We start from the raw sequence: 132,265 nt of genomic DNA, 5'->3' as shown, positions 1-132,265 counted from the left end.
TTAAAATGTAATTCGTGTCCTCCTGTGTCAAGGAGATAATAGTTTCTCTCAACATACCTTGTCTTTATAAAACCATTTTTGTTTGATCGACCAATTATGCATTCTGGTGTGAAATAAAAGACTTTGCATTTATTTTCTGACACGAACGTTTTGTACAAGTCTGGTAATACATGTTATCATATACTGTGTTCTGAACAAACGCTTTGCACAGGTCTGGTAATTCATGTTGGGAAGTCTTGTGAAAACAAGCACCGGTTGTTTAATGTCGTCAGCAATTTAACAATTTATGGTTCAGTGTCATGACCAACATTCATTAAAAATCTTTTTTATTGATATTTTCAGTGGTCGGCGTGTGCTTGTAGATCATCTGGCACATTGAGAAAGAAAGAAAGAAAGAAAGAGAGAAAGAAAAAATAAAGAAAGAAAGAAAGAAAAAAGAAAAAGAAAGAAAGAAAGAAAGAAAAAAGAAAAAAGAAATAAAGACATACATACATACATACAGGAAGGAAGGATGGAACGATTGATGGGTGGATGGATGGATAGAACTGTTTGAAAAAAGATGAATTGCTTCAGCTTGCCAAAAATATGATCTTTATGAGGGAAAAGGTTCTTTCACGAAGCTAGAAATAGAAAAAATTTGGTCCAATATTTGGTGGAAAAATGTTTTGTATAAACGTACTTTGGTTTCGATCAGTAAGTCTGTATCAGACTGACATAAAAGTAAAGGAATTCAAATGAAAATACAAGATGGAATTATAGTTAAGAAAGCTTTAACTTCAGAACGATAAAGAAGAACAACAAATGCAGTTGCAATTGGAGAAAGAGAAAGAACAAATGTTATTACAGAAACAGAAGAAACAAATGCAGATGTAAATACAAGCGCAGAAAGAGGAGAAAGAGAGACAAATTCAGTTACAGAAAGAACAAATGCAGTCACGTAAAGAGGAGAAACAAGCAAATGCAGTTACAATCGGAGAAAAAGGAGAGAGAGAGAGAGACAGGTGCAAATGCAAAGAGAGAAGGAAGAGAGAGAGAGAGAGAGAATATCAATTTAGAATAAAAGAAAGAGCTGGCAAGTGATATACACGTTCCCACTTCACATAGAAATTCAAGTTTTGATGTTACTAAGAATGTTAGGTTAGTTCCCCCTTTTAGAGAAAAAAGTAGACAAATATTTTCCTCAGTTTGAAAAAAAATTGCTGAAAATTTGAAATGGCCACGGAGGCACTCGACTCTCTTTTTACAATGCTTTTTTACTGGTAAAGCTAGTGATATTTACAATTCACTGTCACTACAGCAAAGTGCTGACTATGGTCTGGTTAAGGAATGCATCTTAAAGGGTTATGAGTTGGTCCCTGAGGCTTATCGGCAAAAATTGAGGAACTATATAAAAGAAGCTGGACAAACTCATGTTGAATTTGCAAGAGAAACGGTTCAGTTACTTGACAAATGGTGCGTAGCTAAGAAAATTGATTAGGATTACGAAAATCTCAGAAAACTTGAATTACTTGAATAGTTCAAGGACTGTTTCCATAGTGACATTATCTTGACGAGAATAAGGTCGAACCCTTGGAAAAGCTGCTCGTACTGCTGATGAGTATTTCTTAGCTCATAAAATTTCTTTTGTAGGCAAGTATTCGATTCAGTAGTATTCTGATAGAAAAGTATTCCAGCCGAATACAAACCATTCTAAATTTCAGTCTGGCACAACTTCTAATAAGCTTGATAAAAAATCATTGTCTTTTCCTACGTGTGCCTATTGTAAGAAGAAAGGACACGCTATTTCTGAATGCTATAAATTGAAAAATAAGCATCAGAATCAAGACAGAACTATTCCAAATGCTCTTATTTCTAAGAGATCAAGGTCACGGTCATGTATTGAAAGCAATACATTTGTTAGTTCTAATAATCCCCAGTCTGATTTTATTATGGATAATAATGACGCATTCATGTCAAAGGGTTCTATATCACACTTGGGTGATTTGGCCATTCATATCCCTCTTAAAATTGTAAGGGACACAGAAGCTTCTCAGTCTTTTATTGTCAGTTACTTTGCCTTTTTCTGAGAAGTCTTCTTGTAATGATAGTGTTCTTATTCAGGGAGTAGAGTGCGGCGTTGTTAATGGTCCACTCCATTGTGTAAATTTTTCATCAGCCTAAGTTTCAGGACCCGCGACAGTCGTAACGGCGACTGCTTTACCCGTTGAGGGCATTCATGTATTACTAGGCAACGAAATAGCTGGAAACAAGGTTGTGGTTAATCCACTTGTAACTTGGATCAGAAAGTCGATCATATTGAAAAAGTATTTTCTGATGTATACCCAGCTCGTACAGCTTACTAGAGCTATGGTAAAGAAATCTCTTGAGAATGATGTTGATAAGGAAAGTATTCCTTTCGCTGACACATGTATTGGTCAGGCTCTTGATGAGGTCAAGTTCACTCTTTATTTTTATCAATCAAAGGGTATTGATCAGTGATCCTCGTTTAGCAACGCATTATCCTAATTATAAACGGGGGGAGATCTCCTAATTCTTTCAAAGGGTCATTAGTGAAACTTAAGCCACTGATGTACATATCTGCTAAGTTATCAAAAATGGAATTCTTATGAGAAAATCGAGACCTCCCGAGGTACCTGCTGGCGATTAGTGGTCAGTGAAATATCAAGTGGTAGTTCCAAAATCATACAGACAGGAAATACTTAGTCTGGCCAATGAAACTCACTTGACTGGTCATTTGTGGATTAATAAGACTTATCACAATATCTTGAATCACTTCTATTGGCCAAAATTCAAAAGTGATGTTTGTAAATACTGTAGATCTTGTCATACTTTTGAAATGGTAAAAAACCTAAATCAGAACATACATAAGGCTCATCTGCAACCTCTTCCTGCATTCGACGAACCATTTAGCAGAATAATGGTAGATTGTGTTGGTCCCTTACCTAAGACCAAGTCAGGTAACCACTACTTGTTGACAATAATGTGTGCGTCAACATGGTTCCCAGGGGCACATCTTTGAAGAATATTAAATCTAAAACAATAGTAAAAGCTTTGATAAATGTTCTACTCAATTTGGCCTTCCCAAATCTGCAAAATGTGATCAAGGTTCAAAATGTAGGTATGGATTTTTTCAGCGAATTATGCTTGAATTTGGCATACATCAATTTAAGTCAAAAGTGAATTTATGGTTTGATGGAACTTAATGGAGAGAACTTTTGAGTCTGGTAATATGGTTCTGTCTCTCGTTCATCTTCAAAATTTTCTTCAGATTAGGTATTATGGCCCTTATAAAGTTAAGAAGAAAATGAATGAATTAAATTATAATAATATTACCCCTGGGATCTAACTAGTTTAAAGGAATATCAGTATGTTGTGAGAGATAGCGAGGTTCATCAATCATGCAATTAATTTTAGTTGTACCTGTCCCACTCAGGATTTAAGCGAAGAAATGCAATCGGTCTCTATTGAGTTTGGAGTGACAAATCTTCGGAATTCCGAAGATATTAATAATCTGGACCAGAAACTTTCACAGTTGCAACAAGAAAGGAATGAACTTAAACAGTTATTACTTGAATATGATCACTTATTTCCAGATGTTTCTAAATTAACAACAACATAAAACTACCATGATGTTGAAATTGTAAATTCCATACCTGTGAAACAACATCCGTACAGGATGAACCCTCTCGAAAAGGAATACTTGAAAAAAGAAACTCAGTATTTGCTGGAGAGCGAATTCATAGAACCATATAAAAGTGACTAGATTTCACAATGTATGCCTGTTCCGATACTAGGTAAAACGTTCCTTATGTGCACTGATAATAGAAAGGTGAAGAGTGTGACTAAAACAGATTCATTTCCATTAGCAAGAATCGATTGGTATTATCGAAAGTGCCACGTATGTCACCAAAGTTGACCTTCTGAAAGGATTTTGTCAAATTCCATTGACGGAAATAGCAAAAGAAATTTCTTTATTCGTGACTTCAAACTTTTTCAATATTAAGTGATGCCGTTTGGGATGAAGGGTTCGCCAAGTACTTTTCAATGTTTAATGAACATGATTACCTCTGGTCTAGATAATTATGATGTTTACATCGATGACGTCGTCATCTACAACTACACCTGGGAAGAACATTTTGTGACAATTCCGAAATTATTTGACAGAGTCACTGATACAAGACTGACAATTAATTTATCCAACAGTGTGTTCTGCTTGTGTAACATTTCTAGGTCATATCGTGGGGCATGGACAAGTTAAACCGATAGATGCGAAGGTCAAGCTATCTCTGAATTCCCTGTTCCTGTCAGTAAAAAGCGGCTGATGCAGCTTGTTTAAGTCAGCATTTGCCATTGACACTTTATAAGCTCGAGTATAATCGACTATTGACTTTCAATTAATTCTATGTATTTCGGTCCAGCTGTTCTTTTGAAATTTTTCGATATTAGGAAGCTTTTTATTTGTGTTACAATGATGATGGGTAGGTAGACCTTTGTGAGAGGACTGGAGGTCATTGACCTCATGTATTTGCAGACAGTGTAAAGTGTTCAAAGCTTATACTTTATAATAAGATTGGGTCATATTCACCTGTCTCTGGTGTTAAGTTCTGCATCTACCAAACAAATATAAATTCCTTTCTTTTAGGTGAATTGTACATTTTGAAGTAGGAGAGGTGCATACTATTTGGTACATTGACCTTTGACCTAGTTATTATATAATATGATATAATGTGATTTATCCCATATAACTCATAAGAAGTTCAATAAAGCACAACTCATAGTTAAAACAATTCATTTTATTCCCAACATTTAGTTTGGTAGTAAAGCACAAATATGAAAACAGTAGCTGAAATAGTTCAAAGACTATTACATACACATTGATATAACACACAGCTTGGTACCTTATAAAACTGTTTTTGACAAGCGAGACTAAGTACAATTGTTACTTGTACAATCCCCTGCTATATCACAGATTATTGAAAAAAATAAGGTTGGCTATAGGTATAACAGTACCAATTTTACAACCCCAGGTGGGCGGAGCTTAAGGTGTAGGGAACATTGTATTCAGAAATTAACAACAACACTAGCTGTGATTGGTTCATTATGTAAAAGTTGTACTTTCTCTTAGACTTAAAAACGTTGAGCCTCTTGGCAACATGTGAGACTATGCTAATTGATATCTAACTCATATTTTGTATTTTTTTATGGTTTAAAAATTATGTGGTAACATTGCTGAATTTGTGTCTGTTGTGACTAGATAAATCTTACCCCTGTCTAGTTCCAGCAAAGTTACCTCTCTTAAATGCAATGGCGTACTTGGTTTAATCCTTGTCAAATTGACAATCTAACATTGTTCTCGGTGACAATGTGTGACATGTATGCTGAGGTAGGATAGAAAATACATTTATTTCTCAAAACATTAGCATTGAGGTCTATGGAGAAAAAAAAAACAACTGGTACCGTGATACCTGATGCAAGTGATACTGAGGATGGGGCAATAATGATTTAAGAAGCTGAAAATTGTGTTGATCATCAGTCTGTTATTTTACTAAGAAATTAAATAAGCACAAAGTAAATTATTCTACAATCGAAAAGGAATCTTTGGCTTTGATATTGGCATTACAACATTTTGAAGTTTGCATTAGATCAGCTCCTTCTATAATTATTGTGTTAGTGATCACAACCCCTTTACTTTTATCGGCAAGATGAAGAACAAAAATCAAAAACTACTAAAGTTGAATTTGTTGTAAAATGAATATAATATTGACACCAACCACATCAAGGGAAAATATAATGTAATAGCAGTTGCGCTTTCCTGTGTATAGAAATGTATTATTTCATTATTATTTTGCATCATTCGTAAGATTTTTTCTTTTGTTATCTTTTAATATAAACGACGTGTATAATTGACCTATGGTAAAACAAAAACTTTATTATACAAATCTTTCTTTTTCGTTTAGGGGGAACGTTGTTATGTATATTTAATTTAATTATTTGCTTGTTAATTATATTTAAAAAAAATATATTCCATTACATGCTATTGTAAAGTAACTTTGTTTACATGATTTTACATTTTCCAAAGTTAAGTTCAGTTCTGTTTGACCTGACTGTTATAATAATAGAAACACTGTGTCTAGTTTCTGCCCTTGATTCAGAAACAGTGGCAGTTTTTGTAAATAACTTTTTGAATTTTTTTAATTCTTACCTAGAGCAAGAACCACTGATTTCAGTTAAGTCCATACTGGGAGTATGTGATGTTAGGCATATGAAAAGCTTCTATTTTGTTTTAGAAGGATGACCATGTGACCTTCATCCGGGAATCTGTTTTGCGTCTTAAGTTAACCTTATACCATATGTTCTGTATAGAAGTAGTCAGTGGGCTTTAAGCTTTTGGGATATTAAGTTATGTTGTTGTGGCCAGTTTGGGCTGATATTTTATTTTTTTCAAATTATTGGATTTCAAGTTAATACTAAAGGTCTCTAAATTAATTCTTGTACAATGCCATTTATCGCAATTTATACAGAGTTCAAAAACTGGAATAATATTTTATGTGATTCAACAAGAGACTGTTGGCACTGCATCACTTCGTAGGTAAGAACTCACGTCATCGTCTTCTATTATGGATTTCATTGGGATTCGAACTCCGTTTCATTCAGGACTTTTTATTACTAGGATTTCTATTCTTAAATTCTTAGATTATTTTTGGATTTGATTCGTAAAACCGTAATTATTTTTTTTGTAATTTTTATCTTGATATTCTAGAGATATAAATTATTGTTTTAATTTTACAAAGTTAGTTGTTTTCAATTTTTTCCTGTGACTTTTTGTAAGACCCTAGATTCGTAACAATAGGTAGATGGAGTAGTAGCAGGTACATATGTAGAATGCGATTAATTAGTAATAAACATTAGAATTTGGATACATCTTTAAAAGTTGACTGAGACAGTCATCAGTTATATTATTCGTAGAAAAAAAAAACATTTAAACAAATCGACACATGGTGCACACGGACGGTATTTCTGTTGTTTTTTTCTCTCCACGAACTTCCAGTTTCTTCTACGTTGAATCCATTTGTCAAAAATATGTCCCCTAATTCTTAAGAAATAAATGTATCTCTAGTTCTACTTTCGTTTTCCTTTCCAAAATATATGTTTTTAAAACGCCGAATGCAAAAGCAGACTTTATTTTATAATTTCCATCACTTTTCATAAAATGCTCTAAGTTTTTAATTAACTGTTTTAGACACTTTTATATAGCCTACTACTGTGGTAAAAGTTTGTTTTACTCACTTTAAATTCCATCAATATGAACACTGATTTCTGCAGGATAATTATTTAAATTAGTCTTGCTTCAGCTTTAAGGATACTTTCTTTTTTTCGATCTTATAGTGTTCAAATTATTACAAAGTTTGTTCAGTAAATTAGCTATACAGATCAATTAACCACTCGATTGAAAACATCTGAAAATTACACCAATATATATATATATATATATATATATATATATATATATATATATATATATATATATAGACATTAGCAATGAAGTATATGGAGAAAAAAAACAATTGGTACCGTGATACCTGATGCAAGTGATATCGATACCGTGATACCTGATGCTAGTGATATCGAGACTGGAGCAATAATGATTTCAGAAGATGAAAATAGTGCATACAAAGTTCCGAGATCTATAAAAAATGGTTAATCATTTCTTTAACGTCCATTTTCATTGTTTAAAGGGAGGTCATTGAAATGGACAAATTACAAACAGCTTCACCAGTTTTGCCCCTTTTGCTGCTTAGTATTAAGGAGTAACGTGTGCTTGACAACTTATTTTAAAACAGATAGGGAAAAAAAGAAGACGCCTGTAAACGAGGAGAAAGAGAATGAAATAGAAGATTTATTAGAGTAGTTACGTATGCGTGTTTACTTATCTTGACTAAATTAGTAATTGTAAAAGTCAATAGCTAAGTACTGTTATTATCTTCCGTTTGTTGCTGAATGTCGAGTAACGTGCACGTTAACTGTCATCACAAAACTCCAGAGAAGAAAATAAGATCACCATGAACATTTACAATGTCAAACTGGCACTAAGCTGGTTCAAAGAGAAACGGTCGTTGGGTCTAAGAATTACCACAGTTTATTTTTTTTTCGCCATTTTCCATTGTGACATCATAATCTTCCCCATTTCCCACTGTGACATCATAATGTGCGGCGCTTCCATTGTGACATCATAGAAAATCATTCAGTCAGGTTTACTCTGGAATAATGACTGAAGGGGAGCTAAATAATCGCCATGTAAAGGTATGTGAAATCACATTCTAAAAAAGACACCTATATATGAAATAGTCAGGACAAATAGTTACATGAACTTGAGTTGCTTTTCATTCGAGGCTTAATGTCGATAATAGCGTACGCCAAGTGTAACAATTCTATGAAATATAAGGAATGACTTTGTTTTCCAAATATGGGCGTACTTCTGTTGCACTTCGATCTCTTCAAATTAATTCACGCATCCTATCACCGCGTCAACCACATATACAGCTTACTACGTCATAACTTTTTGTCCAAATAAAAGTACACACTACACCACTACCAAACGAACTGCCACATTATTTTATCCCAGCTTAAAAGTCTAATTAAATTAACTGGTGATATTTTAAAATTAGTCAACACAATTAAGTCATATCTAAAAGAATTCTAAGAATATTTATTTTACCTTTTGTTATCTCAGCTTCTTATAAGTACATGTACACATTCATAAATAATCGTAACTTTACCCTAAAATGCGATACACTCGTCCAACGGTTTTGAAGGGTGGTGAACCATTTGAGGCAGTCAAAATACTTCACGTTGACGTTGAATCGGTTAGTTACTTATTTCATACATCCGCCCCTTCCTGCTCCAAAGACACATACTGCAGTCGTATTGTAGGAAGCTGACGTTACAGTAGATACCTATTAGAGTCGTACTCATTGTTCTCCTTTCCTTCTCATATTTCTCTTAGAAAAGGTTTCCATATACTTGAAGGATTCTCGTCAGTGGTTACAATATACAAAACATCTCTGTCGTGTAGTGATTTGAGATCAGATCGAGTTGTATCACCATCGTTGCAACTTAGTGCTCCTTGCTAGAACTGTTATGTGTTCTCTCAGAACTTTCACCCGATCCTCGATCCTGCTACGCCTACTTAGCTTGATATATCTTTCAATAACATAGTCATAATTTGCTTCATCAAATCTATTGGTTCTCTTTTTCTATCTTTTCGTGTTAACGTTATTTCTCTGGAGTGGAAGTTGACTACATGCCGCTTCTTCAATCCCTTAATATTCAGTTGGTATAAGGTTAGCTGGCGGGTCTTTTAAAACATTATCCGGTTCATGGCATTTCTTATCGCACTTTCTAAAGTTTCTAGCAAAAAAATTCTCATTTCGATTATCAACCTCGATTTTTGTTTTTACCCTTCTAAACCGATCTCTGGCATGTTCATCATTGATCATTCTGATTACGTCTGCACGTGTTTTACATGTAGATATGTTTAATACTTCATTTTTTTTTCTCGTCTTGAAAAAAACGTGACTTGTAATGTTCCTAGTCATTTCTGTAGCGGAATCAAGTAACTAATCATTGTATCAAGCCTGAGTAATTTCCTTTCGTTTCAAAGTTCTAGTCTATTTGCCCTTTTTGTGCTGACCCATTTAACCTAACAGAATAAATTAACTGTTTGTAATATCTTTTGGAGCTACCACTTCCTTCGACAACCATTTAAACAGTATCCCTGTCCGGCTGTTTGTTCTTTAATCGGATTACTAGTACCGCTATCGGTCGGTCTTGGTTTAGTGCTATTCTAATAGTGGCCTTTCCGAATGTTGCTAATAGTTCTCCAAGTTCTGTGTCGAGGTCAAAGTTCTTTTCTACTTGTCTTGTTTCTAGAACATGACCTGACAGTCCCTTTTCACTGCTGACTTTGTTGCAGGTAGGAATATGTCTTTGTCAGACAGTGATGTTGGAATCACACAGGATTCCGACTTTGATGTTGGAATCACACAGGATTCCGATTTTGATGTTCTCAACCATTTTCTTCCTAACTAAAACATCTACAATCTGATTTATATCCAATCTTTGCTGGTAAAATAAAGACATGTTTGTTTAAAGCAGTAATATTAGAGCTAATAAAGTTTATTTGGGAAAGAAAATTCTAATTTAATGGATTTTACTTCAGAATGGCAAGGCAATGCGTGTAAATATTTGTTGTGAAGTAAGATGTTGATAATATTTACAATTTAGGAAAAATAAAAGCAAAACAAAACAACATATCAGCTCTGTATATATGCCATTCTCATAATCTTCCGTACATGCGTTAATGGCCTTAGAACACGCGGGGCCCGATTCGGAACATTTTGGATTTATGAGCGGGGCCCTTGTGAGCAAGTGCATTTGGAAATAAACTTTTTTGCCCCAGTGTTAGACATCACTAAATCTTCCACACTGCAGACATCGTAGTGATATGAATTTAAAAATTGTGAAAGCTAAGTTAACATCCCAAACAACACACACACACACACACACACACACCAGTTACAATAGAAGCTGTGACTGCAGCCTGTAGTACTAAGCATTTGTATTAAGCATTATTACTGCAGCCGCTGGTGTAATCGGATAACGCTAGTTATGGCTTGATACTAAGCATTTGTATTAAGCATTATTACTGCAGCCGTTGGTGTAATCGGATAACGCTAGTTATGGCTTGATACTAAGCATTTGTATTAAGTATTGTTATTGCAACCGCTGGTGTAATCGGATAACGCTAGTTATGGCTTGATACTAAGCGGCGTTACAAGGCTTATATAGATAGTACTCATTAATAAAATAATACGATTCAAGTATGTTCTTTTTATGACGATGTCCGTCTTAGTTAGGTGTCTCTTAGGACAGGTTTTACAGTATGACATTTTTGAGAGTCTAAATGTCGACATGTCGAAGTGATAAATAACTATTCATGTATAGTACTCGAATATGTACAGATAAATTTATTATTCTTTCACTTTCTTAACTACAGATGTTGAAGATCTGACTTAAAATTTGTCGACAACACAATACATATACTTTGAAGAAATGCCACTTCCCGTTATATTATAATGTTGACAATGATTCGTGTAATAACCTAAATGCATCCTAGTTTAGTCTTTCATTAAAAAAGAACACAACTATCGTCATATTTACTCCGTCACCAATGGTTCTTCGTTTCTTCGTCTCACTCTGCAGTTTTCTTAATAGTACAACAAGTATATTATGGACAGACTCCGTGCTGCAATTGTGACCACGTAAACAGTACACGAGAAACATGTGACCTGGAAGTAGTGGATCGGGCTTACAAAGCAGTTACTTGCATGCGCTATTGATACTATTAGTTCCAAGGTCAACAACAGTAAATAACAACAGCGACATAAATCTTTAGTTTCCATATACATGCAAGTCCATAGGCAAAAAGGCAAATATTTAAAAAATCTGAATAATTTGTATCCACTAATCTTTACAGCTGGGTTGCCATCGTGGCTGAATTGAAGGAAGACTGTCTCCGTCTTTTGAATAAACTTGTACACATGGCTGCATTAAAAAGTGAATATATTATCGGGTTTGCGGCACTGTTCAATGGCGCCAAAGACTGAACAAAGGTTGCTGTGGCATAGGTTTCAGGTGTTTTCGGTATATGTCCATACACATCAAGTAAATCATAAAGAACGTACGGACTCCAACAGAAAATGAACGCTGAAAAACAGAATATATCAGTTAGCAGAATTATATAATTTACGATAACTTAATCTGATTAAAGCTTTCATAGGACATACATTTTTTACAAATAATTGCGAAAAAGAGATTTTGAAGCACTAAATACTTTCTCAGCAGCACGTGCAATTCCAATATTGATTTATGACTGTAGTCACAAATTCATAACCGTCGGACCAGCAAACACCGGTTTGATTATTAAAGAATATATACATGTCTTCATAATTAGTCTCAATTAAGCGTAGTCATTTTTTGTCTTCACCAAGGGTCTTTGGGGTTAAAGAGGATGCACGAACACAATACACACAAGTTTCTTGAATTAAAACCATCATGAAATAAAGGAACCTGCACGAGAATATTTTTCAGGAACTGAACAATACCTACGCGATAGTAATAGAAACAAGTAAGAAAATTATTTCGAAATACGAAAAGAATTGATGAAGAATGTTTCGAGATGTGACAAAATGCAGGATATAATTCCATTCTTTAAGAGGCTTAACGGGGTGGGGTGGGGGCTGAAGCGAGTGTTTTTTCTTCTTCGAAAAATTATATCTAATAATCAATTTAAAAATTTAAAAATGTGCATATCAACGTTTTGTGTGCAACAATCGTGTTTCCTATTCATCGTTTGTCATAAGTTCCAATTGTATATTTAATCTGAGGTATGTTTAAAATGGTCTTATTTTTATTTCTATCTTATTAATTTAAGGAACAAATCGTTGCAACTGATATTTTTTTCCCGAACATTAAATGTGCATTTTTGAAGACACAAGGTGCTTGTTATAATATTCGTGATTTTATAAACCTAGAAATGTTCAAAATGTTGCAATTTGCTTGATAAACGCATACAATTCTTTTGATTACTCGTAAAAATGTATCGTAAACTGGAAGTAATATTGTACAAAATCTTTAGAAACAAAATTAAACTCAAACCGTTAGAGCTATGTTAGAATCATATATTGTTCAAGATCTTACCTTTGTGACCTTACTAGGAGATATGAGTATTCCAAGCATAAATTCTGCTTTTAGAATTGAGAGCTTGATCGTGTCTTCTGGTAGGCAACGTTTTGAGAAAACGAGGCCAGGAGACCTCATGTTACAGTACTTTCGAACGCAGCGACCAGCCATTTGATTTGTTAACAGATAATATCGAATCATTCAACACGTATTATGAAGGGACCTATTTCTATCGTCAAGAGAAAAACTTGACTCAAACCCTATTTTCTATAAAGTTTTGGTTTGTTTTCTTTATAAAATCTAGCATCTGAGAGAAAACGAAACTACGTACTTTGCCGTATCAGTAACGACATTCCCGTACCTGTTATCGCGATTCAAAATTAACTTCATTTGTTTGCTTTTTCTTAAATTGCTTGTGAAAATTTGTTAGTTATTTTGGCAAACGGCTTTTGTTTAAATTATCAGCATGAAATTACACATTAACTGGAATGAAGATACATCGACCAGAATTTCGCATGTTCGTTGTAGGGGCCAGGAATTCTGCTGTTTGCATTTAATTCGACTGGCCCGGATGGCCGGGTGATCTAAAGCGCTCGCCTTTACCGATCACTTCCATCTCTCGTCTCTCTGACTGAGCTGGAATCACGGGCCTGGCCAGTGTGGTTATGTGAGAACGCTTGCGAGTTGCTACGGGGGTTATCCCGGGTTCTTCCTCCATCAGCTATACTGGCCGCATTGTATAGCCCATTTTGTGCTGAACACTGGTGTTAAACTCCCACCTCCCAGACCGCTCCGGTGGCCTAGTGGTTAGAGCGTCCGGCTCAGATACGTTAGGTTGTGGGTTCGATCCCCGGCCGAGTCATACCAAAGACTTACAAAAATGGTATAAACAGCTGTCTCGCTTGACGCTCAGCATTAAGAGGTTAATGTTAAGCCTGGTCGGCCTGGTGTCAGGATAATGTGACTGGGTGGGACATGACGCTACATGTCTGCGGCATGATGCCCCAGTGCTAGACATCACTATAAACTGTCACACTGCTGACATCGTAGCGATATGACTGAAAAATTGTTAAAGCCAAATCTCTCTCTCTCTCTCTCACACACACACACGCACACCTTGTTGAAAAACCTTCAAAACGGGGACATCTGATTTTTACCATCAAAACGGGAACATTTTTTTAAAACAAATTATGAGCGACAATGATCTATTTTAATATGCATTTGATACATACATGTCATTTCTAATTGATTTATGGTTGATTTTCAAAAAACACTATGAGAACCTTTACCATCAGAACGGGGACACAAACATATACACGGTGTTAGAAATTATACAATCAAATATGGGACATTCAATAGGTATTTTGATTCTAAATATAAGTCAGTTCAATATAAATACTGCAGTAATCTTACCTGATAAACATAGTTTTCATCCATATTAATACACTACATTAAAATTATCAAGTTGAATCTTTATATAATGTTTGTTGTATATATAAGTAAAAATGGTGTCCAGGAGTTTGAAGAAGTTGAATTGCCAGAATTGTTTGAAAATACAGAGAATGTGCACCTTTTTCTAAACTGAAATAATCAGAGATCTGCATGCCAATCTTCAGTTAAAATAGTTTTATTGGCAAGACTACGGTTTAGAATTTAAAATGTCCCACACATTAATACACTTTAACTTTTGTGTAAAACAATTCCACTTTAGTGCAAACCCCTTCATTAATAAGCCAACGCTTGATAAGATCTCTTCAATATGAAACACACCAAAAGTTTATTTTGTATGATGGCATGGTTTAATTTTAGTGAGCTCAGGTCAGAGCCGCAATAGTGTCCCTGGAGCCAAATAGTCCCTATTAAAATCTAATTGTGTGGATTGACTGTGTGACTCCATATGCAGTATTGGTAATAGAGACTGGTAAATCGTACAGTGCAATGATCGAGAAGGGACTGTTCCGTTATCTGGAGACGCCTTTTATTCTTACTATGATAGTGCTTATGGTGTAGATTTACAGGCGAAATGAGGCTTAAAATCAGGATTTGACTTTCTTAAGGTAGCGTAGGCAAAATAGTTCCCGGTATTTTGGTGTTTGAGTTGTGATTTGTATTTTATGGTAGTTAAGTACCTGCGCTACGTTACGGAAATGTATTAAGGAGAAACACTGCATTTGTGTGGTAGGCAGGCAACTGTGAAGTTGTGATGTAAATGTGTAGATGTGATGTTGGTGGTCATGCATTAATTAGAGGAAAATTATTCTAGTTTGTTTCATTTGTTCACTAAAGAGACCTATTGTAAGTAACATTATTAATATTATGCCTTTCGCTTAGTGAAGTCAGTTGTAAATTTAATGTTGCGTATTTGTGGTCATTGATTGATTAGAGAAAAATTGATGACTGTTATCATCAGGTCCTTAGAAAAGGGGAAAACGGACTTACAGCCAGAAAGAAATGAAGCTAGCAAGAAGGATGAACGACAGACAAAAGTAACGAAGCCGACAGGCAGAGAGAGAGAGAGAGAGAGAGAGAGAGAGAGAGAGAGAGAGAATAAATAAAAAGGTGCTGACTAAACGAGAACAGAACGTGAAATCTCTGATCGTTTACCTCTGAGTCAAACAAAATTTATCTGATTGTTTTCTTTCACATTATTTATACTTAAGCCAGCATGCACATTTATGATACATCGAGAAACACTACATTAGAATATAAAAACTTGTATTTTCAGCGTCGTGACTGGTGCCATGTACAAGCACTTACTAAAATTATTTTTATTTCCGATTGGCTCAATCTTAACTTGTTGGATTTACCTCTAATGCGGTTAATTGTAGGAAAGAAATGGTATTGTAGTAAATTTAGAGTATGCGCACTTTGTCATAGCGCCCCGTTTGAAGCAATTCTTAGATTTGTGTGATTACTTGTGTGATTATTGGAATTCGGCGCCATGGAAATATTCCTAGCCCGAACTAATGAGCTAATTATTAGGAGCAAACGTCACGGAGTGAAGTGTTAGTGTGTTTCCATGATGTCCTGGTTCACTAGTAGTGCATTCCGACCACAGCCGAATGAATGTCCCTGAGTAAAATAGTCCATATTAAAATCTAGTGGTATACATTGGTAGCGTGACTGCAAGGACAGTACTTACGGTATTAAACCGGCAAATTACACAAGGGAATAAATAAAAAGGGACTTGGCAGACACCGTTTATGTCGCCATGTGGGCGAATATGGTGCAGTTATATTGGCGAAATGTGCCTGGAAAGCATACATTGACTGGCCTAAGGTGGCGGAGTTAAAATAGTTCCCATTGTTAGGGAGTACTCATATATTTTCTAAGGCGTGAACGGTTGGTGGTACGGAAACATGATAAAGGCAAAACACGCAGAGGTGCGGTTGATAGATAGTTGGCAGTTCGGTTTATATGTGGTCTTGCATTAATTAGAGGAAAATTTAGGTATAGAATGGACACGTCGGACTTTCTAATTTACAAATGAAGTTGTATGGAAGTCTTTGGAAAGTCGGGGTAAACTTATGACTTCTAGCGAGAATCGCGCCAGGGTTTGACAACTGCTCGGTCAAGTAAATACCCGTGTGCGTGTAACAGTATTATGTTTTGGTTACCATGTAGAATGTTCGTTATTATGCATCTAACTACATTTGAATGAACTAAAATAAATGTTGATATTTTGCAGTGTATTACTTATCCAAATGTGCATGGCTCTGAGTTAAATAGGAGATAAAATATACAAGCCAAGATGAATTGCTAGAATCTCTTGTCCATCGTAAAAACCGTTCATAATATCTGCATGAAAGCTTTTATTCAGTTTTCTTGGTTCCCGATCTAATTTGGCGAAATGTGTTATGAATGTTGGACTACCCATTAATACACATGTATATCGATATTGCTCTCTGTGTTAAAATAGAAAAGATATCATATATATTTGTCTATGTTTATATAAATGATTTAAATCCTGTTAGTTCTTCTTGATGCCATCTTCGGTCCGTAACACTGGTCAACAGTGAAATCATTACTGACTTGAAAAGGCCCTAATCTGTAGTATTTTGGTGTGCCGAACACGAATATAACCGTGAAAAATTTGTATTGGCTCTCGTTTTGAAGATATTCATATACCTCATTTTCTATGTTTCACTGTGTAAATTTCTCCAGTAGGACTGCAGCAACATCCGGAATAATGATGTAACATTGCATAATACCATCATGCTCACATCATCCACAGTTGATTGCATCATTTTCTGATGCAATGCAATACTAATGCCATGCGGCTGCTGAAGTAAGTTGACGTCAGCAGTGTACTATACATGTGTAGGCCTATTATACTAATGCCAGGCGGCTGCTGAAGCTGACGTAAGCAGTGTACTATAAAAAGCCCAATCAGATAGGTTCAGCATTTAAAATATTTTAGACGTTGTGCGAGACAGTTCAAGCTACTGTTACATAAAACTTATTATTTTATCCATTTACGTACAATAAAGAACAGTAATGCCTCGAAAGTGTGTTAATACCGCGGACAATTTTTGCTATATTTGTGGGGAAGTGACATTTGCCAACCAGAAGAAAAGTATCAATTCTCAAGTGAAGAAGGCATATCATCTTTACTTCGGATGCAAGGTTGGTGACCAAGACAAGCCTTGGGCTCCGCATATATGCTGTGCTACATGTACAACACAGCTTTCACAGTGGTTGAATTGCAAAAGGTCATCAATGCCGTTTGCAGTCCCAATGGTGTGGAGAGAGCCAAGCAACCACCTAAATGACTGTTACTTCTGCTTGGTTCCTCCTCTTTCCGGCGGAATAACGAAGCGAAAGAAGTCGAGAATAGTCTACCCAAACATTCCGTCTGCATTGAGACGAGTTCCACATGGTGAGGGACTTCCTATTCCAGAACCTCCAGCTGAATATTCTCTTGATTCATCTGACGAAGACAAAGGTGAGTCGACCTGTTCTTCTCCTGGTCCATCAGCATGCAGTGATCCAGATTTTCACTGTGGTGCATCATCAACCCCACACAGAATAACACAGGAAGAACTAAATGACCTGATTCGTGATTTGGACTTATCAAAGAACAAGGCAGAATTGCTAGGATCAAGACTCCAACAATGGAATCTTCTAGAAGAAGATGTCACAATTACTGCATATCGAAAGCGCCACCAGCAATTGGAGCCTTTCTTCAGAAAGGAAAGTAATCTGATATTCTGTTCCGATATTGAGGGCCTCATGAATGCTTTAAAAATCACTCATGACCCACAAGAATGGAGACTATTTGTGGACTCTTCGAAACTGAGTCTCAAGGCTGTGCTTTTGCACAATGGAAACATTCTTCCATCTATTCCAGTAGCGTATGCTGTCCACATGAAAGAGACATACGATAACTTAAGGCAGCTACTGAATTCCATTGAGTATAACAAGTACAGCTGGCACCTCTGTGGTGATTTGAAGGTAGTTGCCCTTTTAATGGGACTGCAGCAAGGATATACAAAATACATGTGTTTCTTATGCGAGTGGGATAGCCGAGCAAGGGAAATGCACTACATGAGGAAGGAATGGACTCACAGGCAGAATGTAGCCATTGGAGAGAAGAATATCCAACACCCAGCTCTGGTTGAGGCTCAGAAAATCTTGCTACCACCCCTTCACATCAAACTAGGTTTGATGAAGAACTTCGTGAAAGCCATTGACCGGACTTTGCCAGCATTCCGATACCTGCATGAAAAATTCCCTCGACTCAGCGAAGCAAAGATTAAAGAGGGAGTTTTTGTGGGTCCTCAGATTCGAGAGCTTTTCAAAGATGACCGGTTCAACAACTTGCTGGAAGGTGACGCGAAACAAGCATGGAATGCTTTTCGCCTAGTTTCTACAAACTTCCTCGGAAATGTTAGGGCAGAAAACTATAAGGAACTAGTAGAAGACATGTTGATGAAGTATAAGAAACTTGGCTGCAATATGTCTCTAAAGATTCACTTCCTTCATTCCCATTTGGATTTCTTTCCTAGCAACTGTGGTATTGTTAGTGATGAACACGGCGAACGTTTTCATCAAGATATCGCAACAATGGAACAAAGATACCAGGGAAAATGGTCCACTACAATGCTGGCTGACTACTGCTGGACACTCCTCAGAGATGCTCCCGAACAGCTGTACAAGAGACAGGCGAAGAAATCTAAGATGTAGTCAATGACTTGATTTTTTATAGGTAGGCTATTACAGTTGACCTTTTACTATTGGAATGCATTTCGTTATGTAAACATTAATTTCTTGCAGATTACAAAAAAACTAGAGCCAATTTTGCAATTTGACTGTCATATTCGTGTTCAGCACATAAAAATTGATAAGAATTGACTAATTTTATTTCAGTAACATGACTTTTGTAAAAATTTGTTGTCCAGTGTAATTCAGAAGCAAAGGGCGCAAGCCGACAGCACATCAGTGTGAATTTTCACCGCGTAAACGGGAACGCAGTTTTCCGACTGATACACATGAGGTTTTGATTCGCGTGGGACGTGTGTATTGTTGTGTATATCATGATGTGAAAAAATATCAACAGAACGGGGACATGCTCAGATACGCTTGTATTAAGGTTTGTAATATTAAATAAGGCCATGGCATTCCATTTAAGCTGATATTACAAAACGGGGACGTACCCGTTTCGAGGTGTCCCCCGGTCTGTTGGTGTGTATTCAAACTGATGTCACCGTTTCGCGCCTTTTACAAACGGACACACACACACACACACACACACACACACACACACACACACATGCACCTTTCCCAGACAAAGAGAGTTTAACTTCGTTCATCGGAATTCCACCCATCGGAAAGAGATTATATCATAAATCCATTATCAGATACGAATCTTTGCACGCAGTGAACAATGACTTTACACGTCGAAATACAAATTTTGTTCCTGGTGTAGTCGGCCCACAAGGTGTGATTTACGTGTTTATTATCATTTTAAGATTGAATTAGGAGATTTCGTATTATACGACCACACATTAATGCAATACCTACTGCAAAATTGCAAACAACTCAAAATTTTATTCTAGAAACGCGCAGTAAAAAGAGGACTTCTGGTTAATCACAATAACGATAACGACAGCTGATCGCTAGCCAGTATTGTGCTGAGATGTTTGTAGTTCGAATAAAAAAAAAAAAAACAAAACTCCACAACGAATAATCTAAATTTAGATGGAGATAAATTATGTTGAAAAAGGAAGGCATGATACTTTCCTCCTTTGCCAAGTATTTATATTTTATATTTTGTTACCTAGCACTATAGTGAAAGTCATCTTGATTGTCTTTATTTTTGCTCTGGGTATAACTCCTCTGGAACTACTTCCGCCTTCTATAATATGTTTGCGATCCGGTTGACCAGTAACAAAACGGACTGTGATTTTACCTGAAATAATAATAATAATAATAATAATAATAACGATACATGTACTAAGACTGCTGCAACAACAACAACTAATGTTACTGTTGCTACTACTACTAACAATAACAATAATCCCAATCTCAAAAGTATGGAGAAACCTTAAGTGTCGGGTGTTTGTCTTCAGTGAGTAGATCATAGCTTTTATTTACTCTTCCATATTTTATTGTTTCCATATTCTAGCAAGAACGATATGGTGTAAAATGAAAATATTTTATACTAGTCTCATTTTACGGTTTTTGATTTTTGAGACATCTTTGAAAATCTTAATGGTTATTTTTCGGAAATTATACGTTTTTTTTTTCTTGTCCTGATACCAACATTACACAATCTTCTTTATCAACAACTTCGTCGTGTCAGTCCAAAAGAGAGTCGGACGAGTGTGTGTGTGTGTGCGTATGTTAGGGAGGTAGGCTCACCATTTTGATCACCGTGTTGTTTGCTTTTGTATGACGGATTCGAGGACACATCAAATCTAAGGATGGATTTCCGCCAGATGATGACGACAATAACGGCGTAGCAGGTACCAATAATCACGGCGGGTAGTATGAATATAGCAATAGACACAAGCGTGAAATATAACTGAAAAAGAAAATAGAATCAATCACAGTAAAATGAACGTAAATAAATGTAATAATCGGGTAGAAGTATCTATTACTTTCTATTGACAGGCCCTGTACCACCCATGGATCGCCAACTGGGGCTGCCTGCCAGTTGAATGTGAAAGTAATTTAGATAACAATGCCTCGCTGACCAATAGGACGGTGGCTAGCGGTGATAGTGACTTTCAGAATGAATGGTCTGTCGTTTGGCTTGTCCGATCATCTCCAAAGTCTGCATGATTGACACCATGTATTATATGTAAAGTTAAATAGTCAAAGGTTTAAAATTTCTCATCCAATTTTCGTGAAATTTACGATTTATAATAACAATTTATTTTGCTCTCAGAGGAAAATTTGACAATATAAAGACTTCAGTTTGCATATGAATTGACATGCAAGAAATGGCGATGAGGAGCTATCTCTGTTGCGGCGACCAGTTAACTATACGTCACTTCCGGCCGCATTGTTATTGTTATTACGTCCACCAATGGTTTGCTTGTATTACGTCAAAACATTTTGATATTTTAAAGTATTTTGTTTCGATTGTTAGCATAAAGTTTTTTTTTTTTTTTAAACAAAGTCAAGTGACGCAACCTCTGTAATTAAGGCTTTCTCTTTAGTGCGATACTAAAATTCTGTACACACACAAATATTATTATTATCAGTAGAAAAGACAACCATTTAAAAGTACGGAGGGTCTTCTGACGTGTCCTGAGAATCAAATGTAGAAAAAAAAAAAAAAAAACGATAACGAAAATAATAAAATCTATAGCAAAAAAGGCCATATGAAAGGAAAATAATTATGAGTGATGAATGAGATGGTGGATATCAATCGAAATTATTAATAGGCAGCGATGTCGCAGTTATATCCCCTGCATATTCCAATTGTACAAGGATGCTGCTTGTAGTGGAGGCATTTGTTTAAAATATGTATGTATGTATGTATGTATGTATGTATGTATGTATGTATGCATGCATGCATGCATGCATGGATGGATGGATGGATGGATGGATGTATGTATGTATGCATGCATGCATGTATGTATGTATGTGTAAAACTCCTCTTTGAGCAAACTATAGATTTCATCGTTATTGACTCATCTGTTGCTCACCAGGCACATCATGGACGCGGAGATGTTGATGCGTGAACTCAATGATTACACCGATGCTTATTTCTGAGACGCTTCCCTTTTTGAGTGAAAATAATGCTGCTATACAGCATTTCGTTACGCAAACAACTCCGTGCGTCACCTCGATGCTTTCGTTCTCGTCTCCTAAACTAGAATTCAATGTGGTTTTCCCGACACCAATCAGAGCGGGACAATCTCGTACACCTGAAATGTTCCTAACGTCGTTACGCGTTTATCGTAGTTGGCTTAATCCTCTATCGTGAGCGTTTAGCGGCTTCAATGCAAACAACTCACTCTTGTTCTTGTTGGACTCGTTCGACAACGAATCAATGAATAATGAAATCCGACGAAGAATGTCGTTGGTGACCAAGCGCAATTCCAACATCAGTGGACGGGATGATCAGCCCACATTTAGCACAGCCATTGTGATTAATCTCCACGGTAAGTAGTTTACATCGATGAATCGTATATTAAACGGGTTCTTGGTTTGCTTGAATATGTTAATTAGAATCCCGTGGAAGAACCAATTCTGCGTGCAGAGCAGACGCTACCAGTCACAATATCGCGCCGGACATTGTCAGTATTACCTCGACGATTCAGGTCAATCTAATATGTGACAGCATCCGCGACAGTAACAGAAACCACGGTTTCTCTGGGTTGCATATTGTTCGGGTTTGCCCTGAATGGTGCCCCGGGTGATCTGATATCGATTACTCCCGTGTATCTTCCATGAAGCAATCATAGACTCACGCACGTATGCTTGTCCTTATGTTGACCAGGATGGGAACTTGTTGGAACTCATCTAGGACACCCAGACGGTGCACCTGTTCATTAGAAATCGACCTGATATTATTGTATACAATAACCATTGTACGTGGATGTGTGACATAAGTGCGTAATGCTTGCGCTAAGAGACCCGTTTATGCGCAATATTACAGTAACGATTTTTATGATGTCAAACGGGGATTGTTCAAAGGAGCATCAAAGATGTCTGCGGTTCTTGCCTTGAGGGTAACAGCGATAGACAAACAAGTTTCAGTGAGAGCCTTTCCTACGATCAAAAGCACTTCTGCGGATAAGTTGAAAATGTTTTGCTCATGTCCTGTTCAACTGATTTGTGATCAATGATTGATGACTCGGCAACCAATAGGTCCACAGGCGCAACCAAAGATTTACTTTCAACGACCCCCGAATTATCGATGATTTCACGTTGTCGAAGATTTAGACACCTTGAAACAACGCCTAATATATACAAAATGTCATTTGATATAACGTTGATAACGGCTGCAGCTCATGCGATTCAAAAGCAGATATGTTAGAGGCCATCGGAACAGCATCCTGTATAGTTCCAATAAAGGCGGTAGGCGATCCCTCAGCGATTATCAAAGATGAATATAACACTAAGATCTTAACTTATGACTCCATCGTTGATAAATATAAAAGCAAAGTTTCCCATATAATTTACTCGCGGAGACAAAATCAGCCAAGCGCTTCTGAGGCGTCTTCATGTGAGTCGTACATGCGTCGATGGTTCCTTCAACGTGGGAAACAAGTATCATCACATGTGATTCGTGAGCTGGACATTGAACTCACAGGGACTTGTACAAGGTGACAGCTAAACATGTTTTGTATTTTTACTTATATGGGGTTGCACAGCATTGTTAAATCTGTCATGATTTACATAGACGTTTGACACATGTCTGTAGGTCTAGATTCTCGATTGCGATGTCATTCAACGTTGCCTTTGGAAACGCAAAGTGAAAGCCCAATATGCGAACATTTTTCAACGAACTCGGCATGCACTTCAGCGTTCATCGATCCGAAGTGTTCTTGATTTCACTTGGTCGAAGACAAATTTACTCAGACACTACGCGTACCGTAAACAAACTTACAACTAACATTTACAGACTCGCAATCGGAGCAACCTGATGTGGCGCTTATGTGGTTATGACCAGGTGTGCCACGGAAACAGAACAGATCGGGTTCAACAATCGGGATAATGTTGGCGTCGAACCTGACTAGTTTGTGATATTTTATAAGTCAAAACTGGACACCTGCAAACGGACTATGTTATCATCAACGATATTGTTTTAAAACTGCAAGGAGCCGTTGTGAGAACCGTGAAATGACAGAGAACCACTGAACTAGAGACTTTAACGTATCGGCTGAGTTTACCAAAGAATACATGGCTGTTGCCAGTGTTAAGATGAAACAATACTTTAACGTAAAAGACACCCAGGTGCTATCACCCCTAATCTCTCCAACGCGCGTAGCAACTGCATGGTCTGAAATTACAGGAACACTAATGACGTAGGGGGAAGCAAACTAGGGCGTTGAAATCGACCGATTGTTGGGGATGTGTTTTATACACCTTACGTCCTAATGATTCCCAATTCCATACGTTTTCATCATACCAGGAACTAATCACGGGTAGGGTACAATATCAGCATTTGAAAATTAAAAAAATAATTTGCCAATAGCACGTAACACCATTAATAATGTTATATCTTTCATCTTTACAGTTACAGGGTGTTTATTTGCCGAATATGAAACTGAGTTTGAAGGATTTAACATCTGGTTTTACGGGTTCTTAACTGTATCTCCGCTTTTGTCTGTAAGATTTGTTTTTACATCATCATGATGGATTCTGAATAGCCAGGCGATGATGATCTTGAGGACATTAACGGTGTCGTGGTGCATGATCAGGTGTAAGAGCGTGTCAGCATCGATGGAGATTATGTGTCTCGTGTTGATTAATACCTGGGTGACTTTTTGATCTAACAAAGGATCGAATGCTTGAACCACCTCGAGGTATCCTGGAATCATCGCATTAGTGCATATAACAGGGCCCGGTTCCTGGAAGCTGAATTGCCTTCGGTATTGAAAACATCAGATGAAGTAGAACTCACCGACAAATCTACCACCATATATGGAACTACAAACATTAACTCGAACGGCAAAAAAATCCCAAACTAATATTTAAGAAAGACGCACCTGTCCGCATAACAGTTCTTGGAGAAAAATGTACATATTCTTGGAAGAGACCAAGCGGGATCGCAATTTATGTTGTTGTAGGTAAATAAAAAAGTATGTAAACAATCATTGGAGAGAAATTCCCCGGGAAAAATATTTTCTAGAACTCCATAACAGTTGTACAAATAATGAAAAATACATGATTGGAAATGCGTGTGAAAGTTGCAGTTGAACAAGATGAGATTATTGGGCAATTATACATTGCGAACATATTATTCATAGAATGACTGTGATGGACCATCACAGATATCGACATGAAAACTGATGGAAATGGAACAACAGCTGCGATAAGAAATCACCAAGACACCGCTGTACTCGCGAAATACAAATGCTTGTGTATTGTCATAGATGCTTTTTGCTGAATCGCTATCGCAACATTAGTTTTGCGGGAGTTGCATTACCGTATCCATCATACTTACTCCAGTCGGATTTATCAATATCAACCGGTGTGGCCGGAAGCGCATGGAAACTAATTTCATTACCACTGTACAAGTGAATACTAGTCTATTCGGAAATCCTCGCGTGGCACAAAATTTTAGCAGTACAATTGCTAAGGTGTGCTAGGTTGCCATCGAAGATACGGCGATTACTGCCGACGAGTTCGAGATAGCATTAACGCGAATGAAACTCGTCCGAAGATTCCTGCTACAAATAAGGTCATCCAGTACACCTGCCGAAAACTCGGCTTTCTCAAACAAGTGTTTGTCTCAAATGTTGAAACCTACATAAAATGCCAAACGACATGCAGAAATTGTGCCGCAAATTGTCTAGGAAGTAAAAAGTTGCATGTCTCTGTTCCTGCAAAAAAAAAAAAAAAAAAAAACAGTCCATGAACGATAAGGAATCAGATCAACCAAATTATATCCAATATGGAAAGTTATATAAAATTGTCCAGAAGCAACAGTTGTGCAGGCCATAATTGACAATATTCAGTTGGCGTATGTTGGATTCAATAATATGTTATAAAATTTCTACCGTCGGACAGAATTGCTGAAACCGAAGATAATGTTTTGGTGTCGTTAAGGAAGCTTTACATGCGTGAAATGCTTTTTACTAGTAGCAGGACACTGTACTGTAAAAGGCATTAAACACTTTATAGGATAACGATAGTCAAAAGAAGGCAAACGGCTGACAGAAGTGTTGCCAGGTGAAGCCCAGGAAGAACTGGATATATTTAAAAAGGCAACTATTAATAAAGTCAGACCAACTGGGGTGTGGCCTCACCCTCTTACATTTTAGGCTACTTGTATACTGAAAATCAATGACTGAGTTAGCAATATTGCTGGATAGAATACATTCTCCAAATATTCAATTTTTTACAAGATTAAAAAGGTGACGATAAAGAGATTTAAAATTCATGTTTGGACATTATGAGAAAAGCTACATTCTATACAAAAATGTATGCCTTCAAAATGAGAAAATGTCTAATATTTCCAACAGCTATATTTTTCTATACTTTTAGCATTTTAATTTGGCGACTTTACCAAAACGCATTGTGCAAAGATAATTTTCACTACAACTCTGTAGACCTTGCAGACGATTCTGATTTGCTTAGCTGTATTATAATAGACGTCTTGCAGGCCTGGTATAACTTGCCTAAATCTTCCGTTAAACCTATGACCATATTATTAGCATCGGTTCCTTGTCAGTAACAGCTTGTGTACTTGGAGCCATAGCAATGAAAATTACAAAAGCTACTCCTTTAAAACCTTGCTTTTGTGGAGCAATGGTGCGATAGTCTTTAGCAATAACGTAAGGTTTCCTTCAAAACCTTTCCATGCTTTTCTATTCTGTCAGCTATGGAGCCATTAGAACCAACAGTGTAGTCATAACTATACACCTATCAGTGGGATAAAACCAAGAGGCGCAGTCATGCACGTTGATGCCGGAACAAACCATGGTGGTGGAAGTCGAAGCCCCATTCTGAGCCTCTGGTTAAAAAAAATTGAAGTATATATTGTGGTATATCACCAATTATTCAGTGATCTGTAATTTATATTTTCAGGTGACTATGAGCCTGGATGATTGCTTTCTGCTTTTTGTCTTATGATCAATTCGTTTGAGATTTCTCACAGCGATTGAACTACCCAATCTTGGGCAGATCCGAGATCGGCACCCAGGCCTGATCTGAGATGACAGGGACAAGTTTGTAAATATGGCGTCTGTCAATTTTCTTAACTTCTGGCTATGATGTAACCTTTTCAGCTATAGCTGTTTATTAGTTTAAGATATATATATATATATATATATATATATATATATATATATATATATATATATATATATATATATATATATATATATATATATTTGTGCATTAGGTGTTTTGGGATTGTGTTGTTTGTGAACTTGATGTGAGGCATGCACAGTTGCTTAAAACTACAGTCGGTTAGGAGTAAGGGCTAGCCGCGATAGCAATAGTCACGTGGGTTCAGGGCAATTAGTATATCTCAAATACAGCATGAATGACAAATATTTTGAATTGTCTGAAGCCGTTTAGTACACATTGTTTTGCAGAATTGTCAGATAGGAAAATGACTTGTGTTTGCACAGTGAACATCATTTGGTGTCTAGCAGGCATACTGTTGGGAGTTGAGATGCATTAACTGCTTTTGCCATGAAATGCCAATGGCCTCTCTAGTCAAGTGAATAATAACCTTATGCTTTGTTTTAATATAGCTATAAAAATATGGACATTAAACTTCACTTGCGTATTTATTTTGTTTAATGACTTTTACTATTTGGCAAGTGAATGCGACATTAAATTTGTGCATAAAAGTTGTCTGTTGCAGCCTTATCCGCTTGAACGAAACAATAAAAATTAACATTGTCCGCAGAGCTTTGTGCATTATAATTTCAGCGAATGAAATATTATTTTTTGGCTAGACATGGCATAGTTCAAAGTTATACAACATACTAGAAACATAATATTTGATCAGTCATATTTGTCAATTTTTTTATTTTTAAACATATATTTTGCAAAACACGATATGTTGCGAAAGCAGGGCACGGGGCTGGCCGTCTGGTACAAACAACCTATACCGCACGTAGGAAAGCAAAATAAAGAAACTGGGCGCCGCGCGTTTCCGTTGCCCCCATGGTTACATACCGCACAGGAGGGCGTTTGATGGGTCAAGAGAAAATGGAGCTGTTAATAATGATTTTCTAAACCAGCATGTAATAAATTAAGGAACTAATCCCAAAGGTCACAAAAGGAATGATTTATCGTATCATGTGTATTATACTGTAAAATAAGAAGGTTTAATAATTATTTCAATTCATAGGAAATTATAGGACTCCATTGGATTTGAAACGTTTAGCGTATACGTCTTTTGTCAACACGAACTATATGTAATCCTGCCATGCAGATAAGAATTACTTGCGACCATTTAAAGTAATGCACGAAAGTTCTAAATTTCAGGTTCTCAAGGAAAGAAATTGGTTAATGTGGTCGGCTTTGATCAGACTCAGATGCAAGGAATAAGGCTGCTTTCAATGAATCTCGTCTCGATTTTGTCTTTTCTCTTTGTCACATTATCCCGTATACAATAAACAATGGCAGTCGATGTCATGCCATAATTTTATGTGTTTCATCTCAGTAATAGCGTCCTCTGTATTCAGTCTTTGGGGGCCATCTCTGCACGAAACTGACAGTTTTCCGTTCATTTATCTTTTTGAATAATATTTATAACTTTTCTATAACGACACAGTTGTGAAAATATCAGCTCTGTGACAAATGTATTTCATTTTTATCGACATGGGGGTTCAAATTAATTACAGTTATCTCTTTACGTTTAGGTTCTAGATGAATGATAGCTTCTTATTATACATTAGTTTTCCCTTCGCTAGGGGATGCCAGCAGTGATTGCTAATAATTATCTTTAAAGGAAAATGATTTCAAATATAAATCAAATACATAATTTAAAGGTATTAATCATCAGGGACGCAATTTTTATTTTCCATGTGATTTAACAATGAGTAACTCTGGCTGGTCATAAATAGTCAAAAATTCAAAGTACCATTGTTTGGTTTGGTTTGGTGTTATACAGCACGGTAAGAATATTTGGTGTGGTATTATACAGTTTCCGTTTTTCGGGCACCTGTTTTGGATTGAATATGAGAGTGATTCCTGGATTTGTAACCTGGTTCATGTATAATAGTGTAATTAAAGTGGGGTTTGTATTTTAATTATGCCAATAAATACGTTACATTGTTATCTTTGCTGTTAATTTCATGAAATTAAAATTTGAATTAGATTTTATTCAATACAGTCTCTGTTGCAATGAAAATAATACACACATGCATCCGAAAAAAATCCTGGCTTTGGATTGTTAAGACAAGCTTATTACTCTTAAAGATGAATGAGGCTGGTCACCATATAATGCGCTGGTAGAACATGGTCTATGTTATTTATTTTAGTGATTATTCCTAAGAAAAGGAATAGACCCAGATCTTCCAGCGAAACATACAACTACAGATCAGGGTATGTGTGGTAGAACTGAACTTATAAACGAGTAAATACGGTGTCCAAATTGGAAGCATTCTTATTAGCGTATACATTATTGGAGCAAAATCTCGTGAACACTTCATCACGACTATGACCTTACAAATTTATAACGCAGGAAAATATCGAAGGAATAACATCAAAAAAGTGGCCGATCAAATAATCTATTATAGCACAGAAAGAAGAATATAACGGTGTACAATATATAATGTATATGTTTCAAATCTACTTGCATGCTTCAAAAAAAATTAATTAATAACGGTGCAAAAAACGAAACATCAGTCGGTGCAATGCATTCTCTACTGCAGGGGTTTGAGAAAGTATATACATGTACAATCTAAATCTAGTGAATATGGTCCAATGAATGTTTTATTTTGGACAAATTATGTCAATCAATTGCATAATGCTCTTCATAAAACACTGAACTAACCATAAAGCACATGAATCCTAGTTTACGCACCAATAATTTAACAACCTCAGTAGCTATATGACAGGCTTGTGGAACGATGGAATCGTTCATAGGCGAAATTACAAATGGCATTCGGGCGAAAAATGGGAATTTAATATGGGTAACGTAATTGTGTTTATATGGACATAAAGGTTTATAGGGACTAAAGTGTTTATGGGGACAAACAAACCCATATACAATGGAAAGACAAAATAAATATTTCTGGACAAGGGTGAAAGATAATATCTTTTTTAGGGACGTGAGTAGCCTTAAAATGAACTTGGTGGTTTGTTAACCAAAGACGGAGCATTGCATTTTTCCCCTCTTCCTTGAACTTCTTCTCATAGCTTGACCGTGCATTAAGACTCATTTCAGAGAGCATTACCTCTCTACATACATTATTCTCTTCCAAACAGCCGTTTCTTTAATCTGCCTGAGATATATATAACAAGACGAGGATTGGTGGCATGACAACAACCAAAACAGCCACGCCCATGCTTCCAAATGAGAATGAGTTTAATTGGGATTTAGCCGATTTTTTTTACTTGTATTAGCAAGAATTTGATTTGTACTGGCACCAGTACCTTCACCGACTTCTCTTTCCTTATCTTGGGTGGAGAATGTTAGAAAAGGACTAAAACAAGAATTAGAGAATTGTTTTTCAACAGCAGAAGAGGCAGAACAAGCATTTGTCATTCAACGGCAACAACAAGAAAGGAAAGAAGAAAACGAGAGGAAGATGAGGAAAGAAAGTGCATAGGAGAGACGAAGGAAGGTGAAAGTAAAACTTTCACGGTGCTACTAGATATTTTGGCAGAGTTTATGGTGTCCGAGACAAATGTATCAGAATTGTTTAACTCAACTCAAGCGAAAAATACCTTCCAGTGCAAAAAACTTCCAGTACAACAGCTACGTTGATTACCCCTGAGAAACCACTAATAGCAGAAACGATCACTACTAAAATATCCACAGTAGCAGCAGAAGAAGCAGGATTTGGCCGTGGCAAGGGTATAATGGTGTGATGGTATAAAGCAGTTCAAGTTCATCGTGTCAGATCCATGCGTTTGCAACAACAACAACAACAACAACAACAAAAACAACAAAACAAACAACACCCAAACGGTCCTTTTCAGGGCCATTCACTTCTAGAGAGAATTGATAATACTCAAAGATTATTAAATTATGTAAAACTGAAATCTCTTTTTCCCGATGGTGATTGAATTATAAACATGTGGGAGTGTATGCGTGCAGGTTCCCATTATAAAAATGAAGACCAAGAGACACTTACTTTTTTTGGAGATGTACACTTCTTTTTGAAAATCCCAATTAAATTTCACAACACATCTCCAAAAGTCCATTTTACATATTCTTTCACTCATAGTCTCTCGTTTTGAATTTCTTCCCTGGCACGAGTTCTTCCTCTGTTTCTTTTCTTTCCTTTCTTGCCCGGAATGAGTCCTTCATGTTCGGACTTCCTGTCTTGTTTCTTTCGTTGGGTCTCATTCTTCTTAGGGCACTCTGATGACCAGTGTCTCTGACAATGATAACATATAACTCGGTCTTGGTCTCTCTTTACTTTTATCATTCTTTGACTTTGTGGACATTCTTCAGCGCAGTGTCCTTTGTTCTGACAGATATAGCAAGTATCTTGATTGTTATCTTGAAAGGATGAGTTGTTGTCCTTTCTGAAGTATAGTGAAGTATAGATTCTCAAAGCTTTGACGCGAAGGTCAATCGGTGTTGACTCTTCAATCTCCATTATCGTTTGAGAACTGAATCGATACTCTAACTTTAAGACACCAACCTAATATATAGGGTCTGCTGCTTGTAGAACCTAGTCAAATGAGATTTTACAAAAATGTTGGAACGATTGCACGATTTCAATCAGAGATATAAAGATAGTAAGAGGCAACGACGTCACGTATCGCCTCGTACACGAACTGACGTCTTTGCTCAAATCCATGCCAGCGATTTTGAAGACAGCACGAGTGAGCCCGAATCAACACCTTCCATGTCCCTTCCCAAACGAAAGTAGTGTACCTCCAACCATAGTCAGCCAGTCGCACCCAAAATGTATTACCACATTGCAGAGACGGAAAAACGCTTTTCCAGAAAATTTAGAACCACGGTGAAGTTTAAAGATGTTAAATCCGAAGTGCCACACGAGAACGCAGAAAGATATATTACCGATATTCGGGACTCATTGTGAACCACACTGGAACGACGATGCAGAGCCAAAGATGACCATTGTTTGAGACTTTCCATTTATCATGACAGATTGAAGTCACCCACCTGGATCAAGTTCAACAGCCCGGCAGATTTAACACATTCCAAAGTCATCGAAAAGATTCAATAAGTTATTTAATCCAACGACATGTATCACTCACCGATGGCTAAGCTACACTTGAAATGACCCACGTTTCCCATGCGGTAAAAATTGCTTATATATGAGTCCAGTTATGTACTACCCTTGAACAACTTGATTTGGATTGGATGCGGTGGTTTGCCGCCTCATTAAATGAAATTCACAGATCCGAAGCACATAAATAAAATATTACTCAGATCCGCCAAGGTGTAGATAAGGTTAACATATCGGAATCTTGGCTAGCAAAGGTGGGTGAACATAAGCCTTGTGCAATTCATTATGAAGTTCGTGTGGTCATATATATATATATATATATATATATATATATATATATATATATATATATATATATATATATATATATATATATATATATCTCCAACACCGACTCGGATTGGCCATCACCTACTGCGACAAACTAATCCCTATTATGTAAACACAGTTTCTTTGATCAAATCTCGTCTGACCAACACATATTCTGACCGACAAACGCATATTCTGATTAAGCAACACCTATTCTGACTGACGTCTACCGACTATGACTGGGCAAAGCATATTATAATCTACCAAAACCGATTCAGACTGAACAATACATATTCGACTGACCAACACATACAAAATTACATATTGACTTACCAACACATATTTTGATCAACACCTACACCGACTGAACTAGTCAACAATTTTGACATTGTTCAGTAAATAATGAAGTAGATTAGCAAATATCACTCTCCTGCACACTCTATATAGGAAAACCCCGTTATAATTTTAATTCGATGGCAACATGGTTCCCATTTTTTGAATTTATAGATGGAAATTCCGATTAACTTTTATGCAGCAATAGCAAGGCTTGTCTATTGATTTAAACAATGCCCTCAAAGGTCTATGTTCTGCACATGGTGTCATTTACATTCTAAAAGCAAGTTGCCAACTTATTGTTGTATCAAATTTCTGTTTTATTAATGTTTCTCAACGGAGATATTGGAGAAAGTGACAGCGAATGTTGCTACACATTGTGAAAAACAAATTCTTAAGTTCTTTATCGGGCGTAACGTATTTTTAAAACAGTAGGCAACCTGTAAAGTTCTAAAATCGACATAAACATTTAATTTCTAAGACCCGACTAAGCTGCTGAGTACCTTTAAACAGCAAATTAAAAAGGACATATCTGTGTTTAATTGAGGGGAGATTTTGCAAAGGGTCAGTATATCCGTCTATGGAAATATTAAAAGAGGTGAACACATGGACAAAAAATTACCTAATTACAGACAATAACTTATTTGTACGATCTGGCACTCAAAGCTTTGCCGACCACACGTTTTATGCACTATAAAACCTACACACACAAAGGGATGAAGAAGGGAAGGAGGGAATGGGATGTGTAATGGTCACTAACACACATTGTTATGGTCAAACACACACACACATAAACACTCCTGTAAATTCAGGTTAGAGTTAGGAGCACTAACATCTATGTTTGCAGTCACACACGCGTTCTTAGACACAAACATCGGTATATACAAGCGAACTGATGATGCGTGGAGAGTCATGTGATGGTCCACATACAAGCAAAATCCAACACACACCTTTACTATCCAATATCCACCCAATCTTATGAAAAGAAGATTAGGAAAAGGGACTGGGTATAGGCTTACTGACACACTGTAACCGTCACCGTTTTCACCACAACGGGAATAACAATTTTTTTCTTGTTGCACAAATATAGATACTCAGTGTCTGATGTGCATCAGTTTACTTCGGATTTGCATTAAAAAATATGTACTCCCATTCAGTTTAGAATTGCTAGAAATCTCACGACGTATTTGGAATGTGCGACCGTGTTTTTGACAAGGTATGCTAATATTGCTGCGGTTTAAAAGCATAATAGAATCGCAAAGAAATATCTTTTCAAACGTTTTTATAAATTTGGGTTCACTTTGAGGTTAAATCTATGTCCAGCATTGATTTGTTCGAGGCTAGATATGACAATACAAGTTATTTTAGCTGTGATTAATATATACATTCTATTGTTTTTATCACTGGTGGGTTAGCTTGTTCGTTTTCTTGTTTGCGTGTTTGTTCCTTTGGATGGTATAAAACGTTTGCCACCGGAATTTTCAGACAGAGCAAGCTGACGTATACCAAAGTTACTAACGTGTTTAATGAAATAGCTACTCATTAAAGCATCGACCTTTTCCCTATCAATTTTTAAAAAATCTAATATAGAATCAGGAGGTATGTTCTAACATGGAATTCTAAACAGGTTCGGAATTTGTGCACATAAAAATCTATTTTGCGACAAGCTTACCAGCAATTAAAAACATTATTAAATAACTTTGAATATTTTTTGCTATGCTCACGTGAACATTTTGTATTAATAAACATAATTTACAACATATATGAAGATAATGCTTCACGTGCCACACACTAGCAGTCTTTAAAGAATACACTATACAATAAAGGTGCAGAAATGTTAACTTATCTTAACAACAATGCAAATAAAACCCAAAACAACAGCATCGCTTTTTCAAATAGTTCACGCATCCACATTGTTTTCATTTATCACAGTAAACACTAGAATTCTACAGTATTTTAATTTGAGAAGTATACATTTGCGATTGAAAATTGTATTCACAGTTTACTCTCGCGTTTGTCCTATTCATCTTTAGATAGAGGTACCTTCTCCCGTTTTAGCGACCGTGGCCTGATTTATTATCTGCTTCTGATTCAAGACTTTGTTTAGCAATCTCATGACATCAATTCTGCACATGGAACTTGTTACATTTTCCTTTTCCACCAAACGCGCATCAGTACCATAACTCTTTATGTAAGGCACAGATGCGCGCCGATTACACATGGTTGTTTCTCAAAGTCACATTTTACTCCCATACACATAGGTGTGTCTCAAACGCCTATTACACATTGTTGTTTTAAACTTCTATTACAGATAGTTGTTTCTCAAACTCCCATTACACATAGTTTTGTCACAAACTCCAAATACACATGGTTTAGTCTCAAACTCCGATTACACATGGTTGTTTCTCAAATTCCCATTACACTCCCATTACACATAGTTGTGTCTCAAACTCCGATTACACATGGTTGTTTCTCAAAATCCCATTACACATAGTTGTGTCTCAAACTCCTATTACATGGTTGTTTCTCAAACTCCCATTACACTCCCATTGAACATAGTTGTGTCTCAAACTCCTATTACACATGATTGTCTTAAACTCACATTACACATATTTGTGTCTCAAACTCCAATTACACATAGTTGTGTCTCAAACTCCGATTATACGTGGTTGTTTCTCAAACTCCCATTACACATAGTTGTGTCTAAAACTCCAATTACACATGGCTGTGTCTCAAACTCCAATTACACATGGTTTTCTCTCAAACTTCCATTAGATATGGTTGTATCTCAAACTCCCATTACACATGGCTTTGTATGAAACTTCCATCAAACATAAACCTGTTGTGCTGCATTATGGCAATGCTGTGCATTCAGTTTCAGTTCGTCATGCTGGCCATATGAAGGAAACCTCTGAAAACATGAAATAATTTTTGAGGTGCCTAAACTATGACCAACATCAGTGGCAGCTTTGTAGCGAATTGAAGGTCCTTGCCCTCTTTCTTGGTATGCAGACTGGATACAAAACATACTGCTGTTTTCTCTGCAAATGGTATAGTCGTGTGAGAGATTCTCATTACACCAAGAGAGATTGACCTATCCGAAAGTCATTGGAACCTGGAAAGAAAAGTGTTCAGCATCCACCACTTGTTGAATCAAGGAAGATTGTATTACCACATTTGCACATCAAGCTGGGTCTGATGAATAACTTTATCAAGACCATGGACAAAACACAACAAGCTGTCAAGTACCTCCGTGGAAAGTTTCCAAGGTTAAGTGAAGCTAAGATAACATAATAAGTCTTTGTTGGTCCTCAAAGTCTTGAACAGTATTATTCAAATATATTAAAACATTTAAGCATTATATGACGTGTTTCAACAAGAATCCACGTGATCTTGTAGCACATAATTTACAAATGGAGCCATTTTGGTGTGATAAGTTGCCATGAGTTTGTCCTATAACTATGCTGAGCACTTGTCTTTGGTGGTTCTGAAAAATTATATTTCTATTTTCCAAAGACTGCGTTCAATACGTACTTATTGAAGAGTCATTATTGCTCATTGTTTTGTCATTCAAACCATCCTTGACCTTGACATTTGAATGACTCATGGATTTATTTACACACCCTTTTGTTGATCTACTTAAAGGTAGCGCAACTGTTTGCGCAGATCACCCTCAGGGACATGCACACATTATAATTACGAGGGCAGTTGCTTGGGCAGAAGATGTTACAGCCAAGGTTTATGAGAGCTTGCGTGATTGGTTAATAATGCCTGGAAATCGTAAAACTTCTAAAACATTTTGGATCATTCTATTTCAATAATCGCATGAAGTTTTCGTGGATGCGTCTTAATCACATACAGATGATTAATATGCATATAAACTTCACCTAACTATGAAAAACTATTTTTCGTTGAGCGCAGTTCCTGTATTTTAAAATCTACTTAAAACAATTCACCATGATCTGATTGATTGAGTCCAAACATTAGAACATCGTCCATTTAGCATACTACCCAATGACTTCTCCCACGAGTTTGGGACATTTTTTCCCGAGAAATGCAGACACAGATAAAATTGCAAATGACGGTCTAATGAAGCAAATATATGTACGACCAAAGGACGCACTGAAAGTTGTTGAATCACTAACCTAAGCTGAATAATAATTTCCCGAAACCCGGAGTTTGGCGACCAGATTATTATAAACGTTCACAGCAGCAACTTGAGCCTAAGTTTGATCCACACTGACACTCAGTATTGAATGATTTTCGTGATGTGCGAATTCGCTTAGCTATGCAAGTACTAGACTGATATTGCCATTGCATTCTGACACCACCATCATGCCTACGCATAACTTAGCTGGGTGGTCCAAACTAGAAAAGACAGCTAATTTCTCCATTCTTTGTAATTCTGATTTTAATTTATCCATTAACATACTATACACCTTCCTTGCTATTTTGAGTGTAAACGAAACTGCATCCGGTTTAAGTCTCATTCTGTATTCCCAGCCAGTCAGCCGCAAGCCAAAGAATACTTTGGGGGTTAGTTTTTAGGTTTGCATGGCCTGTATTGGTGACATCAATAACCCTAATATTTTTACCGGCTCCTCCATATTTTGGTCTTTCCAAAACAATTTCTTGAGGCATTTGCAAGTTACATCTGAAATTGTCTAGTACAATGAGCCATTTCTGTCCCGGTCCAAACAAGATTTTGTCAGATTGGATGATTTTAACTCTGTTTTTGTCTGTATAGCTCCTCTGCAGTGACAATACAATCAACGTACGTGTAGATTTTATCAACACATTCATATCCTTTATCTACGACATTAAACTATAATTACGAATGAATATCTCTATACACTAAACATAGAGGAAAACTAATATATGGGCCGTACCGCCCCCCTCCATGTTTATATAATGCCAAGCAAGTTAACATTCTGTTGAAACATTATAATGCATTCTGACAGGACATTTTTGTGGAAAATACATGAGAAAACAAGTGATACCTGCAAGGGAGTGAATGTATGTATGTATATGTATATATATTTGTAGGTATCAGCGTTTGCACACATGTAAACTATTGGGGATTTCCATTTTACCCAGAATGTATCTCTAATTAATGAAGAAGGCAACATGGCGCTTGCGAGTCAAAATTAATGTTTTTTTTAATGATAATTTGGAAGTGTTTAATAAAGAATAAAATTTAAATTATTCCTTACAAATTATACAGCATGATACTGAGATTAGTTTCTAAAATAAAACTCTAAATCAGCGGCTTAAAATGTTTACCACAATTGGTGAATATTAATGAGCTTTTCCGAATGTGATGATACCTTTGACCAAGCTTATGAAGATGACTATCGTGTAATGTAAGTTGAGTCATTGAATTATAATACAGTGTAGCAGTAGACAATATAAACAAGGAGCAGTACTGGATTTCATACCGGAAAACGCAGATATTTTGGGGCATTCGGGTTCTTCACAGACACGAAAATGGACTGAACAAGACACAGCTGATGTTATAAACACCACGGATCAATCAAGCTATTACACAGTGCTCGAACAACCCATAATGCAACGGGGCTCTATATAGCAGAACGAGTTTTTCAGTATGCAGTTGTATTTAGAAAAGTCGCCTGTTGTTAAAAACCAATGTCCATTAAACAATGTACCATCTGAGCTAGGAAGGGCCTAAGCGATATTAAAAGAAAGAAAAAGAGAGAAATATTTACTATAAGTGCGATAACAAGCTCATGCTATAAAACGTATTAATGGAGTTAAGATGCATAATCACATACATATTTTTGTTTGCAGTATTTACCTTGGACGAGTAGATACCATTTACATTGAACGAGTAGATAACATTTACTTTAGACGAGTAGATAACATACCTTACACTTGCTTATCAGTCGAGACCAACTGAGCACTGCGCAGACTCAGATCTGCCGTCGTATAATGTTATAATGACATTCTCAGTATGCTACAGCAAACCAGGATATTTGTTATATGCAGTTTGACTCGACTTACAAACTAGTATATAAATATAATGAATAGACGATATGGGAAAATGTCTGCAACGAACACATTACATAGTAAGTTTTCAAAAGTGAAATTTTTGTTATACCTAGTTCAAATTTAAACTAAATTTTTTACAGATGAGCGTATAAAATACAATACATGAAGCGCACAAAATGTTTGTATGAACAATATAAAGATTTGAAGAATTCTAATTTTATTTTAGCAGTTAAAGTATATGGACGAGAAACTACTTTCCGTGAATTCCACATTGATACTAAGACAATCACTGTGGATAGCAACGTAACTTTCCATCAATAATTGAACATTTATAGTATACTTTATAAGGATGTTGCGAAACATTCAGAATCGGACAGACTGACTACATTACAAGCTGACATTCCCTGACAAATATACGAGTGAAGGTTTCAAAATAGATGTATTTAGGAAAGAAAACTATTTTATGAGAATATCAAACATGGAATGACATATTATATGGGCGACTGCAGAATTGGAAAACATTCGCCATTGAACTTTGCACTAGGTTGTAAAAAAATCGAAGAAGGACTAACAAAACATAAAAAGGAGCAGAGAGATTTATAAAAAAATGCAACTCAGTACGCAGGCGGCATAATCAAATTGTATTTCATGGAAATCCAAAAAGTGTCGGATGCTTTAGAGGGATCTAATTAGGACGGAAGTCCTGCAGTTTCCAATGAATTGACGAGTTGCATTAATTACATTGGGAAGAAAGAAAGGAATCCTTTATCCTAATGTAAATTAGGTGCACAAATAGAGGAACTTGAATTGGTGTTTAAAGCCCCAGCATGAAACCTGGGAAATAAGTCCTTCAGTGATGTCCGTTTTGTAAGATTTTATCATTATAGCGTCAACTCGGAAATAAAGAGAGGTAATGTCCGCTATGTAAAGGTCCAAATCACCGCCGTAAGTTTCTTATGTGTTCCTCGGTTTCTTTTCGGTAAGCCACCCCTTTGTATATATTTCGAACAAATACGAGACATTTGCGTTCTGTGGGTAATGTAAATGGAAATATCTTACCAACAATACACGTATTTGACATTTATACGTCGATCTCTTAATGCAGTAATAATCCACACCATATTTATTGATAATTAAAATATCCCAAACCTATTAAGCAGGATATAGCCCTGACCTAAACCCAAATAAGAAAAATAGGCTCTTGACATTATTAAATGGCATAAATAGGGAAGAATTAAGTATTATGTATCTTTGATTCAATTTAATTGTTTGTCTGATGTTTTACTGTAATTTAATATTGTTTACTGGACTTGATTTTATTTAAAGAAGTTCCGTTCCGTTTGACCTGATATTTTTAAAATTTCATTGATAAACACCTAATAATAAAAACATCGTATCTAGTTTCTGACATTGTTTCAGAACCAGAAACAGTTTTGGTAAACAATTTTTAAAAAATCTTTTATATTCTTTCTTAGAGTAAGAATTATTAAGTTAAGGCAAGGCCATACCTGGAGGACGTGATCATTATCATATAACAAAGTTCCATTACTTACGAAAAAATAAAATCTTGACCCCGATCCGGGCATCTGTTTTGCGTTTTAGTTAGTCTTATAATTCATGTTTTGATGAAGGCGTGTCAATCGGGCTTCAAACAAATGTTGTGACCAGTTTGAATTTAAATTGTATTTGATTGAATTTCAAGTAATTCTTTTCTCTTGAAATACATAAGTACTCATACAGAATTCTTGGATAAAATCATTTATTGGAAGTTATATACTGAATTCAGAATTGGAATAATAGAATAATATTTTATGCGATTCAACAAGAAACTGTCGACAAAACAGCACTTCGCAGGTTATAACAGACGTCGTCGTATTCCATTCTGAATTTCACCGGGGATCGAACTCAGTTTCATTCAGGAAATTTTATTACTAGGACTTCTTTTTTTAATTCTTGTATTATTTTTGGATTTGATTCGTAAAACCATATGTTCTTTTTTTCCCATTTTTCACTTGATTTTCTAGTTAAATACATTATTTGTTAAATTTCACAATGCTTGTTGTCTTCACTCTTTTCTGTTACTTTTTGTTAACAATCCGACATATTAAATAAATGAAGACAGATTTGGTACCATATTGGGACATCATTAACGATGATTTTAGACATTATTGCATCGACAGTATACCGAAGCCCATCCAGACATATACTGCAACAAAAGGAGGACTAATTAAATATCGGCAGCAGACCTAAGTCAATCAAGACCTGTATTGAAACACAAGGACTAATTAAATATTTGTAGCAGACCTAAGTCCATGAAGACCTGTATTGAAACACAAGGACTAATTAAATATTTGTAGCAGACCTAAGTCCATGAAGACCTGTATTGAAACACAAGGACTAATTAAATATTTGTAGCAGACCTAAGTCCATGAAGACCTGTATTGAAACACAAGGACTAATTAAATATTTGTAGCAGACCTAAGTCCATCAAGACCTGTACTGAGACACAAGGAGGACTAATTAAATATCGGCAATAGACCCAAGTCCATCTAGACTTGTACTGAAACACAAGGAGGACTCATTAAATATCGACAGCGGACCTAAGCACATCAAAGCCCCTGCTAAAGCACTAGGCTGACGCAAAATTGACAATGTACAGAGTTACATGGTCGACTAAATAAATATTGACTTGAGATTATATTGACATATGAGGTACATTATTTTCTAATCAGTAATGTATTATTTCCTGAATTATATTGTATTTAAAATGAAAATAGAAATACTAGTATCACCAGAAATGTTTGGGAATCCAAATATATGGCACGATGTCGTCTACTGCAGGGGCCTTTAATCATTTTTTGGCTGGAGTCCAAAACAGATAAAAATGTTTAAGGTCGTGTTTGTGATACTATTGTTAAATGAGATAGTCAAACATCGTGGTAAATACATAAAAACATCATTAGAAAGAAGTACAGATAAGTGGAATAGGCATAAACTAAAATCCATATTTTCGAAAGAACTACCTACATGGTGTAGGGCCGTACAATGTGAAGAACCGGGCCGTATGCGGCACGCGGGAAACGGGTTGGACACGTCTGGTGTGTTGGCCGACTAAAACTTTATTGGCCAATACCAAGTAATCAAAACTTATATTTCAGATTTTTGAAAATTTCAAAATAAGTATATTGGCCGAGTTTACCGTTGGTGCTGTTAAAACACATACAATTACTATGCACATGTGTTTTGTTACGATTGATTACATGTGAAATTGATCTACTAACGAGGATATTTGTTTAATATGAGTGAGCAAGTGATATATTTCATCGAGTTGGTGCAACGCTCAGTAGTTTACCCCATGATAAGTGCAAAGTGGGTGAAATACTCAGCAGCTGACCCCAGTAGAAATGTGAAGTAGGTGAAACAATAGTTTCACCCACGAGAAGTGTAAAGTGGGTGAAATACTCAGCAGTTTACGCCACGAGGAGTGTAAAGTGGGTGAAACACACAGTCGTTTTCCCCACGAGAAGTGTAAAGTGGGTGAAACACTCAGTAGTTTACCCCGCGAGAAGTGTAAAGTGGGTGAAACACACAGTAGTTTACCCCGCGAGAAGTGTAAAGTGGGTGAAATATACAGTAGTTTACCCAACGAGACGTGCAAAGTGGGTGAAATACTCAGCAGTTTACCCCACGAGAAGTGTAAAGTGGGTGAAATACAACTTGGAATAATAAGAACGATTGTGCTGCGCAGCAGGGAACAAAACTTGGTCCAACGAGAAAGTAGCAGTTGAAATTTCAATCTTAAATGGCAAGAATTCCACGTTCACAAGTTGAGTCAAGTCGCTACTGTTGAACTAAATGGAGATGGTTGAAAGTCCCAATTTCTAAATCGAACATTTTATCGGTTGAATGACACAGTGTGGGTTGAAATTTCAATGTAGTGTATAGAGGATTTCAGTTTCCTATTTACATCTCATGTGTTGAAATATGACATTCTAGATGCTGAGTTACACGGCTGTCGTTGAAAATTCTATTTCCTGTACCGAGTTTTGGAGTTTGACTTTTGAAGTAGACAGTGGTGGTTGAAATTTCAATGCTATATGCCATTATATTGTTATAAAGGATATACAAGATAGCAATTTAAATTATACAATTTTATATAGGCATGGTACTGAAGCGTGTAAATATTGTATTGATAACAATCCTAATAATAGCACACTATCTAGTGAAGATATTTGTAAAATAATAAAACTTATGTTGGAAAATAATTATTTTCAATTTAATAATATGAATTACATCCAAATAATGGGTACGGCAATGGGTAGTCCTATGGCTCCTTCATACGCCTCCCTTTTCATAGGTAAATTAGAAAAAAGATTTTCTTCAAAACGAAAAATTTAATCAATCTGTTTGGTTCAGATTTTTAAATGACATATTTATGATCTGGAACCATTCAAATGAAGAACTGAACAAAGTATTGATCGCCTAAATCATTTTCACCCGACGATTAAATTTATTTATTCTGCATCTAGTATGCATGTTTCATTTTTAGATGTAAATGTAATTAAAAAAAATATTGATAACAACACTATCTCTACAAATATTTATGTCGAGGAAACTAATATCCACCAATATGTGGAATATTCTTCATGTCATCCCATATCATTTAAAAACGGTATATCATATAGCCAGGCCAAAAGATACCGACGCATTATTTCAGATGATTGTCAATTACAAAATTCTTTGAATAAATTACAAACATATTTCCAAAATATAAATTATCATACATATATAATTGATTCTGCGCTGAACAAAGCCCGTAATCTTACTCAACACGAGGTTTTAAACACAGCAGAATGTAAAATAGAGAGAGGTGTAATTTTATTCACAAAACAATATAATCCTTCATTACCTAAGATAGGTCGTATAATTAATAAATATTATAGTCTCCTAAATTTATCAAATAAAACCAGCGTAAAAACACTACAAAATTAAACCAATTCTCGCTTATAGAAGACCCAAGAATTTGCAAGATTTTTTTAATTTGTACTAAACAGACAGAAAATAAAAAAATACACTATTCGTCATCTAAATGCAACAGACACCGGTGCTCTCAATGTGCAAACATAAGAGAAAGTACTTCTTTCAGTAGTGCTAATACAAAAGCGGTATTTTCTCTACGTGATAACTCTAACTGCATATCAACAGATGTGATTTATTTAATAACCTGTAAAAAATGTAGCATGCAATATGTTGGACAAACACTTCGACAAGTTTCTAAGAAAATGAATAATCATCACTTTCATATAAAAAATTATAGAGATCCTCAGTGTTCCTCTAATATTTCAACACACTTTAACATCAATAATCACTCTCTACTCGACTTTTCTTTCATGCCAATATATATTGTTATGATGATGCATATCATTTATGACGTTACGTAATAACGCAATTGTTGTTTTAAAATAAATGACGTCATCCGTTTCTTTCAAAACATTTCGTGCCTGAATAGATTAAATCCGAAACTAGTTGCACAGAATTTTCGGCGTTTGTGTTTTTTATTATTATCACAATGCTATATGTCGAAAGTTCCAGTTTCACATGTTAAATGAAATTGTTTATGCTGAACGTTTCGCTATAAACATATCGAGGTTTTAGATTTCATTAGTTCAATTAAACGGCGGTGGCTGAAAGTTATATTTCATTTGTCGATGTTTTATATGTAATCCATTTAGTAGCGATAGTTGGATGTTCCTTTTTCTATGTCAAGATTTCCAGTTTCACATGTTGAGTTATATTTTGTGTGTTGTCTGTGAACGATACAAATTGATTAAGGACACATTATTCTTTTATGTCGTTAAATGTGAAGCTAAGGCAAGAACTGCATGTATTTTAGAGTTACGGTATTTCAAATATTGCTTATAATCAGAATGCAAGTAAATGTAGCTAAATTTATGCACATGTAACTTATGCCATCCTTATCAAGTAGTTAAGGAATTTGTTTTCATTCACTTACACTTTCACCCTTCCAAAGTTTTTAAAGGTTTTTATTTTATGTCCTTGCAGAGTTAATTTTCATCATCAAAATATCAAAATCAATACTGATTTTTAAAAACATATTTGAAGAGTTCTGTTGTATTCCATTGAACTCAGAAGGTTCCATGTCTGTGTATTGATTTTTGCGTGATATTGCTAAAAGGGTTCAAGGAACTCTTTTGGCATGCTTGTGACAAACATTTTTACACTATCGTAGACTTCTATGAAGAAGAAGAAGCTTGTATGCCTTTAAAGATATTACACAGGATCTAATAAGAGCATGGAAATTATCCTCCAAGAAGGGGACATTAAACGTTCATCTCAAGATCAAAAAAGGCACTTCATTTTCTTATGAAATACATCGTCAATTTGAGAGGACCTGCTGTATTTTAGGCGTTTTATTGTTGTTGTTGACCCAAGTTCAAAGAAAGTAGCTGATTCGAATAATGCAATTATGTATGGCGTTCATTCATTGCAAAGAAAATTCACGTTTACGTTTGTGAAAAATCAAATGGACATTTTGGAACTGAGCAAAGGGCCGTAGTGGGAAAACGCCTGGCACAGTACTAAAAACGCCTGGCACAGTACTATAAACGGCCTGATGCAGTACAATAAAGAGCGGAAGCCTATGGCTTTCCATTCTGAAATGGCTGGACCAAGGGAAGGGCGAGGGTTGATGGGTGCATTACTTAAGTAAAGCAGAGATGTGCTGCTCGTGGCACAGTCTTGTGTATTTTTGTTTCGCCCAATTCTAGTGTAGCGTGTGTCACACCTTTGTTATAACTTTCATTAAATGGTTGTATTTGGTATTTTATTCATAAAGACGTATCTCCGTATGACTTTCATGAAACAAGTAAACAAAAGAAGGCATGGACCTTCATGATGAGACCACAATCAATACAGTGATGTAAAACGTGTGACCTTGACCCCACACCTCAAAGGAAATAAAAGCGAATGAAAAACATGTCAATTAAAACCGTAATGCCAATTTTCTATATGACTGGGACAAAACTATCTTATGGGCGAAAGTGCCTGTCGCCGATTGGCCTTAGCTTCACAATGATTCGTCCCAAGTATGAAGAAAACTCATCTGGTTGTTCAGGTAATGTAAGCAAAAGCAACAACACATCAAAACAAACAAAAACACAACTTCAACAACAACTTAACGCAATTTGTTTTCTCTGTGATTGTAACCATGACCTTAAGGTTAAATAGCAAGTGTGCTTGTCAACAAATTAAATGTTAATCTTTGTTATGACTCATTCCACGCATGAGTAAATTTATAAATGAGTTAAGGAAATATATGCAAATGAAAACACTTGAGCCGAAACCTTATTGGAAACTTTAAGCAAACGTGGCCTTGTTTTCAAGGTCACAGGGATGAGCAAGCATGCGGTAGAATGAATTGTCCTAGTTTTTAACGACGAATGTCAAATTTGACGAGAATCTATTAAGGAGTGTATGAAATTATGAAATAAAAACCCAACCAAAGACTTAACGCAAATTTTCTGTGAACTTGAACCCAAGGTAAAAGGGACCACTGAGCATGGTTTATAATTCTACGGTCATGCTTAGTGATTCTATATATGATGGGAATCTACAGAGGGGTTAAGGAAATGTACGCAGATTATAAATAACAAAAAAACAAAAAAAAAAAACATTGCCGTTGACAACGCAGACGCCGCCTTCGGTTAATCAACTGATATGTCTCGCTTACCATTAACATGGGTTCGAAACTATGATTGATTGAGGTATTGAAGAGTAAAGATAACATTACAGTGACTTTCTCTGGTTGATATTTGTGATACTTCTTAAATGCACGCACATGTAAAGTTGAACTAAGAATGCTAGAGTAACAGACCTAAACAAAACCAATGAAAGCAGCCTCTAATTATGAGGAATTCAGGTAAGAACTTTTAACCTAGGAATATGAATATTATGTACATAATAAAAGTCACTGAAGACCTTGTCTATACAGAATTATTTTGAGGTGAGCCAGTCCATTTACCTAATTATAAGAAGTCATCCTGTTACAAAATACATGTAACGTAATCAACAGCACACATAAAATAATGTGCAAGAATATAAACAGGAAAACACGTAAAACAATGTCTTCTTTGATATGGATTCCTCGAGATAGGAAATGGAACTTTCAACCACCACATATAAAATCTAAGCTCTTGTCGTATGAACATACAAAAACAATTTGATTCAACGTGTGAAATTGGAATTCTGGAGATATATCATTACAATTTCCACAACCTTTGTATAATTCTAAACCCCAAAATCTAAAAGCCTAAAATACAAAATGAAATGAAAGCGTGTATATTTAGTAAATACATAGGAAAATGAGCTTTCAATCACCGCAGAGAAAATGTAAAACTCGTCATATGAAATAGAACTTTCAACACAAACAATCTGATTCAACGTGTGAAACTGGAATTCTCGATACACACCATTAAAATTTCAACCACCGATGCGTAATTCTGAACCTAAAATCTAAACGCTCAAAATGCAAACTGAAAGTTTCAACCACTGTTGTGAAATTCAACATATCAATTTGAAAATGCAACGTATGAAATGGAACTTTTCAACGAAAGCACTTTGGCTCAACGTGTGAAACTGGAATTCGCGACATACGTGGGACTCATTTTGGAATACTCTATGTTGTTGGTTTTGTGTTAAAACGTTTACGACTATTTGAGATTTAACTCACTATACTGTGAGTTCTTTTTAAATGTTCATTTTGTATTCAAGGAAATTAAAATATCTGTTCAATTTTGAGAAACTTATTGGTTTTTGCTCTTTTCTGTTACTGTGGTTAAGACCACTTTCATTTACAATTTCATATTAATACTAACTTGATCCTTCATCCTTTCGACCTACCGTCTAAGACAACTATAATTATAGCATGAACATGGCAAATACGAAAGTTATGGAATGGTAAGTAATAACCATTTATTGATTGCATCTTCTCCACACAACAAGTACACCAATTTCTAAACAAGTGGCCTTCATGGACATCGGACTTCGTTAACTGGGGAGAATCTGATTAAAGGAGTTTATTTGGCTATTTCATTTCATCATTCCTCTGCCGCTTGATGCACATTTTGTATTTTGTTTTCTAAAGTGGCCTTTAAGTGACGTCGTGTCAATAAGTCGTGTATACATTTAAATCAGTCGTACATGGCCAGACTGGCCGAACACACCTTAGTTTCAGCTCAGTCAGTGCAGGCAGTCGGCACCTAGAACATGAACGGTTCATATGTATTAACATTAAGAAAGGAAAACCCTCTTAGGTACCAACCAAAGCGTATTTAAACAAAAAAAAGAGATGTAACAGAGCTTGACAAATAATGAAATGATGAAAAAATAAACAAAAAAGAAGAGAGACCCCCAAAACAAAACAAAACAAAAATAAAAAAGAAACAAACCTCCACAGCTTTAATTTAAATTGAAATACTTACGTGCCAATCGGACGGCACGAACTGGAAACAATACTAATGTCAAAATGCTGAAATATTCAATTACGAGCTATTGGGAGCAAAATCAACTATACCAAATCAATGCCGACACACTGTAAATTGATTAAATATATCTGAGGGATATCACTGAAGAACAGATGATATTATATAGTTCGAAACACCAGTTTAGTTTCCTCTGCGACAGTTTGCTTCCTGCATCAGGTATAATGGGGAGCAAAACCTTAGCGATTGCATTTTGGGATACTGTTTCACATAATAACACTCTTGAGTACTGCGTTGTCAATATTATTGATGTTCCTAACACCTATGTCAAGTTTAACTATTGCCTATTGTCAGGACACTTTGCAGTCGAGAACGTATATAATCATTGCAAAGAAAAATAATAGATTTATCAACGCATTTAAGTCCTAAAGTGCATTAAAATATCTGAAACACTGACCGTTTTGCCATAAATATAGCAACCATATGTTTCCGTTTCATCTTAAATAATAAAACATATATTTGACAATATTGGACAAGGTATGGCTTAAAAAATATATTAGACTAAGTGGTTCGTTATATTCAAGACATCTCAACAAGAAAGGGTAAACATTATCAAAGAATTCAACGAAGACTTCAAATACGTGGACATCAGGGCAACTAATCATAGCTGAATTTTGAGTATCTTTTTTGTACAATGGATTATTGTCTTATCTTTTGTCTGTCTGTCTGTCTGTCCACCAGACTCTTCATAATAACATCTTCCGAATTGTTTGAAGGAAATTCACAACGCTTTGTGATTAATTTTCCACAAGTAAAGTCCGTCTGCAACAGGCACATGTTTTCAGGCCTTTTCCCTTCGGCCACTGGGAGCGGGCAAAAGGTCAAAGATGCAAAATGTGAACTTAAGGAGAACTTTGGAAAATGTTATTCACTAAACTTTGTACAGCCATTCTTGATGTGAAGATGTACATAAACAATTTGAGCTGAAAACGACAAATGTAGACAAACGTGGAATGACGAGTTATAACGTCAAAACGTGGGTTGACGAGTTCTAACGTCAAAATGTAAGATGATTTTTTTAACGTCAAAACGTGGGATGATGAGTTCTGGCGTCAGAATGCGGATCATCTGCAAACGGATGAAAACTGTGAGGAATGCTTGCAATACAACCACAACTTAAAACTGATATAATCCCGCACGAAAGTAACTAATATGACATTATTTGTTCTGAAAATGATTTTTAAATCAGCACAGTTCACCATATAAACATACTGTAATGTAGTAGGCTAGTTGAAACGTTGTCCAGTGTTGTAATCAAAGACTATATTTATTTGTAATGAGCTATTTCTCCCGCATGCTTTCCCACAAAATTTCAAATTTCGGAAACATTACTACAATTACCCCAGGATTTCTTTGCCAGAATCGAGTAAACGTGCTCTCATTGGAAAGACACAAGAATGCAGCGAGTATGAAGTTTTCATTACAACTTGGCTAATGTGTACATTTTCCTTTTTTGCATCCCACTTAATTTTTTGTCAGTAATCTCATACCATATTTTACGCTCCAAAAGAACAATTATTCAATGCGTCATAAAGAACGTTATTAGAAAGTTTAAGATTGTTGATTGGGGTTTATTCTTCCTATTTGATACACGAAGAGACAGGAACCGCGCTGCTATAAAATAAATCCATATTGGCAGGCTGAAAGTGTGTAAGAAATAACGTTTTATTATCTTACGAGCACGATCTATTTTTAGTTTTCGTCTGCTCACAATTATATGCCAAGCAGAACTATTAAAATGATTTATTATTTAAGAAACTAATTTCCGTTTAGAGACACAAAACAGCTATTTGTTATTACACTGAGTGCAAATATCAACTCATTTCCGAGACATTATCACAAATGAACAAACGATTTATATTCTTTGGATTCATACCAAGTTAAAGTGGAATAAAAAGAGTCAATAACAAATATCTCATCTTATGGATGGAGTCCAATACAGATACATGGAGTAATGAAAAATAGGCAAATAACAGGCAGTGTCCAAACCCCAGTTGTCATCTAGTTAGAACGTTGCCTTAGAAGAAATGTTTAGCTTTTGGAATTACATCTTTGGAATTTACAAGTTCAGTCTTCATTTAATCCAATGGAATTGCATGTTATATTTTTATTTACACCAGCAATGTAATTATCATAGATCTGCGCATCTCTAGCTGTCTAAAAATACAATAGTTGAGTGTAGACTGTAAAACTGGGTACATCCCTTGCTCTTTGGATAAAGCCAGATTTCAAAGAGCACAGACCATCGGGATTCATGGTACACACATGAAGCGTAGTTGAGTTCTAAAACTGATCAGTCAATAATATACCATGGATTAGTAGTAGAAGTGATAGTCTGGTTTGCTTTGGTTCAGTCTGGCACATCAACACTATTAGTAGAAGTAATAGTTTGGCTTGGTATGTTTTGTTTGGTCTGGTGCATCAACACGAGTATTAGAAGCAATAGCCTGGCTTGGTTTTAAGTAATAGTTTGGCTGGGTTTGTTTTGTTTGGTCTGGTGCATCAACACGATTATTAGAAGCAATAACCTGGTTTGGTTTTAAGTAATAGTTTGGCTGGGTTTGTTTTGTTTGTTCTGGTACATCAACACGAGTATTATAAGCAATAGCCTTGTTTGGTTTGATTTGGTCCAGCTCATCTACACGAGGGGTAAAAGTGATAGTTTGGTTCGGTTTAGTTTAGTCCGGCACATTGGCACAAGTACAGCAGTGGATTACTTGGTGCCAAGAATATTATAGCAAGAGTGTCTTTCCGGAGGACAGACATAATAAGCCAATCCTATTATAGGATTCAAGCCCATGATATATCCAATGTGTGTTTGACATGATTTCTACTGACCCACACCCTCTATTAGTCGCTTATTACGACATACATATTATGCATCCCAGGTCCCACATGGTAGTGGTTACAGAAATAAAGAAGTGGAGGTAATTTTAGCTAAATACTACGTAAATAAGGAAACCATGGTCCTAAAGATTACGTGAATAAGGTAAACCATGGTCCTAAATATTACGCGAATAAGGTAAATCATGGTCCTAAATAGTACGTGAATAAGATAAAACATGGTCCTGATGATTGTGTGAATAAGGTGAAGCATGGTCCTAAATAGTACGTGAATAAGGTATACTTGAATAAGGTAAAACATATTCCTAATGATTACGAAGGTAAAACATGGTCCTAATGATTACGTAAATAAGGTAAACCATGGTCTTAATTATTACGTGAATAAAATAAATCATGGTCATAATGAGTAAGGGAATAGGATAAATAACGGTCCTAATGATTGCATGAATAAGGTAAAGCATGGTCCTAATGATTACGTGAATAAGGTAAAGCATGGTCCTGATGATTACGTGAACAAGGTAAAGCATGGTCCTAATGATTACTTGAATAAGGTGAATCATGATCCTAATCAGTAAGTGAATAAAATAAATGATGGTCCTGATGATTGCATGAATAAGGTAGTTGTTGTTGTAGGTTTAACGCCATTTTTCAGCACAAGATAGGTTATACATGCCTGCCATTATTAATGGTGGAGGAAGAACCCGGGGAAAACCCCGGAAAGAACCACCGACCCACGAGAAGCTACTGGCAAGCTTTCTCACATACCCACATTGGCTGAATCCGAGACTCGAACCCACGCAGACATAGGTGATCCGTAACGGAGAGCGCTTTTGACCAATCGGCCAACCGGGGCTCCCGTGAATAAGGTAAAGCATGGTCCTAATGATCACGTGAATAAGGTAAAGCATGGTTCTAATGAGTAAGGGAATTAGGTAAGACATGATCCTAACGATTGCATGAATAAGGTAAAGGATGGCGATAAAATAGCGTCCTTTGATTACGTTTATAATGAAATCACGGTCCTAATAATTACGTAAATAAAGTAAAGGATGGTCCTAACGATTACATTATGTAATAATTTGTTTCCTGAGTATGGTTCTAGCGTAATAACTTGCTATTCAAATGTTTGCGAACACGTTTATGGTCCAAACGGGTCACATACATTAAATTGTTACGAAATTGCCAGTAACATACAATATCGCGTTTGTAATTAAAATGTGAGTGTGAGTATATCAGGACAGAAATATAGCCATCTCATAAAGATATCTTCGCTAGCTAAGGTTCTGGTATGATAACCCTATATACACCTTTATAGATCGACCATAAATACTGGTGCTTTGGCCAAGTGACATCTATTGGATTTCATGAGGTACCGCCCCTAATACCAACTAGCTAATAGCGTGGTGCATTGTATATCGGCTGAAATGGTGGAGGCAATTGAACTAAAAAGGACACTTTGGAAGTTTGACATGGAAATTATGACTATTCAATAGAGGGAAGCCATTGCAGTTGTCTTTGAGGCAAACCGTATTTCTGCAAACACGGACCGGCAGTGGAAAACTGCTTATTTATCAGTCCATTAAAGTTGTGTTCTCCCCTTGTCTCGATCACGCAGGAACAGTATTTACATTTGAACAAGTTAATTTTGATTGGATGCGGAGGTTCGCAGCCGCATCCAATTCAATTCACGGACCAGAATCACAGAAATATCTGCACAGTACGCCAAGGTGTAAATAAAGTTATCAAATCGGAACCTTGGCCAGCAAAAATGCAGAACAAATTATACGAAAATTCTGATCCTGATAAAAAGCCACATTAGTTTCATTTCTTCATAACGTATCATGTCCGTTATCCGAATAGGCAAGACATGATGATTGTTGCAGTTGCGAGGACAGTGTTGCTCAGAAGGAAACCCTGAGAGAAAAAAAAATACAAGAACATCAAGACCTACACACTCAAACCACACAAAAGAAACAAAGAAAGAAGACCACAACAAAACAAGCGCAAATTATTCCTTGATTAAATACAAATATGTGAAGCGCAAAGGCAAACGTGTTGTACACAACAATTCTTTGTGTGGGTGGGCACTTGGAGAAAAATCTATTTTCGTTGAATTTTTGTGCTTTTTGTGTTAGATTATTGGTACGAAAACTAAAGTTATGTTTGTATGAACTTCAGCCTCAGTTAAGGACAGGATAACTGAATGCGCAGATATTTCTGCATATACGGATGTTTTCTGATTGATTCATTGTTGCTTGTCCATAGCTTTCCCTTATTCCAAGGTCCTAAATACTACAACAGTCGTAGTAAAGGCGTAATACCTTGAAATAATATTTTTAAATACCAAAATGACCAAACTTAACGAACTCTATTTGAAAACTTGTAAAGTGAATCTTACTTAACATTTGTATGACTTATCAGTACGCTTTTCCATGTAGAATACTAGTACTTCACACCATGAAACGCAAAACATTGGACGACCTCAGAGTATGGTGGTACCACACAAGATTACCATCACTGAAATATTGGCTACTAACCCCGATATTACAGGTGAACTTCTGATGCCAAAAAGCGGTGTCGTCTAATTTCTCCCGCGCGTCCTTATTGGCCGTCCGTAGTGTCTTCATATTCTGACAAAGAGCTGTAGCAAAATTTCATTCCCTACACAGCATTCCGGAAGAAGCCTGTTTAGATGAAGGTACTGTTCCAAATTTTTTGGATTATGATCAACGTATCTGGCACAAAAATCGATTGTATCGTTTTTAATCCCTCTGTAGATGATAGGTAGACGTTCGCTTCCTCTTATTTCTTAACATTACATGAATGTTTTTAAATATAGCAACTTAAAAATATAGGCCTTGGTCAGACAAAAACATCACTGCAGTCAAGTTGGTGAAATGACCTTTAGTCACAAGAATATATGCGTGTCCCTCATCTTTCTTTGTATTAGATACTACAATATCAGACTTCGTGCTATCCGGCTTCACCAGACATTTTACCCATAAGTGTTGCTCGGAGCATATGGTTGGTGTTTTGTGCTGCGTGCAAACGGAGCATGTTGTACGATACTCTTTAAAACCATCCCTCCTACCAGGCCAGAAGTAATGTTGGCGGTCTCAACTGAGAGTTTTGTGGACCCGTAAACGCTTCCCCCCACCGGTGGCACTATCGCTGCATTGCTTTCAGATTTCCCATTGCCAGCTCTACGACACGAAGAGAGAATCTTTAACTGGCATGCCAGGACGATCCAGTCATGTTCCCAAGAGCATCTCGTCGGACATTTACTATAACTTACATGCTCTCCCTATAGCCTTGTATTCGCCAGTGTCTCCAGATAGATCTTCCAAAGACGAGTGCTGCCGAGCTTCAATCCAACCAATTAGCCTTGCTATGTATATTTAATTTGTATCGTTGATTAGTTAGTTTGTGATTGCATTATATGCTGTTGGCGATGTAAAACTATAATGTTGCTTGCTGAAGTTCTCCAGAATCAAGTTCATTGTGTACTTGACCGAAATCATAGATATGTTTGCTGAAGCAGTTAATACGTAGCTAATATTTTCTCTATGAGTATTATTTTAATATTAGGATTAATATTAATAGATGTTTACATATATGTCTCGGTCTGAGTCAAAGACAATTTGTTTTCCATGTTCTTTATTATACGCTTAGTAACAGACCTTCTAATTACAGCTAGGATTTTATCTTGTAAGCATTTGGAATCTTCCAGAATGAAATTTTCTATTAGGTAACAGTTGCTATATAGAAAATGTTAATTGTGACATGAGGTGAAGCGGGGAACTATATTATCTTTTTACAGGAAACATTATGTGTTCGTGATGTAAGATCTGAGCATAATCAGTTGTATTATGATTGTGTCCAATATTTCATTTGGGCTGGGTTTTATTCAAGTTATTTAATTCCATCTATTCTTCTTCGGAAATACAAAGTGCTCAGAAATGCTATTCTTGGAAACTGAGACTTGGATTTATAATAAATTACAAATAAGTTTATTTTCTTGGATTGTATTAATGTGAGTAGAAAAAGACTGTTGGCACAGCACTACGACACAGACCACCACAGGCATATCAGTACTTCAAGCGATGGATTTGTTTTAGAATACCACTATAAAAAAATCGTCTTTTAACAATTAGGACTTGTGCTCAAAATTACAGTATTATTTGTGATTTATGTACCAATACCTTAGTTGCATTTAAATTTTTCAGTTTAATTAATACGAAAAAATATTTGTTGAATTTTACAAACTTGCTGGTTCTCACTCTTTTGTTTGACTTATTTTAAGACCTTAGAGTTGTAATACCCATGTCAAAGTCGTGTCTTATCTCTGCACATATCCAGCCATGTAGCGGAGACCTTCACAGTAAAAAGAAAATCACACACATCTATTTATCTGTCTGTTTGTGTGCACAGTAAATTAGAGATAGAAAGTTTATGTAATTAAAACAAGATGCAAAAAACTGATTCAGCTAACAGTCATTATTTCTGTAATCTTAGAAAAGACACGTCAACAGTTTATATATATATATATATATATATATATATATATATATATATATATATATATATATATATATATATATATATATATATATATATATATATATATATATATATATATATAATGGAATAAGAATTATAAAGGCAGCTGGAAGATCAATCATAAAGACAGCTGAAATAAGAATCACAAGAACAGCTGGAAGAATAATGAAGACAACCGGAAGAACAATCATGCGAACAGTTGGAAGAACGATCATAAAGACAGCTGGAAGAAAATTCATAATGACAGCAAGAAGAACAATAACAGTGACAGCTGGATGAACAATCATAAAGACAGCATGAAGATCAATCATAAAGACATCCGCAAGAACAATTAAGACAGCTGGAAGAACTATCATAAACACAGCATAAAGAACAATCATAAAGACATCCACAATAACAATTAAGACAGCTGGAAGAACTATCATAAAGACAGCTAGTAGAACAACCATAAAACAGCTGCAAAACAATTATTAAAACAGCTGCAAGAACTATTATAAAAACAGCTGGAAGAACAATCATTAAGACAGCTGGAAGAATAATAATAAAGGCAATAACACTCAGGGCACGTACTCAATAAATATTCAAGTATTTTTAGCACTTTGAAAATTGTATGCTTTGATTTAGTTTGACACATTCGAAGCACAATAAAATGTTTTATATTTCGTGTTCACTTGACACAGTCAAAAAACAGTCAATAAACCCCATATAATTCTTAGAACTATAACATAATTGGAATAATAAAATGGCTTGATGTCACTTTTTATTCTGTGGATACAGCTTCCAACGCTGTGTGCAGTAAATAGTTTTACAATCAATATAAACAGATTTTGATCAAACAGGCAATAACATTCGTTTGAATAAGCCCAGCAAATGGGTTGGATATTTAGACACTCAAACGTCGTAATTTCCTTGGATTTTGTCCTCTTGAGATCCAGCAAAGTTCTGGAAATATTACCCGTTTCCTGCCATATGACACCCCTATCCAATAAAACAACACCTTTTACAATATATCTCTTGGTCATCAAGTTGAGAACTCGTGGATTGTGGTGTCTAAAATTCCAAATGTAGTTTTCCCATATATGGTTTAAAAAAAAAACAAAAGAGAAAGTGATGTTTTGTTTACATTAATGATCTTAGGCGTGAACACGCCAACGTGATAAGTGTCTTTATGCCGTATTCTGGTCCACAAATGCACATGAAATGTAAGAAACGCAAACTTGATGTGTCTTCATCCAAAATCCTGGCTAAAGAGGGGTATGTAATTTAAGTAAAAAAGATGTTGTAATGTCAAAAAGACCAATCTTAGGTTGACATAAAGAAGCTCGTTTGAGAATACATTTATCTGTCAGATACGTAATAACAAATTATTAATATTTAATGAATGTTAAAATAAATTTCTATCGTATAACTTTGGAAATGACTATTGTTTTATTTTTATTTATAAACACGATGGGTTGGGTGAGGGAAAGTTGCCTCGTGACAGTAGTGATAACTTTGGAATTTTTGTTGACCTCGCAAAACAATCAGGTATATACGTTTTAGTTTGCATTAGTTTATAGTGATATCTAGCACTGGCGCACAAATGCCGCTCACATCAAGATTGATGTCCTATCCATATATATTATCCTGACACCAGGCCGACCAGTCCTAAACTAACCTTTTAATGTGGAGGGCTAAGCAAGATAGTTGCTAGTACCATGTTTACAAGTTTTTTGTATGACTTAGTCGGGGTTTGAACCCGCCATCTCCCACATCGAAGGCGGACACTTTAAATACTTAGGCCATCGGAGCTTGGTTATAGACCAATTATAGCGAGGAAATGAACAAACAGAGATATAATTATATGTGGTATCACGGGTTATTTTGGCCGATAATGATTGAAAAGGGGCGTCTGGTATGGCCTGTTCTGGCCTGGTATGATCTGATTTGGTCTGGCATAGTACTGCTGTATCAATTCAAGTGATGGGGGTAAGAAAGGAGTTTATGGCAAGTTTTCCACTCAAATTAATTACCTGATTGGTCAGGTGGGGTAGAGAAGGTAGATGTTGGTTTTTTTTTCTGCTCTAACACCCAACCACTCGTATTTTCTTTGGTCGAATTTAGAAAGTCACTACTAAGATTTATTATAAATTCCAACATCAGTTGGCTGTATTTGTGTCAAATGATTTCGTTAACAGAAGATACTGAGAGCAGAAGGACGAAACAGAGAGAAATTAAGGCATACACGAATGGTGTTTTATCCACGTGTTGTTGCTATTAATTTCTCTGTTGATTCCCTTTGAATATAGACTGTCTATCCTACAGGCGGAGAAAAATTAAAATAATATTTTTCGGAGACTGTGATGTGACCTTACTGAGTGCATTTAATGCGACAATTTGCAAATATCAATTTTTACTTATTCAGATCAGGTGTTGTCTGAGCACGATATTCCTATGTCGTATGGGTTAATTGGCACAAATGAACCACAGGGTGGACATTGTCTAAAGTACGATATTTATATGTAGTATATGGTAAATGGCACAAAATTAAGACCACAGAGTGGATATTGTCTGATGTACGTATATAGTATGTGATAATTGGCACTATTTAAGATCACATAGTGGATATTGCCTGAGGTACGTTACTCTTATGCAGGATGTGTTAATTGGCACAAAAAAACCACAGAGTGGAAATCATCTGAAGTACGATATATACATGTAGCATATGGTAAATGGCACAAAATTAAGACCACATAGTGGATATTGTCTGAGGTACGCTATTCTTATGTAGGGTGTGTTAATTGACACAAAAGGAACAACATAGTGGATTTTATCTGAAGTACACTATTCGTATGTGGTGTGTGATAACTGGTACATAAAGAACCGCAGTGGGTATTGTCTGAAGTACATATGTGGTGTGTGTTAATTGACAAAAAATAAACCTTAGAGTGGATATTTTCCGAAGTACAGTATCCCTATTAAGTGTTTTTTAATTGGCACAACAAGAACGACAGAGTGGATATTGTATGAAGTACGGTATTCGTGTGTATTGTGTGTTCATTGGCACAAAACAGACCTCAGAGTGGATAGAGTCTGAATATTACCGTGCAGTAAAATACTGATTATATGCGCATAATGTTAGCGCATGCTGGAAGAAAACCCCCAAGAGGAAGGTGCAGCGAATTCCCTACGCAAAAGGCGCAAGAAATAATTTAATTTGGAATAGCACCTCTCGTCCTTTTGTTACAATGCAGGCTTGCTGTGAATAATATTTGTATCTGACACGCATTCATCAACAAAATCTGCAAATAAAACTAAGACATCCACTTTAAAAGCTGAAACAACAGATATCATTGAATATGACGCTTTACTTTTACGTCTCACGCCACCAGATCGTAAAAATTTGATCAGTAGCACGTTAGGAAGAACAATGTTTTAGATTTAAACTGTGACATCGTCGATTTATTAAGTATTCAAAGAACGTTTCTTAAACTGAGATATCTTTGCAGGAATAGCTTTTCGGGGAACGGCTGTGTAGCAAACACTTATTACAAACGCTATTCCGTATATTGCAACCATATTACCGTCAAGCTCTCTCAATAATTCATTGTTAATTCCGTTGCTAAGCGTAACGCACATAAATACTATTGCTTCTTTAAAGATTATTTATTCCATTCTGTGCCTGTCTTAAAACCAATAATGTATTGATCAGCCTACAGTTAGCAATAAAATGTACCCTAATGATTGTACCGTAGGGACCCATTCTTGCGGAGGACCATCGTTTAATCATAATAATCCAAAATAATTGTTCTCCTTGTACAATTCTATTTCGCAGGGTCAGATGGAATCTCACTAACCATATCAGAGCTTTATATTAACCCCATAAAAGCTGGCCGTGAATTGCACTGTGGTTTGTTTTCGTGTAATTCCAGTATTACGTTTTCAATCATTCTATCGAACTTGTTTTTAAATGGAAGGGAAATATGAATTATATTTAGCCCAAACAATCCAAAATTAAGTAGTAATTGGTGGAATGGCGTAAAAGAACCTTTCTTGTGAAAAACTGCAAATTAGGTCCTGCAAGCGTATGTCTTTACGGATCGTTATTATAAAATCAGTTTAAAATATTAGTACAGACAGCTTTTAAGTGTCAATGTTGATGAATGAATTTTGTAACATTACTACAGCCTGCCTTTTCATGTTAATATTAGTAAATAAATTTTGTAATATTACTACAGATTGCTTTTAAAGGTCAATATTGTATATTCAATTTTAATATATCAGCACAAACTGCCTTTAATAGGTTAATATTGTAACATCAGTTCAGAGATGTTTGCAGAGACTATCTTCACATGTCAATATTGTAAAATAAAGTTCAAAATATTAATACACACTGGATATCTAAATAGAACATTTTCTATTTTGATCGATGCATATGAATGTTCAAAGCAGTTTGATACTGCTGCTACTGCTACTACTATTACGACTACTACTATTACAATTAAAAACAGAATATTTAAGATGAAGATTTCTGACATGAGTGAGTAAAAGGATAACGCTGTGATTGCCAGAAATACGACTTGAAAAAGATCAGTCATGATAGCCGCAAAAATAGACATTTGATATACATGGCAAATTATTCTATGAACGAAGTGGCAGATAGACTATATTCTCTACAGAGGATTCGTATGAGATATGAATTATTCGGAACGCAACTTTACTATGCAATGACATACAAAATACAATGAGAACTGGTTATCCTTATGCATGTTAAGTCCCACATTCCCTATAGTCTAGTCCTACATTACAGGGGGACTCCATGGTCTGCACCTAATAACATAGCCTCACACAACATGTCCCTGTGAGACTTTGTTAGTAGGACATTAAAAGCAGGATATCAAAATGAAAGCACATATTTTGCTGTCAATTATGGTAAATCAACTGAAGTTTATGAAATTGATAAAGGATTAAAATTAAATCCTTGTTTTAGTCAATGGGTGCATCTCAAAATATTTGTCAGTCTTTGTTTTTTCTCCCTACTATTGGACTGGTTTTCTGACTGCAAAATAATTATTGATGTGATACCGTTACCGCACATAAATGCACATTGTGTTTATTTATTACCTTAACTACCGAGAATGTACTACGCTAATCTGAGCGGTATGTTAAGTACATACACTGATAAAAGAAAATATAAAACACTTGTAAAGAAAATGTAGAATCTGGTTTTAAAAAAAAATGATTAAAGAAACCCCACAACAACAACATATCCCCAATCGACCAACTCCAACAAACAAGAAATAAAGACTCCACTATTGCCAAAAAGATTTTGTTGTACTACAAGCTCATAAGGCTAAGTTGATCTGCAGGGGGATGGGGTGGGGACTCCAAACAAAGTCGGTCAATCGAAATTCTTCATCATCCAATTTTATGAAAAGCACTACGATTAAGAATAGATTCATGAAACAAAGCAATGCAGTCCAAAATAAAAGAAACAAGTAAAGAAATTAAACCTATGGATAATACGACAAACTTCGGCCAACATGCAGATGACATTGCACAAAAGGTTATTTTTGCTGAGAAACGGGAGTCTTCATACAGTTCCATTTAAGAATTACCAAAATGCAAGTACCATTTTAAAGTTCAGACAGATGATTTAGAGGAGCTTACTAAATCATTGTCTATTTTGGCACAGACAGTTGTAAATGAGATTAGAAATTAAGCCAATCACAAGATATCCGTGCAACATAGGTCCATGTTACATTTTAAGTGAGAAAAAGGTAATGCATTCATATATTTAAGTTCAGGCCCACTGACACAAGAACATACAGGAAAGCTGCAGTAAAGATCTGAGATGAAATACAAAAAGTGACTTTATTGCAAGGTGCTACAGAAAATATTTGAAAAACGAGGGTTGGGACAACTCAGTGGTTTTACCTTCAGGTAGAAGATGTAACTGAGAATAACAATGGTCTTAATGTAGTGTCCTAAAACGCACACTCTTTCTTTATTGTCAGTTTGATCTCAGCAAACGTTTCAACTGTTACGCAAAATATAACTGTTATAATGGATATTGGTGATGACAAATCATGATCAATAAATGGTCTATTGGAAATTAACCTTTAGTATCACATAGATATAACAACTGTGGCATCGATCCAGACAGTAGTAGCCACTGGGCAGCTGCAAAACTTCACAGGCTTATTTTACATAATGTTTTGTATTTTTACTTACCCTGCTCCAAACGTACTCTCGAAATCATCCACTGTATCGTACTTTCTCGTAAATCAATTAGTGACACATTGTTGTCACATACATACAACCTCCCGTCCTATAAAATAATTTATATAGAATATTGATACTTTAATAAATACTGGGATTTAATAGTTTGTCACATATTTTTCGTCATGACTTGTGTCTGCCATACTCATGTGCATGCATGAAATATGCACCAATTGACCTTATTTAATAAGAGGTTTTTTGATTACAAACCCGCTTTTTTAAAATAAATTTCTGCTACAAAGATGACATTTCTGATAAATGAAATTTTCTTAATTAGAACATTTGTTGTCTTGGATCATATATTAAGAATTCTTTATGGCAGATGGGAGGCTCATTTTGCTTTGCATACCTGTCACAGAAGACAATTTTACGAATATACGATTCGGCGACCTATATATAGTCTCAGAATCTAACTTATATAAATCCACAGTTGTTTTGAATTTCATACACACTGTTTAGCTGAACATCTTTAGAAGGAGTAAACAGTAGTCATGTAATCACTATAAAACCGGATTAAGGTTTGTTCCGATTCGGAAGAAAGACCTCTTTTGATATGGGTCAGGAAGACGTCACAAACTCAAGGTTCGACCCATCTGTGCATCGTAAAGGAATTTGCTTTTTTAGTCTACTCGGAATTCCACAACAATGTAGTTTAACGTTTATCTCCGTTAGTCATGCAATTATTCCATATGGTAAATGACATTGTTCATGTGAAGTAAAATAATGAGCCTGTTAAAATCAAATTAGTTGTACCTTTCAAAAATTTTGAATATGTCACAGGACAAAGTTGACGTTCAATATGGATACAACAGGAAATTAACATGAAAATAATTATTTTTCCTCACCGTGCTACCGGACGTATGTCACGCTACAGTGGATAATCACAAGAAAAATAAACCTAATTAATACTTTTCTCAAACACTGGTATTAATTTAGATTACGTCAATTAAGTAGTGATATGTGTGGCATATAAATATATCCAATGTATGCAAATAAAAAAAGCAAGAATTTAGTTATGTAGCGAAGATATTTAAAAAGATTCCATGTTTCTAACCCTTTAGATGCCATTAAAAAGTACTAAAATTGACCATTCGTGCCAATTATTTTGCTTCTACGACATTATGCTTTAGTTGTCATTTTAAGAAAAACTGTGGTTGAAAGATGTAAAAATTGCTTTTCGAAATTTCTGACAATATATTTGGCATTTATATATATGATGCTTTTATAAAATAATACTGAACTTTGTATCTATTATACCAAAACTACACACGGTGATAAAACCCAAAGCTATATGGTCAGTGCGAGCATTTATACGTCTGTACCAACTCAGAGACCATAAATACACGTTCTGAGCATATATATATATATATATATATATATATATATATATATATATATATATATATATATATATATATATATATATATATATATATATATATATAAAATGTCATTGCATGAAATCGTAGACTCCTTGAATACAGATACCGAGCATTCCACACTAACGTAATTTTATTGAACCTTGGACACTGTAGATGAAGACACTAAGTGTGGCTACATTAACATCATTCTATGGAACCTTGGGTACCTTAAATGCAGATAATGAGTGTGTGTACATTAACGTCACTCCATTGAACCTTGGACACTTGAGATGCAGATACTGAGTATGGCTACATTAACGTCATTCTTTGGAACTTTGGGCACCTTAAATGCAGATACTGAGTGTGTGTACATTAACGCCATTCCATTAAACCTTTGACACCTTAAATGCAGATGCTGAATAAATCTACAGTAACATCATTCCATAAAATGTAAGGCACCTTAAATGCAGACACTGAGTATGTCTTAATTAACAACATACCATCGAACTTAAGACACCTTAAATGCAGATACTGAGTATGTCTTAATTAACAACATACCATCGAACTGAAGACACCTAAAATACAGATACTGAGTATGTCTACAATAACGCCATTCTATCGAACCTTAGACATCTTAAATGCAGATACTGAGTATATCTACTTTAACACGATTCCATCGAAATTGAAACACCTTAAATGTAGATACTTAGTATGTCTACATTAACGTCATTCCATCAAACTTAAGACACCTTAAATGCAGATACTATGTCTACAATAACCCCATTCCAACGAACCTTAGACATCTTAAATGCAGATACCAAGTATGTCTACTTTAACGCCATTCCATCGAAATTGAAACACCTTAAATGCAGATACTGAGTATGTCTGCATTGTTACATGTTTAGGCTTGAATAAACAGTAACACAACAAAGAGTGAAAAAAAAACAAGTTTTTAAAAATATAACAAATAATTTATTTCTCTGGAACAAATACTGTAAAAATGAGAAAATATAAGAACTTACGGTTTCCAGAATCAAATCCAAAAATAAATACAAGAATAATCCACGAATAAAATTTCTGAAGTCCTAATATTGAAATGTTCTAATCATTCCAAGTTCGAGTCCCGACGATGAATCCAAGATGAAAGGCGATGACGTATGCTGTAGTCTGTAACGTGTTGACGTCTATAGTCCCTTGTACAAACACAATAATTTATCTTTCGGTCTTGGAAATCCAAATAAAATTTTCATTAAATGTCCTTGTTCAAGAATTCTATATGAATACAATAATATTTCCAGAGAAACTTATTAATCTTTTAGAGTCCAAATAATCTGGAGAAAAATTAATAAATAACTCAAAAACTCCAAACTTTCAATGCTTCAATACTGGTCACAACAGAAGAAAACAACTGGACATCAAGTGTTTAAAAGCCCCGGACTCAGAGATCTATCTATCTCTCTCTAAACGTCACTATTAATACTAAGTATTTCGCAATTTCCGAAATGCCTAATCGCGAAATAGAGGATTACGTGATCATGTTTACATGTAAAAGTCACATAGCTCCTGTATGCCTTTGATAAGAACCAATCATTTTACTCCAAGAAAAAGTTGTTTACTTGACCCTCAATCAAAGCCAGGAACTGAGTCAAAAATAGAAACAAGTGTTTCGATTATTAGGTATCTAAGGAAAACACAGGTGAAACTGAATTTTCTGGAAAATATCAAATTCATAGTAAACAAAGTTACATTACATTGACATGTGAAGAAAGAAAAAAAAGACTCTAAAACCCAGAAACAATCAAATCAAATCAAACGCAACTTAAACCAAATATAAATTAAATCAAATATATGTAACAACACTAACTTTATCCCATCGAACCTTGGACACCTTAAATGCAGATGACGAGTATGTCTACATTAACGCCATTCCATCGAACCTTAGACACCTTAAATGCAGATACTGAATATGTTTACATTATGTCATTCCATCGAACTTAGGTCACCTTAAATGCAGACACTGAGTATGTCTACAGTAACGTCATTCCTTCGAACTTAAGACACCTTAAATGCAGACGCTGTGTATGTCTACATTAACGTCATTCTTTCAAACTTAAGACACCATAAATGCAGATAATGAGTATGTCTACATTAACACCACTCCATCGAACCTTAGACACCTTAAATGCAGATACCGAGCCTGTCTACTTTAACCTCATTCATCATGCAAGAGTTTGGGTTTACATATATCATTGTTGAGCTTCGGACTCGCAATCCAAGGGTCACAGGTTCGATACTCGCATATACCCGTTTAAGTTGCCTGTCTCAATGTGTCCATGTCCCTGGACCATGATTATCAAACCCACTTTGTTCCCATTTCATCAGCATTATCGTGTTGTGACAAAGTAGGATGGACGGGTGACTGGCTGGACAGGTTTTGCACTACTTGGAATAGCCAGTACAGCAGGATCTTAAGATAATATTTTGATATTGCCTGTTAGGGACCTCTTCCCCCCACTCGTCTTTGTGAGTGTCGGTAACAATGTAAAATATACCAAATACGAACATAGTTTTATGGCTGAGGACTATGGGTTGTCAGTGGAGGTGGGAAACCAAACAAAATGGGAATGGAGAAACCAAACCCGGTATCAGGTAGCCTGGCCGGGTTGTTCGCCGCAGGGTACTCGGACCCGTTATCCAGTTAAATCTCCTTATTCATCTATCACTGTTATATTTAACTAACTCACCAAATGGGCTGTCTTTACTCGCTTTTAAGTTGGGTTCAACTCCATACTGCCATTGCATTATACTTCAGCAGTTTTTGGGTCTTTCCAGTTTGTTAGGATTATTCATTATAACATTCAACATAGCCCGAATTCTGCTATCACATGTTAGAGTCTGTGTTGTTTGCAGTTGGACTAGACCTATAAACAATACATACTGTAATCCTGATCCTCACGAGTATAACAACGTCTGCATCACTCCACGGCTTACGTGAAGGACAAGAAAATTGTAAACATAAAGAAAAATTGCGATTTCATAATGTTTCAGTGAAAGTGCAAACATATTTGCAATTTAACCTTTATTCTTGTGATCTATGTCGTATCCCACATAATCTTGCGTTTTTAGTTAGGTGCAAAACTTTTGTTGCTGTGTGAATAGAGCCGCAAGTGCTCTTCGTCGAATGCCTTTTTTCCCGCACGAAAGCTTATATTACTGACTGTTTTACTGCCAGCATACTGTTATTTAGATTCATTTCAGTTTCCGATTTTCACGTATTTCAATCTTCATTTGATTAGCCAGTGTTGATCAGAAAATCACTGTGGTCAAACTATATTAGCCATTTGTTTAGCCATTACACAAAGCTATCTCTAAAGGATACCAGGTGACTATCTACCCATCAAGCGAGGAGCGAACTATCTCCCTTTAAGGCTTGTGTTTCAATCATGCTAGTACTTGTGAACGTATACGCAAGCGAATGCACATTTCGGTTTCCGTGAAAGACTATTAATAAAGTGCTTATGTTCGGTTGCAATCTGCTCAACGTGATAAAAAAAGCGCCTCGAGAGAGAAATGCCTTGCCATCCCAAGAGAATAAACGCTGATGACATCTTTGTTCCCATCTTTACCGTAAGTGGTCTTCTATGACACTGGAGACCAGATCCAATTCATTTAAAAGTGTTGCTTGGCTACCAGAAAAACAATCAATCCTCTGGTTATCAAGAAAATGAAATATATGGCTTAAGGGTTCTTTGAAGCAGATACGAGTATTGCCATCTGAAGGACAAGATAAATAGAAGAAAGACTAAATAAAGCGTATTGCCAGAGCATTCTGACATAGTAAGCTTATATCTTACGGCCTTATGTAAATGTAGGAATATAAAGATAAACTATATAAATTCAAGAACGAAAATAAATTTGATTAGATATACATACATACCTTGTGTAAAGGCATATCGGTCCGAGAACACTCAGCACTTATCGCTGAGTTATCATTTTATTTTAATTAGCAGAAGAGCCTGATTCGTTGTTACTAGTATACCACTCTTGTTCATATTTTGATGTTTCTTTCTGTAATATAATTGGACATCCTAACTCTAGCTAGCCGCACCCATTGTGCAATCAGCAGAGTCCTTCATATGGTAGCTGTGCTATATTGTTTGTACAGGTTTCTATTTTTTTTTCAATATCTGATTCAAATGTTTTGCATCCTTTCGTGAAAGATTTGATTACGTACCGTTTTCCTTTGTTATATGTAGATTGCGGCTAACAATAGTCAATTATAAGTTGCCCTAAACCAAAGGATGTTTGCAGTTATGAGAAGATAATCAAACAATCACTGATTGTGAGAAGAAAGAGCATAAGGTAATTGATTATGAGAGGATACAGCATACTGTAATTGATTATGAGAGGATACAGCATACTGTAATGGATTATGAGAGGATACAACATACTGTAATTGATTATGAGAGGATACAGCGTAATGTAACTGATGATGAGATGATACGTCAGCATGTAATTGATTATGAGAGGATACAGCATACTGTAATTGATTATGAGAGGATACAGCATACTGTAATTGATTATGAGAGGATACAACATACTGTAATTGATCATGAGAGGATACAACATAATGTAATTGATTATGAGAGGATACAGCGTAATGTAACTGATGATGAGAGGATACGTCAGCATGTAATTTATAATGAGAGGATACAGCAAGTAACTGACATACTGCATACATTAATTGATTATGAGAGGATACAGCGTTATGTAACTGATGATGAGGGGATACAGCATAAAGTAAATGCTTATGAGAGGATACAGCGTAATGTAACTGATCATGGGAGGATAGATGATCATGTAACTGATGATGAGAGGATACAGCGTACTGTAACTGATGATGAGAGGATACAGCGTAATGTAACTGATTATGATTGAATACAGCATCAAGTAATTGATTATGAAAGGATACAGCAACTAACTGACATACTGCATAAAGTAATTGATTATGAGAGGATACAGCATAATGTAATTAATTATGGGAGGGTCATCATGTAACTGATTATGAGAGGATACGTCATCAAATAATTGATTATGAGAGGATACAGCGTACTGTAGCTGATTATGAGAGGATACGTCTTTATGTAATTGATTATGAGAGGATACAGCGTAATGTAACTGATGATAAGAGGATACATCTTCATGTAATTGACTATGAGAGGATGCAGCAAGTAACTGATTATGATGGGATATAGCACGAAGTAATCAAAGTTTTAATTATGTATAATTTTACTGGAGACCTCATTCCCGAATAACATATTTTGATCGATACTATTATAACAAATTTCTTCATAAATTTCTAACGTAACTTTTGATACACAATGTCATTTGTTTCTCGATAGTGTTTTATTTCCCGACAATATTTATAAATGACCGTATATGGTGCCTCTAACTGAAGAATTTACAGCCTTTTAGTTTGTATGATTACGAACTTTGAACAGTCTTTGCGTAGAAATACATAATAAAACCCGAGCAAAGGAGTGTCACATTTCATTCTGTTGCTCAAAACAGTATTTTGAAATCGAAAAGATGAATAATATATTAATTGCTTCTTTTGAGCTTTTGTAGGCGATTGGCATCATATTACATACAATAACAGTATCAACAATGGGTGATTTTTTAAAACATAACTTACACACTTTGTAAAGGATATACGATACGCTCGGTTGTTTCCTTGCTCATAATAGCTTAATTCGCATTTAAGATCTCTCTCTCTCTCTCTCTCTCTCTCTCTCTCTCTCTCTCTCTATATATATATATATATATATATATATATTAATTGCTTCTTTTGAGCTTTTGTAGGCGATTGGCATCATATTACATACAATAACAGTATCAACAATGGGTGATTTTTTAAAACATAACTTACACACTTTGTAAAGGATATACGATACGCTCGGTTGTTTCCTTGCTCATAATAGCCTAATTCGCATTTAAGATCTCTCTCTCTCTCTCTCTCTCTCTCTCTCTCTCTCTCTATATATATATATATATATATATATATATATAATTTTTCGTATTATCATCAGCTGTATATTATATTAACTTTTGTACCTTATCTAATGCAGCACTTTATTTAAATAAGGTCCTTTCCACCCACATGCAATTACCTATCAATTCAATGCGTGATTTAACCTCATATATCAAATCACTAGACACACAATATAAATAAATTGACATGAATTGAATGGAATGTGTGTATCCTTCTTGATTATAAAGGCTTATTCATTGTAATAATTCGCCATAATACTTAATAGTTACCAGTGTATTAGGACCTGGAAGTTTTTGTTTTGGTACAAGAGTCACTTTTTGTTTTCTAATGATAAACTGACAGGAAATAAATATGCTCATTGGCGAAGAAACAAATTCGTGTTTGAATTTTCCAAAAGCAATTTGTAATTTGCATTGGTAGCAATTTGAGCGTTACTTAGATGACATACCGTATAAACCTTCCCAATTCGCAAATGTCAGATGAAGGTGAACCCCTGAAATTAACATTTCATTTGTATAACTCAGAAAGGAAATAAACGTTTCTGTCCTAATGAGAGGAAAATATCACTTGATAAAACGTTCATTAGAACTTTAACTCTTCTAAATGGCTGATTTCCTTTTCATAAGAGCGCATTCCTGGTGAAACAGCTGGGGATAAATAAGCTTTAACGATTATTTCAGAAGACTCGTAGACTTAAGGAGATTGTGGAATGGATGCGGAATTCTTATTTATATTGTGAACTACTATATGTTAGAATTACTAGGGTCAATGTATAACAAGAGATAAAACGACACAAAGTTGTGCAGAACTTATAGACGAGCGGGGTTCATGTGTCTGTCACATAAACGAAACAAGCCGTATATTTAGATTTAATTCCAAGTTGTTAAAAAAAAGAAAAAGACGAGACAAACCGCGGCATGAGGTCGAAAGCCGAAATTATATCCCGGCAAAGTTATGCATTGAGGTTTTTAATGAAAATGTTAAAATTTTGTCGGGATACTGCCACTACTACTACTACTACTACTACTGATAATAATAATGATAATAATATAGACGATTAAATTACATAAATGTCATTACTTGCGCTGAGATTATAACTAGCTGTGTCGGGTCAAAGCTAATGACTGTTTTGAATTTTTACAAGGCTGCAACGGGAAGGTTCGATTTGCTTTCCATTTAGGCCGAATTTCCCATGTGTTTTCAATTGTTATATATATATATATATATATATATATATATATATATATATATATATATATATATATATATATATATATATGACAATTACATGACGCTTGTTGCATTGTTACAGCAAGAACAATCCCGGTGAAATATATATAATAAAAAAGATATATCAACAGACGAATAATTAAGCAAAATGATACTTAAACAAATAAACTGTATAACAAACAAAAAGGATCAAGCAAAAAAATACAAGAATTTGAAGACATTTAACATAAAATATAATGTGCCTATTTACTGCACATTCTTAATGATTGTTGTACAAATCTTTTTTAAATTTAATAGTTCAGTGGTCCAAACGTGGAAATAAAGTAGATAAAAGCTCGACAAGGCCGTTCTTTAATCGTCCTTTCCATTTTGTTTATCCTATCTCAGTTCGTTACTGTTGAACACTCAAGTCTACCGTAATGTTCTGTTTTATCAACTGTACTAATCTTGGAATGATCCATACTTTCTACTGCATACAAATCAATCGGTCAGGACGGACAAATTAGTTCCCTTCTGTATCAGTTGGCTCCAAATAATGTCCAAATTGAGATTTAGCTTGACAACTCCCTTGTGTACTGGGTAGTTTGTATAATCAATTATGCTATCTCCAAGTTATTGTGTGTTAATTTTAGCTCAGTAATAACTTTACTGAGATATTGTAACTTCAGATATACTATTTCCTGGATAAAATAAATTAAATTTGGGACTCTCTCGATATTTATCTAACTATATAAACTGATTTGCCTAAATTTAAACACCGTATAAATATGAAATTATGGGAGTTAAGCTTGCTACATATATTTTTAGGGATCAAAACTTCAATATGTATTTCGTTCCTTTGAAGGATGTGATTACTGTATGAAAGATTCACATGAGATTCTTTATTTTAGGGGATATCATTTGTGGTGATTTTGTTAAAAATGACATTCCTATGTCATTACATTTGTGAAAATACCACTGATGGTTGGGGAATATGTTTTCTTTTAGCAATATTTGTGCAAGTTAACTTGGTAGGACCAAGAAGTAACATAAAAAATCCAAACATAAGTACCAGGTAATTATAGGTTTGTTCACTTTTCGATTTAAGAAAATATAAATCAGTCAATTTCATTTTGAGTTTGTTCCGCAGTGCATCCTCATCTCTAGGTTTGTTCATGTGGCTCTATACTATTGTTATTTCGTACAGACGTTTATGTTGCTCTATACTATTGTTTTTTCGCACAGAAGTGTATGTGGCTCTATACTACTGTTATCTCGTACAGACGTTTATGTGGCTCTATACTATTGTTATTTCGTACAGACGTTAATGTGGCTCTATACTATTGTTATTTCCTACAGACGTTTATGTGGCTCTGTACTACTGTTATTTCGTACAGACGTTTTTGTTATTGTATCCTAAAGTAGAAGTTTTCTTTGCCCTCCTTATCTCGTACATTTGATGATGGTATAATATTTTGCGAGATGCAAGAATATGAGACAAATGAAAACCTTTAGAATTTCACTTTCATTAACGTTAACTTACACAAAATAATTCAGCCATATAACGATTCATGTTGTCTATTTTACGCATTATGTTGAGCGAAGAAAGTTTTGAATTTAAAATTGAAAGTTGTGAAGTGGAGTGAAATAAAAGAATACACGAGGTGCCTTAGCGAAGGATCAAACTTTGATCAAGACAGGTACATAGTCAGCACATGCATTTTGGCAGGGGACAGTGCTATAGTGAGAGATATGTCATTTTACTTTTGACTTCTTCACTAAATGGCGCATACAGCCTTAGCAAAATGAAGTCTCCAGCGTCTTCCACCTTAACAATGCAAATGCGAACTATGAGCTTTGCACCATCTTCAATAGGAAACACATAAAACACGACCCGATACCAAGATACCGAGGTGTAAATGTTGACAGATCACTGGCATTCTACAACCACCTGAAGAAAACTGCAGCAACATTGAGCACTCGAAACTACCTACTCCGCAAAGTGGCTGGCTCAACCTGGAGTGCTAGCGCTAAGACACTCAAGACATCAAGCCCTGTTTAATTAGACAGCCGAGATTTACGCTCTTTTCTGTACTCGATCATTCCATGCCAAGGTAATCGACGTCCGGCTCAAAACAACAATGCGCATAATCTCTGGAACACTACGTCCTACTCCTTTAACATGGCTGCCTGTACTCAGCAACATTCCTCCTCCACATCTCCGTCGCCAGGAAGCAGCAACAAAACTGCTGGCTAAGGTTTATGCTAGTGAGAAACTTCTACAGTACAATGACATCACCTAACATTCAGCAGTCCGCTTGGCTTCGAGACATCCAATCTGGTTAGGTTTGTTGTCAGAGGACATGACAAATATTTCAGCATGGAGTGATGAGTGGACTTCAAGACATGTTACAAACTAATCCCTTGTACCTGAGTCATTTGTCTGCACTCCTGGCTTGAACCGCCCATGACATATGTTGAGCACGCTGAACCGTTTACGGACAGGACAGTGTCGTTATGTAGCCAACCTTGTCCGATGGGATCAAGCCACTGACTCTTCCTATACTTGTGGAGCTCCAGAGACAGTATCTTACATTGTTAACAACTGTCCCGTGAAAGAGTTCCTTGGATGACTGCAGGCTCTGTGCTTTGCTGATGATAACGCTGTAAATGGCTGGGCATGTATTGCACACGATTAATGAATAAATAAATATTTATCTTTTGATATTATAGATAACCTGATGGTTAACAGCTGTAATATATTGGAAATCTTTAACTTCAGATATGTTGAATCAAGCTATTTTGGAAGTACTGGAAAAGCAATGAAGTTACTCCGTTTCTAATACCCGGCAGAGATAGGCTATGTTCTCGCAGTAAATCAAGATGTATAGCATAATTACATGAACCGTATATGACATGTCAACTGGGTGAACCCTTTCTTTATGCATACCAGATGCACATGAGCAATACACAAGAGTGGGTTTTTTCTTCAAAATTTCAATGGAGCTCTGTCCACTCTCAAGTCGGGCTATGTGCGTTTTATTTTGTTTCTTACGGAATAAAGTCTCACGTAATATGCAGGATATGAAAATTGCTCTTTTGACTCGTAGGTCAAAGACAGGTAGTAACCTAAACGGACGGTTTGCAAAAGTTAAGGGTTGTTCCAGCAATTAAGTCTGACATGCAAATACTTGTTTCAGTGCATTAACATGAATAGGAAGGGGAAAAAAGCCTGAATTAATTAATGCAAGTTGAACATTCTGACATATAAATTCTTTTATAGAATGATATAAATATATTAATATCTGTAATATTGTCATATTTCCATATGTGTCTCCTCAGTGCTGAATTTAATTAAAACTTTAAGTCGAAATATATTCAATTTCAGATGTAAAAGCACAAAACATCAAAATAGAATCACAGTTGCAATACAAAGCAAGGGAACTGAAATACACGTGAAAACCAATAAAATCAAGTTATACACAATCAATAGTCCAAGTGACAGTTCACTTGGCAGATTGCTTAATCTTGGATGAACTCTGCCTTAGATCCTAGAGCGTATGCCAATTGCCGTGTTTTCTCAGATGAAAACACTCATTGCTCAAAGACTCATTAGCAGAGATATTAACTTGTTCTGGTACATCTGGCACGGTGAATATTTGGTTGTCAAAATTACGTTGGGTTAAGACAGTTCTCAAGTCAGTCTTTAAATCTTTAAAGGACTGACAGAACTAATGATATGGAAGAATGAAAACCCGTCTAAAATTGGCTGAAGATCAAACAGTGTATGTATGTATGTATGTATATATATATATATATATATATATATATATATATATATATATATATATATATATATATATATGGGGTTGTCTGATCAAAACTGGTTGATAATGAAAGCAAGATTTTAGTTAAAAATTCTTTTGAGAGCCTATCTTAGTTGTAACTGAAAACCAGCGAAAACCAGCGATGTATGTATGTATATATATATATACACACACACACACACACACACACACACACACACACACACACACATATATATATATATATATATATATATATATATATATATATATATATATATATATATATATATATATATATATATATATATATATATATATATATATATATATATATATATATATATATATATATATGGGGTTGTCTGATCAAAATTGGTTGATAATGAAAGCAAGATTTTAGTTAAAAATTCTTTTGAGAGCCTATCTAAGTTGTAACTGAAAACCAGCGACGTTGTTTGACTGATATAAGGATGTATGGTTTACTGATAATTATCAATTTGATCAAGAGCAGTCAGAAATTTAAAGTACTGAATTTTTACATCTATACTACCCATCAAACCAAACTCTACGAGATAAACATACCATGTTTCCCTATTAGTGATCACTATTCTATATGTGCAACTCGTAAGCAACAGAGCGCAAAGAAAAACAACTTACACTCCTACTTGCAATACAGATGTTTCCAAAACTTTGCTGAAAATGAATTTCTCACCGAACTATCACAAAACATTAACACAATATATTTCCCTAACATAGACCAAGATTATGACTTGTCTAACTGGAATCACTGTTTTCTTACTATCCTAAATAAACACGCCCCCATACGCATCAAAAGAATTAAACAATCAAAACAACCAGAATGGTATATTAATGAAATCGCAGAGGCACAACGCAAACGAAACTACTAAATATAAAGACTTTACAAACTATCGTTTGGGGCGGAACAAAGTCAAATCAATCATTGTAAAACATAAACGCTCCTTTTCAAAGAAGCCATCACATCAAACTCCGATAACAGATCCATCTGGAATCACTTACGAAATAAAACTTCAACGAAACCTGCGCCTCTAGCTCCATGTCAAATTATTGTTGATCGCGCTAATTATACTAATGAGCTCGTTATTGCAAACCAGCTGAACCATTTTTTTTAACTAATATCTCCCAAACGCTTGACAGGTCTAATAATACAGAGCCTAATTTAGACAAACTTACTAAATTTGTGAATGAAAGGGTACCCGATCATGTTAGTTTCAGCATTCCCTTAATAACAATGAATGACACTTTAGATATTCTAAATAAACTTGACACAAACAAATAAGCTGGTCGAGATGGAATTCACCCTAAAACTCTGAAAATGCCGGCTTTATCAATCTCAGAGTCGTTGATTGAAATAATTAACTGTAGTATCACTTCCTGTAAATTCCCGGAGTCATTGAAGTTAGCAAATGTATTCGCAATTCATAACGAAAATGAAAAGAATGACCCATCCAACTACCGACCCATATCTGTTCTATCCGTACTTTCAAAAAGTATTGAAAAACATGTCAGCAAGCATATTTTCAGATATCTTGACAAGTACCAACTCCTCCATAGATCACAGTCAAGCTTTCGAAAGAATTATTCATGTCAAACTGCAATGAAAAAACTTACAGACCAATGGCTACTAGCAGTAGAATGAGGCGAACTTGCTGGCGCAATTTTCATTGATTTTAAAAAAGAATTCGATTTGGTTGACCATTCGGTGCTCATTAAAAAACTTTCAGCCTACAAGTTTTCTCCAAACTCAGTTGTCTGGTTCACGTCGTATTTCACAAACAGACACCAGGTTATTTGCACGGGTAAATATATATCCGAACCAAGTCATATCTTAAGTGGTGTTCCTCAAGGATCTATATTAGGGCCTCTTCTTTTTCTACTATTTATCGATGACTTAGCCTTGTATCCAGCGCACGCTAACACAGATCTTTTCGCTGACGTTTCTACATTACATTTATCTGGTAAATCTCTAGACTCCATTAAAAATAAACTTCAAATAGACCTCAGCAATATATCAGTTTGGTGTCATCAAAACAAAATGCATATTAACATCTCTAAAACGAAATGTATGACAATTGGAACAAGGCAGCGTCTATCTATTAACATGGATTTACTTCTAACTCAAAATGGCCTAGACGTATCTATTGTCAAAAATCAAACACTTCTTGGTATCTACATTGATCAACACCTCAGCTGGAATGCGCATATCGATCACCTATGTGCAACTGTAGTCAAAAGAATAACTCTGTTAAAATTACTTTCGAAATGTCTACCTCCCCAATCACTTGAAATTTATTTTTCGGGATATATACTACCACTGATAGATTACGGCTGTACCATATGGGGAAACACATCAAATTATAATCTGTCCAGAATTGATAGACTTCAGAAAAGGGCAGCCCGAATAATACTGAAACTTCCTGTTATGTCTCCCTCAAAAGTTTTGTTTTCACGTCTGCAATAGCTACCTATACAGGAACGTATTCTTTATTTTAAAAGAATCATGACATACACGTCTTTAAACGGTCTTTCTCCACATTATATCTCTAACATAATTGAACTAAGATCATCGAATACTGATCGTAATCTCCGATCGACGACTAACAACGATCTCCAGATTCCTTGGTCGAAAACCAATCATTACAAAAGCTCATTTGCTGTATCAGCACCTACTGTATGGAATTCCTTTCCAATGAGAATACGTAATTCAAATTCCCTTGCTTTTTTTAAATATCGTTAAAGAAATCTTTTCTAGACCAGTTGGAATGAAATATTAAAAGCTCTGAATAGAAAACTTTATAATCATATCCATAATTGATATATCCAGATCTTATTCGATATATATATATATATATATATATATATATATATATATATATATATATATATATATATATATATATATATATATATATATATATATATAGTTAGTTAGTTAGTTAGTAAGACTTATGCTGAAATGTATGTACCTGTGTATTGAATATTGTTCATATTTGTATGTTTCCTAGTATAGTCACACATAGTCATTCATATTAAATATGTTCGAATGAATGTGCGACGATACCTGATTATGTGCATGGTCTTCTTTTTTTATTTTGTGTATTTTATTTTTTTAATTTTTTTTTCTTTCTTATTTTGTATTAAATATTGTTTTTAACATAGCCGATTACAAAAACTGAGGACCACATGGCTGATGGGTCAGCCATGACCAAATGTGTTATCCTCGTTAAAGATAGTTTATTATTATTATTATTATTATTATTATTATTATGATGTTTGCATAGGGTGACTGTGGTTGCTGAATTAGTACAGCCAGTCCAATAGAGAACAACATTTCTACATTTGTTCCACATATGTAGGTTTAATTAATCTTACTACACAAATATTGAGTTGTAACTTTATTTTGTGGATAACAAACAAAATAAATAACATTTTATATCTCAGAGCGACTTTCAATGGGATATTAAACACACTTGCAGATATGCAACTGTTTCCATGCAAGGGTAGGTGTACAAAGTGTAGAGTGTATAAATCTGACTATGGTAGGTAGAGTGTTTTGCACATTGATTAATATCTATGCAATCCAATATATAACATTTATACAATTTACAATTTCTAGAGTATTTATGGTCAGTGATGTGATATTTTCTAGCTGTGCTTCGAAACATTGTGCTATTACGTCTCTACCATCATGCTTAATGGTGTTGACCCCTCATGACAAATCTGCCCCACCAACATCATTCAGTAAATGTCTTGGAGCTTGATATCTTGCAGTTTAATTGGATTATGCCTATTTAACTTTAGTTTTAAGTTATATGTGTTCTGGGGTAATAGTAGGTAATATGTCATTTAAATCTCCTTTTAGGTTGAAATATATACATAAATAAACAGTTGCCTTGACATGTAACTCATTTTTTTTGATAATATGACTCACAGACCATAGTAGATGGAAAAATGATGCACATGTCTTCAATAATCCTAGTTATAAATGAGCCTGCAAATTTTCGTCCTCATTTCAGCACTAAGATATACACATCAATAAGAGGTTTTGCTCTTGGGAACCTGACGTGCATGTTTGATACAAGTCTGTTATTGTTTAGGTTTGTCTGCGTGTCTTCCTTTGAGACTTAGGTACGGGTGCTTGAAATCTTCCTCACCATTCTCATGAAGTTGAGTCTTGTCCAGAGGCCAGTCTTGGAAATGAAACACTGACAACTCCTTTTAATGGGTTCCTCCTTCCGATTTGAAACTCTTTCTTGAATATTTGTAATAGTACCGTTTAACATTACTTGCACTTCATAATACCTTTGGAAAGTAACAGTTGCTCATCTTTGCGTCAGTTAAACCGTACTCTAAACGTTACCACAGGGTCATACGTTTGCAGAAATACTTTCATATTTCTTCTAGGTTTGGTCTTCATAGTACTTCGTTGCATGACACTTATCTATCATATTAGGTAACCCAGTAATCAGGAGATCTTCAATCTACAATGTCTTGGATAGGTCAGCGAACAGTTAAACGCAAACACGAGAGTCTGCATGTTTGAGATTGTCGTTAGCATTGTTTGCAAAATCATCGTAATTGTCAGCCATCTTTTCGTACTCAGAGTATACAGTAATTGAATCAAGGTTCTAGTCACAAACATATACGACACTCTGCTTAATTGATAGTAATTAAACATATTTGATGGAATTAATATGTACCAGAACAATTCTAATCAAATTTGTTACTTTTTTCTATTCACGTTTCCTTTCGGGTGAGAAATATGCCCTTACTGGTATCCTCAAATGCTGGTATAAACGATGGCGTGTTATTTCATCGGATGCAGCCAGTTCTAAGCTACTTTTGCTTTAGCAGAAGGCCAGTCTATGATATGAAATGCACAGACGCTCCATCTACATTTGGTCAAACAAGCGAGGGATGACCGCCAAACATTTCTGGATCAGGGCTCAAAGTGTGTGTGTGTGTGTGTGTGTGTGTGTGTGATTTGGATTTTTAACGTAGCTTTAAAAACTTTTCAAACATCGCTACGATGTCTGCAGTGTGGCAGTTTCTTGTGATGTCTAGCACTGGGGCCTCATACCGCAAATATGTAGCATCATGTTCCACCAACAGAAGAGACGTTAGGAGTACACGGGGCCTAGGGCCGACTTTGACCGCGCGGGGCCAGAGTATAGGTTTCTCGATTGGTATGCTACTGCAAACATTGATTATATCTAGATTAGATCAACTTTCGCGATTTGGCGCACGAATTTAGTTTTTTCATTATTCATCAAAAAATTCCTGTTTGTGGACAACGGGTTTTTTAACCGAAATAATAACATGACAATGCCTTTGGCCGAATAAACAGATTATTATTGACTAAGTTGACTTCGCACCTTTGCGTGCATTACGTGCGGCCTGTATCAGCGTTTCCAATTTACCAGAGAATATAGCTTGACAAACTCATAAGGACGACCTTAGGCCTGAAGCGCGGGGCCCCCTCAAGAGCGGGACCTGAGGCGGTCGCCCCACTTGCCACTCCCAAATGCCGTTCATGTCGACCAAGACACATTACCCTGACACCAGGCCCACCAGTTCTAACACTAACCTCTTAATGCTGAGAGCCTAGCGAGGCAGATGTTTATACCATTTTTATAAGTATTTTAATATGACTCGTCCGGGGTTCGATACCGCGAGCGGCTCAACGAATCCTATTCATTTACAACTCTGTTTAAGGCAACATTGATTTCAGCATAAACACGATCTGCAGAGGTACTAGCCAGTAAATCAGTAGATATCAAACCGATGATGGACATCTTTTATACAGGCAAGACATACCTTAAATGGACTATCCCCTGTTCAAGAATGGCATGATAAATGCTACCATCATCAAAATGCTTATGAACTCGAGTATCATTCTCTGTATTGTTTCCTTCGGGGAATAATCTTGGAGTAGAGGCAAGCGGTATTGCCGCGACTGTTGATGTAATTTTGTCTATGCTGAATCTCACTTACAACTCAAATTGATAGAACGGTTTTAAGCTCTGATCAACCCATATGCAATGCTGAAAAGCCATTCAAGCATTTTCATCTAATTTCCACTCAGCTTTACGAAGGCTTCGACCTTTGGGGTCTAGATAAGGCGATGAGGGTGTTTCATACTTAATTCACTAGAGCTCACCTTTTTGGTGCAAGTAATATGATCTTTGCCTTTTTTGTGGCAAGGAGTAGGTCAGTTTCAAATTTGAAGTACCTTCGAATAAAGCACTTGAACGCTTAACTGCCTCTTCGTATACCATCCATCCTAAACATAATATATGCGTCCTATTATTATTATACTCGACCATTGTCTTTCTAAATATTCTAATAAAGCCGTCATATCAAAATCGAAAAAGTTTCTTTTTATTCTTTAGCAGTGGCTCTCAATTGCTTGCAATCTAATCTATATATTAAAAAGCTCTGCATTTGAAAAAATCGGTTTTATACCTGATATCGTAATATCCCTTGGGTTGTTAAACCGTTATCCAGCGTTGCGTTTTATACCTTCTATCGTAATATCCCTTGGGTTGTTAAACCGTTATCCAGCGTTGCGTTTTATACCTGCTATCGTAATATCCCCTGAGTTGTTAAACCGTTATCCAGCGTTGCGTTTTATACCTGCTATCGTAATGTCCCTTGGGTTGTTAAACCGTTATCTAGCGTTGCGTTTTATAATCATTTTTCATAATGTCTCATCAAGAATTATTTGGTTTCGTAATCTTTACTTCATGTTTCTGTAACTTAAATTTCCCCCATAATATGATCCAGTTATGGAAGTCAAATCTTCGCAACATTCTTTTTTCCCCGCCCAAACGGCATTGTTCTATCTCCGAAATATATTGAAAACTATTATGTTTGCGCATAATGGTTCTATAATTTGAAGCGGTTTTCATCTTTCTAAGGGACCAACAAGTGGTAATCTCGTTTGAAACTATCCAAGGTATGAAAGCCCCAGTCCAGACTATCGATACCATGAACGTTGATCCGTCGTTTGATTGCACGAATTGTTAAATATGCAAATAATACGCTTAAAGTTAAATTAGATAAGTAAGCATGCTTACAAGCAATTATGAAATTAAGTAAATAAGTGAGCATGTTTACAGGTAATTATTATTTTTAAAGTAGTATGTAAATGTATCGGTATTTTATTAAATTTATTCATTGTACATTTTAGTTTACTCTGTTGGGATCATACACTCTTTGTTGTGTGCAAATGACGCGAGAAAACCTGTTCACAAACTGCTTGTGCAATTTCCATATTGGAGTATGACTGACTGAAAACGAAAACTCTCAGGTGACAAAACAGGTGAAACCTTTCTGATCTTGCTAGACTAGTATGTAAAAGCTACGATATGTACATATTAGTATATTTATGCGGAATATGACATTCCCCGATTGACTGTGATGTGATAAATTTGGATCTTCGTTTGACATTATCAAAATTTCAGGAGAAATACTCTATTAATCTTTCAGGAAAAATTGCTTGCCAGTTTCAATCGTTAAATGTATATTATTTGTATATTCAATAAAATCACCGTGATATTAACACCCTGTGAAGAACATATTACGGGTTCTGTTTCCTACGAAGCCTTGCTCGTAGTTTTAAATCCAAGTTCAAAGTCAGAAAGTGATCACCAGGTTACTTTCCTTATTCATGTTGATTTTTAAGATTAGCAATATGCAATAAAGATCACCCTAAGTCAGAAGCTGGAGCTAGCGATAACTGATTCACGCACTTAAAAAAAACATACACGCTGTAATATGAATCTTGTCAGATAGAATACGCTATCGCTTACATTTTAAAAATATTGGGCTTGAATTTATAAACTGAAATATCTCGAATTGAGTTTCTCATTATTACGGTTGTCACAGATTCCTTTAGGCATTTAATGAAGATTTAAATGAGAAAACGAATCTAACTTAAGCTAAATTCTGTAAACAAAAACAATGCAAATCGAAACTGCCTGGCATTTATATAAACAGAGCTATGACGTTCTATAAAAAGGTCTTGAAAGTATGATGAAGTAAACGTTGCAATTTTTTTATACTCCCACCAGGGAAGACTTGATGCACATATTTACTTGTTTGATTGGGCTACCCGCAATTACGTTATAATGGCTCACAGTCAGGATCTTAGAACAATTCCCATTCATCCGTATTCTTAGATTAAACAAAGTAACTTATAAACAAATTGCAAGCCTCTAAACACTTTCAGACTCAGTGAGTAAAGAAAATGTGTATATGCTATGAAAATTAAAAATGTTGTCTTGGAAATAGGCTTATGTTGACATATTCAGCATGATTTACCGGCTTATTGGAAATCTGAAGAAATCTTCCAATATTACATAACCAAACAATCTAACAAGACATAAACTAACAATTTAACATGACATAATCGAAAAATCGAACAAGACAAAATCCGTCAAAATAATCAGTGAATAACGTGTGACAACTGTGCGAGATAAATTGTGACCTGATCTCATCCTGACGTGTGACAACTGTGCGGGATAAATTGTGACCTGATCTCATCCTGACGTGTGACAACTGTGCGAGATAAATTGTGACCTGATCTCATCCTGACTGCGATACATCGAACTGATTTATATCTAAATTTAGAACATACACATTTTATATGTAGAAATGATATGACCAGCTCACCTCCCACAACACATATTGTCAAATACGCAATAAAAATAGGGACAACAGATGCAAAAAATATTTGCTTATGTATTGCTATTAACCTTTATTTTTCCTAACCTATATTCTTAGAGAAGGTTGTCTCTAGAAGGTGATTTTAATAATCAGTCTGAAGGAGCGAAACTATTTATATATGTGACAAAGTTTGACGTCGAAGTTACCTAATACATGGGTTCTCCTCTATTTTCTTTCTATCCCTATTTGAAATACATTTTTGTTTCACTAGCTCTGAAGAATCGACTACATAGTAACCTGAATATAAACATGAAAGATAACATAAAATAAGAATTCTTTATTTCACATTACATGTAGTCCATACATCTAAATTAAAATATAGATATAAAGTAAAAGTATTTCAGACATAAAAGATCATATATGTCTTATGTAAATGTATACAGACACATCTACAACAATGAACTGTACCTTGCATTGTGAAGAATGAAGTTATGAAGCACGTTTAAAAAGTAATTTGTTCCATATATTTAGAATACGAGAATTGAAATGAATGTCGTCGTTCCACAGAGATTTCAAGATACAGTTCTTACTTTTAGATATTCTTGTCATTACTGAGAACACGTACTTTCTCATTAGTTCGTCAAAACCGAATAAGTTATAAGTTACAGACATGTTGGAGTCAGTGACCTATCTTGGAACGCGTAACAGAAAGCGAAGACTATTATCATAACCATGACTAGTTTTCCTTTCATGCAATCATTAAAGTTTATCCACAGATGAGTACAATACATTCACGAATAAACGTTCTGCAAAAAATAAAAGAGGAATCTCGGTGAAAAGATAATTTGTACAGCGTTTTGTATTTAGTTTGGGCGAATTGATACACGCAGCAGACTGACTATATTTGCTGCAGGAGTAAAGGTTGTCCTGGATTCAACTTCCATTGCGTTCCTGCATATGTTCCCATGTAGCAAAATATTATCGGTGTGCATCCGCGATGTGCCATAACATTATGGTTTGGTTGGATTAAGTGCGCATTTAAGATGTCTTGCTTATTAGGTTAAATTTGTTGCGTTTGGACATTGTGAGTAAAGTTTCTTGCATAAGAACACAACTCAGTAGCCGACACGGCCTGGTCTCGGAAACAACATCAGTAACAGGTCTGCACGGTATCCACTGAGCTACTGTGTCTCCCCTTGATAACTCAAATATTTTTTAACTAAATCTAGCTGATCTCAGTTCATGTCTACATAAGCGATTGCGTCGGTGTAATTGGTTTCTCTCAGTACATCATGTTTCGTCTTGTCTTTTAATTCAAAGAGATTGATGATAAAAGTCACACCCATTGTACAGTGGTACGGCAATTACAATGTCAGCGTAGTTTCCAAACCAGTCAGGCGCATCTTCCGGCAACCATTTAGGTCTTGATGGATATGAAAGCGTCTGCAAAATTGTGGATTTTGTCAGTGGTGAAATGAGGATTTTAATTCATTAACGCCAGATTAAAGGAATCAGCTCATCTAAGGCCGTCAAAAAATATGGTCGCTCTATATTAGGACGACCCCAAGACGGCACAGGGTCAGTATACCTTTAGGCTGGTTAATTAGTTGTTCTAGGGATGATCATGGGTCTCCCTAACGTTTCGAACTATACCAAAGATATTTGTCCTTGTTGTAAACTAAATAACATACCAACGCTCATAACCAGTTTTGAAATATGGCACAGAGTTTTCTTCCTACTTTTTCTAAGGTGGCATGGGACAGTTTCGTAAATTGGCTAGTGTCATATTGCTTCATTTTAAGCTATGATGTAACTTTATGACTATTGTAGTTTAATAAATAAAGAGAATGATACATTTTAATCAGGTGATTTAGACGTGTTTTTGTATATAAAAAACAAACTGATATGAGGCATGTACATCTCCCATAATCAATTCTCAGTATGTTGCCATTGAAATACCAATAATCAGCTTGGAAGCAGAGTTAGCCACTCACTGCAGTGGACACTTGGGTCAAGGCAAGTTGAATGTATACAAAAAAATCTGCCTGAATGGCAGCTATTTTGAAGTACATTAGGCTGTTATTGTCAACGGTTTTCGCAATTATAACCGAAGGAAAGAGTTTGAATTTGCACTGTAAGCATCACGTACTGTGTCATACATGGCATTAGGACGTGGAAAATGCATCTATATATTTGTGGTATGAGTGCAAACACTTTTTATTACATGAAATTCCATGGACTTGTTAAGTCAAGTGACAATACTTTTATGTTTTGCTTTGTTATATCTATCCAAAACCGATGAACATTAACGTGTCTTATATTTTTTTAAATGAATTTTTATATTAGGCAGATGTATGCGGTATTAAATTTGTACATAAAAACTGTCCCTTGCACTCTTATACAAGTTGACACCATGCCTAAACGTTTCATGCTAGTAAGTTAATGTGGCCCTGACATGACCGAGAAGACGATAGTGGCTATCATTTGGTCATAATGGAGTGACATGAGCTCGAATACGGAAGTCGTTTAGTTCTCTGTGAGAAACTTTTTTGGGATGTTGGTAATATTCAGCGCTAGCATAAAAAGGAAAAGAGTCTTTTGTGTTTTAGTTTTAGTACAGTTCTTCGGTGAAAAAAATTGCACACATACATACATACATGCATGCATACGTACATACATACATACATACATACATGCATACATACATACAGTGATACCAATTATTGCTACCATGCTTAAAAACAACAAAGTGATTTGTAAAACAAACAATTAACATATATCGAATTATATATTTCACTGAATAAAAGTTGTGTAATTATAGGGCCAGAAAACGTACCTAGTACTTAGTTTATGCGATTATAGGGCCAGAGAACATACCTAGTACTTAGGTTATGTAATTATAGGGCCAGAGAACGTACCTAGTATATTTTGGATGGTTGATTTTCAGTATGAAAGGGAAACAGTCAGTTTCTGTTTTTGCATTCCAAAAATGTTACTGACATAGAAATACTACAAGAAGAAAGACCATATAATTGAATTAGGACTTTTTAAAACTGATTTATTGTCTGACCCTGTTTCTGTTTAGAATAAAGAATTCACCGTGTCCGTCAATTATGTGGAGTCTGATATACTTACGATATTTCGTCCGTTCTCGTGGTGACGGTGTGCTTTAATCAAAGAATCGTTAATCATTATGCATATAACTTCATTTAGTACCATCACCACTTCATTGAAAAGTTTATCATACTTCAGGAACTAGTGAGACCGCCGATAAATATCAGCCTCCATTTTGAAAAAAGGGACAAAAACTTCTTACTGCTTACCCAATATGCAGCACATCGCCGTGAAGATACCAAGCATCCAGTGCAGTTCATAGAGTTTCTAAACTAGCAATAATAAGAATAATGTCACTGATATGCAAATGATGCCACCGACTAAACAATTAGAAAACAGAGTCTTTACTAGTAACCGGCCTACGACGATGCCTTGCCAAGATAGGCAAATAACTGCCAGCATCAAACTGGTCATTGGTCCTAATCCAGAAAATTAACAAAACCCTAGCAATTGCATGAGACTTAGAAAATAAAACCTCATTCGGGTAGAGTATCATTGGAGGAGACTGAGTTAATTTAAATTCTGATCATTGAAACAGCATAAAAAACAAATGTGTTGTACAACCATATTGTATATTTAAATGAATGCATTTTTTTTAATTCTACGTAATTACGCCTTTGCCATAAACGATGTTATAATGTTATTGTGTTAAGCCATGAAGTGTTACAACAATTGTGTGCTATAAAATATATGACATGGTGTTAAAAACCCCCGAAATCCCTCCCTAATAGCGTGACCAACACTAATAACACTATATTGAATTTCTAAATAATTTGCATATTAGTACCATTAGGGAAATAACGGAAGTGTAATCTGCCGCGGTCTCCAAGCACATGACTAACCTTAATCCATCGTATATAGACACACTGTACGACTGATTTGTCCTCATTATCGTGGTTTGGAATACATTAGTCTTAGTGTCGGGGTAACAGGGTAGCTAAACTGCGTGCACAACAGAGTCCATAGGCTCCAAAATAGCATAGTCAGCGTGGGTTCGGGTGTCGGGCTCGGACAACGAGGGTATGGGAGAAAACTTGCCAGAAGCTTGTCGAGTGTTGTGGGTCCTTCCCAAAGTTTGCCCCGGTTCTTCCTTCGTCTAACATACGAGCCGCCACGCATATCCTCTTATATGCTGAAAACTGGTTTTAAGCCCGCAAAAACACAACATATAACATAAGTAATGTTTATGTAATATATATTTGCAATATGTATTTTATTATTAGATCAGTTTAAACACAAGAAAGTTCTAACGGAAAGCTAAAATAGGCTTGGGTCGACTATAACAAGGGAGTTACTAGCATTTGTATTTAACAAAACTGCCCACGATAATTGTACTCTATATAATTCGATAGATCATCATACCGAGCTTCTGTAGGAAAAAGGTTCATACATATAATTTTTCGGTTTATTCGCACATTCAGTTTTGCATTGAAAAAGCTGCTGATTTGATTATAAAATCGCCAAAATGTAGAAGACATTTGCAGAATCAGTGTAAGGACGAGAGAAAATTAATAAATATGAAAGAGACTGAAAATCCAATTCTTGCCTAGGGTTTGAACCCTGGAATTCTCTAGACGAGTGCACTACCTACTGAATTGTCCAGTCTTATACCCTGAGTTGGTTCCTGTGGCACTTTCCCCCTTGTTTTTGAAACACGTTGTAGCATCTCCTGAATCCATCGCGCGGACCACTAGAATATCTCACTCCGCAGTATAAATTTATTGAAATATGGTCCGGTGACTCGAACCAAGAACCGCCTTGTTTGTAAACAGGGTTTCTGTGGTAAGATATTTCCAAGCCTATGCGCCCAACCCATTCCTGTGACCAAAGTATGTTAACAAGGATGTTAATTTACTAATCAGGAGCTAGAACAACTGTTCAAATCTTGTTTGGCAAAACAATGAGTACATAAATACGTTCCATAATTAAAAGAGCTGTTATGAAAACGCCAGAGATGTTCTCTTCAGCAAATACTGTTAAAATTCAAATGAACATATCGTTATTCCGTAATTAATGACGCACCAATAGACACATATTCAAGAAAAGAGTATAGGTCAATAACTTAACGATATGAATGTGAGTATCGAAACCTAGACTGGTCTCCATATCACGTTATGGCAAGGACGCTGCTTGGAAAAAGTCCATTTAGCCAAGAGTTACTTTCATTAAAAAAATCATCTCGGTTATTTCAGCGATGCAATTTTGGCGAAAAGGTTTATACGTTACTATGACATCGCATGGTCCAGTAGCTTAGTAATTATATTTTCTTATTGCATCCGATAGTTTTGGCACATTCTTTTGAAAACAAAGTTGCATCGAGAAAAGCCTATCTGCAGGTTTCTAGCAGATTTCAACTTGGTATGGCAGTGGAATTATCCGTTATATAATGAGAAGTATAGCTAACCCGACTAGGAAGCCTATCATCTAGACCGATCGTGATTGGCTATGTTAAGATGTCAGTTGAAAGGTTTGTAAACGAAGAGTGCTTGAGACACGAAGATTTCAAATAATTTTTGAATTCGGATTCAGACACAATTTAAAATGTATTACTCTGCCTGGGTTATGAATGAACTGATGTTAGTCTATCAGACCTCATAAGCTGGACATGAGTGTGAGAATTATTTGTAACCTTAGGTCCAATGAATACCAAAATCGAAAACACAAATGAAAGCCCAGCTGCCTGGTCTCAAGCTTCTCAAACATCCTCCATGAGTGAAGTGCGTGTATTTCCCCTCTACTGTCATATACAAAGTTCACAATGTTTCTTGACAGTAAAACTGCAATAAAGAATGGTAACACGTGATACTGCTTTATGCAGAGGACTTACCCGCCATTGCCACACCTTCTCCAGTTCCATCCAACACTGAGGAACACCGCCAATTATGGTTTGTTTATACATAAACATCATGGGAAGCGAGAAGAGTGCTGCAAACATCCATCCAAGCCCAGCTACTAATCGGCAGCGCCTGTCTGGAAGATGTAATAATAATAATAATAGTAATAATAATAATAATAACAACAATAATAATAATTGTTCTATTGACATGGTGTGGTCGTAGAGATTAGTTTCAATTATGAAATATATGGTACAACCACGAAATTTAACAAGTCTAGGACTAACACACTGACTCAGATTTATGAGATGTTGCTAGATAAAAAGCAGAAATATTTTGTATATCAATTGTATTATTTATTATTTGTACAAAGTTATAAAACGTTATGTGATTTGCATTACAATAAACAGATGAGGTACATAAGTCTTTCTCAGATTATCAGACATGGGACATTAAACAGGAAAGTGAAACTCATCTTCTACAACTGAACGATAATGGCAGTCTTTCAACATAAGGGATGGTCATACAATTACCTAAATCTAACATATATAGAAACGATTACCATCTGAACAAACATAGTAAGCGAACAATGCATAGATTTTAAATAATCTTTATATTATTAATCACTCAGACCGTTTCTGATCTTGTTATATACCCCACAATTGATCCATTTGATTAAATCTCCCTGTTTAGTTGTTGTAGAAAAATATATTTTCAACGTTATTTAAATGTAATGAAAAGAGTCTCTGATAACCCACCCTTTGTGGAACTCAAACTTCTCAAATTCCGTGTGAACATAGTACTTTATTTACTGAACAATCACAGTGTTCGTCCTATGTCAATTGTAGGTTATTGTATTGTTTGTGGAATCTATGATCAGTCAGTTTTAATAATTTGAAACAGTACTTAAGAATTCTACTATATCATACTACTTGTAATTGCATTCTGTACAACTCATTTTCGGTGAAATTATTGGGGGTTATTTTGTCATACCGATAATATATTTACAGACTGACGTACCTAAAGCTTCTCTATCAAACTTTTGACCTATAATTCAAAACTGTTACTAAAATAGTATTAAATATTTGGAATAGAGTCTTTATAGACATTTTTCCAAAACTATTTAGTCTAGTCTGCGAACTAAACAGTGTCTTTGTAGCTTGTGCTACTGGCGGTGTTTGGTAGTAGTAGTAGTAGTAGTAGTAGTAAAGGTAGTAGTAGTAGTAGTAGTAGCAGCAGCAGCAATAAAGGTAGTTGTATTATTTCTAGTAAAGGTAGTAGTACTAGTATCAGTAGTAAAGGTAATAGTAGTTGTAATAAAATTAGTACTAGTAGTTGTAATAGTAGTAGTAAAGTTAGTAGTGCTAGCAATATTAGTAGTAGCAGTAGTAACAATACTAATTATAGTAGTAGAAGTATTAGTAGTAGTAGTAAAGGTAGTAGTAGTAGTAGTATTAATAGTAGTATTAAATGTAGTAGTAGCAGTAGTAATATTGATAGTAGTAGTAGCATTATTCGTAGCTGTAGTACTAGCAGCAGTATTAATAGTAGTATAATTCTTAGTAGCAGTAGTAAAGGTAGTAGTAGTAGTAGCAGTAGTAAAGGTAGTAGTAGTAGTAGCATTAGTAGCAGTAGTAGTCGTAGTAGTAATAAATTAGTAGAATTCTTAGTAGCAGTATTAAAGGTGGTCGTAGTAGTATTAGTAACAGTAGTAAAGGTAGTAGTAGAATTAGTAGTATTAGTATTAGTAGCAGTAGTAAATGTAGTAGTAGAATTAGTAACAGTAGTAAAGATAGTAGTATTAGTATTAGTAGCAGTCGTAGGAGTAATAATAGTGGCAAAGTTCTTAGTAGCAGTAGTAAAGGTAGTAGTTGTATTAGTAGCAGTAGTAAGGTAGTAGTAGTAGTAGTAGCAGTAGCAGTCGTTGCAGTAATAATAGTAGTAAAATTCTTAGTAGCAGTAGTAAAGGTAGTAGTAGTATTAGTAGTAGCAGTAGTAAAGGTAGTAGCATTAGTAATAGTAGTAGCAGCTGTAAAGGTAGTAGTAGTAGTAGCAGTAGTGAAGATACTAGTAGTAGTATTAGTAGCAGTAGTAAAGGTAGTAGCATTAGTAATAGTAGTAAAGGTAGTAGCATTAGTAATAGTAGTAGTGAAGTTAGTAGTAGCTGTAGTTCGAAAAGTAGTAGTAGTAGTAGATCAAGCTTTGAAGTATGTCCTATGCCGCTGCCAGTCTGCGACACGTGCATGCTAGCAACATCATCAACAACAGTAGTAGAAGTAGTGGTAGTAGTAGTGGGGGTATTAGTAGCAGTATTGGTAGTAGTAGTAGTGGTAGTAGTAGTAGTGGTGGTGGTAGTTGTAGTAGTGGTAGTAGTAGTAGTATTATTATTAGTGGTGGTATAAGTACTAGTGGTAGTAGTAGTAGTTGTGGTGGTAGTTGTAGTAGTGGTAGTAGTAGTAGTTGTGGTGGTAGAAGTAGTAGTGGTATTAGTAGCAGTAATAACACAAACACCAATTATAACTCTTACAAATGTTTAAAAAGAAAAATGAAGAAAGAAGACTTAAAATTGTAATACAACAAAAGGGCACTCATTATATGAGGAAGGTGATGATTTCTAATTGAGATGATGATAACGTTTACGAGGATAAAGGTGACGATGTTTAATATTATGATAATGATGGTAATTTTTATGAGGATGAAGGTGATTTTTTTTAAAGTTATGATAATAATGCAGGGCCGATGCAAAGGTATTTTGGCGCCCTAAGCGAACCATCACAATGCGCCCCTCCCAACACCCCTACGGCATTGTTTATTATAAATTGTTCATTGGTATTAATACATATTCGGCTTGACAATTTATTATTTTAATTATTTAGTCTACAGATTTAATGATCATAAAAAAATAACATGAAAGTGTACTTCGGATTTGGCGCCACCCAAATCTTGGAGCCGTAGGAGGCCGCCTAGTTCGCCATGCGGTTAAACAGGGCCTGTACTTATGAAGTTGAAGGTATGAATTTTAATATTAATATGATAATGATAATAGCTATGAACGAAGTAGAAGGAGGTGATTTTTAATATTGTGATAATGATGATAGTGTTTATGTGGAGGAAGGTAGTCGAGATCATTTGTACGTCACTCTGATGAAAATATACCAAATTCTGGGTCAGTGACAGTTATTTTGCCGAAATACTATGCAGTAGAGAAAAGTGCACACAGTGATTTATATAGACAGAGTGTGTAGAACCAAAAGGTTTCATATTAAGCCTCACTACGATGCCTGTCGTCATTTGATTTTATTATTTATCATGCTCTGAAGTTTGCATTGCATGCCTGCTTGTCATCTGTGTGTGTGTGTGTGTGTGTGTATATGTGTGTGTGTGTGTAAGTATGTGTGTGTATGTGTATATGTGTATGTGTATATGTGTGTATGTGTGTGTAAGTGTGTGAGTGTGTGTGTGTGTGTGTGTGTGAGAGAGAGAGAGAGAGAGAGAGAGAGAGAGAGAGAGAGATAAGAAGTGTTGGTCCTTTTTAATCAGGTGGTCAGTATGAAGAGCTCTAACTTCAAACAGAGGTGACTCAAACGTGTGGCCAATTTGCAGACGATACCTAGTGAGAGGGGATGCTTTAAAATATATATGACTTAAGATATATAATCATTTATTCATACTTTATATTTGCGTATTACAACAGATCTATTTCTGTATTAAAATTATAATCAATTTTATATATGGCTTAGTATTATGGCCTTTCGAAAACAAAGTATGTACCGATGCATCCATTAATTATCCTTAATCAGTCTGTTCATTTATCCATGCACATTATGGAGGTTATGAAAGATAAATCATGTTAAGAGTGATTATATGTATTAAAATGGATGGAAACTTGAGAGAAGTTCCGATGATCCATACAATGTCGTAACTACAAGCGGTGATTATTCATTCTTTAGGAAACTAGATGAGGTTTTTGTCCAACATATTGAATGCCACATTTTTACAACCTTTTGAAACAAATTACATCAGTTAATATGCATTTAGTATTATAACGTAGAGAAAACAGTTGTACATTGAGAGCACAGACTTCTGCTAGGTATACATGTTTTTCCGATGGTTTAATGATGGTGAAAACAATCTTTAAACTTTTTAGGTCTTCTATGAATAGGAATCGGATTGAGTTTTAAAAATGTTTCTACTCTATTTTTATCTGATACGTTCAGGAGACCACTATTCATTAATTGCATGACCTATATTATTAGTGAAGAATTGTATTGTATTATGAAAGGATTTATATTTTCCTCCTTCCTAAATTCTGCATTGTTTAAGCATCATTCTGCCTAAGACAAAGGGTTTATATGAAGCAGAATCGATTGCAGGAGTAAAATAATTCCTGCTTTAGAAATATGTTTCTGTGATGTTTTTTTTAATTAAAATTGGAATAATTTTGTAATTGATGATCGTATGAAATGATATGTCAGCGTATATTAGCTGATTATAAGGTACACCGCTTTTATTTGACATGTGACGACAGGACGAAGATACCACATACTGTTGGATATAATTTTCCTTGACATGATCATTTGCGGATGTATTGTTGTCAGAATTATTCATGATATCTGAGTCTGAAAAACGATAAATGTATACTAGATGCAGTGTAAATAATTTAATTGCGGGTGAAAATTATTTAGGGTATGAATAAATTCAATCTTGTAGTGTTTATCAGAATAGTTCCATTTCATAAGGATGTCACCTAATAATCTTAACCAAACAGATGGGTTTGGATTCTTGTTTTGAAGAGTATCTGTTTCTGATCTGCACACGTAACGAAAACCGTATGAAACAGCAGTATGACGACCCATTCCATATACAATATTTGTATTATTTGTACAATCAAATTGGAAATGATTTATTTCCAGGATAAAATGTATTCTTTTTGAAATAGTTTCACCTGATAATTTGTTCTTTTAGTATCGAGGTCATGAAAATATGTATACACATCAAACCAGTCTGCAAGCGGTATTAATGCAGTTATTTTACATCTTAAGGCACTAGTAAGGAATTATCAGATACTTGTGGAATATATTTGAATTTTGTAATGAAACCGTTGTGTCTATAGCGTTTTTCTTTTAACTTGTGACCACGATTGTAGATTATACTCGTAAACAGCATATTACATAGATAACTTTTGTCCACGATTGTAGGTTATGCTTTAAGATAATGATCATTTGCAAACGATATATTTACTTGAATTTGAATCCACAACATCGGTTTTCCCTTGGAACAACCATGGTCTATCTGATCGTTGTCAGATAGTTTGCTAAAATGTAGGTATACCGCATATATATTGTTTTCGAATTTGATAGAAATTTTAATTATAGATGACCTATTTCGAAGGCATTTTGATGTGTCATAAGTCAGGTGACAGTCTACGTATCAGTTTTAAATCAACACGATTATTTCATTCCTACTTTAAGTTCGGCTCTAAAATCATTGGTAGTTATGTTCAGATATAATTTGAGAGGAATAATGTATTAAAAAAGTTATTCTTAGGGATTACAAAGTGCTCATTGACCTTGTGGACTAAATCACTCTTTTGGGATTGTTGTGAATTCATTCAAGGACATTCTGGTTTATATCAGTGTGGCATATCAAGATTGTTACCATATCACCTCATTCAAGGCTACTGGCACATCACCACATTCAGTACTGAATTCTTTAAGATTACTATACTTATGAGCTTGTGATAGAAATTTGGGTATATCTGGGTTTTAATTCGAAATACAGCAACTTCCGTTAAAATTTAAATTCTTTTTTTCATGGGAAATAAAATGCTTGTTAAATTTTACTAAACTTTGGGTTTATTTCGCTTTTTAATCTTACTTAGGTTTTGACCCTAGAGTCATTGAATATAACGGGCGATTGAATTTCAAAATAATGTGCCTAGTATTGTGTAGATTGTTATTTCGTTTTGTGAAAATGATATCAAAGCAATATATCAATTCCTTTTTATTTTGCAGATCATTTTCCTGCTGCAACAATCAAGACGGTTTTCTGCATCAGGAAAGACGTTATGGAAAAATATGTACTCGATTCAGTTAGTTAGAAAAAATATAATTGTATTGCCAGTCAAGGGAAGATTGACAGTTTATAAAGTAGAATTGGTGTGAAAAGAAAAGGACTAATTGAAAACTTTTCTATTTGACTTAGACCAAATCAATAATACTAACTCGGGCATTTATTTTTTGTGTCTTTGTTGTAATGATTTGTAATGTTTGTCCATGAAAAAGAAACAACCATAAAAAAGAAACAACCAATAATAGGGAAAGTTTACTGTCGAAATATAGTGACAATTTGCTTTCTATGGGTGCACTGACACAGTGGTTAGTGCGAACCCTATATTCAAATGCACATTACGATATATCAGTCTCAAGTGGCAGTCTATTGCATATGTCTTTGTGATGTGGATACATAGAGTAACACCTGTGTAGTGATGCTGCTGGCTCTTTTGAGTAACACCTGCATATATCAGATCGCATATATCAGATGCTATTCCACGAGTTAAAATGGAGCTGCTCAAGTCCACTGATCAAATGAATCGTATACTTTGACTGTCATTGTCGAGAGAAATTATAAACAATGGAAGCGCAACCAGATGCATCATTGGCAATAGAAGGTGTCTTGTCACAGCCTGCTGAATGGACATTTTGTTAAAAAGAAAACATCCTCTCCTCTCGTCTATTATGAGGATTTAAAAAACTATAACTTTTGAAAGTTGAGTGCAAGTTTGATCGTCAAGTTATTTTCTTCTGGCTTTGCGCTGTGATTACAAAACGCAGCGTACACTGCAGTTGTAATTTAGATAGACTACGATGATAAATGTGCACACAGTAGACGTTGTAATGTAATCGATTATGGTCCTTGCGTTCTTTTAATTCCTATTTTAGATGCTAGAATTTTAACATTTTAATTTGAGTTTGTGTACGCAGAACGCTTTCAATGTCAGTGAAGAATGAGTATTTTTTATGATCAGACTAGAACTCACGAGGTTTAATCAATCTTTATGTTAGGGATTGTGCATACACCGGCTCCTGGATGAAAGTGTTCGAATGTCATAGGGTCTATTACATGAAAGTTTCCAGTGCAAATTAAATTCTACTTTAAGATCGTGAAAATCAGAATATCAGGTCGTTCAAACCAATTATGCTATAACAGTATTTGTATTTTATTCGGCTATAGGCTACAAGGAATACTAATACAGAACTTTTGAATAGGTGAAGAGAGAATGAACTCATCAACGACTTTAAAAAATCGGGGAATTAGTTCTAAATTATATTTTAACAGCAGCTATTATGCAATTTAAAGTGATTTTCAGAGAGAATACATTAATTTATCAGGTTTTTATTATTATTATTATTATTGCTATTATCAGTATTATTATTACTATTTGAAGGTCTATTATTATTATTATTATTACTATTATTATTATTACTATTATTATTATTACTATTGAAGGTCTATTATTATTATTATTATTAATATCATTATTATTATTATTATTATTATCATTATTATTATTATTATTATTATTATTACTGAAGGTCTATTATTATTATTATTATTATTATTGAAGGATTTATTGTATTTTAATATAAGCCATATATCAAAGCCGATCAGCATAATGCTTTTACAAAATCATATGTCCTTGGGCTGGGGCGATTCCTTTGCTTTAATACTGTTTAACGATTTCGAGAAACGGGTGTAAGTTATTTTCTCTTTTTTGGTAAATATGTTAATAACAGCTGGTGGATCAACATATATTATCTATGCAAAACACTTTTATGCCATTATGTTTTCTTTCGAATTTCGTTCACATTTGTTTGGTAGATATTTGAAAGGAATGATTTTAAGGTTTCTCCTTTAGCTGGTAACAGAGGCCATATTACATGGGTTGGTCTTTTTTCCTTTTCATCCAGAAAGGCCTTGAGAACATGCTTCTGTCTGTATTAATACTATCATTTCCTAGCCTTTTGAAGTAATAATCTCTCTCACAAATATTCATAAAAAGCCAAAAGATATTAGACTCATTACAAACTACTTTTGCGCTACATCCTGATCCTGATGCAATTATTTGAACAATCACTGACATATGTGATCTTATATATATATATATATATATATATATATATATATATATATATATATATATATATATACACACACACAGAGTGGAGCCTCGTTAATCCGGACTCCGTTTATCGGGAAACCTCGCTATCCGGACATAATTCAACGGGAACGGAATTCCTAAACGTTAATTTGCTCCGTTAATCAAGAAATCCGCGTTCCGGATCCGGAAATCAAAATCGGGGACCAAAGTGTAAAATTACTTTAAAACTTGTATCGATAAGCCAGAAATAATCTGTCCAAAAATAAGAAAAATAGAAAAATCGTATATGAAAATACAGTCAGTCGGATAATACAGATTCACCTAAGCAAATTTGGAGGTGTTCCAATGTATCAATATCTGATTGTTAAAATTCTAGTGGTATGTTAAAGTTATCCATTAATCACGTGATCATGTATGTGGAAAAACTAGGTAGCGTGACCATGTTGTAACCAGCGATTGTATAAACAATGTCTGTTTTAGCTAGTGGCCAACGGGGGTGTTAATAATTAAATAAACACACTGGGATCAAATCGTCCACTCTTTTTGACACAATATATCGTAAATAAATTGTGTCATTAAGCCTCCTTGTTGTTTATCAACTGTATGTAATAATCAGTTTACTGATGGCTGTACAAGTACAGTTAATTGATTTAAGCTGTGGACAGTATAGGGCTTCATATCAGAATAAAATGTGGACGTTAATTATCAGCTCTTTAGCAACAATAACAGCTGTAAAATACGACTTATGAAAAAGACTGCATTTTATTAGTTTACCGTAACGCATTTAACTGTGAGATATCAGTTTGTATTCGTTGTACATTTTACATATATTATGGCGACACCATCAAGCAAGTATAAACGAGTAGAGATACCGGCCAGCATAAAAAATATTTGCCAGCACAAAGATCACCCAAAAGATATACACCAGCATATTATAGCTTACTCATCCTCAGTCATTGGGATGTCGACAGTTGCGGACATCAAAAAATAAACCCACGGGCAAATGGTTTTCTGTACCTGCCGACTCAAAAGACCTAACTCGCGCTCGCCGCGCCAAATATCAACAAGTCGATGATGCCCATCTTCTTGTGGTTCTCAGACATGTGGACCCACCACGCCGCCGTCACCGATGAAATGCTCATTGCCAAGGCAAAGATACTCGGAGACCAACTCGGCATCACTGACTTTGCCTATTCTCGTGGTTGGCTACAAAATTCCAAGAATCGGCGGGGCATCAAAGGCAAACTGTATGAGGGAGAAGCAGAGAGTGTCGACATAAACAAAGTGTTCATTGTCTAAACTTATATTTACTGTACATGTATGTACAATCGCATGTTATATTAATATGAAATAAACGCACGTCAATAGAAGTATTCATTAATTTATTTCAACCATTATTGAATATACAGTACAATTACAGCTAGCATATACATGTACATGTATACGGTGTGATGACATCGTAAAATAAAAATGTGCATGATTCAATTATCCGGAAAGCTCGTGAATCCGGACATATTCACTGGGAACGAATGTGTCCGGATTAACGAGGCTCCACTATATATATATATATATATATATATATATATATATATATATATATATATATATATATATATAAGTCCTGTTTCTGTTCCTAAATCCTATGCGGTTTTAAGATAATTGAAAATGTGTACAAAGTTCAGATCAAAACCAGATCTATTTATAGAGGGGGGTAGAAAACTAAACTGTCATTTAATGTTTTTCTCAGTTTATCTGTGGAATTCAATCCTTTGCAAAACTTTCTTAGAAAAAAATTCATGTACGCATAGCACAATGATAAATTGTTCTCAAATATGCGACTATTCTTTTGTAGATTTAGCTTTTGTTTTGTATTTTTTTTAAAAAGAATTTGGAATAATAAAATAATGGAGAGTTGTTCTAACCTTTCAGCTGAATAGAAAATGCACGCTCGCATGCATATATACACACATACACACATAGACAGACACCCAAATTCATGCAGCTGTTCATCCATTGAATCATTTCTTGTATTCGTTCATCCAAATACGATCCCGTATAGCGCGTTATGAGCAGATGTGATCACTAAATATAGGACGACTTGTATTATTTACAGAGAATTAATTGCTGCGTGGAGGGATGGGAGTGGCGGAGATTACTGAGGTATGGTTTCTTGGGATAGCGTAAAAAGAGGCACGACCATATTTAATAACGGTTATCAATGGAATGCATTGCAAAATAAACGTCTTAGATTACTTTTACTTGGAAAACTTTCAATGGCTTTACAGGTAATACAAAATTCATCTCTTGTTTTGAAACGTGGGTGATGCAACCATGATTTAAAAAAGTAACTTTCCCTTATATCTCATCATGTAAAAATTGATATGGAGATTACACTGTTTTGTCTATCTTATTATCATTACTTTTCTTTCATCATTTTTATCAAAAATGTTCACGATAATATAAAATAGTTAGCATTTTTGTTGTACTGGGATACGCATATATACTTTCTTCCCATCAAGCCAAATAAAGGCTACCATTCGCTCCTCTTTCAATTTAGAAATCTTGGGGACAATATCCATGGTGTAATGTAGGACCCACTGCCAAGCATCGCGTGCATATCTATATTGGTCTTTTCATGCAGACTAAGATTATATGTGGGTACTAAGATTCTGGGGTGTCCTTAAGTTCTTGGTTGTTTGTTAGTTCATTAACTGCTTATATAAGGAAGAATGTTAGCTGCATTTCCGCATTCAACTTTTCATTTTCGTTAGCCAACGTACGCTTATGGTATGAACATACCAATAGTATCCAATTAATGATCCAGACCTAATGTGCCCTTTGGCTAATGAAAGACTCGAGCGGTAAAGTCCCTTATTGATAATGCCAGACACAAGAGGTTAAGTCCTATCTGGCTAAGGGAAGACCAAGAGGCTGTGTCCCTGTTGGCTAAGGACAGACCCAAAAGGTAAAGTCTTTTCTGACTTAGGGCAGACCCAAGAGTTTAAGTCCCATCTAGATAAGGGTAGACCAAGAGGCTGTGTCATATTTGGCTAAAGACATAACAAACTGTGTCCCATCTGACCAAAGACAGACACAAGAGGTTGTGTCCATTCTGAATAAGGACGGACACTAGAGGTTGTGTCCCTTCTGGCAAATGACGGACCCAACAGATTTATAAATTCGTCTTTTTATGCTTGGTATGGTAGCAGCAGGGAAGTTTAACAGACCAGTGCGTCCAGACCAAATAAAGCTTCCTACGAGAACTTTCTCCGTAGAAGCCTCAGAATTCAAAAATAAAGCCTTCTACGGAAGCTAATTTTCATGCATTTCAGACCAAGTGCATCGGGTGGTCGCGCCGTGTGTGTTAGTAAATATGCGTTCGAGACAGGAAAAATAAATGTCGGGGAATAAATTTTTGTGTATTTTTTTTGTTGCATGGTTGGGCTGCTTTGGCCCATTTTACGTCGCATTGAAATAATATACTTGAAAATAATATGAGTCGGAAAACTAGCACAGTTGGAGAGCCTCATTCTGCCAGAATAGCGCGAGAACAATTAGCTGCAATAAAGAAACTTATTCCAGCAAAAGAATTGTTCAAGAAAAAAGTTCGTGATTACGAAGACGCAAAATTAAATCTTACTGAATTATCCTCTGATTTGTTAAGGCCAGTTACCGAAACAACCGAGCGAGTCTTACTTGGTGACGTAAAAGATCCGGACATCAAGAAACGTGGAATTCTTCCTGTGTTGAGAGACATTGAGGAACATACTCGATTATTGCCAGATCGAATATTACAAACACAACGAGCGCAAACACAACGAGCGCGGCAAGCACAACAAGCACAAGCACAAGCACAAGCACAACAAGCACAAGCACAACAAGCACAAGCACAAGCACAAGCACAAGCACAAGAACAAGAACAAGAACAAGCACAGGTACAAGCACAAAAAGAAGAACAACTAAAAAAAGAACAACAAGAAGAAGAAGAAAAGAAAGAAGAAGAAAAAAAGAAGAAGACGTAATAATGAAATATCCTCTCGAGAATTTAATGGAAAACTATTTTACTGTGGGGTCTTGGACGACGATAAATTTAGAATTAGATGACATTCATAGCGAAAATCCTGATGAACTTGGAGAATTTGCGAAACGTAGTTTCAATAGAAGACTTAGTTATTTAACGGAAGATGGAGCAAATAGATATACTTCACGAGAAGACTGGTACAAAGCAATATATCGGATAAAATATATTAAATCTCAGGCTAGGTTTGATGATCCGAAATTTGTTCGTTTTTGGAATTCTGCAAAAGGTGAAGTTGAGAAAACATCTCCGGAGAAGCCACAAGAAACTCAACCTCAGAAATTAGAGGAAAGTCCTGGAATTGTAGGAACTTCGCCCGCCTCACATTTTACCACAAGTGGACTTCGGAGATTGAAGAATCAAGAAGATCTAATTGAAATCGCCAAATATGGCTTCGAAGAAAGAGGTAAATATTTATCTCCTAGATCTCTAGATCAATATACCGAAGATGAATGGATTCCTGCTGTATATTTTGCTTCAAGGGGGGAAAGTGTTGATTTTCATCATCCTGGTTACCAATAATAAAAATAAAGAATAAAAAAATATAAGAAAGAAGAAGAGGAGAAGTTCGAAGATGTATTATCGCCATCGTCACATGGGCAAATGTATTCAAAATCAAAAACAGGAAGCGGATATACCATTTGTCCTGACAGCGTCGTCAACGATGTATCTCGCCTTGAAATATTAATCGGAGGAAAACGAGCCGGAAATAATTCTTCTGAAATAATTAACGAGGCCTCAGATATTTGTCAGCGATTGCTTCGCGGCGGTGTCATTGATTCCTACATTTACAAAGAGCTCGTTGACGAACTCATCGATTAAAACAACACAATTGAAATAACATGATTGTTCACAAACATCAACGCAGACCTAGACAGGTCCGCATAGCTAACTCTCGATTGCCTGTATATAAATATATTCACGGCAATGGATTCGGCGACATCGTTAAAAGCCTCGTCACGCGAGTAGTCCCTAAAATCGGACCCGCAGCTAAGCAAATTGCATCAAAGGCAATAGGAAAGATCGGCGAGACTGTCATCTCTGGTATTGGTAATTTGGCCAGCAAAGGCTTCGATGTTGTCAAAAGTAAAATATCAAATTTAATGCGTAAAAAAAAGCAGCCAGTCAAATTACCTAGCACCAGCGAAATGCCCCCCCCCCCCCCGAGGTCAGTAAAGCTATAAACGACGCAGCAAATAAAAAAATAAATGACCTAGCACAGGAAGTTGCTAACACAAATTTCGCAAATAATCTAGCAAAGGAAGTCGCGAACACAAGCTTCATAGGTAGCGGTCTTCGTTTTAGATGAAATTCTTAATAATAAATGTTCGCACAAGTGTCAAACGAAGTGTTCGACATGGACGAGCCTGTGGGTAGAGACACATCCGTGCGTGATTTCCAGTATTTCTCGTACGACACAGTGACACCAAATGCGACTAATCGCGTTGAAATTCAAGTTCACGATACAACAAGATATTTTCTTCCATCTGAGGCGTATATCGAATTTGTTGGTAAAATTGTGAAAAGCGCTGACGGTGGCAACTACGCAGAAGGTGCTAAAATTGGATTCGTTAACAACGGTATCATGGCTTTATTCAAGAGCGCCACTTACATGATCGATGGAAGAGAGATTGAATCAATCACGGGCAACGTTGATTTAGCAACGACGATAATAGGCCTAGCTAGGTACTCTGATGATTTTACCAGATCGGCTGGTCCTAGTATGATGTTCGCCAAAGATAACTCCAACCATGCTGATCATGACCAGTATGTTGTCAGACAACCGAAAAATCGCGCTGATCCTCCTGTTGCAGTTGCAAATATCGAAGACATGATTATTGACACCAATAAAAATTACAACCTCCGATTTGCCACGCGAAGAGCTATGTTAACAGGAAATGAACGAAATTTCTCCTGTGCAATTCCGCTATCTCACATTTTTGGATTTTGCAGACATTTCAGGAAAGTTATTTACGGAGCGAAACATACGATCTCCTTTGTTCGAGACGACACAGGCAATGACAGAGCCATCTGGAGAGGAGATGGTGTTGCTGATCCGGGTAAGGTGGTCCTTACCAAATTTACTTTGTGGATGCCAGCGATAGTCCCATCGATGCTTGAGGAAGAAAGATTATTGTCATTCATGAATCAAGGTGGTAAGTCTGTTATGTCCTGGTTAACAACCACGACCGATTCTATCGACGTTAATATTGACGGAATATTTACCTGGCGAATTGCATCACAGCAAGGCGTCTCGGCACCCAGACATATCTTTGTGGCTCTTCATGCCGCAAATAGATACGATCAAACTCACAGTCACATGATATTCGATACATTTAACGCAACAAACGTGTCGTTGAGGATAAACGGGCAACAAGAGCCATCCGAGGAAATATCGATTGATTTTGCCAATTATTCGACGGCTCGCGCGTATCATCGCTTGTTAAGTTTTATGGGTCGCGATCAAAATATCGATACCGGATTGCAAATATCACAGTTGGATTTCAATACTCGCTATCCTATCTATTACTTTTCTCTGGAACATCTCGATTTGGTAAAACAATCTGTCCTTGATATCCATTTCAAAGCCAGAATTAGCACAGGTGGAGCAGCAAGGGCAATCGCGGTGATTCTCAGCGATAGAACAATGATCTTGGAAGGCATCAGTGGCAGAATGAGAGTCATCGACGCTCCTGTCGAAAAAATGTAATAAAACCCAGATTTTTCTAAATTTAGATTAAAATAATATTAATATGCCATACGAACACGTCAGCGTAACTCTGACCCCGGGTCAGGTGAAAAAACTCCAAACAGCAACAGCAAAGCGATGCGGTGTGAAATTAACCCTGAAAAACGATCAAATTCAGGGTGGGCCTAACAAACTATCGCTAACTAGGGGTCAACGTGAACGCTTCACCAAAGCCAAATCAGCGAATTCCGGCGTTCATGTGAATCTTAGTATAGGCGCCATCAGAGATATGGTCAAAGTAGGTGGAATTTTCCCTCTGCTAGGATTATTAATTCCCGGGTTAATAGCAGGTGCAAAAGCGGCGGGGTTAGGTGCGGCTGGGGCCGTAGGTGCTAAATTAGCGCATAAAGTAATGGGAGGACGATACGGTAAAAAAGAGCGGTAATTTAGATATACCAAAGATGCTGAATATGCTTCCACCCGAGAAGCGAATAGGGGCACTTCTCGGTATGACCAAAAATATGTGGGAGGTTTGAAGAATGTCACCGGAGCAGCGGGAAGAGAGGCACAAACGAATCCTGGAAGAAGCAAGGAGGAGGGAGGAAAAACAAAAAACAGGAAACGGCCTAAGATTGGGACGACCTCCTCTGTACGGATCCGGCCTAAGATTAGCACGCCCTATTCGAATTTAGATTTACTCAGCGAAGCAAAAAATAAAAAAATAAAATTTTTCAGAGGCGTATTTATGCGAAATCAACTACCAGAAAAACCAAACCCCACCGAGACAGGGATAATAAATCTCGATTCAAGTACCGGACCTGGCACACACTGGGTCGCCTACGCGATTAATCCTCGCGAAGTCGTTTATTTTGATTCGTATGGAATAGCGCCACCCAAAGAATTCGTCAATTACGTTTCAAAATTAAATATTCCGATTTGGTACTCGACACTTCCGACGCAGACGTTAATGGATCCACCGATATGTGGTCCAGAATCAATTAACGTTCTCGACGCAATTTCAAAATCATCCGGTCCGTATCATAGAATCGTATTTAAATACGCCATAGATAAATATCATGGTTGACATTTACGGTAGATCTATCTACAGGAAGAAGGAAATAACCGACGTCGATACATCAAAATTTGCAACCAGGGATGATATTAACAATCTTCTATCGCTGTCAGAGGTAGATCCTGGCGAAGTTGCTATTTTTCAGAGCCGTGAAGGAAGATTACAAACAAGTAACGTAAAAATAACCGATATAATCAAGCGGGACGAATATAACGATCGTATTAATCAATTTACCAGCCTGTCAGATTCGGTAACAAAATCTATCGCTGACGTCGCCGATCTTATCTCGAAGTTACCCTCGAAGGTCAATATCGCGGACATGGAAAAAAAAGACAGCGAATTATTAGCGGCGTTGCTTCTGAAGACTGATAAGACATTACACGACGATCTTCAGGAGAGAGTGACAAAAAGATTTGAGAGGCTAACTAGAGATCTTAAAAAACTCGACGATACCTCAAGTAAACTTGGTAAAAAAATCGAGGAAGATATAAAAACGTTCATCGATGTTTCCTCCGCTACACACAACGATCTTAACGTAAAAATAGTGAAAATCAGCGAAGATATTAATGATATTCTCGCCGAAATTACCGAAATAAATGTTATGATGAGTCAGAAAAGTGATAAAAATTACACGACGATCTCAGTGAGAGAGTGAAAAAAATCAACGAGGATATTACTAAAATCAACAATGAAATTAACGTGGTACGTGAATTGGCGCGTCAAAAGGTTGATATATCGTTACATGACAGAGAAATTCGAGATTTTAACACGAAACTTCTCGCCGCAACTACAAAAATTGACCAAAAGACCGATACAACATCACACGACGATCTCAGTGAGAGAGTGAAAAAAATCAACGAGGATATTACTAAAATTAACAATGATATTAACGAGGTACGTCAAACCGCGAATGAAAAAGTCGATATAATATTGTATGGCGCAGAAGTTCGAAAATTGGAAGCGGAACTTCTCGACGCAACTACAAAAATTAACGATATTAACACAAAAATATCGCCATTGAATCTTCCAAAATTGACACGTCTTTACGTGCCAGATCAGGTGGTAACAAAAAATCATTATTGTAATTTAACATTTGTGATAAAAACACAGAATATTACTTGGACACCCGAGAATAACACACTTGGTTTTACCGCGCCAATTGCTGGCGTATATCGAGTATATCTTATCTCGGTGGTAAATTTCAATGTAACAGCAGGTATCCATAAAATTTACGAATATTATCCCGGATTTTTTATTATTTCTATAAATGAAGATGTCACGGAAACATTTACGCTATCGCCACCAGATAGAACCGTTACAGGACCAGTTATATATTATGTAATTTTCGAATATTTATCCGGATGGAATCCAATTGGTTATAATAAATAATTAATAAATGACCGCATCGGACTACCGTTACAATCAGGCGCGTTCGTGGCAGGATTCGCTAAAAAAACTTCTTGACGAGTATCAGGTAAAAATAAAGAAATACCAGCGTAGATTAGTTACCATCGATGTTGCCGTGTACGCGGTAAGCGCAATAGTCGCCGGTGCGGGAATAATCTTATCCGCGGTAACAACAATCGCGCCGATCGTTGCAACGATAGTAATATCATCAACAACAACAATCGCTGGTGTTCTCAATATCATCGCAAAAAAATATCCTCGTGCACAAATGAGAAATTGTCCCTGTATACGAGTAAACTATCCCAGGTCAACGAGGCGTATTCGAAATTATCATCGTTGCTTTCTGAGAGTCTCAACGACGGCGTTATATCCGATCTAGAATTTTCAGCGATGATAAATATCTACTCCGAGACTGAACAAATAAATATAAATAATGTCCGAACTAACTCAAATCGTGACAAACACGACGCAACCGATAACAACACTGATATCGGCAAGCTCAACCAAACCAGAATTTAGTATCGATTTTCTAACGCCAATTAGCGTCAAGGAAATTGCATTATCGCAGTTACGTGTATATAACAGTTGGCCCAATGTTAGATCGAAATCGTTCGGCAAATTATTGTCAAACAATTCGCTTGTTTTTACCAACAAAAACAAACCCGATGGAACTCCCGATTGGATCTTCGTTGGTATACCAACAGGCAGTTACGAAATTGAGCAAATCGACAAAGAATTTACCAGTAGAATATCAAATATAACCGGCGATGCTACACCAGGAATAAAAATATCCCCACACGAACCAACAATGTCGTCGATGATCGAGGTAAAATCACCATATATCGTTGATATTTACCAACCATCGATTAGGACCGTACTAGGTTGGCCCGAAATCCCACCTCTGGAAAAACCAGATGTTTTTATTCCAGGTTTATACAGGGAAGCTCCTCCAGAGCAACCTGAACCAAAAAAATCTGATTTTACCACCGATGAAGGATCGTACGGAGGTATCGTCATACACATGAATCAAGTCGGGAAGGCTATTAATCTCATTAACAAACATAAATCTGACTCAATAATATTTGCTTTTACTTTCAAGGGTGAAGGAATTATTTCATGGTTGCCTCTCCCCAAAATCCCCCCCGGCGTGGAAGTCGTCTTCGTCGGTAAAGATAAAACTCCGATAGCCCCAATAGAAGGTATCTTTATAAGAGACACCATCAGTGAATTTAATCAAGAACATAAAATTTATTTATCTCAATTGCGAGTATTATTCCATGAATGTATCTTAAATAAATCAAACTTATGTAACTTAATTACCTATTACGTGAAATTTTTAAATCAACTCGCGAACGATCTTGAATATTATCACAATATGTTCATTCAGGCGATAATTGATGATATATCAATTGCCGATTACGTTCTTCCTATTAGCAGCTTTAAGTTGATCAGAAATTCAGGAGAGAAACAAAAATTTATGAAAATATTCAAATTAACCGAAGGAACGCTACCAAATTTCAAATTCCCCGGTTATGATGTTGATAAAATGAGAAAATCCGTCACTGATACCATCGACGAGTTATTTCCAAAATTACACGCCGCATGGGCTAAAAAAATACAATTAGCATTGTTTCTCAGACACAATAATGATCCATCCGAAGGGGGACGGCATATTTCGCCTGGTATCGTTAATATAACGGAAGTTATCGCGATTAATCTTCACGCGGATGTTGTTGAAAATAGCTACAATGTGGATGCGTCTGTGTCGGAGCAGGCACAACAGGGATTTATCTTGTATTCGTTTTCATCTAGCGATTCTCCCGGTTATTTGATAATAAAAGAACCGGTGAATCCGTTTTATCTGCGATGTCACAATCGATTATTATCGAGGATAAATTTCAAACTGACGGATCAAAATGGAAATTTGCTTGACATACGCGGAGAAACACTAAATATCAATTTATTGGTGAGATCGTGAAAAATCTGTCCGCCAGAAAAAAATACCAAAAAAAAATAAATAAATAAAAACCAGGAAATTTTTCAAAATTAGCAGATTTTTTAATTTTTTTTTTGTGATAGAATCTTCGATTTTAATTTTGAGATTCTTCGATTTTAATTCAAGAATCAGGAATCTTTGATTCCAATTCTACTTTCATCGACCAGCTTTTTTAGCTGTCTGACGCGCGAGCTGGTAATTTTTCTCGACTCATACTCGTCTGATAAACTCGATCTAACTTTTTCTACCAGTGTCGATAATTTAACGAAATCCTCGATTTGATCATCGCTGACAGTCGCGAGCGATTGGTACATCGCAATCTGGATTTTCTTTATAAATTTGTATTCAGATGGTAGCGTGTACCTGTATTCGAGTTTTCCTTGGACGATAGTCTCAAATTCGGGCGGGATTTTACCTGCGTCCAAATCCGAAGATAAATTTATATTTTTATTTTTCAGATCCTCGATGGCTTCGATGATGTTGTTTACGTTTTCCTCGTTCATTATATAAATTTTGTAATATTTAATTAATTTTCTTCGGATATTATCGGAATATAATAAAACTCGATCCACTCGCCAATTTTATAGGAAAATGTCGCGTTATATATTCTTTCTGCTGCAAGTCGCACGGAATTCGGATGAATGCTAAAATACCTTGCAGCTGCGTACATCGACGTGAATACAATTTCCTCATTTGTTTCTTTGTTCATTGATTTGACCGCCTTAGCTGATCGTACGCCGCCGGTATTACCAAATTTAGAATTTTCACTCGGAGTTACCACTCGAAGATTGGATATTTTATTATTTAGTTTATCTCCGTCAATGTGGTCGATAACAAGGCCGACCTTGATCGGTCCGTGGAAACATTCGAACACAAATCTATGGTTGTAATAACATTCATGTCTTTGTTGTTTTCTGCCGGCGGTAAATAATAGATAACCCGAATTACAAACATGGCCGACATGTTTCTTTGTTCTAATATTCCTGACGATGCCGTCGGATGACGATTCATATCCCGTGATCGTAGGATGAGATTTAAACTCGGAAATCATTTTCTCTGGAATTGTTGATTCTGGAATCGCTGATTTTGGATTCATTATATAATAATTATATGTCTAAATCGTTATTTGCTTTGAATCGATTAATATAATCTTCTTCGCATGTTATCACGAGGAAGATCTTTTTTCGTAATATCGCCGTAATTTCCGATAATTTTTCCCTCTACAAGCCAGACACAATCGGGTTTTTCCTCGCGTGCCAACTTGACAAACTAAACAACGCTGTGGTCCTTTACTGCCACGCCGAATCGCATGTATATGAGCGCCACAATAATCACCTCTACAAGATTTATCGCAAAATTTTGTTGAGCCGATTGGTATCCACTTGCATTGATTCATTATAATTTAAACATATGTCTAAAATATAATCGATGGATGCATTTGATCTTGATGAGGCAGAATATATTATACCTGAGGTTGACCGAGCGAAAAAAGAATTTTTGACGATGGAGCTGTTCACACCTGGTCGACTTGGAAAACGAACTCTGTTGATGCTACGATGAATCTGGAACGAGCCAAGAAAATAATCGAGCACATAAAAACCGAGCATAAAGAAGAGCGATTTATCTTTGGAATAAAATTTATCGCACAAATGCCTGACGATACTTGGATTATTCGCGATAAACGAGATCCAGTGCGTGGCGGTAAGAAAAACGTTGTTCTCGATAAAAACTCTAAGCCCGGATTGTTACTTGGAATCGATGGCCCTTATTATGCTAGATCTTATCCAGCCAGCGCTGTTGTTTATGGAATTTATCGGCTAAATAACATCCCGGATGTGAAAAACCTACCTACGATGAAAGAATCACCGATGATAAACTGCGTGGCTGAGCGTGTTATCGAGCACATGAAAAACGCTCGACGTGGATCTGGTTTGACTCAATTGAGGCTAGATAAAATTAATGCGTGGGCAAGTACCGTCGCTGATGGTGCATCTGTGGACGATGTAGCTGCGTTGAGCAAAAAACTTAAATTTCCAATCACGGTGAAAACGTTATCGGGAGAAATATTATACTCGTCGCCGTATAGATCCCGAGGAGCACCAATCGAGATTGTCGATCACAATTCCCATGCGTGGTCGCATTCGGTAATGATATTCCCGCGGGATCGTGTGGTAAAATTTTATCCTGTAGATGCCGCGAAAGATAATTCCGATGCCATGTTCAGATTTATCAAAAAAATAAGCGCATCTGATCCAATATCGATATGGTTGTTTTCGAGTGAAGAAAGATACGATCAGTTTATTTTACCATGTGGCGATATTTACAGGGACGAAATATTACACGAATCAATGAAAAAACTTGCGGTGAAATATTCGTCGAATCCCGATCAGTTGCTAACGAATTGCTTTACAGTTCCGTCTGTGGCCGCTCACGCCGCTAGAGAGAAAAACTCGTGGAAGCCTACAAGGAACGAATTTCTCGCTGATATTCAACTTAGCTGTATCGAGTATGGCCATGGTGGTTTGTGGAATACCAAGTACGATTTCGAAGATATGATCTCCGTTGACATGAGCGCGTGTTATCCTGGAAGTTTCCTCGGATATGGCGATTGTGCAGATTATTTTGCTAAATTCGGTCATCCTACCAGCGAGTTGACAAGGGTAGCGATTAACGGACCATTGCCTGATTTTGTCATGACCGGATTCGCTTGTGTTACGTCGTTCAAGTTTGTTGAAAATTTACATAAAATTTGTTATATTTGGTTTGGCAGGCATTTATCTCAGCGTCGCTGGGTCCCTACAGTGTTATTGAGATATATGCTGGATTCGTCGATGTTAGTGTCGTTGACGGTGAGTGAGGCGATTATATCCTACAGAAAACAAACCGACGTGTGGCTACCGACAGACTGTGACAACGCGAAAGATATCGGAAGAAAAATAATTGGTAAATTTACTCAAGGTGGATCTGTTGATCACAAACATCGACACGCTAGATTATTTATCAACGACGCCGAGATGGATTTTATAATCGCCGATACGGTATCAAGAGGAATATTTTGTAACAGAGAGAATATTATGATTGATGGAACAAAGTTAGGTACCGTGATTAGCTACCTTGACGGAGAATCAGCGCAATATACGCATCTATGATCATCGATGCTCGCCTATGTAAGTATAAAATTACTGTCGATGATAAACAAATTTTCTGATATCGCAGTAAGAGTCGCGACAGATTCGTTCTATATCGATAAAAAATATCAATACAGGCTAGAAAATTTAATCACCGATGGTAGCTCCTGGGGAACTTGGAGGATAAAAAATGAAGATATCCTAGATTATTGCGAAGACGCCGATGTTGAAGATCGCGATGAATTTCATCAAGGTAGATTTGGAGAATCTTCGATTCTGGAATCTTCGACAGCCGCATCTGCGTTTGACCCAATTTCGCGCAGTAAATTCGTTTACCTGAATGGACCTGGCGGTAGCGGTAAAACAACGCGAGTAATAAACTTATTTGCAAATTCCGATATGATTGTGTTGACTCCGACTCACAGATTAGCGCGAGAAATAAAGCAGCTTGGCGTTAATTCATGCACGTATCACAGTTATTTTAAGTACAGTGGCGGATCATGGGACTCGGCTCGTATGGGCAATAAATATATCAACAAAATCATAATATTCGATGAGATTTGCACGGTGAATTTAGATATTTTAAAATCGATCTTGACTTGGTTGGAAGGGAAAAATACCGCTGTGATAATGTGCGGTGATCACGGCCAACCTAATCCTATCGATGGTGAATCGCCTCACGAATGGCTCAGAAGTTTTGTTGACTATTATGAAGAAATCGACGCTGATTATAGATCTACAGATATTTTGTTGACCGAGTTTAAAAAATTAATTCGATTACAACCGAATAAGATTCAGTGTGACGTCATGAGGAAAATAATCGACGAGACTCCGATGAGCAATTTTCTAAATTTGTGGCGTCCCGATCATCTGATCGTTGCTAGTAGAAAAATTATTCGTGATATTATTCAGGAAATGCTATTCAAGCTGCATTGCGAGAAATTTCCAACGCTGCAGGTACCGTTATGCTATAGGCCCGCTAATACTAGGCGACAAAATATTAATATTATTTTGCCATGTGGAAAGGAAAAAAAGTTGGTCTTGAATGATATTATCTTTGTTGATATTAATCTTGTCAATGACGCGATAAATGCAGAAAAATCACCGTGGAAATTAGGCTACGCAACAACGATACACTCGTCGCAGGGATTGACCGTAGATGGACAAGTTTGGATCGTCGATGACAGAATTTCTTGGTCAAATTTTGGTATATTTAGCCGTATCGAGAGTAAGAAAATTATCTCAACTAGGACGAATTCGAGTAAATCACATCAGTGACGCTGGCGGTAGTTGAGTCTCTTCTGGTACTATTTGTAATTCTTCCTTGGTAAATCCGCGTTGAGGCGCTAACGAATCTAGGATATAAATCGCTGGTCTTCCTGACGATCTTGTTACGGCTGATATTTTGTGAGTTGTAACGCTCCAGGTTGGATCGGTTGCTCTTTTTCTGCCTCCTTCAGCCTCACCTTCTTTATATAAATACCTGACTGTGACGCTACCTAGTACAGGTTGAATTGTGGAATCTCGCTTTAGGGGTATATTCGATTTTGTGATTGCAATTGCGGGTTTCATTGCTATTGTTCGAGTTACTTCGTTATTTAGCGCGTTAATTACCTGAGACAATCTTGATACCCAATCGTGAGATCGATTATCCTGAATAAATTCACGCGCGTATTGGTATCCAAATAATCGTTCTGCGAGCGTTTTATTGAATCTTTCGACGATGGCTTGATTGCGATGAACACCTACGATACCGCGTCGGATTTTCACGTTATTTTTTTTCATCAATGAGGTAACCGCGCCAAGAAATTCTCGACCTGGATCAACCTGGAGAAGATTTGGCCATGTTAACGAGGATCGTGAATAAATTTCGTTAAATGCCTTGGCAATTTCCGTTGCTGTTTTATTCGATAATGGCTCGGCTTCTTTATACCTGCTAGCGATATCAACGATTGTCAGGACATATTTATATGTGACTCCGTCAACGGTATCATGAGGAAGAAACATTAGATCAGCTTGATGGACCTCGTTGGGTACACTGACGGTGAAACTCGCGTACGGTATTTTTTTAGGTGGAGGGAGATATATTTGCCAAATTGCCTGTTTTGATAGCCACGATTCAGCGACGGATTGTTTTACTTTAGCGGCCTTGGCAAGTTTGGCAATTGCTGATTTTCCTCGCCAAAATCCTCGCGGAGAATAATATATTTGCTCCATATTATTTACCAGCACCGAATACTAATTTGCCTTTCATCGCGCCTTTTATCAACCAGGATGCCAATTTCTCTTTGAAACTTTTATCAGGAATCGCGTCTAATGCGTGAATTAGCTTGATATCAGCGAGATGCCTTTGTTGTAAATCCCCGCTGCGATATGCGAGATCGTGATCGTAACAAGCGTTATCGATAGCGTTTACTGGATTTTCATCTTGTTTGGGTTGGTTATTATCATCGAGTCTGATATCGAGTCTTGTTCCGGGTCCACAATAATTGTACCCTGGTAGATGCTTCTCTCCGGGATATTTCGCCCAGGGCAGCCCAGGTAGATTTTTCATGGAGGCGGCAATGTCTCCTCCGGTTCTAGTTTTTTTTTTACGAATCTAAACTTGCGCGTCTTACAAACTTCACATTCTCCTGCAATTGCGTTCCTGTTGTTGCGTGTAACGATTTCAGTCGGATTTATCGTAGCTGTGTGCTTGCGGCACTTCACACAATATAGATCCATGTATTTTATTAACATGAATGTAATTGATTTTTCAGCCACGAAACGACGCGAGCAGGTGAAACATCATGCGGTATTACCGAATTCGATCAGAATGATAATCATCGGCCCGTCAGGATCTGGTAAAACGCAATTGTTATTGAATTTGATTATGCGATGGCTGAAATGGGACAAATTGTACTTGGTTGCACCATCCGTTGACGATCAACGTTGTTATCAAGTGTTAAAAGAATTTAGCGACAATACCGACGAAGGCACAATCGAATTCATCACAGACATCAATGAAGCTCCATCCGTGGAAAATTTGGACGGCGATATTAATAATCTTGTTGTATTCGACGATGTTATGCTGGACAAGCAGACCAACCCGGCTAGGATATTCTCGCGTGGCAGACACAAGAACACCGATGTTATTTACGTGACACAGAGATACACGCAAATTCCAAAGGTGATTAGGGACAATTGCAACATTTTATCGGTGTTCAACGGCGTAGACACGCACACGCTGAGAAATATTCATCAGACCTGGTGCAACGGCGACATGGATATAAATAAATTTAAAAATTTGTTCAGCCGCGCTCAGGCAACGCCGCACGGTTTCATCACGATAAATCTTTATGATCCACGCAGTCGGTATCGAATTGGTCTTGATCAAATTTATTCATGAAAAAGCAGCCCAACCATGCAACAAAAAAAAAATACACAAAAATTTATTCCCCGACATTTATTTTTCCTGTCTCGAACGCATATTTACTAACACACATGGCGCGACCACCCGATGCACTTGGTCTGAAATGCATGAAAATTAGCTTCCGTAGAAGGCTTTATTTTTGAATTCTGAGGCTTCTACGGAGAAAGTTCTCGTAGGAAGCTTTATTTGGTCTGGACGCACTGGTCTGTTAAACTTCCCTGCTGCTGTATGGTTATATAACTATGGTTATATGGTGGTGATCTCAAAAATGAGAAAATCATGCGACCTAAATTTCATAGTTTTTGTCTTTAACGTGACTGACGAACTCACTTCTGGAGACTAAAACGATATCACAAACTCGTGTTCCTAACTATCACTACGAGACAAACTCTCGGTATCAATTAAGATCGATCTAAAATACAATTTAGATAAAACGTTGAAGTATACCTATTCTAAAATCATCCATGACGAAATTGTTCTCAGTTGTAATAAGATATATTTTATGTTTCTGATACGATATCATCAGTATTACAAGAACGTATCACTTGACATGCGTCAAAATTAAATTACTCATGCACGGACCCCGATTTAAATAAACATATGCAAATTGAATTCTTTGAGATTTTGCTGCATTAATATCTTTAACTAAGTCTGCCACTTCGAGTTTTGATCGGTATTGTTAATCGGTATTTGCTGATAACTTCAATGGTTAATGAAATGGACATGTTGGCTCTTAAATTTCAACGCATCTCACAAATATTTGTTTACGCTGGCGCACTTTTCATGCCTTGCTACATGAATCCATAATTAGAAACATCGTCAGCGGTGTGCAAGCTTTTAAAATGCATTACTTTATAAGATGCTGCTATCTGCGGAGTGTTTGTTACACATTTAGTTTGCGGAGTATTTGTTACACATTTAGTTTGCGAATGTTTGCGAATAGAGTGTACATGAATGATTCCAACGCTTCAAGAGGATAGGCAAATGTTGAAATTTGTTCCTTGAATAAACAACTTTTGGCAAGAAAATACTAGCATGAAATACACCTGAAAAACTAAACAAGGTGCCTCTCAATGTATTATTTTTTGGAGGTAGGGTTATTACTTGAATATGAAACGATTTTCTAAGAATATATTAATTGGGACAAAATACAAACAAATATACATGCAACTGGCTTTGAAGATAATTTATGCGATGACATGAACATTTTATATTTAGTTTGAATCATGGATTAGTCGTCAATCATTCGCTTTAATAAAGTTCTGTTCGATACAGAACCAGAAATACAATAGAAAATCATATTATCCGATGTCACCTGAGACATCCTTTAGTTCTGATGTTACATACATCAGTGAGAACAAGTCGATGGACACTAGTTTAATTCGGATTAATGCACAGTTTTGGATATTAGCGGTTCGGGCTTGTACTATACTTTGGGCTTTCGTGGTAGTCTAGGCCGATCTTGGACGTACATCCAAGGTCCATTTGAACATTTAGTGCTGAGTGACAGTTGATACAGCTGAACAAATGACTATCCTGAAGGAAAATGAAGCAATATCTCTGAAAAGTAGAACCATCATCTTATAGAATCCAATTATGATAGAAAGTCGCACAAGAAAATAGCTCTGAGAAATATTGATTTAGTTGTATTACCATGTAACACTTTAGAATGGCTTCAGTCCAGTTTTTTGGGGGGTTGTTTCCATCATCTCTTCATCATTGCAATTCCAGAAAATTGTCTCCACACCGTTGAAAATATAATCCTTACATTGTTTATTAGCATAAACATACACGTTTCTTATTTCGTGCATACCTACACAGTAATAGGAAGGAGGACCGCATTGCCAAAGTACTGTAAATTGTAATAAACAATAACGTAACATCAGCACTGTTTTGTCAAAGGCGTGAAAAAACTTGCATGCATTTAATTGTTTCAGTACTCTTGTAAATCGTTGGTTTATATATTGAACAGGTCGTTGCTGAATTACACGTCGGTATTAGCTGTATTTATAAAACAACTGGCATAATCGCAAAATTCCACTTTTCGTAAAGCTATTTTAAAGGAAGATTCGCAGTTTCCAAAATAAAGATGCCGGATGTCGTTGGTCATTTCAGCGTTAACATCATTGACATGATATTGCTCATTCAGATACTATAGCTAAAAAATAATCATTTATCTCACTGTAAACAGGTCATTTTATATGCAGACATATGCAAAACCTAAGCTAGGAGGAAGACCCCATACGCCACACTCGCTCACATATATACACAGCAATGACAAATTCAGCATTTTTTAAAATGTATTTGTTATCGCAGGTGTATACGAATTTATATTATATTTGGTGTCCAGATATTATATAAATCATGAAAAATAAATCAGTTTCAGTTGCCATTATATCAAAAGAAATGATCTAATTTAGCGTCTTGTTTCCAGGTTCCGTATGATTGAAATTTTATCAGAAGGAAACGCGAGCTTCGACTCACGGAGCCAAAACATGGACGGTCCATGTTATTAATATTCATCACTTTTGGATTTCCCATAGACTGAATTAATGATGCTTGGCTCCCCTGGCACGCTGAGTCGTAAGCGGATAGTGCCACTGTGTCAAGATGTATTTCAGTTATATTTCAGAAGGATATTGATGTTTTGCCTAGCAATTGTCTGAGGTGAAACGACTTTTCACATAGTTGGCTTATACGTAATGCCCAGTCCCAAGTTAATAAAGGTATTTTTCATTGAATGGTGAAAGCAATTATTCTGTCTTCTGAAGTAAAATAGAGGCTAAGACAAGACATATACCTGCCCTTATCTCATTTGGGAACATAACTCGTCTAGTCAGAACTCCAGCATTACAAATAAATGTACTGATTTGCACAACCATTTATACTCAAAAATATTTGAGAAATAATCCATTGTGTGCTTGTGGTGAATATAGAGAAAATGCATGTCAATACATATTTATTTTCAAATACAACATTGAATGGCGTAAACAAATTTCAACAGAAACTAATCTCAGTATACCATTCGATGTTTAAGCGATTGTCAATATTCGATTATTTGACGTGTTCCTAACATGTATTAAAACAAGTATCGCTTTGTACAGTTCAGGAGCACGCACAATAAGATTATTCATTTCAATTATTTAATGCCCTTTTGATAAGAGGGACATAATGTTCTTCGTTGTAGCCATTTATTTTCTTGTGTATGTATTTCTTGTATTTTATGCCGTGACCGATTTCTGCGACGATTATTCATTTTTTATTCATTCCCCCTTTCTCTCTCTCTCTCTCTCTCTCTCTCTCTCTCTCTCTCTCTCTCTCACACACACAGAGCACACTTTATGTTTGTCATATATAATTTTCACAGAATCATTTATGCATACATATAACTGAGCGAAATCGTATTAATTTACTGCTACCATCCATGTATATTTTTTATCGATTTTATGGGAAGGAATAATTCTAAATTCTGCAAACATGTAGCCTGATCATTTCTGTCAACCTTTATGACAATACAATATGTTTATACTAAGCCTTTATTATTATTATTATTATTATTATTATTTCAATTTATGATATATTATTTTACACACAATAACACACGCTCATTGACATATATCTATTTTACGCACGTATGGATTTGTCATGGATACTTCTCATAGTTTATTTTATTTTGTTTACACCTCTTAATCTTCTTACATTTTGTCTTCCATACACGTAACATTGGTATAGCTGCATATGAATGTTAAATGAATGTGTTAAAAAACTTTCATATATATATATATATATATATATATATATATATATATATATATATATATATATATATATATATATATATATATATATATATATATATATAATTGAAGCCACATAACAATGTTTTTGTCTTCCAATCTGTGTTTTGCTATTATTTCGTAGCATTGGTGTTCTCGTTTAATTTTACATGTAGGATGCTATGGGGTTTTACACTTCATGAGAAATATTATTTATACATTGTATGCACATATTGTTCAAAGTTTGGCAGAAATTGTTTCAATGGTACCAGAAAGGAAATATAATGCATAGTTGACCGTGCTTGAAATAGAACATATACAACATATCATGAATAAAAGCTGACTGAAAAGTGTGATTGAACACAGACGCATTTTTCAGACTCCAGGGAAATAGTAGAGTCTTCCCATTTGATACTTTTAGGGCTGACGAACATTAGGCGCATCCATGAAGAACATCCCCTTAATGACTGTAAATACATTTGGAGATAGAGAGGAATGTTTTGTTGTGTCGCTTCTGCAACTTTTGACCTCAGCTCCGTCTATCGGTAACATTGATCGAGTATTTACTATACCCTGTTATCGTTGAGCCATTCTAGAGTCTGGTTGACCGAGATTTGAATCTGAGTGTGACTATGATGTGTAAATGAAGAAACTTAAGAGTCTATAACAAAAAGCAATTTATTTAGCTTAGACACACGTCCTGGAAAAATGATATGTGATTTTTGTCAACCACTATTCTAACTTATTCCCAAAGTGTATGTATTTATGTACTGAATATTCATCTCGTCCCGTGGGAGAAGAGTCTTGAACATGCTTTGAAATACGGCTTTGAAATACTTTTTGAGATTTGAACCGCTGACAGTATTACACGTAAATTCAATTCTGACAAATGTACAGATGCAGATATGTTATTGATCTATGTCACCAAATACGTGTAGCACATAATCGATCCCTATCGGCTGTCATCCATATGCAAGAGAAAGCTAAAAATGGACCTGAGTGAAAAAGGGAGAGAAAATGAAAACGATGTGTCACAACTTTGACACTTTTATGTTTCACTTTACGGTGCATTCAGAAAAAGGAACTAACTCACAAACATACAAATCAAATATATCCATTTGAACTGAAAAGAAATACAATTTATCGATTGATAATTAATTAGATAAATTTAGTAAAAATATAGAATTTCGTCAATGATGACTGTAGCGTGAATTGAGAAGTTATAAATTGAACCATCTCACGGTTTTAACAGTATATAAGCTCAACACGTATCCATAAACGATCCAGTAAAGAAAAGAAATAAGGCATATTTTTGTCTCTCTAATTATCATACTCATATTGGCCTAATTCGTATGTGTTTACAGTCTTTAGAGGCAGAGATTAATACTCGAGACTAATTTTGCCCATCAATATTTTATCCTCGGTGTTGATCTGTCATTTTGGCCTGTAATTGTGATCCGGCGTGATGATACTAATTGCATATAGAGTCAACAAAAATCAGACGTCTCTTGACTGCAGAGGAGAGTGCAATATTGATCAAAATACACGGCACTGTTTCATTTGCAATTTGTTTCTTCCGAAAGTGGCAAGGGGTGCCCATATATTTCATTCGGCCGACATGCAATCAAAAAGAACTTATTGCAGGACCTGTAGGGCAAATAGCTGAAAAAAATAATCATTTCAGGGTCTATCGTATATCAAAATTTTGACGGGCAATACAATTTCTGCAGGGAAGACATCCATAATGGGAATTCAATGACTTCTTGTTGCTCTAAAAAAAAGTTGCTTTTCTCTCCACTTATTTGGATAATTATGTGAAACTGTTTAAAGGCCAATCTAGTATTCAAATACACAGCATCATATTGTTAGAGTTATGTATTGATTACGTGTATACTATACTATACTATAATATAATATAATATATTATTTTAATATATTAATGCAATCTATCTGTCTATCTATCTATCTATCTATCTATCTATCCATCTATCTATCTATCTATCTATCTATCTATCTATCTATAAAGAAACAACATTTGTTTGTGTGATAAATCGGGTTTTAATAAAGACTGCACAATCATAGTTTTTTCAGGATAAAACAGTCTGATGTAACCTATTGTTGTCGCGACCAATTCAAGTCTGATATTGAACGTAAAAATTTATAAACTCCTTAATCGTCAATACAGTTATGACGAAGAGGACAATTTTAATTCCACATAGTAAATTGCTTCTACTCAAAACCTCGAGGATAAGTAAAGACCCAGACAAACGCGTATAATCAGCTTAAGATTATTTTTTTCTCGGCATATTAGATAATGTATTCAAGATTAATTTGGGGGAAACTCGTTGATTCCTCGAGGTCACAATGATTTATAGAACCAGATGCTTTTGCCTAACTTTATTTCCTTTTCGACGAGCAGCATGTAGCCTAATCGAGCTACTAAAACATGGGTATCGTCCAATATGTCTGAAACACTGAATCGTATTTATTTGCTTTGAACTGATAGCACTGGACTGTATGCTTTTTATTTACCATAAATAATCAGCAAATGTGCACTCGTGTCTCGCAAAAGAGATTTATATATAACCTATTGTCTGTCTGGTTAAAATATACCTTGCAATCGTAAAGAGCTCGGAATTCCGGGATGCAGCTCACATTCGCTTGTAGATTTATGATTTCACTCCACTACTGGGATGAGTTAAAGACTGCTCATCTGATTGGTTCAGTGTTTCTCTGATTCATTTTTAAATCACCGAATATATTTTTAAAAAACCAATATATAAAAAACAACTAAATCAGTTGGAAGTTAATTATTTTTTTGCGTTTTCTTTTTTCGTATTTTTGAAACAAAATACCTTGTCAGAAGCTTTCCCATTCACGAGTGTTCTTAAAATTCACTCATGTCAAATACAAGAACAGACATGAAGACTTAATAATGTTTACTTCTTTCCCTTTTGTCAGCATATTTCAGTTTTGTAATTTCATGGGTTTAGTTTTTGTAACCTTGTCTTTGTATATGTTTTTAAGTGTTATCTAATATTTAAAGCGCTTAGAGCTTCTAAACATTAGGCGCTGTATTAAGTCCAGTTAATTATTATTATTATTATTATTATTATTATTATTATGCAATAGTTTTAGGCATGCAAACTTATTACAGAAATCTTACTAATTTCGAGATCACCGACATAACGGAGAATCTAACGGAGGCAGATACGTGATAATGTTCTGTTAAACTTTTGATTAACCAATCAACTCATAGATTTCACATTAATCAAATAAAAACATCATCCGGAACATTACGTTTTATCGATAACTCTCCATAGCAAGAAAAAAAAGCATTATATGATAGTTTGCCAAAAGATAGCGAACAGGGATTTACAAAGATCGGCAGAACAAGGGCTTTAATCCGAACTTGCTCGATATATTTATTTAAGTCAATTAAATCAATTTGATCTGCTAGACAATAAATAGTGTTTTACCTAGTGCAGTTGTTAATCGTTAAAGAAACACAACTCACACTCTCTTTTTGAAACAAATCATTTCAAACTGCAGTTATAGTCCATACGGCATCAGTTAAAACATCAATTAAGATTCTTAACGTTATTTGGTTGAAAATAGGAATCGAATAGAAGTGCATCTTTCAAAATGCAATACAAATATGCAGTGCTAGTGTGCACTATTTTTGTCAATGTTGCAATAAGTCCAATAATGGTATTTGTTTATTCGAGCTGTGAAAGTAGACCTCGTACAATAAAGTAAGATGTATTGGTTTTCCAGGGTTCTTCCTCCACCATTTATACTGGCCACCATGTATCCTGTGATGAACAATGGCGTTAAACCCTATAACAACAACAACAACAACAAGTCAACAACAAAGTTCTACTGGGAACAAACTTTAAAATATATTGCCTTAATACCGTAATAGAAGACCATGATCATCTCTTATTCTGCAATAATCTATCTTTTTCTCAATCTTCAGTAGATTAATGTGTGTTTATTTTGTTTACATTTTTACTTTCTATAATTTGGTTCCCCTCCCCCTTTTTTCTTCCTCCATATACATCATTGTATTTGAAAGGTGGAGAGCCAAAATCCATTTGTCACCTAATTTATAGACGTTCAATTTAGTATTTCGTGTAGACAAACCAAACCGCCCTGCTTATGCGCCGTACATTTAATGACATTTTATGTTTTCACATGTGGTTTGTATGATTTAAGTACATTATACAATCTTCTTGATAATATCAATGATTTACCATTTGTATGAATCCATTTATATATTTATCTTTGATATATTTTTCATAGTGTGATCTGTTATTGATAATCTGTGTGATCTGTTATTGATATTCTGTGTGATCTGTTATTGATATTCTGATTCTGTGTGATCTGTTATTGATATTCTGTGTGATCTGGTATTGATATTCTGATTATGTGTGATCTGTTATTGATATTCTGTGTGATCTGGTATTGATATTCTGATTATGTGTGATCTGTTATTGATATTCTAATTCTGTGTGATCTTTTATTGATATTCTGTGATCTTTTATTGATATTCTGTGATCTTTTATTGATATTATGTGTGATCTGTTATTGATATTCAGTGATCTGTTATTGATATTCTGTGTGATATTTTATCAATATTCTGTGTGATCTGTTATTGATATTATGTGTGATCTGTTATTAATATTATGTGTGATCTGTTATTGATATTCAGTGATCTGTTATTGATAATCAGTGTTCTAGTTTTTCTTTTCATGAATTATTGTGCTGACGTATCATACAGATTCATGCGTACACACACTAAACATTATCATACAGGATGGCCATTTTGAAAACAATCTTTCCTCTACTGAGACTCGAAACCGGGTTCGCCGGTTTATGGCACATATTGCCTTGCCTGCACGCAACCCAGGCATCCCTTGGCTCTTGTGTCTTATAATTACAGTTGTTCACTCATAATTTAATTGCGTGCCGAACAATGGCATTGAGTTAACCATTTATTATAACTGAGCTATATTTTCTAATCTGAAAACAATTTAAATTTTTGCAGTTGATCAACATTTACGTGTTCACTTACCAACTCCAACCATACTTAGAGGCCTTGCGATGACGTCAAGACGGTCAATACTGAGCGCAACAAGAGCATACGTAGCTCCAAAGGTGGCAAGCCCCTGCGCGAACTTAACAAGCTTGCATCCAACATTCCCAGCATACCATACGATAGTTACCTTCCAAATGATGTCGGTCAATACAAATAGCCAACCGACGGATAAATCTGTCCGAAGAAAGAAAGAGAGAGAATTTTGGTAGGATCAGTAGTTTGTATTGACGTAATAATCATTAATGTTCATTTAGGGGATCCAGTTTTGAGCATCGTGCGTTCATGCATGTGGATGTATGAAAATGTATATAAGTAAGTATATGGGTGATATTACGGGTATGGGAATCCAACATTAGAGACAAAAAGCAGACGAACCTCGTTTGGGGAGAAATACACGCATTGTTAAAAACAGGCATACATTCTTCGGGGGAACAAATCAGACAATACCCCTTGTGACAGGAAAGAACCTACCTAATTGCAGACAATGACTTATTATTAAATTCATGTATTTATTACGATCGAACATCTGTATTATTTTATTGAAGGAGAAAAGAGCGATATATATATATATATATATATATATATATATATATATATATATATATATATATATATATATATATATACACATACTTTTGTCTCTGACTGAAAAGGAGTCTCTGTTCTGTGCTTAATGGCCAAGATCACCTCATCACCATCACAAATCAAGGCAGGCTGGATAGAACAGAATACTGGAAATGCTAGTTGGATACTCTGTACTGAACAACACGTTGAGTCTTTGCAAATGGATGTTACGTCTCACATTATATTGCGTAGATAGGGACTGCAATTTGTTTTAGCAATTTTCCAATCGAAATACATCTCTTTCTGCCTCAGACAATCAGAATGGGAATTGATGAATTAATCAGGACGCGTCATGTACCTGATATTTCAAACCGTGGAATTGTGCATATAGTGATCCAGTGGGTGTTGAAGAATAACATTTACACGTTTTGCAACGTTAGACTTAATTCCAGTAAAGTTCAGAAGAGCACCATATGGTGGTGGACACTATTTTTGAGAGTGGGTATGTCGCCGTTCCTTATGTCAATAACGACAGTAATGCTGATGCTACTGCTCAACCGATAACATTATCAGTTCAAGACGATTACCTTGACTTGATTCTCCTGATTGCATGTTATCATAGCAGGTATTTCAAAATATTACTGACATCACCATTGGTTTTGGAATGCCATCATTTTGTAATAGAAGCTGGAGACGAGTTTCAAAGATATACAGATCAGAATGAGGAATGAACGACTTTCATACAACAAGAAGAAAAGAAGATGAAATAAAAAATGAATACGTCAACTCTCAGAGTGAGACCAGAGAAAGAGTGGATGTAGTACATCAGACCCTAAAATAGATAACACACCTATATCAGATCTCCTTGGCAAACACGATAGAAAAAATAAAGGAAAACAAATCATAAAAACTAAAGAGGAGATCTGAGAAAAATCTAAATCGGCCTTAGGACGTTCGTTTGCTTTTTTCCTGTCCAAAGCGAATTACTATAACACTGTTCCTGGCTAATAAAGTGTTTAATTTCCTGCCAAACGAGGTTCATCGCTAATGTTGAAATCCCGTCCTTCCATAAATACGCTATTCTTCTGCATAATTTGATTTGTCTTCAATTATGTACTTATAGTTACAAAGTGCCGATGAATGAATTTAAATAGCGTGTTTAACCGACATCAAATAGATGAATGCATGCATGTATGAATGTATATTATTATGCGTATGAATACGTCTTCATAGCTAAATCTTTTATTAATATAAAACGTTTGATTGATCTATTCAAATAAGACTTATTTGGTACGCGAGAAATGACTGTGAGAAAGTGCCTGTGACCTATTTCTTGTAATTAATAAACTCATCTCAGAAAGGAAGTCTTCGATTAATTCACCTTATGCACATCAATTTTTGCATGATTACAAAGATGAACACAGCAACAACAGACTTGTCTCACATTTGTTATTGAAGCAGTCGAAGCTTGCTTCTTGTGTGCCGTTAAGTCCCTATTTATTACTTTAGCGCTTACTTAAACACCAAAAAAGTAATGCAAGTAAGATTAAGGAGATCCAAATAACCATAACAAAAAGTGAAAAAAATGAGACAGAATATTTCTTACCTGCACAAACTAGATTGATCATGAAGAAATTCATTCGAGATCTTCTCTTTCCGGATAGGACAATAGCCACCAATACCAATGTATTCCCAACGACAATCATGACGAAAACAGTACTCAAGTAAACCAATTGTTCCGTCTGAAAGAATAATAATATTCGGAATTAAATCTTTTTAATACATGCGTATTTATCTATGGCTACTCGAGGAGCATGTATTAGCTCTTCTAACATGCTTTCTGTCGTTTAGCTGATCAACTGGTGCCACATCGAAACCCAGGCATGTATGGGGTACTACCTGAAGTGTTACCTAGACGGGTTTGTGTAGGATACGTATGCTTCTTTTATAGCTTAATTTAGATCGTATTGTCAAGAATACAACATTCACCATGCAAAACAGGTTTAATAGAAAAGACTGTTGGATGGAGCGCAATGATACAGATTGTCAGCAAATCATTTAAAAATCTTGACTTAAGAAATATACTTTCAAGATCAGGCAAAAGCGATTCATTTGCAAGGTCTATGCATGCGGGAGTTGACTTGAGACAGCAGTGTCATTCAGAAATATTGACAATGGATAGAACAATAAGATGGGTTTGGTCTCAATGTTTCTCTTCTTTTATGTGCAGTTGTGCGATCCTGGCAACATATGGCGTTTTTCTAATTGAAGAATCGGGAACAAAATAAAAAATAACCCGTTTTACCTATTTAAATTCAACTTCAATATCCAGGTAAAAGATTCGTCTTAAGACAACAACTATCAAGCGAGAACTTGGCGCTTGTGTGATGAGTGAACAAATTATTGAAAAGAACCAAGCAATGTTTATATACAGGAGTTGGTTGCAACGAGTAACTGTCAGGTGAAATCATAAGAATGCTGGTAACCGATGACTCAGCACATGATGTACTTCTCTTTTGTTGGTGATTGCCGTTGGTGTCAATTTGTAGTTGGACCTTCTAGCTGTTACTCATTTCTACTCTACGATATGGATATGGATACGTATTATTAGATTTCGTGATGCTAAAGACATCAGGAGTCATGTGTGAAGTCATTTTTCAAGGTGTTGAGATCTTTTTGAAGGAATAGGTGATCATTGTAGTTACAACTATCAGCGTCGGTATTAGGGCTGTGCAGGTCCAGTGCAAAATAGGGAAATTCACTGAAGCAATTTTGTGAGATATGCAAAAGAAATTAAAGTTTTGTTTTAACAACCAGATTTAGTTTTAATGATTTGCTTTTATTATAATCTGTTTTAATAAAACCCTAAAATGTTCGTCCCCAGCCATTCAGCTTGAGACCCCGGTGCGTTCGTACCTTTCGCACCTTGCCAAGGCAGACACTGTACTATGTTGATACTCTAAGCATTTCGTCAAACAATTATGTGTATCAGGGACATAGATGGATCAAGTAGTGTCTCCTGGTTACACTAAATTATACACAAGCGGATGTTTAAGTGGGGCATCCTAATACAGCCTGTTGCCTCTGGCCTTGTATGCATGAATCAATTCACGTCTAGATGTCTTTCTTGGTTCCATCATATAATAGTTTGACCTGATTAGGAAGAATCGGATATGGCTATATTGACTCGATTCTCTTTGTTCATGTTCATGGCAATGTCACGTGGTCACGAGGAGCTGTCCTGGCATACACACTGGTTGTCAAGGTGGTCAAGTATGTGGAACCCTATGATGTATTCGTGGATGTACGTTGCACACAGCTGGTGTGGCAGGAAGACGCTTTGCTTCTTTTTTATTTTCGAACAAACAAATAACAGCAAAACAACAAAAGTACCAGTTAATCATATTGAGACATGGAAGACATTATGGCAATATCAGCCGATGGTAGGGTCACCACCTAGCTTCTCAATGTGAGATAAAAAGTTAATATGGTACATTGTCCTGTTTGCCAAACATTAAAAGCTGTATTCGTTGGAACACGGCAATGTATCTACTACTAAGTTCTCCAACATTCGCTGGTACACGGCACCAATCAACTCGATCTGAACACAAACTCCAGTCGGTACCTGAGATAATAGATATATATTAAACATAAGTTTGGACATTTAAGATACATTAGTTTCCTTTTTACTGAATTATGCGAGGGAGGAATGGAGTGTAGTTGTCTGCATACGATTACAGTGATTTTAAGGTATCCCAATTCTATAAATAATGGATGAACCGTCGTTCACGCAAAGTCATCGTACGGATGAATACATTTGTAAGGCATTTAGTTCCACTTTTAAAGAAATCTATCACTTGTTCAAGCTGGAACTTTTCCTTTTCAAATCTTTATGTTCATAAATCCCGCTTGCCCTTTTAAGCGGTCATAGTATGATGCCATATTGTTTTCTATTAAAGCAGGAGTCGGGAATTGAGGCAAAGCTGAGGTCCACACATATTTTCTCAGGTGGGGACAGTGAAGCGGTCAATAGCTGAGGTCCACACAGTTTTTCCTCTTTGGGGACAATTCAGCGGTCAATAGCTGAGGTCCACAGCTTTTCTCGAGTGGGGACAGTGAAGCGGTCAATAGATGAGGCCCAAATCCCTTGTTACTGGAGGGTTGTTGTTGGTGGTGTCTGACGGGAATACACACCACTAAAAGGCCCTTTCGAAACATACACTATGTTACATTATACTGACTCAGTACCAATCCCTTTGTTGATTTCTTTACGCTGATACTAAATGGTCAACATTTAGAAAGTTCTTAGTGTTAGGGGTTTAATACGACAACTTTCTGCTTATCTCGCATTTTGAAAATAAAAATACAGATTATTCAATACTACTAATAAATTCTGAGAGAGTCATTTTTGCAGACTATCCACCTCCTTGTTCATACTGTCGAGTCTGCCTCAGCGCCAGACACGCGATCGAAAGGCTTCGAGTTCAAATCCTACCATCTAGGACCAACTGCTACAGTGGCATGGTCAAGGACCTTGACTCCATTTGCCCTATCCGTATGTAGCCTACTTGAATTCCTGTGCCATTAAACTCCAATTCAACCAATCTTTGCTGCAGAAACGGCATTGTTTTAGTGGTCACGTGCCAGATTTAGAACGATGCTGCTGGAGTCCTACACATCTGCCGCCGTGGTTTGTCCCTGGGCTGAAAGATTGATTCCAATTGCCACGGCAGGATATACCATTTCATTTGTTGATGTGCCATTAAACACTTATCAGCCAATCACAAATTTAATCAGTCCCTGAATAAATTCTACTTATCACACCATTTACACTGCACGCAACGTCGCACTATACTATAATTTTCTGTAAAATAATTGTCTTTGGGAATTATTGTCCCTTATGAATACTATTTTGCTAGTGACGACTTTTCTAGAATAAATGAACTTACTTTGATTATAAAGCTCAGATATCCACCAAGGAAGCCTCAGTCATGTTTTCGAAGATGTTGTAATTATTTATTTTAACTTTTCAACATTCTGTTTCAGAATCATGCACACATAAACCTTTTTTGCATCATACAATTTGAATTTACTAATATGATTTGCTACTGAATCATTTTATTCTTCTGTCCCCGTCCGTATCGTGTATATAGTGCAGGTTACTAAATAACTATATACCATGTATATAGTGCAAGTTACTAAATAAGTGTATACCGTGTATATAGTGCAAGTTGCTAAATAAGTATATACCGTGTATATAGTGCAAGTTACTAAATAAGTATATACCGTGTATATAGTACAGATTACTAAATAAGTATATACCGTGTATATAGTGCAGGTTACTAAATAACTAAACACCGTGTATATAGTGCAGGTTACTAAATAACTATATACCATGTATATAGTGCAAGCTGCTAAATAAGTGTATACCGTGTATATAGTGCAAGTTACTAAATAAGTATGTACCGTGTGTATAGTGCAAGTTACTAAATAAGTATATACCGTGTATATAGTGCAGGTTACTAAATAACTATACACCGTGTATATAGTGCAGGTTACTAAATAAGTATATACCGTGTATATAGTGCAGGTTACTAAATAAGTATATACCGTGTATATAGTGCAGGTTACTAAATAAGTATATACCGTGTATATAGTGCAGGTTACTAAATAACTATACACCGTGTATATAGTGCAGGTTACTAAATAAGTATATACCGTGTATATAGTGCAGGTTACTAAATAACTATACACCGTGTATATAGTGCAGGTTATTAAATAACTAAACACCGTATATATAGTGCAGGTTACTAAATAAGTATATACCGTGTATATAGTGCAAGTTACTAAATAAGTGTATATCGTGTATATAGTGCAAGTTACTAAATAACTAAACACCGTGTATATAGTGCAGGTTACTAAATAAGTATATACCGTGTGTATAGTGCAAGTTACTAAATAAGTATATACCGTGTATATAGTGCAAGTTACTAAATAAGTATATACCGTGTATATAGTGCAGGTTACTAAATAACTATACACCGTGTATATAGTGCAGGTTACTAAATAACTAAACACCGTGTATATAGTGCAGGTTATTAAATAACTAAACACCGTATATATAGTGCAGGTTACTAAATAAGTATATACCGTGTATATAGTGCAAGTTACTAAATAAGTATATACCGTGTGTATAGTGCAAGTTACTAAATAAGTATATACCGTGTATATAGTGCAGGTTACTAAATAAGTATATACCGTGTATATAGTGCAGGTTACTAAATAACTATACACCGTGTATATAGTGCAGGTTACTAAATAACTAAACACCGTGTATATAGTGCAGGTTAATAAATAAGTATATACCGTGTATGTAGTGCAAGTTACTAAATAAGTATATACCGTGTATATAGTACAGGTTACTAAATAAGTATATACCGTGTATGTAGTGCAGGTTACTAAATAACTATATACCGTGTATATAGTGCAAGTTACTAAATAAGTATATACCGTGTATATAGTGCAAGTTACTAAATAACTATACACCGTGTATATAGTGCAAGTTACTAAATAACTATATACCGTGCATTTAGTGCATTTTATTATAAAACTCTATACCGTGCATTTAGTGCATTTTATTATAAAACTCTATACCGTAAAGTTAGTGTATTTTATTGTAAAACTCTATACCGTAAAGTTAGTGCAATTTATCATAAAACTCTATACAGTACATTTAGTGCAATTTAGTTTTAAAAATCCGTACCGTAGATTTAGTTTAATTTATTCAAAAACTCAAGTGCAATTTTAACGCATAGAGGATCGAGAATTTTGAGCAGCGTATCATTTAACTCTATACCTTGCATTTAGTGCAAGTAATTATAACACCGCATACCTTGCATTTAGTGCAATTAATTATAACACCGCATACCTTGCATTTAGTGCAAGTAATTATAACACCGCATACCTTGCATTTACTGCAAGTAATTATAACACCGCATACCTTGCATTTACTGCAAGTAATTATAACACCGCATATCTTGCATTTACTGCAATTTATCGTAACAATCTATACCTTGTATTTAGTGTAGGATATCATCAGTCTACATAAGGAGGTAATATATATATATATATATATATATATATATATATATATATATATATATATATATATATATCTATATATATATATATATATATATATATATATATATATTTCTTTCTTAATTACGTGATGTGGTACGAACGTAGTCATTCAGATAGGTAGCATGTAAGTAGGTGGGATGGTATACTTATACCGTATCGATCAGAGCAAGTCAATATCTGCATAAAAATGAGCTGTACCACTTTAATATGCAACAATGAAAGGTGAAAAATGATATCTAATTGTACTAAATGTGTCAGTGTTTTTGCGTGTCATTACGACACGCTATCACACAACGGGACAATAGTTATGTTAACACTGTTCAAGGCTACGAAAGATGGTAAAAATTCCAATAATATTATTGCATTATTCTCATTGTTTTAAGATCAGTAATTTTTATTACGAAAACAAATACTCCAATCGAAGCAAATGATGGGACGATCGGCAAAGCTCTATAAGAAGGGACGATTCGTTTTGCAAACACCTCTCTCTCATACATAATTTTGTATCTCAAT

General features: G+C 35.7%; 1 protein-coding gene across 1 annotated transcript; it reads right to left on the bottom strand.

Moving 5' to 3' along the window:
• Nucleotides 1-10,953: 10,953 nt before the first annotated feature.
• LOC149790488 (cardioacceleratory peptide receptor-like) lies at nucleotides 10,954-126,354 on the bottom strand (the record flags this gene model as incomplete). The annotated part of the gene is made up of 6 exons (XM_089971392.1): nucleotides 10,954-11,766; nucleotides 20,021-20,152; nucleotides 20,605-20,767; nucleotides 89,219-89,361; nucleotides 124,022-124,219; nucleotides 126,216-126,354. Coding segments are annotated over 6 exons (1,011 nt in total), but the record flags the coding sequence as incomplete, so codon positions are not given.
• Between the last annotated feature and the right edge of the window lie 5,911 nt (nucleotides 126,355-132,265).

The sequence above is a fragment of the Sinohyriopsis cumingii genome, chromosome 10 (genome assembly GCF_028554795.1).
Source record: "Sinohyriopsis cumingii isolate HCF-2022 chromosome 10, ASM2855479v2, whole genome shotgun sequence".
Taxonomy (NCBI): Eukaryota; Metazoa; Mollusca; class Bivalvia; order Unionida; family Unionidae; genus Sinohyriopsis; species Sinohyriopsis cumingii.
Note: the sequence above shows the minus strand (reverse complement) of the source record. Positions and strands in the feature narration are given on the sequence as shown.